A 144,179-nucleotide genomic window follows, 5' to 3' on the forward strand; every position below is an offset into this window, starting at 1 on the left:
TGTCACCACAGATAAGCTTGACATGAAGCTTAGGTAGTAAAGCTTAATTATTGCAGTACCACAAATATGAAAATGAAATATGGGTATTATGAGAAAAGACATTATTGTGGTAATCCCAAGGAACTTTTCATATGACTGCGTGGTCTTGTTTATTCACCAGAATACACAGACAATTTAAGTAGTTTCCAGATATGAGATGGCTTGTAAATCAGTGCTATCCAGTCTGCAAATTTTGACACAGATTGTTGGGAACATATTACATATTTCAGTCCTAAAAGAAATAAAAGAACTCTAACAGCATTTAATATTTACATATTGAAAGGATCTTCACTGTTTTCTTCATATCAATACTCCTTCCACCCATATTGTCCTCGTTCTCACTTTCTGTTTAGACAGAGGCTGGTATATGAACAAAAGAGCGGGTGTGAATGCATGTGTATGAGATCATGTGATGCCCCATGGCAGTATATAACATACTAGCTGGTTTTAATTCAGCTTCATTCTCTGCATAAATTTGTATCTGATGGTACATATATTCAATTCCATTTAAAAAAAAATATAGGATGGGATACTGGATCCATGTGCAAACCTTTTACTTGTTATTTTGAAACATCAAGAAAAGAGAAGGTTCTCAGTGTTCAACAACATTTATTCCCTCAAAATTTGTGGTTTTTGGAAAGAGATGATATTTTCACATGTGGGCAGACTGCACAGAACTGCAGTGATACAAGCTCCTAGTTGGGTGATGTGGTCACACATCTCAGAGTTCAGCCAAAGTAAGTTATTCCTGGTCATACTTTCCAACTTACCCATGTCTACTCTCTTTTACATAAAGGATATAGAATGGATATGCATGTTAGAGTTCACAGCATGGGCTTAGAATTAGAATTAGAAGATTACAGCACAGTGTATCGTATGTCTGTATTGTGAAAGAAGAAAGTTGTTCTAACTAGTAGACTATACTCATTCTTAGCCAGAGAGGAGGGAGGAGGATTGTGGTGGAAAGCTAGTTTACGTTCACTGCATCAAAATGCTGCACCTCTCTACACCTTGTTCTAAGAGCAAATACGTTATTAATCATATCATAAATGGCCCAGACGCTGTCTGAATAATGTCTATTGTGAAACACTGCAGCTGTGGATTTTACTCTTCTTTTTAGGAAAAGTAAAAGAAGAAACACAGAAGGGACAAGACACGAACATAAACAGAACTTTAGTCTGACCCGGTCTTACCATTTCTGTGTTTTATATTATGAAATATGAATTCTTTATTCACCATATCTGGACTTCATGCGTCTTGACAACATCATGCTGATTATTTCCTTGCAGTTTCCTTTTAACAGCTCTAACTCATTTGAGTTTCTAGAAAAGGTTGACAACACGACTTGGAGGCATCTCTCCAACCTTACCTGCATTTCTTCATTGCCAAACATAAAGTACCTGCAGTCTTGTTTGGACATTCTAGAATAAATAATACCACTTCAAAAAATGGCTATTAAAGATGTATGGCAAATAGATGAACTGTAAGTATTCTGCTCTCAGGGGGTCCAGGTGCTTCAGGTCCTTTGAGTTCCTCCTTACGTCTTATAACTCTTGTATCACATGGCTCTGGGATAAAGAAACACCACAGTTCTTACTGAGTTATGAATGATCTATGATACTTCAGCATGCAAATCATGCAAAATCTTCTCCCAAGTAACAGGCAATAGGACAAGGGGAAATGGCCTGAAGTTGTGCCAGGTGAGATTTAGATCAGATATTAAAAATAATTTCTTCACTGAAGGAGTTGTAAAGTATTGGAACAGGCTGTCCAGCGAAGTGGTTGAGGCATCATCCCTGGAGGTACTTAAAAGACATACAGTTGTGGAGCTTAGGGACATGGTATATTGGTGGAATTGACAGTGTTATGGTAGTAGTTGGACTCGATGATCTTGACAGCCTCCTCCAACCTAAATGATTCTATGATTCTATGTTCTGTAGCCTTACTGCAGCACTTTCAACGCATATGTTTCAGGACTTCCTTTGTGGTGGGAGACTTCAGGCAGGAACGTGAACTCATTCCACCACAAGTCAAATGTCACCATTGTCACACAACTGGATCCTCTCCTGATCTCAATGTGTTATTGCATATCTTAATTGGAGCTCCTTTGAATGACAGAGGTCACCTTCAGGTGAACTCCAAAGGGTCAAAAATCCTGCATGGGATGGGACCTGTGCTGTTCTTCTGGCCCTGATAGTTAGACAAATATTTTTAGACCATAACCAATTGTGTCACGTGGGCAGTGTTTCTCCTTTGCTTATTCTTGCTTAGCTATAAGTTTGCTTGGTGTTTCTCAAGCTTGCTCACAGGAAATGTGGACTGAGGTGGCTGGGATTTCCTTCCTCTCCTCATATCCATCAGAGGGGGCAGTCACGGGGCAGTTGTGGGGCTGGAGACTGCTGTGTGATTTAAGTCTGGTGAGCCTCACTTTTTAATAGCATCATGTAAAAGGAACAAGCTTTTATCGGCACTTTGATAACAGTTTTCTACCAGCGTTTTCTATGTGGGAAAGCGGTTTGTACTGTGTTGCCACATTGTCATGGTATTCCAAGATGCAGTCCAGTACCTTTCCCAGAAGATGACGGCTGAAAAAGGCTACAACATTCACTACCAGGATTTTGCTTCAGGGAACAATATAAACCTTCACTCTACTGCATTTTCTCTGCAGCCTTGTTCTAGTGCTCATCTTAGTCTTTCTCTTTTCCTTTTTCTCCTTCTTTTTCCTGGTCTGAGAACTTTTGTTCTGCTTATTAAAGTTAGAACACCTTTATCAATAAAGTTTTTTCTAAGAGCAATTTTTTGTTAAAGTCTGACCACATCACTGTCAGCTCCTGAAAACAAAATGTGATGCTACTACTCTATCTGACCCAGTCCCAACTGTGAAGTAGAAATCCTGGGTGCCTGTGTGTAAGTGCACTGTGTGCATAGACAGATAGATCAATAGATCAATAGATCAATAGGTATACAGATATGCATGTATGTTTTTCATGGCTGTGAACGTATTGATTCACAATGAAAGCTGTACATAGTGAGAGATGCTATTTTAAATATTTACATTTCACTGAGAAAGCAAATAGTCTGCACCTTTAAATTTCTTAAACTTGTTTTGGTCTAACCTTCTTGGGTATCACACAGTTTATATACAGAACAGATTTTTTTTTCTCCACTGTTTTAAATAATTTTATCAAAAAGCTAGCCTTAACTTTTAAGAATTTAGAAATCAGCAGTTTTGCTAAATTGCTTTACGTTCTCTAGAGATCCTCCAGCTCCACCTTTTCTCCTACTTTCTTCTTGCAGTCTTTGTTATCTCCCATTGAACTGAGTGATAGCTTTAATAAACACTGAACTCAGTCACAGGTAGAAATAACAAATCGAAAGGGAAAGGCATTAGTGAACTTCATTTTAAATGACAGCCTTCAAATCATGGGTCGCACACATTCCTTTAATATTTCAATGCCTTTCTATATCTAAATATCTATCAGTCTGCACTTTGCTGCCAATAACCTTCTGTCAAATAGTGGTTTGTCAAGTCAGCCTTCCACAGAATCCTGTAAAAGCTCTTCCTGATGTATATATAATGGTCTCTAAAACGCAGACTGGTCAATGACTTCATGACAGAAGGAGGGGCTTTTGAGAGAAAAAAAAAATCAAGAAATGATTTCAGAGGATGAGGATTAATTTTGTGGTACATAGTCAAAATGGCCACAGTACTTAGACAAAGAGAATTGTGTTACTAAACTTTATTATTTCCGGACTGGACATGAGTTTTGACTGAACAAGGTAACCAAGGGTATAATATACACCCACCACCTAATAAAATCAGAAATATGTTTTATTTCTAGTTTAATATTTTGAGAATCCATTGAATTTTTCTGAATATAATTACCAGCACAACAAAAGAGCACTTCAGAAGAGCTCTGACAGCAGATGGATCCTTTTGGCTTTTGAACATGTGGTATCCTCAGACCTCACAGACCTTTATGTTTCTTAAATACTCATAGTAGTAAAGCACTTTCTGAACTCTTTGACAACACCAAAAATTGAAAAGACTGCTAAAGAATGATTACCTTGATCTAACATTTTGGTGTGAAAGGAAAAAACAGCTTTCAAAAAGTATAAGACTTAGAGTTTTCTTGTGTTTTTGCTAATAGTCTGTTTCAAGGGCTTGTTGAAGATACACATATAGAAAAGGAAATATTTCACCAAGGAAAACTCCTTTCCTTGAAGTTTTTCTTTCTCTCAGTTATCACACAAATTATGTTTATGGAATAAGGCAAGCAAGCACTAGCAGTAAGAGCCCATGGAGCAGACTGCAATCAAACAGAGCATATTTTCTCTGTTAGTTCTATTAGCTAAGATATTAGCAAGATAAGAACAAAAGTAAAGGTTTTTATTTTAAAACTTTTGTAAATGCAATTTAGAAATTTCCTCTAAGAGAGACTATAGTTTCTTTGAACAAAATAAGTCAGATGTGCAAAAACATTGCTTTAATGAGAGATTAAAAGGTGCAGAGTTTGTGTCTTAATTGTATCGGTCATCACTTTTCAACTTTTGTCATTCTTTAACTTCCCATCAGAGTGAAACTGAAATCTGAACTACCACTCCTGCTACCATTATACATTTTAGCTATAGAAAGGACCTGTATCTGTTTCTGTTTCAGTAAAAAGGAAGCTTAGTCACATGAGAAGGAAGAGAAGAATAGTGTGCTAAGTCAGGTTCTCAATCTGGGTAATTGGTAAACCAGGACCGAGGTCTGTGTGGTGCAGAAAACTCACCCCTTCACTTTGATATAGCAAACGTATTTATCCTTTGCAAATCATGCTTCTAAAATTCAACATCAATTCTATTATTAATAAATAACACTTACATATATAATTAAAATGCTGAGAGCATACTCTGGTATCCAGAACACTAAGGCACCACAAACTTCTGCATGTATTTTTCATTAGTAATTCAGATCAATATAACTTTCTTTAGTTGTTTTTCTACATTCTTCCACATGGATCTATGACTGTTTCGTTGCATAATTTGTTACACATATATCAACAATTTTTTTCTAAACTTACAAACTAATTGATGGCTTCTATGAATTAGCATTACTCCTCTCACCCCTACAGAGAGTTTTGCTCCAATATCAGCCTTCTTTTATTTATAACTGATGGATTAAGAAGATAATATAACTATAAAATTTCTATTTCCTGTCACATGAATTTCGTCATCCTGATGGCACATATAATTGCACAGAAATAAAAATGACATAATTGTGAAAGATTATTGTATATTGCAGTAGAAAATATCAATCTCTTGTTCTCAATATAATCAGCATAGGAAATTGTACAAATTTACAGTTTTCCTCACTCTCTAGAGAAGTTAAAAAGTGAAAAGAAAGTGACATTTAAATGTAAAATTTTCCCAAACATCATTTTTTTCCTAAGACACTATATAACAGCTTCTTAAACACATGATCTCTTTCAAAAACAATTTGTCACTTACCAAGTGAGTTGTTGCGTTTCAGTGAGTTAAAAAACCAACACAGTCTCCCCATATGGGTGTTTAATCAATTTAACCAGTCAGCACTCTTGCTCAACCAGCAGGTGTTTGGCAGGCAAGAACACAAAACAATTCCCATTAATGCAGGGCATAGTTTATCTTATTTGAGTGCAGAGGGGTTTTCACTAGCAAGTGGAATTCTTAAAACTTTTATAACCAAACAATCCAATTATTACTGGTACCATTTTTTCTTTTAGGCAGAAATGATATCTGTGTTTTTGTTAAAATGGTGTACCATATTTGGATCAAGTTACAGATGATATAAAACCCTCAGAAGAGTTGTTTCTTTTTTTTTGTTTAAAAATAAATTTTGTCAGTGGTATTTTTCTGTTGTCACAATATTTGCAGTTTTCAAATACTCAGATTTATTTTTCTAATCAGAACCTAAATTTCGAGTACAAAAACAAACTTCCCCCCCCAATGTTAACTGTTTTTCAAAAACAATTTTAAGAATCATTTTTATAATTTTTTTTTTGTTAGGTGAGTATAGGATATAAAAATGAAGAAACCGCAGCATTTTATGTTTAAAACTGTGCATTAATGAAAGATTAACTTACAGTGCTTCCTGAAGCTAAGGTTGAACATATACACAGAATTTTCAGTCCTATTCTAAGAACAGTGATTCAGCCCCGCATCTTTGTGTTAGTCAGGTAACTCTCAACAGTGCATTCTGGTCTGTTAGAATTTCCTGTGGCATATGTAGTTGTAATTTGAACACTTAAATCTACTTTTTCTTTTTATTCAATCCTACTCTATGCAACGAGTAAGAGAAAAATTACATTGTCAAAATATATTTGCAGAGAATTTTGATTTGGTCTTATCTACACAGGAAAGTTTCTGAAATACCATCTAAGATTTGGATATAAATAGATGTATAAGTGGTGACATATGAAAACCTGTTGTGCAGGCTGTATTTGAATAGAGGTGATCCGGGGAGTAGTGGTTGTTTCAGGATGCTTTTGGAAGTTTTATACTATGCTAGATAACTGCAACTAAACTAAAACATCTAGAAAATCTTTTCTACGTAAACAAATTAACCTCCAAATATCCTGAAGAACACACATTCTGAAAGCCTTACGTACTGTAGAAATTGTTCCAGATGTCTTTTATTACCCCAGTTTGTTGTGACAGTCCACAGCATACCAGCTCAAGTCTTCTGCATTCTTTGTATCTGTCTCAGATGGGAAGAAACCGTCATTTTTTTGTCTGCTTTTTCCCTTATGATTACCTTGTGTTGTCTGGTGAAAATGGTCAGTTTTACAGAATTTTGTATCATTGTAGTTAATATTAAGCTGCACATACTCACAGATCAAGTGGGGTAACAGCTCCTCCATGTCCTTTAAAATCCCCAGTTGACTTTTCAGATTGTACTTTGCAAACAGCTTAAAATTCTCCTTCAGCTTCAAAAAACTCTAATGCTTTCTTAAAGCTTGGAAAGTCCATTTATTTAAAATTTTATGGTAGACTCAGAAAATCCTACTGCTATTTGCACAGCAGATTGTCAGCTATCTTTCCTAGATAATATTTTGTTTCATAATCTTTTGTTTACTTTTCCATTGTAACTCCTGGTAAATATCCTGAGCCTGAAAATCTTTGTGAAACACTACCTCCTGTTGAAGGTAACACAAAACAGTTTCTATTCTGGGTACCTTTATTGTTATTACATCTAGTCACACCTGCCTCTATATGTTCTAGTCTTCCTCTATACCAATAAAATAACTTCTGAAAACACCATTCCTCTTTTACCTGCAGCGATCTATGCCTGTCTGCTTCCCACATTTCCCATTTTGTGGACATAACCAAACACAGATATCTGATCTCCTGTGTCAGACACATTGACAGAACAGCAGAATAGGCTTGCTTTCATGGTTGTGGCAGATAAAGACATGGGATCCAAGTTTTTTTGCTGTCCAGTTCTTTCAATAAGCAGTACAAGTAGCACAGAGAACTCGAAACAACAAGACAGATGTGTCAGTTCTGCAGGGACCACATTGTCAGTCAGCGTATGTTTGAGTAAGATTTTGCAGTCTGACCCCTCTACTTCACTTAGGAAGAAAACAATGGTTTGACCACACTTTTGTTGCTACTGTGTTCCCTCCATTTGCCAGGACCTGGAAAAGTTTTGACCTAACAACATTCCAGCAACATGAGGTCCAGTTACAGACTGTGGTTCCTAAGAGTCCATTTTGGTTTTGTGTTGCCAAAGCAACATGACATACCCTGTTTTCTTTGTAGTCAAGCTAACATGTTTTGCAAGGAAGGAGGAATGAAACACATAATTTCTCCCTCTTCTTCATCTTAACCCTAAATTCATGGGAAATATCATACTTTCAACATAGAATGATTATTTCAAATGATCATTTTTTTTCTGGAGCTATTCAATCTTTTGAGTTGCTGCTGACAGCCTTAGGTTCTCCCTCCTTTCTCCATGGTTTTCCGATTGTTTAATTGTATACTTCTAGGCATTTTATTTGATGCCTAGGAAGTGTGAATATTTTACTACCTGAACATCTGCTAATTAGTTAACCTATATGGAAGCCAAGATAAATTAACCGTATAGTAGAAATAGCCTGAAGATAAAGTGCAACATTCTGAAGTTTATTCTGGCTAAAAGTTTCTAAGTTTGTCCATCAGTCTCACAGGCATCTCAGGATTGTGGATTACACTGGTCACTCTCAATACTGTATACACGTATCTGGAGCTTTGAGTTTGGTACTTTCCTGCAGGAAAGGAATATATTGTATATGGAAACTTGTAATTTTGGAGTAACTCAAGTGTGCAAGAAATCCATCTTGCTCCATTACTACTAGAAAAGGAATTTCACTCATGAATATTTTTTCTTAATGCTGAAGTAAATCTGAAATATCCCAATGCAGAGCAGATTTGCATCTAATTATTTCCTTTGAGAGCTGTAGGGAGAAGATCCTTTGGTCAGGCTCAGTCCTATTGTAGGCTGGTGAAAATTATTTATTATCAATATATAGTTTTATTTATGGTAAATAGATAATCAATCTCAGAGATTTTTCTCTTAGGTGTGATCTGGCTGGTATTAAAATAGTGTTACGATCATTGTGTCTGAAGAGCAAAAATATAAAAAATAGAGTATTAATCACTCTCAGTACTTATTTCCATATGCCTCCTTCTCTCTTCATGGTTTGGAGAAATTACTTGTTTTTCCTGTTTTATATTGGAAAAAAATGTTTGAAGAAAAGCGAAGTCGACAGTTATGCAATATAATTGATTTGAAAAGAAAGTTCATTTTTTTCTTGAGCTTAACTTGCTTTTTGAGTTTATCCTGTGCCTCAGTGGGATTAAGTTCTGTTTAAGAAATTCAGTGAGTAAGCCTAAAGGGCAGCTGACAAATGCTTAAACCACAGCAGCGCTTTTCTAAAACTAACTCAATATGGACCACATTAAAAATGAAATGTAAATCATTCTTTATATTCCCTCATAAAAGAAAGGAATACGTGGTATTTTCTTTTGTACATGTGACTCTTTACTGATAACCAAAATCAATATCAAAGTCCAGTAGTGATAAACTAGATTATCCTAATAATTGTAAGTTATTTAGGTTACTAGAGGATGGTTGAGTACATATTCACTATAAAGTAAAAGGTACCATAGGGTACAATTTAAATATTTCGAGTTATCCTAGGGTAACTGTTCTTTCTCCTCTTATTCTGGCATGAACTGCAGTAATAGCGAACTTCTTTTTCACCTTGTGACAGAATTAACAGTTTATGGTGTTAATTGTAACACTACTTTTTGTAATAAAAAATTACTCCTGAAAAGAACCTAACTTTTTATGCCTTCCAAATGTCAGCCTCCTACATTGTCCGCATTTTCCTTCTATCCTACTCCTACTCCAATTTCCTTGCTTGTCTTCCTTCTATATTCTGATCAAGACAACTGCCTGATTGATAAATTAAATAGAGATGTACTATGGTGCCCATTCCACTCTTTACATTCTAAACCATATATGCTATTTCTAACAACAACCTGGTTTTGGGCAGTAGTGTGCTTTTGAATCAAATCTCCTGATGGTCTCCACTTCTCACACACTGTGTTGTTTGGAAAGTGGATTCAGTGTACACAAACTAGACTTCTTTTGAGGAAGCTCTTCCTCAGACACAACACAACTTTTGGTGCGGTCGTTAGAATCTGAACGAAGAATGGCCACACCAACAAAACATCCTCTGGCAGATATTTAAACATTTATACAGTAACAGATACCTCTTGAAACAAAAAGAACTCCTGTAACACATTGAAAGCTTGTTATGCTGCAAAAAGGATCATGTATCTTATGCCTCACCAACAAGTAATCTGTCTGGTCTTCTGCAAGGTCTTTGATATGGTCCTCCACAACACCCTTCTCTCTAAATTTGAGAGATATGGATTTGATGGGTGGACTGTTCCGTGAATAAGGAATTGGTTGGACGGTTGCATCCAGAGGGTAGTGGTCAATGGCTCAATGTCCTGATGGAGATCAGTGGTGGGTGATGTCCCTCAGGGGTCCATAATGGGACCAGTACTGTTGAATATCTTCATCAATGACATGGACTGTGGGATCGAGTGCACCCTCACCAAATTTACAGACGACACCAAGCTGAGCGATGTCGTTGACTTGCTTGAGCGATGGGATGCGATCCAAAGGGACCTGGACAAGTTCGAGAAGTGGGTCTCATGAAGTACAACAAGGCCAACTGCAGGGTCCTGTATGTGGGTTGGGGCAACCCCTGATATCAATACAGGCTGCGGGATGAAGGGATTGAGAGCAGCCTTGCAGAGAATGACTTGGGGGTACTGATGAATGAAAACCTGGACACGAGTCAGCAAAGTGACCTCTCAGCCCAGAATGCCAACTGTATCCTGGGCTGCATCGCAAGCAGCATGGTCATCAAGTCGAGGGAGGTGTTTCTTCCCCTCTACACCATTCTGGTGAGACCTCATCCACCTGCTGGACCCCTCAGCACAGAATGACGTGGACCTGTTGGAGTGGGTCCAGAGGAGGGCCACAAAAATGATTAGAAGGATGGAACACAGCTTTCATGAGGAAAGTCTGAGAGAGCTGGAGTTGTTCAGCATGGAGAAGAGAAGGCTCCAGGGACACCTTATTGCAGTCTTTCAGTACTTAATGGGGAGTTAGAAGAAAGATGGGCACAAATATTTTAGCAGGCCCTGTTGTGATAGGAGAGGGGGCAATGGTTTTAAACTGAAAAAGGACAGATTTGGACTACATATAAGGAGGAAATTTTTTACAGTGAAGATGGTGAAACCCTGGAACAGGTTGTGCAGAGAAGTGGTAGATGCCCCATCCCAAGAAACATTCAAGGTCAGGTTTGATGGGACTCTGAGTCAGGTTGGATGGTGCTCTGAGTAACCTGATCTAGTGGTAGATGTCCATGCTTATTACAGGGGCATTGGAGTAGACCTTGAAAGGTCTCTTCCAACCCAAACTATTCTATGATTCTATGATTCTACGATTCTAAGTCTTCTACTGTTCTCATCTTTTTATGGGATTGGAGCATATGTCTAGGTTCTCATTTGGCTGTTGGGGAAACATTTCCTCTATGTCCAGCTTAAGCACTCTTTCACTGATGCACCGATGCTTTAAAGAACAGAGGGCAGAAATTACAGGCTAGAATATCCACTGATGTTCTCTTGTTGTCTTTTCTAAGTTCATGAACGGAACTGCCCTTTCCAGATGGCTTATTTTCCTGGAATTTTCCAGTAGCTTTTCTCAAGAATGGACGTTCTCACTCAGTCGAAGGGCAATTTCACTTTGCGCAAGATGAGTCTGCCATTTCTGTTGAAGTGAAAAAGAAGTGACAACTTTGGTGATGCTGGACAGCCCTTACTGCTTTCTAATCTCCTTCAATATCTTGATAGGTAGAACTGTGTGCTCTTACACTTTGGTAAATTCCTAGACATTTGATTCCAAGAAAAATGCAGAAATGTGGAATCTTGAGTTTTCTCCAGTCATTACATACCCAGGAAATTTTAAACTCATAACCTGTGTTATATTTTGTCACAATTTCTTCCATAAGGAAGCCCACCAGATAGAGACACCACGACCTGTTTCAGTGTCAATGTACTTAATTCTCAGGAGATTGTTCCCAGAAAACTGGGAATAATTAAAAGGATAACTTCACTGTCTTGGTTTTGTCTGTGATTATCTTCTTTTTTCCAGAAGACAGCACCTCTAATTTTCTTTTTTTTTTTCCAACAAAAGATAAGGTCTTTTTTTTTTAATAATATCTAACAGGAAATTCATTATCAAAAGAAAATGTTTCATTTTTATTAACATCAAATCTCTTTACCCAAATAGATCTATATTTTTCGTTTTCTTGGAGAATCTGGTATTTCACTTACATTTTTATTTCTACCTTTAATGCTACAACTTTTCTAAAATCTTTTTATGGGAAGGTATTTTTTTCAGCTAAGCATGTAGCCGACATTCTTGACAGTTACACTGAAAATAAAGTTAGCATTGTGGACACACAGAGTTCTACATATTGTCAAACTGTTTTTTGAATGCCATTTGGCCTAAACTTTGAGTCCTGTTTGCCTAGGAAGTGTTTTCAAACCAGTTGTTTTTGTTCACTTGTTCAAAGTAAAAAACATACTACACCAGGACAGATAATAGGCACAAACTCTTAAAACAGAGTTGGCATACCTATCACAGACTCCTGGGACTAATCCTTGTGTTTAGTTAGATCCTGCTTTCCAGAGAGGCAAGTAGTTTGAAATCATCGGTAGAATCCCACATGTCCGTCATAATGTTGGTTATCTCACTCACTGTCCATAATTAGCACCTTATTTCTGGCTTAAACGTATCAAGTTCATTGATCAAGCTTCTCTGCTAGATCTGCCATTCGAACCCACAGATTTATCCTTCTGGAAGTGTCTGTACACTCTAATCAAGCCAAGCTTCCATTTTTTGATCCACTGAACAGACTGAAAACTCTTCTAATAACTCACACCTATATATTTTCTTCTCTATAATCGTGTGATTACCAAAGGACTGGACTATAAAATGGCTCTAGCAATAGCTTTATATATTTGTAGAAAATGTTCTCTAGGCAAACCGAATGCTACATTTTCTGTTACCATTAGATCTGACAGAATAATTTCACTAATATATGTTATGACACCTTGTGATGTCAATGTTGTTGAATGCAGTGTTAGTTACAAATCAATATCAATTAACCTGAGTACAGATTTCAGTCCTTGAATTCTGTAAATCCTTCATTATATCTGCTTTAATATTAGACCTAAACAATTGTATCTGATGATACATACAAAATGAAAGTGTGAGGCTTTAACTGTAATACAGATTAATGTGGTTTGTTGAGTGATATACTCACTGCTTTATTCAATTTCAACACTGTTTAGAATCACATATATAGTTCTGTTTCTTAGATAAGTCAAATGGCTACCAAGATCCTTTGAGATACAAAGAAATATAATTGTCATTGCAGAAGTCTAAACTTGTCCAAAAGCTCTTCTGCATCACACAGAATCAATATTGTAGAGGTAGGATACTTAATTCAGTAAACTTGTAGCTAGTGTTAAACCAATACAAAAACTCAAATGTTCAAAAGTATCTTTTCCATCATGCAATGTGAAAAAATCAGACCTTTCCCTTCCAGCTATTCTGATTTTCTGTTTCCTAAATGTAAAGCTACATTTAAGAAGTTTGCAATACTTCCCAAATACCTTTAAGCAATTCTTTCTTTGCTAATGTGCTCAGGACATTGCAATACAGTAATTCTGAAGTGGTGTTATACACATTGCCTATAAGCACTGCTAACAGGAATGGGGAAGCTTTGCCTGGGCCATCCTCAGGTCCTGTTAATAATTGTGACCTTTATTTTTTTTTTAATTTGTTAAATATTTACCTGTATCATAAGTTTAAGAAAAAAAAATGACTGAATTCATAGGTTATAGGGAATGCAGGATGTAGGAGAAGTTCAGTGCCTCCTGCATGCTGACTGGTAAGGTTCAATATTTCTGCTTACTTTGCACCTGCGTGCAAGGTTCAGTAATGGGTGTCAATGTAGCAATTTCATTTATGTCAGTGGTAGATTAGTCAACAATGCTAGTTAGTTCAGTTTGTTTCCCTCTCTTTCCTTATTTTTATTTTTTTTTCCTTTCAGAAGCTTGGAAGCACAATGGCTAGGTCCCATAAGGTCTGCTATTGCAGATTGATAACTGATCAATATTAAAGAGATATGGAAACTATATTGGAGGAAAGGCTTCCTTCAAGAAAGCAGGAACTCCTCATTTCTGGTATGACTAGCAAACAAGGTTTTCCAGTTTGCAGCTACAAAAATTGGACAAGGCTGAGTGGAAATGAATAGCGCTAAGGGAACTTTTCTATGTGATGGTACAGGATACAGGTGGAAGAATAAACTGAACTAGATGAATTGCCTTACACTGAATCCAGATATTTTCATTTTGGCCAGTCAAGGCCTATCTTGACTATGTTTTAACCATTTTAGCTTTCCTTCTAGGGAGTAAGAACAAAAGTTTCTCAAAAAAATCTGTTTAAATCTTTTGTGTGTGTACACATTCACCAGTAAACAAACATTCAGAAATATCTCATGTCTATGCTCCTGTGAGGATCTATCTGTATAGGACATTTCCTAGATAACAGGACCTATCTTTGCTATTATTTTATTCAGCAGGTGTTAACTAGGAGTTTTTCTGACTGTTTCCCCCAATGAATTTAAAATAGTAGTGTGTCCATTCCTGTAGCCTTGAATCTTTCCTAGCTGCACGAGTAACTGAGTCTAGATCTCCCCTTTCCTTGTTAAATTTGAGAAGAATGACCTGCTGCTTCATTTTAAGAGGAAGATGTCTTTCATCCTTATGAAGAATTCCAGACTGGAGTATGACCTACCACTGATCTGAATGGAAATGTATGGCCTGAAGACTCAGGATGGGAAGGTGTTAAGATACAACCTCTGTTCATTAATTCCTCCTGACTTGGGGTATTACTACTGAGCTGCTTTGTGTACTAGCAGTCATTAATTTTATTATCAGACCCTTAATTCTTTCCAGGTAACTTATAGGGAGATTTGCTACCTGACTCAGGACTACTACAGGAACAGGGAGTTTAGAAACTGCTTTCAGTGATCATGAATGGGTTTACTTAAGCCTTTACTGAGTTGGTCCTAACTTGTTAAGTTCACTGTCTGCCTTGTCTTCACTAAGATTTTATTTCATGTTAACCGACTCAAGATACAACCCTTTCTTTCAAATGTGCACAGACCCCTTTGGAGCACAAGAAAATAGACCTATGCAATTAAACATTTTTAGAATGTCAGATAATGTATTGTCTAGGACTTGTCATTCTTTAGCACACAAATAAACTAGAACTGGAAAGAACAGACCTACTGAGTGTCAACTAGTTTTAAGGTTCAATGACAGGATGTAACATAAGTCACTTTGTGAATAAATGTTGCCATCGATATTCTGTTTAACAGTATTGTCTTTATCCTCCAGCAATTACTGTGCCTACAGCTCTTTCCCTTTAATGTTGTCTATAGATACAGCTTTTTTTCCAAAGTTCTGCCTTTCTGTGCTTATATTATATTGTATATGCCTTATTTTCATAAAGAAGTATTGTGATCTGTCACCTCACTTTAAATTAACTTTCTTAATTCCTCATATTTGAATAAATTAAAGAGCTAAAGTAATGAATCAAGCACATAACTGGACGACAACCTTGTATTTCGGGAAAGTAGCTAACTTGCAGTACAGTGAAAGAGAATCTTCAGTCTCTCAAAGAAAAATTACGCTTTATTCCAGTGTTCACATAGACAGTTACTAAAACAATCTGCAAGACATAATTTTTATTTAGACTTCTTAATGAACTTTACCAGGAAATGTCTTTGCTCTTCTTTTCCACACAAATGCAATCCGTTTGCTTTTGCACAAATACGTTGAAGCATATGAAAAATTTAACATACCTAAAAAGAATTTGAAATTAAAGTGGGTTTGATGTGTTCATTCATAAGTACTTCATTATTTAAAAGCTTTTTCTACATACAGCTGTACAAATTTCACCATGTAATGAGGAAATGTATATGCATTAGATACTGTGTGCTGAAGAACTCTAATGTATAAAACTCAGAGAAAGACAGATAACTGTAAGATTGATGGAGGTATACTAGAGACTGAAATAGCAATTCATGTGAACATTATAAGCTCAAGAAGCGTTACCATGAAAAAATATTCAAGCTTTGCACTCCTTGCACTCTACAAATCTACGAACTTCAACCATAAAGTGGTAATTTAATCAAATTTATCTTCCTGCTCTAAAATAGAATTCAAAGACACAACTACAGGTGTGGCTTCTCTTTTTTCTCTTTTGTCTTTTCTCTTTTAATATATGCCATTGTTAAACATCATACTGTTTTCTACAGATTTTATATTTTGAAGCTCTATAAGTTTCAAGGGATCCGCAGTGTGCTCAGTGGTCTTCTGATGCTTTCTGGAAATATTTTAATTATTTACAGTTGTCTTCATGTTGTGTAGGCAGGACAGTAACCAATAACACCCCATGTCCCTGTTGAGCTTTAAAATTGAAACCACACTTTCAGAACGCTGTTCTAAATTAGCTTTCACACCAGTCAAATTGCACCACACAGGCAACCTCAGGTCTGCTGCCTGAGCTACATCTAATAACGCATACGTCATAAAATGCCCATAATTGCCCGCAATCTGCTTTTCAGCTAACTCTTTTATATCTGGAAAATCAGCATCCTTTATAAAACTTACTTGTTATTTGTCTCTGAGGTTTTGTAGGATACTAAACTCAATGAAAATGTCATTATTCTGTTGAGATTAATGTATATAATTTAAAAATATTTTTTACCATCAGTGTCATGTTCTGAGATGAAATTAAAATTGTACGTATGTACAATGTGACAGTTGCAGTGGAATTAGACCTTAGTAACTGTGACAAAGGAGCTTCCTAACAGTTTCTATGGATGTATTCACATCTTCAGTGCACTTATTTTAAAACCACTGTGATTAAGGAGCCTTAAAACATTATTTCTTCTGTGAATATATTTCCATCCTTGAAGTATTTTCTGTTATTTTTTTTCTGTGTGTAGGATGATGGTGAGTCATGGAGTCACAAACCTTTACGTACCCACCCTCTTTCCTTCTCCTTCTCCATCTCTCTCTCTCCTTCTCTCTGTTGTCCTCCACCCCCCACCTCTCTCTCTCCATTCCATAGGGGGAATTTCTTTTCAGTCTTCGGAGAAATTTGAAACAATGGTAAGGAATGGCATTGGAATGTATTAATCTGCCATCAGAGGCTACTGTGTCTCAAAGAGAAGGAACCAACACTACCTTCCAGAATATTTCCAAGTCTTGTGACCCTTTGTGGGGTCAATACCACATCCTCACTGTCTCACCTTGGTTTCTTCACCAGCCCTTCTGAAATCTGCTCTTCCGTGGAATTTCCCATGTGATTCATGTCTTCGGCTTCTTTGAGACTTCCTGTTTAGCTGGTTTCCTCACCAAGGTCCCCTCTGCCTGCAATGTAGATATCCAAGCAATTGCCCTAGGAGTGCCCTGCTTTCTCATGTCCTTCTCTCAAGAGAAGCAGTCAGAAGAGCTCGTCTGGAGCCCACCCATGCCTTTCAAGGCAGATCCAACCTGAACCTATTCCCACTTTCTTCAGCATCCCTCAGTCTTGTGAAAGGCAGAAAAATACCCTAGTTTCAAGAAGAAAAATATCCTCCTTAAGAAATTATTTAAAAAAAAAATTGAAAACACTTTGAATTTTTCTTTTCTTTTGTGCTTCTCTATTAGAGAAGAAAGACAACATTTTTAAATCTGAGCCACTGGAGTGCTTTTGAAATTGAGACAGTCTTGTGTTCTTCAGAGATTATTGCTTTTGAGAACTTCATCTGTTGAGAGGATCTATACCCAGTGTTACTAATAAAAACTCATGAAGAGTATTTATCTCCAATGGAATAAAAATATAATTTTTTTCTCAGATATTAAGTATTTCTTAGTTTTCAATTTCAGCTTGAAAACAAAGTAGAGAGAAGGAAGATGCTACAATCTTGCTAATGTATTTTGCATTTGAAAAAACTGCTCAAAGTTAATGGATACTTTCCTGTAATTATTTTTTTAATATGTTTTTGGAATTATTTGTGGAAGAAAATTTTCCTTTTATAACTCATGGCTACAGTTTCAATGGATGGTATTTTATTTTCTTTGTTTATTTCATGCTGTATTACATCCTTCTCACTCCAGGAAATCACGTGAAAACTATTGACGATCTTGCATTCCCTGCATGTTGCATTTGTTACCCAGACAGGAAAGACGTAACTTGTGTTGTCAGCAGGTAACAAGAGTCTTCCTTTCTATTTGTAGATTCTATAGCAGTACTTCTGTCATGTTTTGTATTTTGTACCTTAATAATTCTTTACATGAGACATCTTTCCTTTCACTATTCCCTTCTCTCATATTCCTTGCTGCCTAAGATGGCTATTGATGTCTTAAATTAATAAGAAAACAGAGCTACAACTCATCCACTCAGAAGCACAGAATAATGGCTGCAAATGAAAACCTTGCTTTGACGTATTATTTAAAATATGTGGTGTAGATGCCATGAAGCTGTTCTCTTGAGTTATGACAATCTATGACAGCATAAGGTAATAAGGGGTGGAGGAGGGGCTCTTTAAACATGCTGTCGGCTGAGAAGCTTTTGTGCGTGTTTCTAAATGCTGAAACAAAAGATCACCAGCATGACATAATCATTAGCTCTGCTTCTGCTAATTATAGCTAGTCAGAGAGAGACAGCTAATTATTGCTTTGTGTATTTGTCAGAAGGCTTTCACTTTATGTATGCTAGCCTTCTTCCAGTCTTTGAACCAGTGTTTCATCATGGTTCAGTTATATTGGTCTACTGCCATTTCACTTAGATTACAAAATATGCCAACAGTCTATTCTGCTAGCAAGAAGAAATCAGCATCAAAAGCAGTAGATAGACTAAAAGACGCAGAAGCTATCACCTCACTAGAATTAATGTATGAAATGGGAGGCTACAGAAGGAACACATGCTATCTGCTGGCTGGTAGATTAGTAATTAAAGGGTAAATGTAACTGATGCTGTCATTGAAGTGGAACTTCTGTATCATGAAAAAGCGTTCAGCTGAATGTGCCGTTGAAAGTGAGTGTGGTTTGAATGAAAGCATCGCCAAACCAGTCTTCAGTCCAGACTTTGCTAAGCCAAGTTGAACTCCTGAGGAGATTCGGCTATATCCAGATAAGGAGCAGAAGGCTGGTTTCTGATAAGAACAGGAAAGGTGGAGTTGCAAGACGTGGGCTGTCCTCCAGAAATCTTTTTTATGGTCTTAGGCAGATCATTTAATCTTGGTTAAATCACAGAAATCAGTGAGGTGGAGACATACTTGTTAGAAGAGAAAGGGAAATACTATCCTCTGTCTGAAGACAAATGAATCACTCTTCTCAGTCTTTGTGGTGTATAATTGTGAAACAGATACTGAAGGTTTTTTTTCCGTCTAATAACCCTGTTCAACATGCATATTAATAAATTGGATTAGTAGGCAATTTAGATTATTGCATTTATCAGTATATTAAATTAAGACAAAAATGTCCCGGGCATGTATCCTCTAATTTATCTTACTGTAAGAAAATAATTCAGTTCTTGAGTCCACTGATCTGAAGTTTCAGGAAAGAATTCTGACATAGATTCTAATACTTTGGCTAGCTGCTTAAAAACTGATAACCTATTCAACTTCTGATTCTCTGCATAGGACTAGGTCCTATTTTCTTTCCTGTTTCACTTAGACAGGAATTGATGGTTTCACCACACAGAAACTTAGAACTCTGAGTTTTTGTGTGAATGTATTGGTTGATTTCATAGTTTTTATTTCAGATTGCTTGCACACATGGTCATACGCTAGGTTTCTTTTCAGTAAAAATTATTTTTAATTTTTGCAATTAAACTTTGTAAAAAATAAACATGGAATAGCAGATATCTAAAAAATGTTAAATTGGTACTGCTATATTACCAAAAAGTCTTCAGTAGAATTTAAGTCTTATTTTGCTAGTTGGATTTCACATACATCTGCTATCCGAGACAGTTAGCAATTTAATTATTATCCAGACAGATTTCTTTTTCAGGAATGACAATTTATTCTGAATTTTTTACAGAAAAAAGTGGACATTCTCACAGGTATTGCCTTTCATGACATATCTGCAATATACACACAGTTTTTGGAGAAAGCAGAAATATGCTTTCTGAACTCTCCAGATCACAAGGAATAGGAAGAATGGGACTATTGAGTATTCCTGCTAACATATGCAGGAAAAGAGGAATGTTCATATATGTGTCCTTATACTTGAGAACTCACAGACAAACTCTCAGAAAGATGGGATCATACAGAGAAACAAGAGTTAAAAATAAAATCCATGACAGTAGAGGCAGACATTCCCCAGGAAAGCTGGAAAAATGCCCAGGAAGTGAGAACCCGCTGAACCCACTGACAAGACGCGTTGTTTGACAGATGTTCTAACAGTAACATAGCTATCCTGAGGAAGTTTTTTTGTTAATTACAATGATATCAGCTTTTTATTTTTTTTGAACTGGCATCATTAACTGGTGTCCAAATTTTGCAGAAAAATTATACCTCAAAATGATTATTTGGCTGTTTCTCAGCTCTTCTCTGTTGTCTAAAATTTTTATAGTTATGACTGACTCACTGGCCTCAACATTCCTCTGGAAATGTACGGAAAGTAGGGTTTTTTTCTATGTTGGTAAGGATAGAAAAATAACTACAATGAAGCTTCTGGTGTTATCTTCCTAGAAATTCCAGTGTTTTACCAAGGGTGGGAAGCTTGACAGACACACAGTGATTGTACCGTGGAGTACATGGAGAAAGCAACTAGCTAATAACTAAAAATAAAAGTGTATCAACAATCCATTAAAATTATATTTAAAAATCTGTTACAACTAAATCATCAGAGATGCCCAGAGATCATGTTTGGAAGATAGACCAGAGACATTACGCCTGATTGCTATGTGCAGTTGAAGATTTTTGTTATCTTAGAAAAAAAATAGACTTTTTCTAAACATAAGGCTCCTGAAGGAGAGAAGAACCGTAGGAGTTATGACCATGATACAGAAATATATTCAAACATCTACATTGAATTAACACAGTTAAAAATATAAGACAAAACATAAAATTATATTAATAGTCACCTGGAATCATGTTTTCTTATGAAGTATACTGTTGCCTCTGTCTACTGTTCTTGGAACTGAACTTGTCTATGTATTTACATGACATCTTTAATAATGAAACTGAGTATAACTAGATTGAGGACAGATTCTGCAGTGATGAAGACTACATTATGTTACAGTCGTCTTGCTGCGAAGACAGAGAATGTCCTTGAAATTATGTTACTGTCTTACTACAAATTGGAGGATATAAAACCCACCATTTTTGTACCCTGTATTTTGCCCACTCACTTCTTAAAGACATCACATCACTTTCAAGAAAATTGTGGATAATATCTGTAATAAAAAAAGAACAATTCCTCTAGTCTTCCCAGAATTGTTTATCTTCAGAGGCCTCCTCTGTTAATGAAATGCCTTATCTGCCTGTTTTTATTACAGAATTTTTGTGAACTGATTTGGTGCCATTGCATTTAATTTGTTTTTGTTTATAGATTGATAGTATATAGTGTGATATATCAATTTTAGCAGCTTGTAATCTGGGAATATTTCGGTTTTAAAAATAAATGTCTTCAAAAATTGATCTAATTGACCTTAACTCTGACAATTTTACCTTTTTTTGGACCCCTAAAAATGTCTATAAAGTAGTTTTTAGTTTTCTCTGTCCGGGCACAAACCAACTCCAAACTAGAAGCCATATTTGTGTCTGAATCCCAGACTAACACACCTAGCAAAGTTTATTATGTATGGATCAAAGTTGCATTAGCAACAGTTATGTGATTTCTTATTTCTAGTTCACATGTGGCCTGCTTAGAGCTTTGTCACAGTCCACTGCCCCTGCCTCCAAATCTCATGTTGTCCTATCTTTGCCTACATGACCACTGATAAGCATTAAACAGTTGATGAGCATTAAAGAGTTATAACAAATTAACAAAAAGAAGATTGCACACAAAATCCTTTAAAATGAAATTGCCACACCTGCAGACATTGATTGTCTGGATGGCAAATAAACCAAATACTGAAGGAGCATAGCAACTGCCTGATGCTCCCTCTGCTATCCTCTATAGCGGTATCTTCTGCTGGAATTAGGAGTAGTTATACACAAACTGTTACACAGTACTGGACTCTGAATTATCGGGTCTCAGTTGAAGAAGGTAACCTGTGCCAGATTTGTTGACTATGAATAATATAAAGCTACATCCAATATGAACTACATAAATCTATATACTCTTAAAAACATATATACTATTGATACATGTGGCAATATAATCTTATATTCAATATGTTTATGAATACATCTTATATATTACAGGTTTCAACTAAGATGGAGTTAGCACTGCAAAACCACTTAATGGAACATACTTGTCTCAGAACATTTTCATCAGAATATATATATGGATACACTATATATATATGTCTATATATATTATATATACACATATATGTATGTGATATATATGATCTATATATACACATACACACACACATAAAATGGGAAAGCAGAGGTGTAGTGGAATGCAAGCAGAGATTTTTTCGGTCACAGTTACTCACCAGATATGTGTTACAGAATGGACAGGAAGAAAGACAATGTGCTACCACTTTCCATCAGTCCCTGGATGGGCTGCAAGACTGAGAACTCTCTCAGACAGTTTCTTCAACAGTTTCAATGCTCATATAGAAGTACTTATGGCACCCACAAGCACTAACGATTCTTATGCAATGAGAAAAGAGGACAGTGGTTTTCCTCTTCTCTATTTACTGGGTATAAAATTAAACCTAATCCAGCAGTTTAGAAATGAAGTCCATTTTAACACCCTCAAATACCACAGGGAGGTTTATTCACAGGTTTGGGGTTTTTGTCAGAATTGACTACTCTAATAGGATATGCTAATGTTGTCTGGGAAGTGGGATGCTGTGAACTTAGTGATACATTGTCTTCAAATGGAGAGATAAAGTGAAAGAGTTTCTTGTGAAAACACTGTGGGATATATCAATTCCTAGTGAGGAAGAGGGCAAATTTAATTAGAGCTGAAAATTTCCAATTTATGAGCGAAAAAGTGGGTATTTGATATCCAGTTGATACTATATGAGAGGTCACCGCTGAAATCATTATGTGGTCCTGGAGTTACATCTTTTTTTGGGTTTTGATTCCACAAATATTTTAGCAAACAATTTTTTTCTTCATTAGAAATGTATATGGAAGGAAGATATCTTAACTGAATGTTTAGTTATCCCAAAATGTTAAAAAACCCTCTAAATTTGTGAACTTAACCTTTCAGTACAGGCAATGTAGGTGCTTTCTAACCAATGCCGGTTTTAAACTGTATATTTGAGATTTATGTCAGTGCATCAGCTGAGTATTACACACCACTTCACATACAGTAGTGTTGTTCAATAACAGAGGGATTGTTGCTCTACTTTACCTGTGCTGAGAGATAATGCCTTTTTCATATAATTATAAAATGACAAAGGAGGTGGAAGCTCTCAGCCAGAGAGCTGTGCTAGTCGCAGAATCACAGAATGGTCGGGGTTGGAAGGGATCTCTGTGGGTCATCTAGTCCAACCCTCCTGCCGAAGCAGGGTCACCTACAGCAGGCTGCACAGGACCTTATCCAGGCGGGTCTTGAATATCTCCAGAGAAGGAGACTCCACAACCTCCCTGGGCAGCCTGTTCCAGTGCTCCGTCACCCTCAGAGGGAAGAAGTTCTTCCTCATGTTCAGATGGAACTTCCTGTGCTTCAATTTGTGCCCATTGCCCCTTGTCCTGTTGCTGGGCACCACTGAGAAGAGTCTGGCCCCATCCTCCTGACACCCACAAAGTGCTGAAAAACATCTATGAAATTGACTTGTAAAATGATTTTTTTAACTGTGTTTGCACTGATTTTTTTCCTTTCTGATGTGAACAAATACTCTGTAAACTTCTTTATGTAAATCAGCGATGCAAGACTCATTTTGATTCCTGCTTGCAATATGGGTTACCAACTTTGAAAAGGGTACTGCAAAAAGAGACAAGTTTAGGGACAGGCAATAAGAAAGATGCTGAGAATAAAAAAATATAATCAAAGCTTTTTATAAGAAAAGAGGTTTTCAAATTATTTGGATTAATTACTTTAAAAAGGACAAAGGCATAAAGATGACAAGCATATTTCTTACATAAAGAGGAGAAGAAGAGAGTATTATAACTGTAAAAAATGACAGACAGTTTATCAAGGATCTGCCACCCAAGGTCAACATAAAATTTATCCTATGAAATGGAAAGTTAAAGAATTCAACACTAAATACCTCATCATAGAATATATATAATTGGATCAATTTGATACAACATTTAGGAAAGATAAGCACTAAAATTTTTCAGAGAGATGATACTGTACTAGATGGGTCTGCAGTCTGATTTTTGTACAGAAATGGTTAGTCCTCATACTATAATAAAATAAGTAAATTGCAGTACACTACAATTTAAGTGAAAAGTAAAATTAATACTAAGAATAAAAAACCTTCATATGCCACAATGCTTAAAAATAAACACTTATAGAACTGAAATAAAACAATAATTTCCAGATTGCTGAAGACATGTTTTTTTGGAGCAGAAACTTAAATGTTCATTTATACTATATCTAAAATAAATATACATAATTTAGAAAGTTGGTTGCAATTGCATTCAGAACCAGATTCTTAATCTCTATGACTTTTATTCACTTGTTTTTAACAAAAGTTACAAAAAACCACTCAATCTAATCACAGGATTTTTTGATTAGTATTAAAATATATTCACCAAAATACAAATTTGATTTTGGTTCAACCAGATTTTCTTTTATTTAAAATTTTGTCACACATCCATTTCTTTCCTGCACTGTATGGCTATCTACATTTTGCTTGATTCTTAGACATTTCAACAGCCTCTTATCTTCAGCAAGAGACCTGCCATCCACGTCATAAAAAACCAAGTTTGCTGATGCTTCTGCAGGATGAGTTGCAGTGCAGAAATGGTGACTGCGAGTCAAGTGACTCTTTAGAGCATCAACACAAGCAAAAAAGACAGATAATGTAGGTTTCTCTCTGGCATCACTCTTTTCACTCATCCACCTACTCAATCTCCTGTAGCAGGAACAACTCAATCCCACTCTCCCTTCCTAGGGCTAAAACATTGCATTTTGTGTATGCTGATGGGAATGTCAGCTCTTGTAGATGGAAGAGCAATACTGAGCAGGTTATAGAAATTTTTAGTTTGCAAATTGCAGGCAGTGTCTTTTCTGATTATTAAAGTGTCTATTAGGTGAAAGAGCCAGTAAAACAGACCTTATATTTTGTTGATGATCACAATACTGTTGCAAAACATAAAGACATAAGAAAGATTCCATTTTGGTGCTATTTAATCATTTCAGGATTCAATAAGATTGAACTAAGTTTGATCTGAGTCTTCAAACAGGCTGAGGAAAATTAATTTTTTCCCTCCATGTGATTCCTAAACTTAAAACTGAGGTACCTTTCTCTAGATTAGCAACGTATCGAAATACGGCACTAGGAATGACTTTTTTTGTCACAATGACAGAATTGTTTATTCATGGGAATAAAAAGCTCCCATGGAAACTTCTTATTCATATGAGGATATGATTTTCATCTCTGAAGCCCTCAGCTTGAAGAATCTTGAATAGTTTTAATCCCATAAAATGTTTTAAAGGGGGAAAAAAATTCACGTGTTTACTCTCACATAAGTTTCTGCTGCTTTTTTTGTCCTTTAAGATACAAACAGTCTCCAACATTTAGGAAAACTTTTAATTTATATTTGGGGATTACTCATTTTAAATAAGATATTAACACTTGTCATGTAATTAATTTACTCACTTTGCTTTGTGAGCAGTCCTCACAGTTTGCTGTTTGTAATGAGCTGAAGGTACACCCATGAGAAAACTATATCCAGTTTTCTGAAGTGTTTGTGAAACGTGAGCAGTACAATGCTGAGGGCAATTTCTTATTTCTTTTGCAGCTCTCTGGCAGAATTCTGCAAGGAATTGCAAAGGTCAGATTTTGATGCTGCTGCACCAGAAAGGAACAATCTTTTTTTTTCACTCCTTCCCAGGTGAAATGGAATTAATATACTTGGAGTTTCTATTAGAAGGAAAGAGTTAGGGCATATCTTGCTGACAGAAGAATTAATTCTTTTCATTTAAAAGACTAGTAGTTACTCAGTGGATTAAAATTCTAAAGATTTGGTGGTCAAAAGCACAGGATTAGTCTGTATTTTGTGCTCTTTTTTTTAACTCTACTAAGACCTCATTTTTTGGAAATCAGTAAATACAACTCTGTTTCACTTTATAGATGGATGCTTAACAGTAGCAGAGAAGATTGTTTCACCAACTTGTCCCTTATCAGTGAATAATTATTTAAAAGATTCAAAACCATCTGTACTCCAAATCATACTCCTTTTAAAATTTCAAAATTCCCAATTACAGTGATAATGATCAGGGTAATTATATGCCAAACAGTAGCCTTAATTGGTTTTAACCACCATTCTGGTAATCACTGCCTAGCACCATGATTTTCACAGAATTCTTCACACCATACGCCAGAAGTTCCTTTTCCATTTGCTGTATATATATGCCCTTATCAAACACCCTGTCCTGGTGTGCTAATTTTCTAGTTACTTTAAGGTAGTGTCTCACTTTTTTTCTTCTGAGTGTAAGGAGACTATAAACCAGACTATTTCATGGATGGAATACGGAGAAAAGAGTCATGGCTTAATGATCCAACCCAGTTGCTGCAAGGATGTGGTTTTCTGTCTTCACAAAATATGTAACTAGGTACTCTAAAAGCAGTGGCATTACAACAGGGGTCTACAGTAACAGCACAAGGAAACTGTTTTAGACTGTGCTTGTTTGATACACTGTACAATGTAGCTCAATTTCAAATTTTCTTCTGCACTTCTTTATGTAAGATCAAATGACAATTCTTAGCTAGAAGCTTGCTACACACACACATGCAGAAGTGTGATACATGTTGCACAAGTATTTACCAAAATTTCTGCTAAGAACTTGCAGAACTGTTATAGCATTATCAGCTTGATTTAGTTTTGTGGTACGAGAGCTTATGCTGCTATGACCATTTCCAACATTTTCCAGCTGGTGAAAAACTACAGAAACTAATGGGGGCATCTGGATATTTATAAGACCATCTATGATACAGCAGAACTGCAATATATTTTTGCAATAAAATGTCAAGTTGAGTGATCAGTTTGCAGTCATGTATCTGTTCTGTGAAGAACTTATGATACTTCCATGAGCTGTAGTTTTATGGAATATTTGTTGACATTTATTTCCTGAGTAAGTGGAAATCTTTTTGTTCAGGAAACAAGAAGAAACTAACTGTAACTAATAGATTCTACTGCTGTTAAAAGTTATATATTTTAAGGCTTTTTGTCAGACTAGAATACAAAAATCTCAATTTATTTTCAAAATTATTCCAACATGAATATAAAATATTATCAATAGATGACTGGAAAATCATGATTTGGTTGTCTTTTATTCCAGTTTTGTGTTCTGTTTGCATGGATCAAAGAGATTATGCAGGAGGGATTTGTTTTTTCCCAACTAATTCAGACTGGAAATGATATAAACATAAGAGTTTTATTTGATTCTTCATTCAATACACACAATTTCTAACACAACACCTCTCCCACCCAGGTATAAAACAGCTACTGAAGAAACTCAAAATGAAATTTGATATGAGGTCTGGAGTATCTGAAAAAGCAACTTATTATTATATTTGTTTGACTAGGTTGTTTCCGTTGTGGTTTGCTGATGACCAACAACATAAACACCGAAGATACTTCCCATAACTTCAGAATAGCATGTTACCTTACAGCCTACATCCTTCCCTCTTTTCAACTTTTGGCCCTCACACATGTGATCAGTTTGCAGCAGTGTGTATGAAGGGTATTGATTATGGGCTTTTATAGTCCTGAGCGGCCATGCAGAGTAACTACTTACTGCGCAGAGTGATAGAAGGTTTACTCTGCACACACAGGCCCGGGCATCTAGGAAGATAAATAGACTTTTTGAGGAAATACAACAAAAGGTTTTAGCTGTTCTGCCTCTTTTCACCCTGCACAAATGTGACTAACGCTTATGTAGCCAGGAGGTAAACAGTATCAGGGAACTGATCCAGCTAAAAGCAATGTTCTGGGTAACTTTTTGACTGGGTTGATTCCTCTTATCTGATAGTCTGTTTGCACTGCTATATGACTCTTGGGCCAATTGGCAATGTGAGGGCAGAAACAAGTGGCCAGAGTATTTTGGGAGCAGGTGGTCATTCAAAGAACTAGATTAAAAGCTGCTGATACTGACTGAATCATATGGCCTTGGCTGTCAGCAAAGTCTTAACATTCACTATCTTTTGTCTACCCAGGGTGGTTCCCCCCCTGCTTATTTTCAGATACCTGCAAAACCCTAATTTAAAACCAAAGAAAGATTTTGGGGGTTTTATTTATTTATTTAGCTTACCCCTCAACAAGCAGGCAAGTGAGGGTGAGTTGAGATGTGGGCATTGGACAAAGGCAAGTTTTCCTAGGGTGAGATGCAGGGAGAGTCTTCATCAAAAGAAACCTCAAATAACCAGAGAAAGAGACTACATGAAACAAACTAGTCTTTAAGCTGTCCATGCAATCCAGTTAATGTGATTAACTAGCTCCCATTCTCTGCCCCTGAGCTTTTCCATACCTCCTCTTCCTCTCTTTTCTCCCTATCCTCTCCTACTTCTGGGTTGATGGCTTTTTCACCTTTCTCATGAAGTGAGAAGCCCATTATCTACTTTTTGCCTTCTGATCTGTTTCTGTAAAATTCATTCTCGTTTCCATTGGTGGCTGGAGGTACTACAGATAAGTTAGTGTTACGGATTTGTGTGGCAAGGTTTTGGTAGCAGGGAGGCTATAGGGGTGGCTGCTGTGAGAAGCTGCGAGAAGCTTTCCCCGTGTCTGATAAAGCCAGTGCCAGCCGATTCTAAGACGGACACACCTCTGGCCAAGACCAAGCCAATCAACAATGGTGGTAGCGCCTCTGTGATAACATATTTAAGAAGGGGAAGAAAAAAATACTGCGGTGAAATGGCACTGAGGACAGAGCAGTGAGACGATGTGAGAGAAACAACTCTTCAGACACCAAGGACAGTGAAGAAGGAGGGGGAGGAGGTGCTCAATATACTGGAGCAGAGACTCTTCCCTTGCAGCCCATGGAGAAGACCATGGTGAGGTAGGCTGTCCCCCTGCAGCCCATGGAGGTCCACAGTGGAGCAGACATCCACCTGCAGCCAATGGAAAGGACCCCACGTCGGAGCAGGTAGATGCCTGAAGAAAGCTGTGACCCTGTGGGGACCCCAGGCCGGAGCAGGTTTGCTGGCAGGGCTGGTGACCCCGTGGCAGACCCACACTGGAGCAGCCTGCTCCTGATGGACTGCACCCTGTGGAAGGGACCCATGCTGGGGCAGTTCATGAAGAGCTGCAGCCCATGGGAAGGACCCATGCTGGAGAATTTTGTGGAGAACTGTCTCCTGTGAGAGGGACCTCACGCTGGAGCAGGGGAAGAATGTGAGGAGTCCTTCCCCTGAGGAGGAAGGAGTAGCAGAGACAACGTGTGATCAACTGACCACGACCCCCATTCCCTGTCCCCCTGTGCCACTCAAGGCAGGGGAGGAGGTAGAGAAATGGGAGTGAAGCTGAGCCCGGGAAGAAGGGAAGGGTGGGGAAAGGTGCTTTAAGATCTGGTTTTATTTTTCACTATCCTGCTTTGATTTGATTGGTGATGAATTAAACTCACTTTTCTCCCCAAGTTCAATCTGTTTTGTCTGTGATGGTGATTGGTGAGTGACCTCTCCCTCTCCTTGTCTTGACCCTTGAGCCTTTCATCATATTTCCTCTCCCCTGTCCAGTTGAGGAAGGGAGTGATGGAGCAGTTTTGGTGGGCACCTGGCATTTATCCAGGCCAGACCAAAACAATTAGTTAGTCAAGAGACAAATTAGCCAGGACTAAAGGGAAACAGGAAAGGAATCCCAATTTTGGGGACCAGTAAAGTGTCAGGGCAGCTCATCAAATCTGTTGAAAACATATGAAAGGGTTAGCACATTCTTTGCACAAAATACACCAATAGAAACTAATACAAATGCACGAGAACATGTTTGCACACTTCTGACCCTATGTGGGAGAATAGATTGTGCACCATAACTTCCTGTAAGCATTTGAGGAGAACAAGTGATGCTGGGACTAAGGTGTAAACCACAAATTTTAAGCTGGGTCACAGTAGGAAGTGTATCCTCAATGGCCTTGCTTGGAGTCATTGTGCATGTAACTACATGAGCAGCAATGCTTTGTGTTGTGGGAGAGACAGCAGCATTTCTGGACACCCAGCAGTGAAGGATATGTAGTATTTATAACAGTACTCCATTGCTGTGGAAAAGCCACAAAATGTATGCTTTATGAATATTTAATTATATAGCTGAATCAACTATTAAATACTGTATTACTGCAGCCTACTGTGTCCCGAAAGGACTTTCACACTCACAACAGTACTGAAAATTAAGCCCCATACTCAGAGGCTACACAGGAAAACACATAGTAGTTTTGATTCCAAGTTAGCTGTGTACTATCCATTTAAAGAAACGAATTACTTTAATTCACTGAAGTAATGAGGAAGATGAGTACTATAGCTTGTGACAGTCTTTGTGCTTCATTCTACATCATAGCTCACAATTTAAAGCAAAAACTCACGCCTCAACTTCAATGAAAGGTAAAAATACATGTATTTTTTATACTATATTCAAAAGGTTCTAGGAATTTTTGGTGGAATTCTCTGTTGAGTGAATGAGACTAAAATGCTTCATTTTTCTTTGACATCAATATCCTCATTTGGTTGACCTACTATTGTGACAATTTTTTCTCCAGCTTCCATATCTTCACTATAAGTGTATTTTCTGGAAGCACTACTATGCTTGAAGCATATACATGATTCTGCTGGCATCAATAGATCAAGCAAGTGTAAAAAGTGTGGTTTGTCCACAAAAAAACATCCCTCCTTATCACCTCCAGCTCCTATTACATTATCCATTGTTTGAAACTTCTGTACTTTGTTTTCCAACTGTGAAAATTTCCAAACACTGAGATTTTCTACATCAAGTATTTCCTTAGCTCTATTAGTTATCAACTGTTTACAATAAATACTCTTTTTATTCCGATCTCTCCCTCACGTGAGACAGGAAGTGAAGGAACCTGGAAGTGTGTCTTTGGATGTCTAGATTCAGTAATGCCATCTGAGTTAGTATCAAATGCCATTTATCATAGGTGGAGAGGAACAGCATCTTCTGTGTTATTCACGTGACGTACTTAAATATCCATCTTCAGATGCAGTGAAGTGGTTCATGGTGTCTCTGAAATGCAATATTTCTGAGAACTGTAATCTGGAAAGGGAAAAAGTAAATATTTAGAAATGGATTCTTGTGTCACCCAGGTAGAATACAAGGGAGATAAAATATTTTTTCTTGAAATTTACATTTTAATTTATAAGTAGTCAGCTTTAGAGTTATAGGAAAGCCTTTACAGGGAAAGAAAGAATAGAGTAACAATCATTTTTGGGCAAGGCAAAATCAATATTTTCTTGTGATAGCTTCCAATAAATTTTTTTGATTAATGCTTAATAGACACAATGTTTATTTTCCCCTTTTTTACTCAGAGTTTTTGTCTCACTTGGAATAGGTAGTTTTTTCTTCAAGTCCACACATTAAGAAGTCTGTTGCCTGAAGAAGGAAAGGGTGGATGAAGGGTCCTCTGTGGTCCTCTGAGCTTAAATTTTTTCCTGAGCATCTGATCTATTTTATTTTCAGGACTTGCTGTCCTTACATTCCACTCTGCAATATTAATCATCTTCTTGTTTTTAATGTTTAATCCACATTGTGAAGAGACCCTTCTTGTTCCAAAATAAACAGGAGATAGCTGTATCAGATAAACTTGACTGGATTTGTATGAAGCATTCAATAGTGGGAAATATTTCAATAAAGAAACTGTCTTATGAAACATTTCTTCTCCAATAACAGCTGTTATGAACTACATTCTCTTTCATGACTACCCAGAGAACTTTATGAGCAGTTTATCCACAAAACTTGTACAAATAAAATATTTATGTATATAATTTTCTTTAAATAAGCATGTGGAAATGAGGAAAGGAGTGCAAAGTATAATAAAAACATTATTCATGGACTAAAATACATTGTGTTAAAATATGTAATTTTAATTGACCATATTCAAAATCTCTTAGCTTTCTATGGAAGCAAGCTTTTCCTCATGCAGACATAATGTATTGATTGTAATCCTGGCATAAGGCTTACTGTAAAAATATAATAGCTTATTAAAAAGTACTCTCTTAATAACAATATTGAATGTAAAATGTTATTTATCTCATGAATAGGACTTGTATTTACTGTCCAATTAGCTAATTAAGAATTTTCCAGGTCAGAAACTTACAGGAATTTATCCAGAGCTCATTTACTGATAGTCTTGATCTCTGGATGCAGTCTTAAAATAAATTAAAAAAAAAAGTTAGTTAGAATTTATTAACACTTTGTGAGGTTTTATTCAATGTTCACCTGATTTCCAAAATGGGACTGCTTATTGTACTCTGATTTCCAAAAAGGAAGTGTTTATTGTACTATATGAGTGAATAAACCTAAATATTTGAACTGAGTTGCATATCCAGGACCTTCCAAGGGAACAGAAAGTAATAACTAATGCAGTGCAATGTAGCTTCCTTACTTCAATTGTATCCAAGGGAATTAGTATTTGCTGCATGTCTAATCTGTAAAAAGGAGTCCTTAAATGGGCAAGCACAAAAACCACACTTCACTAAAGCCAAGAATGATTTTTTTTTTAAATCCAAACATTTAAAAATATTCTAAATTTATTATTCCTTGGGGCCCTGGATAACTTGTTCAGTGACATTTTATGTGAGAGAATGAGAGAAAAAATTATCATATTCTCTGTCCACTGCTAGGAAGTTTCTAAATGAGTGTGTAATACTAGAAATGCAGAGATGATACATAAAAACACTCAAATGCTGACTTTCCAAGCCTGTGTAACAATTCTGTAGTGATACAGTTCTGAAACTTGTGACTTGAAGCACCTGTAATGCACATTGGCATATTCTATGTCTCACTTCTGTTTGTGTTACAATAACAATTGCATGAAATATTGTGTATTTTCAAAATAATTGTTAAAAATTAAAAGTAAAAAAAGAAAAGAAATAAATAATGGTCGGACTTTATCTTTGAGGTCTTTTCCAGCCTGAATGATTCTATGATTCTATGATAATGCCAGGATTGGTGTTAAGACGCAAAAGGTATTTTGATGAAAGTTCATGAAACTGTGGACTTTTAGTCCCTGAAGAGTCATTTAAAGAGAAATAGTCTTTTAAATGACAGCCACATAGATTTGGTTATTTCTTATTAGTGATAGTTCTGAACTGATAATGAAAAACCCTAGCAAGTACTTTTCAGCAACTAATATTTATTTTGTAACTAGGAAAAAGAAAGATAAATACAAGTGAGCACTCACTTATATGACAACTCAGTGTACTGGGAAACTATGGATAAGGTTCAGTCTGGGAGGAAACTATTCTGTTCTGAAGGAAAAAAAAGATGCATACTTTAATGACTCGTATTATTCTCAGGAAAGGAAAAAATAAGTTGAACCAAGTCTTTTTATGTTCAGAAACTGAAAGTGGATTTTTCCCACTGATGGTAAAGCCAATTTACAATTAGAAAAATAAGTTGTCTTTTTCTGTGTTCTCTTGAAGCCTTGAAAAAACACCAAAACAAGAAAAAAAACCCCCATCCTTTGCCACATTAGTATTTCTGAGCAGGGGTGGATTCATATTTTCAAAGGGAATAGTGAATATTCAACATGCTTCAGTATTCAGCAGCCTCATTTCTGCATTTTATAGTATTCATCACTAGCCATCCCTGTTTCTGCTTTATCCATCATTGTTTGAAGAAAACAAAGAAACAAACATGAAACAGTGTCTGAAAGACTAACTTAGTCCACAGTTTGTTGGAAAGCATGATGATATGCAAAGCAGACATAGGTCTGTTAGGAGATACAGAGCACTTACAAACCTCATAGTATATTAAGTACAAAAAGTAAAATTACTTTTTGCTGTATAGAGGTAGGTAAGTAGATATAATTCACTAATTACAGGTGGTAATATGGAGAGAAGCTGCGTTCAATTTACTTCTTTGTTCCACATCATGGGCAAATTTTTCCCCCCCTATAGCCTGTTTTCAGATATATTTCCCATTCTTTGCCTATGAATGACCTCATCATTGAAACTTCTATCATTTCTTTTGGGATAACATTTACTATTATAATCAGTTTGCTTTTACAGAATACTTTAAATCATTTTCCTTACTTAATTTCTTTCCATTATCCTTATTCTGTTATACTTTACTCAAATTTCAAAAAGTTTTTATACAAGTTTAATATATATTCTTTAATGTAGCACTCACAGTATTTCTTAAATCTTACAAGCACTTTTTTTTTTGTTATAGGAAAGAAAAGCAGTAATGCAGTAAAAATAAATACCTTGTGTTGTGAGAGATAGGGAGCCACTGTCACAGGAGGGAATAGTTTGCGATGAATAATTTATTCAGCGATTTTTGTCATTTTTTGAGATATATCTGAAAATAGATAAATTGCAGTTTCTCAAATTAATTGAGTGTTTGAAGCTGTTTGCTGAATAGTCCCTGTAAAGAAATGTAATCTGCTCATAAGCACTGTGATGTAAATATTTAGTAACTAAAATCGAAATATAGATGAAAGGCAGGACATGAGCCAGCAATGTGCGCTGGCAGCCCAGAGGGCCAGCCGTGTCCTGGGCTGCATCAAGAGAAGCATGGCCAGCAGGTTGAGAGAGGTGATTCTGCCCCTCTACTCTGCTCTGGTGAGACCTCACCTGGAGTACTGAGTTCAGCTCTGGAGCCCTCAGCACAAGAAAGACATGGAACTGTTGGAGCGGGTCCAAAGGAGGGCTACAAATATAATCCGAGGGATGGAGCACCTGTCCTATGAGGACAGACTGAGAGAGTTGGGCTTGTTCAGCCTGGAGAAGAGAAGGCTGCGGGGAGACCTGATTGCAGCCTTTCAGTACTTAAAGGGAGCCTATAGGAAAGATGGGGACAATCTTTTTAGTAGAGTCAGCAGTGACAGGACGAGGGGTAATGGTTTTAAACTGAAACAGGGTAGATTTAGGCTAGATATAAGGAAGAAATTCTTTACAGTGAGGATGGAGAACCATGGAACAGGTTGCCCAGAGAGGTAGTGGATGACCCAACCCCGGAAACATTCAAGACCAGGTTGGACAGGGCTCTGAGCAACCTGATCTAGTTAGCAGTGTCCCTGCTCGCTGTGGGGGGGGTTGGACTAGACGACCTCTAGGGGTCCCTTCCGACCCAAAACTTTCTATGATTCTATGATTTCTATGATTTCTATGAATTTCAAGATTTTTTTGATAGGTTATTGCACCTGGTGCACTGCCAACAGAAATCAATAGGAACGATTTCACTGGGATCTGTGGGCACTGGAGTGTGGATAGGTTGTATGACTTATCCATCTCACTGAAAGTGAGACTTCAGTGTTAAGTTTCTGATACAAATGCCTCATTTGTCAGCTTACACACACTTACACACATTTCTGGTGCGTTTGCTTTACTGGGGGGAATATTGTTGTTAATACTTTAATTCTTCTTAATTCCTTGTTCTAGAGGGTTGCTGAAGTTTGAGCACATAATGAGGTAGGTTTGCTTTAAACGAATGTTCATAAATACATATTTGGGTTTCTGTCTATGTATTTTTACCTACCTAGTCATACTTGTACAGATTCGTGTTTCACTTGTGCTATGAGCATAGTACTGAAAAAAGTATTGGAATTGGTTTGCTATCATTGTGTGAAGCCTGTGCTGCTACTGCAGTTCATCACCACCTAGGGATGCTGCTGTATTTAATGGGATAAATTGACAAAAATGTTAATAAACCTCTGCAGAGAAATTCATCTATCCAGCTGAATTTACCTTTCTAAAATGTCCTTTGTGAAAATACCTGGGGACATACCACACAATTAATATAAAACGTAGACACCAATAAAATTTTAAAAGGCTTAGTCTTATAAAGCAGGTTTTTAAAAGCAGTCTTAAACACGTACTGTCCTCTGTTTCAAAGTGCATAAGTAAATTGGGCCCCAATGCCAAAGCCTCAAAAGACACAATCTCTAAGAGACTTTTATAAACATGTTTAGAAACCACATTTTGATGAATGAATGGAAAACAGAAAATTAAATCCCTAAACTAGGATTTGATTTAAGTGTTTAAAAGCTTTAATTAGGAGAATCATGCTTTAACTTCAATTTAAACAGAGTTGCAGAACTGTTTGAGGCATAATGTGTGTCTTCACAGTTGAATTGCACACCAACAAGAATTAGCTTAAGAAACCAAGAACAGAAAATTGCAGTGTACAAGGAAAGGCAGGGAAAAATAGACCCCCCTGAACAGTATGAGCTAATATCTCTGTAGCTGCCCTCAGGAGCCCAGATCTGAAGTGCTCCATTTCAGAGGTGGTAACAAGGCACCTTGATTACATGACTGCTCTGAACTTCTAAATACATCTCAGAACTGTTCTGGCTTCAAGGTTAGAGAGTTACCTGAAGAACAAAGAAAACTTCCACTGAGTTAAGGGATTGTAATATCTGACAGTATTTTCTTTGCTATGTCTTTTATGAGCTTCTGAGGTGGAGGCCAGGTCACTTAGCTACCCCAAAACAACTAATAAAAGGGCAGTTTATTAGTTAGCATGTTGTAGAAAAGGATTAGAATGATGGTGTTGTAAGTAAACCTTCTTTGGCTGGTGGAAACCCCTCCAGTGTCATCACTAGTGCTCTGAAGAACAGCATTCCCTTCTGAGGCCCCAGGGCAGTACTCAAAAACAAGTGGTGTCCCCAGGTCTTCTATGTAAAGGTAGAGGGAGATAGCTGTCCCCAAAATGCTGTATCTTGGTTTAATCCAAAAATCCAATCATAATGTATTGGAAAATTCTTGTGTAACTATGGCATTTGATTAAATAAAATATCCACAAGGATGACAGAAAAGGATTAAGGACTTTTATAAAGGAGAAAATATGAATTGCAATGAAAGCTGAAAAATGGTTGAAGAGTAGTTTATTTTCACATATGTAAACAACAAGAAAATAAAGATCTGACAACACAACAGTATGCTACACCTGAAACATGCATGTAGAATCAGATCTAAAAAACTAAATAAATCCAAGGAGTGAAATACACATAGCCCCTGAGATGGCAGGGACCCATGTGATCCACCTGTTTCCCTGTCAATGCGAACGAACACACCATGAACACAGAAGCACCTTAAATGTGTTCAAATGAAACATGAAAGATGGAAATATATCTAATTAGCCAAATATAATGCGAAAAACATTCAAAAGACACGACTAGTGAGAAGGAGTGTTTTTATATCATGTGGGAGAGAGAGTGGAGGAAAATCATCATGATGTTATTTTACTATGTCTGTTTTCCTTCTGAGCAAATGGCAAGATTTTGAGGGATTATTTCAGCAGATGGATTTAAAGACAGAGGTTTAGCTTCCTAATTACACTCCTATCAGCAGAAGCTCCCTCTTCTGAAAGGATTTCTGCCCTGGTTCTGGGACAGAGGAATAAAGGCCAGGAGCTGTCCTAAGGTCTGCCAGCTGGCTAAAGGCATTGCCACCACATGCAGAGGATTTTTGGGCAGGTACATGTGGCACAGTCACAGCTTATTGTGATCCCCTCCTCATCTCCTGAGTGCAATGAACAGTTAGCAGCACAAAACAAATCTCAAGTTCTGTATTTTAAAATGAACTTCTTAATTGGAATAGTAGTAAAATTAACAAAAATATGGGAATGGAAGAAATCTGACCCAACACACTATTTCTGTATTACTCACTTTCTCCCCTTGCCCTTAAATATTACAGGAGACAACTTTTAGACTGAAGTCTTATGTAAGTGTCCCTCAGGCTCAGAACAGTCAGTTATTTCTATTTCTAATCTGGCAGAACAACAAATACCTCCGCAGAGCTCTGTGATACCCACTTACCTTCTGTAGCATCTTTGTGTCATTGTCAGTCTCAGGAAGAACACAAGGTCCCTTTCTCTTTCTCTCTCACTTCTTTCTCTTGCCCTTTACACGTCCCACACACTACACATTTTTTCCTTACTAACCATTTTCTCCTCTTTTGCAGGAACACCCTGAATGTGTTTGCTCTCTGCCTTCCACCTTGCCCTAGATAGTGGGAAAAAAGACAAAATCTGCTTGCCAGATTCAAGATAATGCATTTTCTAATACTGCTAGGCATTTTCCTGACAGTACATTTCTTTTTGCTGAATCCAGACATATCAGTGTTTGACTTGATGTTTGAAGGAGGAATTTGCATGTGTCCGTGAGACTGAGAGTTTCAAAGGCAATCTTTTAGTCATTTTTATTGGGCTGTAATCTTTGCAGTATGACTGGTATATAGCACCAGTATGGAGGGAAAAAAAACCTGCCTCTACCCCCTTTTTCTTGACCAATCCCCACAGAGTATAATGCTTTTCAGCATTTGGGTCTCTGAACACTTTCTTATTTAAATGAATGCTGTCTTCTTCAGAAATACTGTATACATGCAGTTTATAATTCATTTGTCTGCAGGTGGATGTTTGACCTTCTTAACCCTGTTCCAGAGGAAGTGCTTCGACATATACTGTAAGTTTACTAAATTATAAGCATCCGGAACAAATCTAGAACAGAATGGTATATAAAATCAGCCATTTTCTGTGGAATTTATGTTTAGACTATTTATATAACATAACTCAAGAGCTTCAGGGATCTGTGAAATCCAGATTGTGTTTGATGATCACTTGATATCATAACTATAATGCATTGGTATTTATTTCCAATTCTACAAAAAAAAGACAACCTAATTAAAATCTCAAAACGTAACATGCTCAGCCAGTGTTAAAAATAGTATGAAGGTAAGAACCGGGATTTTTTTCTTTCTGATGTGTTGCACGTAAACTGTGTTTATTTTTTTTCAGGGAAAGTCTTTTTTTCTGGCTCTAGATATTTACTTGTTTTAATGTATTTTGCAGATAGCTGGAAAGTTGAGTCTCTAAATATTTGGACAACTGAATAGCTTTCCTAGTATAAGGAGTTTCACTGAAATCCCCATCTACTATTTTCAGTCGGTAAGGTTATCCACGCACAGAAAATTACTCAGATACATAAATGTTTACAGTTTTGAGCACCACATTTTACATCTGGGAAATAGTGAAAAATACAAATTAGAAACATCTTCATAAAACAATAATTTCAGGAGTCTGAAGAGGGGATACCACGAATTTAGACCTACATGGAAATGAAAGCAATTACACCTGTTTTAAAATCATGAAGGATCTAAAAGTATATGCTGCTTTCCTGCCTTTTTTTTTTTTCCTAGGTAGTCTACTTTCTGTGTCTGTTGATGTGCCTTCCCAGGAGAACAGCATAAAGGTAGAGTGAAAATATTGTTTACTTTGTACTGCTTTTGGTAATATTTTTGAACACCTAGTCCTCAGTTCTGAATAGTTTTCTGACTTCTTTTCCAGTGACCGTTTTTGACAGACTTCTCTTTACCTCAGGAGAAATGAATGAAAAAAACAAATAAAATCATCTGCCCTACTACTGTGGTAGGGGGGAATAAATAGATATAGGGGTTTCAGCTTTTTTCCCCTCTCCATCCAGATCGCCTGTAGTGTTTGTCAGATATACAGTGGCCATGTTAGCTTCTGCCTTGCAACTCTGTGCATTCTTTGAGTGTTCCTTTACAGTTACTATATCAAAGACAAGGAAAATTGTTCTATAATTCATTTTACAATTTCTGCAAAGTCTGCACAAAAAAAATGGCTTAATGTCTTGAGGAAAGAAAGCATTTATCACATAAAGTTATTAACATCTTTGTTTGCAAAGGAAGATTTTTTTTTACCCTTTATGAAACAAAGGTTTTGCTGAGACTGATAAAAATCTTTAGACTAAATTGTGCTCCCTCTGTGCTCAGCACCTGATTTCATCTCCCACCCTGCAAAAGATGGCATCTCCTAGGTTCTCTCGCATGAACTGCAAGGCTCAGCCAAAACAGAGCTCAGTTGCTTTGTGAACAAACATCTGGCAAGGTGCTTATTTGTTCTATTGTTCTTTTAAACAAAATTAAAATATCAAAAAGCTCAATAAAAGTTGTTTTCAAGCTATCAATGACTGGAGCATCTTTAATAATCTATTCAGTGTATCAAGCCATTGTAAGTTATTTTATAAATTGTTGTAAGAGAGGAAAGACATTGACTGGACCATTTGAAACATCATTTGGCATTATTGTACTTTGACATTTGCCAGGTTTATTTCACAGTCACAACACTTCACTGCTAATAAGGAGAGGAGTTCTGACATCAGGGTCAAAATACATGCTCCTTCCAATCAACTGCGTTTGCACAAATTTTTTTTTTTCTTTCTGTTATCTCTTTTCTTTTTCCTTTCTCCTTTTTTCTTTTTTTCTTTTTCTTTTTCCTGAGAAGAGCCTGTAGGAGATTAATACCTGATAGTCTTCATTTATTTAGTCTTTTAGTGTTTTGTATATCTTATTCCTGCTATGAAGAGTGGGTTTGAGCGTCCAAATGCCTTGCCAGCATCTCTAAAGGAAACGGAAAGGTTAACTGAGTCTTGTAGTGCTCGGAACTGGGGATGTGGTTCTGCAGGCTCTAACACAAGAAAACATTTAAACATCTGCTTGAAGAGTCTACTCAGGAGAGGACTCTGCAGATTTCCATTTCTCATGCGCTGCGGGTGCACGTACATTCTGCTCCACTCAACTATGTGCTCTTCTGACCAGTGTGAAAATAATTTCTTCTCTTGATTCAAGTGGAATATACGTTTTCCTGAAAGGAATGAAAGAAAATGTGATACTTAGACTCAGAAGTTGCACTGATAAATGTCATGTGTTATTTGACAAAATATAGTAATTTTTGTCACTGCCTGAAAAAAATTACTAGACAAATATTTGTACTATTCTTTTTGCCTTGACAATGCTAAATTGTTTTTAGTTTTGGGGTATAAGTTCTTCCCTGTCAAAAATTGCCCTTGAATTTGTTTTTCTTCAGGAAAAAATAACTGAAATTATTACAAGAGCAGTCTTTTATTCTTCAGGAAGCTCATTTAGTAAAGGTTTCAGAGACACAAGAGAAAGGAAAACGTGAAAAGAATTCTTTTGGAGGTGTGTTAATCCTGAGAAACTGAGTTAGAGGAAGAGAATGTGAACTATAAAGTAATCAGTGTGATACTAATATGGTTCATATCAAGTACCATGAAGAAAATTAGAGGTGTTACACAAAAAGAACACATATCACCTTCTCTTCTCTAAAGAACCAGGAGAAAAATTATTTGAAACTACTGTTTGTTCTTGTAGTGTCATGGGATTGTCTTTTTGCAGATGCTGAAATCCAAGTCCAGTTCCCTGACCATCAGAGCAGTATTTACTCAGAGAAGTACTGGTGTCATGCTGGGACATCAGTTTCTAGGATGAGCTCTATTAAAGTAATATACATCAACCATTAACAACCAGGATTTCATCACAAATTTTGTTTCTTATCAGATGTAGTCTAGAGGATATATTGACCCCAACGCTCCTGGGGGCCCTACTTTTATTTTTCTAGCTACATCCAACCACCCTCAACTGAGATCCCATTTTCTTGGCAGAATGATTCTGTTTTTGTTAAAAAAGAAAACAAAATCTTAATTTTAGGAGAAATGTTCATTAAACAAAGGATTCATAACTGTGGGTTATTGTTGTTGTTATGGTATTTTACACATTTATTGAATCTATCCTTCTGTCTACAATGTAGGATATTACTTTTTCTGTTATAAGCTTTCTGCGTTTTTTTTTTATAAATGCTATGAATGAACATTGTCTTAGATAATGTACCTATACTTGTTTAAAATCACTTCAAGACCTATTCTGCATCTTGTAGAAAGAGAGCCAGACTTTGCTGGGTGTCAGCCACAGCTATTCAATTGATTTAGTTGAAGTATTGCAATACCATTTTCACCATTGTGAAAGGTAGCCAACTTTACAGTTATTTCATAAGAATTAAGAAGACTTATGATGATTCTTGATTTTTTTTCTTTTTTGATTTTTTCCTTTCCTTTGCGATTAAACTAAAAGAAAATTCAGATTGCTGTGGTCAAGAAGAAAATATATTGATAAGTTTTGTTACACTTTTTTGGTTTTGAGTAATCTGCAGTTTCTTTCATGATGCTTTCATGAAGGCATCGTGTGTGCACAAAAGATGTACTGTTGCGAAGGATGAAGTGGTAAAGTTTAATTATTAAGTAACATTTAACTATATGCTTTAAAAGCATATAGTGAATTGAATTTATTGCGGCTTGATTAATCTTAGTTAGCCTGCTTACCTATCTGCTTGAGGAATATATTGTCACTACTGAAGCCAAGAAAACTCAAGATTTTTTTATTCTTCTCTTCTATTTGCACAGTTAAAAATTTCCCTTATTTTAAAATGTGTGAACATATCATGACTGTGTAACTAGTGTCAGTACATTAGGTAAAATCACATAGAGCAAAAGCAGGAAATCGGACCAGACTGTTAGAGAAATCTGTGCATATTTTAGATCAAATAAACAAAAGTGAAGAAAGAAAATGCATGGGACCTGCTAATACATTTAAGTATGTAGATACATGTATCTTTAATTATAGTAACCTCTTCTTGGCTATTTTCCTAGGATTTTCTTCCAGGAAGAAACAAGACAGTAAAAATTTACTCTTGATAATCCTATAAGGCGTAAAGGTTTATCCGTAGTTCTTTTTTAGGGTTACATTTGTTATTAAAGTATGTATCAGCATTCTTTCTGTTTGTACAAAAATTACCCCTGGTTTGTTCCAAAGATGATTTGCCATGTATTACTTGTGAAATGGGTAGATTTCATATAGTCTATTACTTTCTTAATTTATTCATTCTCTCTCAATCATACATTTTCAGATGACAGTTTCTGTTAAACACAATTGCCATAGAAAATATCTTTCAGCCTGTCAGTCTCCCAAGCAGCTGCCCAAGGTATTAAATACTGTTTATATTATAATAGCAGATCATCTTTCTCATCACATAGTGAAATGTAACAGCTAAGTGATAGTTATTTTTGTGAAATTTTGAAGAAATTCCGCAAACAATTAAGAAATTAAAATGAGAAATTTGTCAGAACAATGCAAGAACTGGACAATCACAGAATCACAGAATCACAGAATGTTAGGGGTTGGAAGGGACCTCTGTTGGTCATCTAGTCCAACCCCCCGGCCAAAGCAGGGTCACCTACAGCAGGCTGCACAGGAAGTTGTCCAGGCGAGTCTTGAATATCTCCAGAGAAGGAGACTGCACAACCTCCCTGGGCAACCTGTTCCAGTGCTCCGTCACCCTCAGAGGGAAGAAGTTCTTCCTCATGTTCAGATGGAACTTCCTGTGCTTCAGTTTGTGTCAATTGCCCCTTGTCCTGTCGCTGGGCACCACTGAAAAGAACTTGGCCCCATCCTCCTGACACCCACCCTTCAAATATTTGTAAACATTTATTAGGTCACCTCTCAGCCTTCTCTTCTTCAGGCTGAACAAACCCAGCTCCCTCAGCCTTTCCTCATAGCAGAGATGCTCCAGTCCCCTCATCATCCTTGTAGCCCTCCGCTGGACTCTCTCCAGTAGCTCCTCATCTTTCTTGAAGTGTGGAGCCCAGAACTGGACAGAGTACTCCAGATGGGGCCTCACCAGGGCAGTGTAGAGGGGAACGAGAACCTCCCTCGACCTACTGGCCACACTCCTCCTAATGCATCCCAGGATGCCATTAGCCTTCTTGGCAGCCTGGGCACACTGCTGGCTCATGGTCAACTTGTCATCCTCCAACACTCCCAGGTCCCTCTCTGCAGAGCTGCTCTCCAGCAGGTCTTCCCCAAGCCTGTACTGGTGCATGGGGGTTGTTCGTCCCCAGGTGCAGGACCTTGCAACTTGCCCTTGTTGAATTTCATCAGATTCCTCTGCGCCCAGCTCTTCAGCCTGTCCAGGTCACACTGAATGACAGCACAGCCTTCCGGTGTATCCACTACTCCTCCCAGTTTTGTGTCCTCAGCAAACTTGCTGAGGGTACATTCTAACTCTTCATCCAGGTCATTGATGAAGAAGTTAAACAAGATAGGGCCCAGTACTGACCCCTAGGGGACACCACTAGTTACAGGCCTCCAATTAGACTCTTTGCTGCTGATGACAACCCTTTGAGTTCTGCCATTCAGCCAGTTCTCAGTCCACCTCACTGACCATTCATCCAGCCCACACTTCCTGAGCTTCCCTAAGAGGATGTTATGGGAGACAGTGTCAAAAGCCTTGCTGAAGACAAGATGTCAAATGCTTAATCACAGATTTCGTCATCCTTTCCTCTCACATAATGATAAGGCCATTTTACATAGGTCTTCTTGTATCTCATATGAAGAAACTGAGGTACAGATCAGTGAATTAACTAACTTTGCATCTGTCACGCCAGACATAATTCTTACATAACAGAATCTGTTTACAAATGAGATGGCTATACTTGTTCTGAACAGATGGATCTGTGTTAAACTTGTCAGGCTGTTTCATTTATTTATGTGTATCTACATATATACATATTTATATTTTGTTCATATTGCTTCTTTATGAAATATTTAATCATATGTTATATGCAATGTATTTCCTTGTTTCTCACAGTGTATGAATTAGGGTCAGTGAAGATTTCAAGGAAAATCACAGAAATGTAACAGTTTAGGAATGTAAACTGCTGCTGGATCTGAAAGTAAATGCTAGTGGTAAAGAAGGTTTTATTTTGTGCAACATATGGTTCCTGACTATTAAATTCAACAAATTGCTTTGTTGGAAGGCTTAATTACCTACCTCAATTATTTCTTGTATGGCTAGACTGTTTGAGATTTTTTTTTAATTTTTATGCATGTCCTAAGATTCTTGCAGGCTAAATCAGGGGAGAAATTAGCCCCTTTGTGGAGAAGAAACAGGAGAACGCACTGGCCCAGGTCCTGAACCACTTGGCTGGGGCTGTTCAGGAACAAACTTAAGTTGTCTGGAATCATCTGAATCCATTGTCAGGAGTTTTCTGGAAGCTGACTCCTGCTGTCCTCATTTTTCTACTGCAGTTTAACTTCATTTATCTCAACAAAGCTTTGCCATTTTCCCCACCGATACTCTGCCTCATTTTTGCAAATGAACTGATGCAGACAAAAATCTTTAATTTTTTAAGAAAATAAATAAATAAACAAATGTTGTAATGATAAAACATTTCTTATCTGAAAAATGATTCTGCATTTTCAGAAACAACAAAAAATAGGGAAGTTTTGTAAGGTTTGTAAGGTTTACTACATGATTTTTGTCGATGCTTACTGTGAGATTGTGCTGCAAATACTCTCATTGAATCACATTACAAATTAAAAGTCAGCTGCATTAGATTCTAACTATAGGATGTAACACATATAATGAAAACAAAGAACAAAACTCTGAACTCCTGCAGACTAGTGATGGTTCTGCTACTGACTTCAATGGAATTAGTACTTCACTCAAAGATTTTCTTTTGTACCATTTAGGGACCTCGTAATTTTTTGGAAGTAATTCTGCTTCTTGATAGGTGCACTTAAGTAGAAATTAAATTAATTTTTTAGTCAGAGTTTGGGGCTACGAGTGCATTTGATGCAGGTAAGTGATTATGTACACATTCAAACAAGACCTTTCCTGCAAACTCTAGGGTTTTACTATAGATTTTAAATTTACATTTATTGTAATATGTAGAAGATCCTCTCAAAAACTACACACATATCTTTGCCTGAAGAACTAAGTAATGATTTTTAAAATTTTAGAGATGAAATATCAGGAAGCTGGTAGAGCAAGATCTTTCTCAGTAATTCTGAAGAAATATGTGTGACAGCACATCTCAGTCTGAAAGGGAAAACAAGGATGACCTTATTTTAATGATCTGTGCTCAAAACAACAACAAAAAGTTTTCAAATTTAGCTGCATTTTCAAAAGGAGGAGAACAAAATACTCTCTCTGCACAGCAGGAGCTTCCTCTGTCTTTCGTATTTCTAATTCCAGGCAGCATGTTGTCTGCTCCAAAGAGCAAGAAAACAAATGCCAAGCTTTAATCAGACTTATATTGGCTATGTAGGGACTTCCAGATCATTTGCCCATTCTTAACAATGTCATACAGATTCCCTTCAGAATATCAATGCAGAGGCCTTTGTCCTTGAGTTGAAGAAAAGGTTGCAAAATACTGAAGATGAGCAGCAGGTCCATTTGAGGTTAACATTACTTTTTGTGATGGGGGGAGAAGGAAAGGGTAAAAGTTTCAATCTAATTTAATTCCTTAAAGAAACTAAGAATTCAAATCCCTGCTGCATAGCACTAACTTTTTCTCTAGTGTCAAGAAATCTTTTTCTTCAAATACATCTTGGATAATGCTGTAGGCTTGTGGTTGTCTGAGGGTTGGTTTACAGGCCATTAATAAGACATAATGTGCTGAATTTGACAGAACTTAAGCAGCTACCTTAAAGAAAAATCTTTCTTCCTGAACATGCAGAACTGTTTTTCAAATAACAAATGTTAGATCATGAAAACATATGTTTATTTCTTTAGAGAGATTGAAAAGTTTTGTACACATCAGTTCATTTTTTACAAATGATTCAGCGTAGCAGTGGGTAAAATGCCAAAGCTTCCCTGTTATCAGTGAAGTTAAATTGATTTACCTCAGTTTAGCAACCTGTTCAAAATAGTGTTTACAATGCTAATTTTGCTCAGGTAAAGGACTGTAACCAATTACGTGTATTTTAAACCAGAAGAAGATATTTCAATAATTGCTGTGTCTTTTCCAGTGATTGATCAATTTATTCATTAATATGTTTAAACTTCTTTAACATTGGAGGATGTCTTGCTTTTAGCCACGCATGGGTTTTACTGCGAAATGAAAATTAGTATTTATATTTACAGTCATGTATTTGGCACAATAACCTCTTGTATTCCTTTTTATGAGGAATAAATCTGTATTCAGATTAACATGGCTTTAGAGCAGCATTAACCCTATTTAATAAACTGAATTCCAGCACTTTTAAAGTAGATTCTCTTGTCTACTTCCTTTTCCCTCAGTGTCCCTCAAATTACTCTGTGCAAGAAAACATGTCCAGAAAGAGGTATTCTTCAGTGTGGATGAGATGCACTTAGACCATGATAGTATTTGGACAGTAAGGCAGCTGGAGAAAACATGGCAAAGAAGCCAGCTCTGCTTATTACTTCTGTTTCTGAGGAAAAAGACAATCATTTTGGGTGCACTGAAAAGACATTGCAGTATCTCCCTCCATCTTCCCCTAGTGTCCTGGTCAAAACTTTTTCTAATTAGCTTGGTTTTTAAATAACCCTTCTATATCTGTTTAGTTTATGTAATATTACCATGATTTAAATAAATTATTAACATTGACAAGTGTTAGTCAACACGGTGTAATAACAGAAATCAATTATATCCTTTATCCGTGTTTATTTTATAAGCTTTTCTTCAAAGATATGTGCTCTACTCCAGAGTTTAGCTTGCATGCCCTTGCCAGAACCTCTTGCATTTTGAACTCCTCTTTCCTGGACACGACTGAACAGGTCTGCAAATTCCAGAAGAAATTTCATCAGGGCCTTTTACAGCAACATACATTCTAAAGTGTCTTTATTGCAAATTCCACACTAGAAACTAATTTCATAAAGCAAAAATTACGGTGGTTTATAATTGTTTCACTATCACTTAATCTTTCTAATTTCTAATCTGCACTAGATGTTCTGATACCAGTGCACCACTGTATTTGATTGTCCTTTGCATTCTTCTTTCTGACTCTTTTCCTGATCTTCCCATCCTGGTTCTTCTAAATCCTCAGTTCTTTGTATAATAGAGCTTCATGAGACATTCAACCCAGTTGTTCTCACCTGCTAGCTTTGTACTTTTGTTTATCTTTCTATTTAAGGTAAACTGAGTGAAGAAGATATCACTCCGTTCAAGGTAATTTTATTTTACAAACCCTTTCATAACGTCCTAATGTGTATACTCAGCCCAGAATACTTCTCTTTTAGGCACTTTTTGGTAAAGAAATCTGTTATTCTTCTTATTAAAGAATATTCAAGCTTCTTAATGGCCATTCTTTAACGTCTATTTTTGAAAACTGAAGTCTCCCACAGTGAAAACATTCCTACTGTTTAAAATACCATAGAACTGCTTTATGCATAATGACACATGGTCCCATCTTGTTGTAGTTAGGCAATTTACATGGGTGGTATAATTATAAGGTTATATATTAGAAGGTTGATTTGCATATTTACAAATAAACTTTGGCTAAAGTCTCCTTCCTATGGCAAATTTTACTCTTCCTGTTGTATTTCCTTGGATCAACAAAATTACTTGCTCTTTCAAATTTATAAGATGTTCACAAGCTGCCATTTCACAGGATATTGCTAGAATTGGTACTAACTGGGATTAAATTTTTGAGTGCATGATGATAGCCGTGTTAGGATTTCATAAAATCAGCTAAGAACGTTAGAGAAGGACTTCAGAGTAAATTTTTTACCTGTTCCTATTTCTTTTGTCCTCTTGGTCTATGCTAATAACCAATTGCTCTAGGTCTTTCTTAAGGTGAAAATTGTCTACACGTCTAGCTGAACTATTTATGCCTTCTAGAGGGGGATAGTCAGTTTCCTCATTATGTGAGGCATCTAAACATACATTCAAGATTTCATTGGCTATTTCTTCCCACTTATTCTAATGCCTTACATATTCACACCCCATTTCAACATCCTGGCAACATTTCCTAATCAAAGGTGAGGAACTGATATGCCGCAGCATAAAAAGGCATGGAAGCACTCAAGGAACTACCAAGGCTAGAAATCATGCAAGCTAGCTCAGTCTATCATCCTTCTCCACCACATGCAGTGAAGTAAATTCACAAGAGACAGAAAGAAGTACCACTGTGAGAGACAGTGACCTGGTTCTTCTGAAGCTGCCTAGAAACTCCACATAGGAGACTCTTCATCTCTTCCCAGCTCAGCATAACATAGGTCAGGGGTTGAAAGCTAAAACTGTATTATGGCTGTCTCCTTCCTGCTGAAAGGCTGTTTGTTAGAAGACACTTTTACAGTTGTGCTATCTTCTTCATTTCTTTTATTACTACTTTTATTTCTTTTCTGTATTGTTCTAGATTTATATACTCCTACTAGTATCCCTAACACCCCCACCTGTAGCTGTGTCAATTTAACTGACTTCTAGGTATTATTTGCTCAGTATTTCTATACACAGAACATGCAGAGAAGAAAATCAGAAAAAGTCCAGCTACACACAAGGACATTGCAGAAATCCATTTTTATAACCAACTCTACGAAGTAATTTGAATGAGAAAGTAATGTAGACAGATATGTGTGAGGAATGGCTCAAAGGGCATGAAAGTCATTAAAGTCCCTGAAGACTGTGCATAAAGTTAGTCTGTAGCTTCAAGATTCTAAATAATAAGTGAATTTACATATCTGGCATAATTTTATTTCAGAGGCATTATAGATATTGCTCTTAATTTTCAGAAAAATAGCCTGAAAAAGAAATTAAATTTCCTTTTCAATGTTTATAAAAATTAAAAACATGGATAAAATATATTCTTTACTTGTGGAAATAAGTATGTGGACTCTGTGCAAAATAGTGGGACATGAAATACTTATAATATTAGTAAGAGAGGAAAAAAAATACAACACTACTCTTTTGGAAGCAGTATCATTTCCTTCATTCATCTAACATCTAATTTTTCATTTTTCCTCTGAATCACAACTTATACACAGCTGTGTTGCTCAAATAACTATGCTTCTGTAATTCATTAAAAAGAAAGAAGTCTTTCAAAATGCAATGGTATTTTCTTACTTCTGTCAAACAACACATATTCACTCTCATTGAGCTATTCAGAATATTTGAAGTATCCAATTTATGCTTCTTCTGCTTTCTGTTCTTTTCTTGGCTTGCGGCATTAGGATTTTCTCATGCATGGTACGTGACACACAAATATCTTGCCTAGCAGGAACCAAGTTATCTTGGGAAGTGTAAAGCCATGTTGGAGAAAGGGTTTTGTGTGAACTAACTGGCTTTAGCTATGCTGTGCTGTGCTGTGCTGAGGTGTCTAGACTTCTCCTAGAAATACTTACACCAGATGTCATTGCGCTACACAGACCTTATCATATACCCATTATGAATAAAAGAGGCAAGGCTCATTGTCATGGCAATCAGGTTTGAGTGCTTCTCAAGGGGAATTAGGCATTTAAATAAGATCTCGTGTGCCTAAATATCTTTGTGGACTCGGGCCTTGGCATCCTAATTTAGTTTTCTAATTATGATTTGCCTGAGGATACTTGGAGTGAGACATAAATAGATTAAGTATTGTGTTTGTCAGACACCTCCCAAACACACCTCTGACTGATCAGGTGAGAAACTAAAGGAATGGTAAGGAAATGAGACAATGTTTCATGCTAGAATACATAATGTTCCTGATAATATATTCTTAGAGTTCATCTGTCGGTGCTCTTCACACACATTTTCCTTCCCTCCCCACCCCCGTTTTTTTCCTATCAATCGGAAGCAGTATAATGAAGGTTATCATGAAAAGATGAAAAAAAAACCTGCTTGTGGTTAGATTTTAGTTTTTTACAAGACAGAAGAGTTTTCCTGTGTCTCACATCACAAAAACCTTAAACCTGCAAATATTTCCTAATTATCATGAGTTACTCCATAATTTTGAAAGAAAAATAAAAATGAGTAAAGTTACTCATGTGAAAGAACTTACAGCGATAAAAGCTTATGTGTAGGATCATGCTAATTTCTTTTTCTTTCACTGAGAATTAAAATTATTGCCTTTTCAATTTGGTGTGCAACATAGTTTTTTTTTTTCAACATTCTCAACAATACATTTCTGTTGCCCTTAGACATTAGGAGCACAGCTCAAGAAATTCAATGTTATTTGTTATTTTATTGGAATAGAACAGTGACCATCATGTACTGCGTTCTGTTTTATGTTTTGCTTGTGTTTCCTGATAGAGCATTGTTAGATGCCTACCACAAATATCTGTTATATTTTCTTTCCCTGATCTGCACAATCTGAGTTTTATTCTGTAGCTGTACATCAGGCCAAAGAGCATAGTTTCTGTCAAAGGAATATGCTTCATCTGGCACACGCTTCCAAACTGTTGGAGTGCTCTCCTCTTTCTCACAACAGTGAGAAACTGCGCATTCTATTCTTTCTTCTTCTTTACTTAATCTCTTTGGATATTTGTTGTATTTCATAAGTTGTCTTGTCAATAAATTGCATGCAGCTGATGTGGTGATGACAGTCTGAAAGCCTAGCCTTCGGTGGTTTTTCCAGTTTTGTTCTCTGAAATCACAGCATTCTCATCTCTCACAAGTCTGCTGCAGATCAGTGAACAGTGCATATTCAGGGCCTATTAGGGCTATCCATCAGAAGTCCATCCAATGTTTCCCTGGCTTTAACAGGTCTCTGCTCTCCAGCAAAAACCTTCCCTGCGATTCAGCGAAAAACTTCTCTAAGTCTGAGAAGATTTACTGTGTGGGCCATCAGAAATCTCTCTTGGATCTAGAAATATACAGAATTTGTATTAAAGACTATGGTAACTGAATAAAGAATTTTCTTATATAGTAGGGGAAGATACAAGCACTTGGGAAGGATAAGCATTGAATTAAAAGTGAATTTTACAAATGGGGATATGGTCTGAAATTAACATGATTGCATTCAGTGAGGGTAAGTATTATATTTTTTAAGTCAACCTGGCCTCCTGTCCCCAGCAAATACCATATTTAAACTGGGGAGAGAAATCCTGTTAGGAAAGAGTAATAACTGATCTGGGAGTTTTATCTGTTCACATATGGTATTTGAACCATAGCTGCAGAGAAGGCAAACATCATCTGAGATCTAACCAGTGCCATATTTAAGGCAAGAGAAATAATTGTTCTTTTAGTAGTTGTCTGCCTTAAAAGTACCATGTCAAGGTCTTTAATAGAGATGTTTACAAGGTAATCTTCTTAAGACAGCAGAACAGGAGAGGTACAAATAGGAAGGGGGAGAGGAAGCACAATATTAATCTTCACACAGTAAACTGTCATTGAGTTACGAAACATTTTTCTTATCATCACGAAATAATTAACTTGATTTGCTGTAAGGTTATTAGTTTCAGGAACAGAGGAACAATTCTTCTTGCAAGGATGAATAAACAATAGAACAGATTACCTTGGAGGTTTCAAAAGACAGACTAGACGACCATCAGATAGAGCTAGTTTGTATAGAGTAGAACAGAAGAATGGCTGGATTGCTTTGTAAGGTCCTCTCAACCCGTATGAAGTATGGTTTTTATAAATAGTCCAGTCACTAATGCCAATGGTAGTTTCATCACCAGTTTCAGTTATAAATTAATCCAAATGCAATTAAAAGTCTCCTCTGTATGCGAGATACATAAAGCAGCTATGAATCATTATCTTCCTTTTACAGATGGAGAAATCAAAGTGAAGAATGCAAGACAGTCAATGTCTGCAAAACAGCAAAATATGACTTTCCAGAACTCAGACTTTAGTCACCTTATTTTCTTCTGTGTGTAAGAGTGTCACTGTTTAACAATGCAATTCAAAGTACTTCTTGCTATAATCATAGATATAACCGTAAACTTTCTTAACCATAGACTTGATTAAAAGATATGAAGATAATGAGCTAACAGTACTGGTTTTATTAAACCCTGTGGAGTTGTTGTTCTAACTTGTCTGGGTGCTTTTGAAAGTCCCACCTAATAATAACTGAAGATGACAGCAATGTGTTTTAAGAAAAAGGGATGAAAAATTACTTCCTGCATTTGTGGCACTAAAAGTGTTTATTTTTGAAAGCTGTTATGAATGGGAAAGAACAGCTGGGGTGGCATTTCATGTCCACATTTGGAAGCAAGAATGTAAAATACACTGCTTTGCCAAAGATAGTGTTTAACAGAAAATGGTTTATTTGCTGCTTGGAAAACTGATGATTTGACTAAATCAACAACACACTCAAATGATGCCTCCACAATTTGCATCTGTTTGTCTTGTTTTGATGAATATGAAACAATGCAGATATAGTATTACCAAGTGTAGTGCAAGAACACATATGCTCAAGCACTCTGTTCTTCTTCTTTCCTCCTTCCCTTCTTAAATCAGACTTCACAAGAGGGTTGTTCTTTTTTTTTGAGAATCTTGACAGAAGAGTTCACAGCCCATCTCTCTGCTCCAATAATTGTGCATCACTGTAAGTTCTGCAGCCATCTTTCCTTCATTTTAGTGCTCTAAATTACTTGTTAAAGATACCACTTTTTCTATGTGACTGCAAAGAACACGATACTTTCTTTTCTTTCTACTGAAGAGCTAATAATGAGAAAATATTGTGTCTGTCTTTGGCAAGTAGAAGTCCCTAGAGAAATCTGAAGAGCTGTTTCCAGAAGCATCTCATTACTTGTGGGAAACTTTATCATATTTAACTTACTCTAAGGTTATAATTTCTCTTGTGTGTGTCTGTATGTGTGTGCATGGCATTTCTTTTTGAAGTCCAAATTAAGTTTGAAAAACTTTTCATTAAGAACAGCACTAAAGAAAGTACCAGCACCAGTACCTCCAACAGAACCAGCAACTCTTGTCTTCCGAGTATGAAAAATATTTTTTCCTTCTGGAATCAACAACCTGTATCTGTGGGAAATGTTTTCTCTCCAAGCTTTCAGTCTTCACAAATTAGGGATGCGACGAGGAAGGCCAAGGCCCACCTGGAATTGAAGCTGGCAAGGGATGTCAAAAACAACAAGAAGGGCTTCTTCAACTACATCAGAAGCAAAAGAAAGGCTAGGGACAATGTGGGGCCGCTGCTGAGTGAGGCGGGTGTCCTGGTGGTGGAGGATGTGGAGAAGGCAGAGTTGCTGAATGCCTTCTTTGCTTCAGTCTTCAGTGCTAAGACTGGCCCTCAGGAATCCCAGACCCCGGAGGTAAGAGAAGAAGCCTACAAAGAGGACGACTTTCCCTTGGTCGAGGAGGACTGTGTGAGGGATCGCTTAAGCGATCTGGACGTCCACAAACCCATGGGCCCCGATGGAATGCACCCACGAGTGCTGAGAGAGCTGGCGGATGTCTTTGCTGAGCCACTCTCCATCATCTTTGAGAGGTCCTGGAGGACAGGAGAGGTGCCCGAGGACTGGAGAAAGGCCAATGTCACTCCAATCTTCAAAAAGGGCAGGAAGGAGGACCCAGGGAACTACAGGCCGGTCAGCCTCACCTCCATCCCAGGAAAGCTTATTCTGGAGGCCATCATCAAGCAAGTGGAAGAAAAGAAGGTTATCAGGAGTAGTCAGCATGGATTCACCAAGGGGAAATCATGCCTGACCAATCTCATAGCTTTCTACGATGACATGACTGGCTGGGTAGACAAAGGGAGAACCATGGATGTTGTCTACCTGGACTTCAGCAAGGCTTTCGACACAGTCTCCCATGATATCCTCCTAGGGAAGCTGAGAAAGTGTGGGCTGGGTGAGTGGTCGGTGAAGTGGATAGAGAACTGGCTGAATGGCAGAACTCAGAAGGTTGTCATCAGCGGCGCTGAGTCTAGTTGGAGGCTGGTAACAAGTGGTGTCCCCCAGGGGTCAGTACTGGGCCCAGTCTTGTTTAACTTCTTCATCAACGACCTGGATGAAGAGTTAGAATGTACCCTCAGCAAGTTTGCTGATGACACCAAACTGGGAGGTGTGGTAGACACACCGGAAGGCTGTGCTGCCATTCAGCAAGACCTGGACAGGCTGGAAAGCTGGGCAGAGAGGAACCTGATGAGGTTCAACAAGGGCAAATGCAGGGTCCTGCACCTGGGGAGGAACAACCCCAGGCACCAGTACAGGCTTGGGACGGGCCTGCTGGAGTGCAGCTCTGCGGAGAGGGACCTGTGTGTCCTGGTGGACGACAGGTTAACCATGAGCCAGCAGTGTGCCCAGGCTGCCAAGAAAGCCAATGGAATCCTGGGGTGCATCAAGAAGAGTGTGGCCAGCAGGACGAGGGAGGTTCTCGTTCCCCTCTACACTGCCCTGGTGAGGCCCCATCTGGAGTGCTGTGTCCAGTTCCGGGCTCCCCAGTTCAAGAAAGATGAAGAGCTACTGGAGAGAGTCCAGCGGAGGGCTACAAGGATGATGAGGGGACTGGAACATCTCTGCTACGAGGAGAGACTGAGGGAGCTGGGCTTGTTCAGCCTGAAGAAGAGAAGGCTGTGAGGGAACCTAATAAATGCTTATAAATATCTGAAGGGTGGGTGTCAGGAGGATGGGGCCAAGTTCTTTTCAGTGGTGCCCAGTGACAGGACAAGGGGCAATGGGCACAAACTGAAGCACAGGAAGTTCCATCTGAACATGAGGAAGAACTTCTTCCCTCTGAGGGTGACGGAGCACTGGAACAGGCTGCCCAGGGAGGTTGTGGAGTCTCCTTCTCTGAGGATATTCAAGACACGCCTGGACAAGTTCCTGTGTAGCCTGCTGTAGGTGACCCTGCTTCGGCAGGAGAGTTGGACTAGATGACCCACAGAGATCCCTTCCAACCCCTACTATTCTGTGATTCTGTGATTCTGTGAAATTAATGAAGAAAAATTGGTCTTCCCGGCTTCAGGAATAAAAATATTATTTCTAGCTCATTGATGAACTGGAGTTGATCTGAGAGTTAAGGAACAAGATAAATCTCTAGATCCGTATAAATTTCTGTAGAGATACGCATAGATGCCGGCATATGGAATGGAGTCTTGGGAAAAAAAGAATATCAAGGAAAGGAGTGTATCCATACATTTTACCTGGACCTGTGCTAAGTACTCCATGGGTGGACAAACAAGGCACCAAACATTCAAGAAAAAGGCTGTTGTTAAAGGAGGTAAGAGAGGTAAGTAATTTATCACTGAGATCTGAAATCTGCAGTAAAATTTAGAATTCCTTGGCTCTGTCAGTTCACTGGAAAGCAGGGGATGGGAATGTCTCTATCAGTATAATTCTGTTTTCGTGGAAATGAGATATATTAAACATGAAGCCACAGGGGAAATGTGGGAAAAAACCTCATCACAAAGTAATTCCTATCCTTTAATAAATGCATAAATGCATAGATACTTAAGACAGTTACAACGATCTCTGCACAAGCAAAGACTGCTGACCACAAAATTGGAGGGGCAGTCTATTGTGTTCTTATATCAAGCAAGAATAACATGCAAAAATGTAAACTTCCCATCAAACTGAGACAAGAAATCATGTGCTTGTAACTTGAGAAATCCTGACTATAACATGCAGGCTATGTGGACTCAAAGGGCTTAACCTGATTCTCTATCTCATCGTAACAACAGGAGTCTCTCCATTTGTGGCAAAAGTAATCAACATCACTCAGAGTTGATATTTGCAACAGAAAGAGCTTCTACTGCTGCACCAGAAGGAAAAGATTGAACCAGGAAAAAGAAGACCGGCTTATGAAGGGCAGTTATTTTAGTGACAGTGGCCACAAACGAGGCCAAGGTACTCACTGCCTGCTTTGTCTGAGCTTTTTCTGGCAAGGTCTCCCAGGCATCTGTGATTAGAGACAGGGCACAAGAAGGAGAATGACCAGCAATGGATAAGGATCAAGTCAGGGATTACTGGAAAGATTTTGACCTACATAAATTAAAAGCTGCATTGAGCGTGCTGAGGCTGTCTGATGTCATAATGATGGCTGAGACTGCGAGAGGTAGTCAGCAACTGGAGAAAAGCAAAAGTTGCACTCATCTTCAAGAAATACCTAAAGGATGATTCAAAGGACTACAGACTGGTCAGCCTTACTTTGATTCCTGTGCAAGTCAGTGATTAAGTCCTCTTGGAACAAGTTTATGGACACATGAAGGAGAAGAAAGTGTTTGGGAAGGGTTGAGAAGGATTTACTGAGAGTAAATCATGCCTGACTGAACTTATTGCCTTCTATGACAAAATAACTCGATTTGTGGGTGAAAAGAGAGTGATGTAAGCCATTTGCCTCAACTTTAGCAATACTTTTGACACTATCTCCTGCAATATTCTTCTGCTTAGGTGGGGACATTATGATCTAGATGACCAGACATATAGATGATAAAAAGTTGGTTGGATAGTCATATCCAGAAGGTCATGGTTAATGGGTCATGCTCTATCTGGAGGTCAGTAACAACTGGAGAGATGCAGGGGGCTGTACCAGGACCCATCTTGGGTAACATCTTTATTAATGAGTCAGAGGAGGTAATGAAGCACAATCATCAAGTGTGTAGGTGAAACTAACTAGGGGGAAACCAGCTGATATGCTTGGGGGTAGGGTCCCATCCAGAGAGACCTGGATAAACTAGAAGAATGGGCAGATAACAACCTTGTGAAACTGAGTAAGTTCGAGTGTCAAGTGCGGCTCCTGGGACAGAAGATCCCCTACAATGACAACAGGCTGGGGTCAGAAAAACTGGGAGCACCTCCAAGGGAGAATTCATGAGGGAAAGGCCATAGCATCTGGTGAGCAGCCAGCTGAGCCTGAGCTAACAAAAGTAGTGTCACTGTTTAGAGCAGGGTGGCAATAAACAGTTGCCTTTTCCCATGCTGAAATATACAGACATACATATATATCACTAGGTTATGATTCATCTTTTACACAAAAGGTTCACCAAGTTAATTTAATTAATTTAGATGATTTAATTAATTTAGTTGTTTTAGTTTAGAACTGTGGGTCTCCGTCTGTCATATTAATCATTCCTGGCAGGAGACATGGTACGTACTTTGGTGTGGTTCATGTCTGAGGATTGCAAGTTAGAGATGTCAATCTCAAGGAACCTATTGGATGCCACTCGATAAAGTTAGCTCAGGTTTCATCACCACTGCACTAATCTGGAAGACAACTTACTGAACGCTGTTAGTATCATGTAGCAATTAGCATCATACTGTTCAAACCCAAGTGTTCCCACCAAGAATCAGATCTTCTTCAGGTATGCATCAAATTTCACCACCCTTCAGCATCATCCATCAAGTACATCCAGGCCTTTGAGCGAAAATAGTTCCATGAATGGGTTTGTCTTTGCCCAAAGCAGGCGTAACCCAGACGTCTTCCCCGACATATTCCTTTCATGAACCACAGGGACTTTATGCCCTTCTACTGTATGTAAAAGGTCTGACTGAGCAGGGCCAGCACAACTGATTGATCCCCTGGTGTTAATGAATCAGGTAGCTTGTGCCAAATGTTTATCCCAGTTTTTGAAAGTTCCACCTCCCTTTGCTTTCATGGTAGTTTTTAACAAGCCATTGTAGCATTTGATTTTCCCGGAGGCTGGTGAAGGATAGGGGATGTGATATACCCACTCAATGCCGTGTTCTTTGGCCCAGTTGTTTATGAGATTATTTTTGAAATGAGTTCCATTGTCTGAATCAATTCTTTCTGGAGTACCATGTCGCCACAGGACTTGCTTTTCAAGGCCCAGGACAGTGTTCCGAGCGGTGGCATGGGGCGCAAGGTAGGTTTCCAGCTGTCTGGTGATTGCCTCCACCATTGTAAACACATAACGTTTACCCTGGCGGGTTTGAGGGAGTGTGATATAGTCAATCTGTCAAGACCCCCACACAACAAAGACTTTAACAATTTAGCTTTCTTGGTTGCGAAGCATATTTCACAATTGTGGATAACCTGTGTAATAATGTCCATGGTTAAATGCACCCCTCATTTGCATGCCCATCTGTAAGTTGCATCTCTTCCTTGATGACCTGAAGCATCATGAGCCCACCTAGCTAGAAACAGTTCACCTTTGTGTTGCCAGTCCAAATCTACTTGATATACTTCAGCCTCGACAGCCTGATCCGTCTGCTCATTGTTCTGATGTTCTTCAGTGGACCAACTCTTAGGGACATGAGTATACGTGTGACATACTTTAGCAGGCAGGTTCTCTAGCCAGGCAGTAATATCTTGCCACAATAAGGCAGCCCAAATGGGCGTGCCCCTGAGTTGCCAGTTACTCTGCTTCCACTGTTTTAACCACCCCCATAAGTCATTGGCCACCTTCCATGAGTCAGTATAAAGTACTGACCACTTTTCCCATTCAGCGATGTTTAAGGCCAGCTGTATGGCTTTTACCTTCACAAACTGACTTGACTCACCTTGTCCCTCATCAGCTTCTATGATTTGTCGTGTAGGACTCCATACTGCAGCTTTCTGCTTATGACGTCTTTCTACGGATGGTAGGATCCGTCAGTGAACAGCGCATACTGCTTTTCATTCTTCAGTAGTTCATTATATGGTGGGTCTTCTTCAGCCCGCGTCACCTCCTGTTCTTCTGGTGACACTGTGAAATCTTTGCCTTCTGGCCAGTCCTTGATTACTTCTAAGGTTCCTGGGTGATTTGAATTACCTATTCGAGCCAGCTGTGTGATTAATGCTATCCACTTACTCCAGGTAGCATCAGTTTCACGATGAGTAGAAGATATCTTTCCGTTGAATATCCAGCCAAGTACTGGTAGTCAGGGTGCTGGGAGGAGCTGTGCTTCAGTACCGATCACCTCTGAAGCAGCTCAAACTCCTTCATATGCTGCTAATATTTCTTTTTCAGTTGGAGTATAGTTAGCCTCAGAGCCTTTATATCCTCGGCTCCAAAAACCTAGGGGTCAACCCCGACTCTCACCTGGTGCTTTTTACCAGAGGCTCCAGGTAGGACTATTGTCTCTGACTGCGGTGTAGAGCACATTTTTAATACCTTGTCCTGACTGGACTGGTCTAAGGGCTACTGCATTCACAATCACTTGTTTAATTTATTCAAAGTCCTGTCATTGTTCAGGGCCCCATTGAAAATCATTGTTTTTGGGTGACTCCATAGAGAGGGCTCACTACGTGACTGTAACTTGGAATGTACATTCTCCAGAAACCCACAACGCCCAAGAAAACTTGTGTTTCCTTTTTGTTAGTTGATGGGGACATCGCTGCTATTTAGTTCATCACCTCTATCGGGATATGGCGACACCCATCTTGCCATTAATTCCTGAAAACTGAATCTCTCGTGCAGGTCCCTTGACCCTACTTCTTTTGATGGCAAAACCATCTTTCAGAAGAATTTTGATTATTTTCTCACTTTTTGCAAAGGCTTCTTCTGCTGTGTCACCCCATATGATGATGTCATCAATGTATTGCAAGTGTTCCGGAGCTTTACCCTGTTCCAGTGCAGTCTGAATCAGTCCATGGCAGATGACAGGGCTATGTTTCCACCCCTGGGGTAATCAGTTCCAGGTGTACTAGATACTCCTCCGGGTAAAAGCAATCTGTGGACTGCACTCTGCAATGTCAATTGAGTATACCACTTGACTGCCTTCAATTCAGTTCATATTGAAGTTCTAGCATGTCTGGCATGGCAGGACTTTATGGTGGTGTAATTTCATATAGACCATGATAGTCTACTGTCAGTCTCCATTCTTCATCTTTTACACTGGTCTGATTGGACTGTTAAAGGGTGACTGAGTTTTACTGGTCACTCCTTGATTCTGTAGTTGTTGAATCATTTTTTGAATGGGGATCAGGGAGTCTCAGTTGGTGCGATGTCGCTGGTGCATCACTGTGGTAGCAATTGACACCTCTTGTTCTTCAACCTTAAGCAACTCTACAACAGAACGGTCCTCTGAGAGGCCAGACAAGGTAGACATCAGTTTAATGTCCTCAGCCTCTACAGCTGTTATACCAAAGGCCCGCTGATACTTCTTCGGGTCCTTAAAACGCCCTCTCTTGAGGCAGTCTATGCCAAGGATGTATGGAGCATCTGGGCCAGTTACTATAGGGTGCTTTTCCCATTCATTTCCAGTTAGGCTCACTTTTGCCTCTATGTTTTGGTTTGGCCGGGATAAATGTCAGGTTCCCACCAAAACCACTCTATCTCTCCCCCTCCTTAGGTGGACAGGGGAGAGGAAAGATGATGAAAGGCTCGAGGGTCAAGACAAGGACAGGGAGAGATCACTCACCAATTACTGTCACTGACAAAACAGACTGAACTTGCAGAGAAAAGTGAGTTTAATTCACCACCAATCAAATCGGAGTAGGACTGTGAGAAATAAAACCAGATCTTAAAACACCTTCCCCACACCCATCCCTGCTTCCCAGGCTCAGCTTCACTCTTGTTTCTCTGCCTCCTCCCCCCAAACAGCACAGGGGGACAGGGAATGAGGGTCATGGTCAGCTGATCACACATTGTGTCTGCTGCTCCTTCCTCCTCACGGGGAAGACTACTCTCACTCTTCCTCTACTCTAGAATGAAGATTCCTCTCATGGGAGACAGTTCTCCACATAATTCTCCAGCATGGGTCCTCCCCACAGGCTACAGCTCTTCATGAACTGCCCCAGCATGGGTCCCTTCCACGGGGTGCAGTCCTTCAAGAGCAGTCTTCTCCAGCGTAGGTCCCCCACAGGGTCACCAGCCCTGCCAGCAAACCTGCTCAGGCGTGGGCTCCTCTCTCCACTCATCCGCAGGTCCTGGCACCTGCTCCAGCGTGGGCTCCCCACAGGGTCACAGCTTCCTTCAGGCATCTACCTGCTCCAGTGTGGGGTCCCTTCTATGGGCTGCAGGTGGATGTCTGCTCCATTGTGGACCTCCATGAGCTGCAGGGGGACAGCCTGCCTCACCATGGTCTTCATCATGAGTTGCAAGGGAAGGCTCTCTGCTCCGACATTTCGGAACCTCCTTCCCACCCCTCCTTCTTCACTGACCTTGGTGTCTGAAGAGTTGTTTCTCTCACATCGTCTCACTCCTCTTTCCATCTGCTCTCTCACCACAGAGGTTTTTTTTAATTCTCTTTCTTACATACGTTATCACAGAGCCGCTACCACCATTGCTGGTTGGCTTGGTCTTGGCCAGCAGTGGGCCCATCTTAGAGCCAGCTGGCACTGGCTTTATCAGACACGGGGGAAGCTTCTCGCAGCTTCTCACAGCAGCCATCCCTATAGCCCCCGCTGCTACCAAAAACTTGCCGCGCAAACCCATAACACTCTAATACAGATACCTTTTGAGATCCCCCTGTCACTCCATAAATACTGATTGATTCTGCTGCTTTGTGATTCAATGGCATTATAGTACACTGTGCACCGTTGTCTACCAAAGCCTTATACTATACGTGTTTCTGACGTACCAGGCCATCAAATCCACGCAGTGCCATCAACTCTGTTGTCCCTCTCCTCCACCTGGCTTTTTATTCAAGTCTGTTAGGGAGAGACAGGAATTCCACCCACCCTGTCTGGAGAACTGCCCACTGGAAACCAGCGTAACTTTTCTCTTGGGACCTTTCTTTTTTAACTCATGTACTCATACCTCTAGGTCAGCAGTAGGTTTTCCATCCCATTTCCTCATATCTTCCCCCTGGTCACGCAGGAAAAACCACAAGTTATCCCATGGCATGTTCTATTTCTCTCAAGCCAATCCTGCAAAAGGACATTTCCTAACACGGGCGGCCGTATATAGAAAGTCGAGTTTGTCAAGTGTATTTTGCAATCTGATCTCATTTTTCTCAGCTGGCTTAGCTTCTCCACTGTTGAGATGCACGCCTGTAGGGGGGAAGAGACACCGTCTTCTAACTGCCGCTATTTGTTGACCACTTCACCCACAGTTACTTCCTCGTCATCTTATATTAAGGTAATTATTGCCAATGAGTGGGCATATGTTAATGGTGCACTCTGCACAACCTTCTGCAATAAAGGTCATGTGCACGGCACTTCATCAGGATTTGTAATTGTTTGTGAGTCTCTGTGACTTCTCTCTAGCACAGCTAATTCTCTCAGATATTTCATACCTTTCTCCGTGGTGGTCCATTTACTTAAGCGGCATACAATACCAGTCTTATACAGATACCTGCTCTTCACTGCTGACAAGATTCACCTCCAGAGGCTTTGATTTTCTGCCCTTCCCCAATCACCTTATCAATGCCACCACCTCTGGCCAGGGATCCTAACTGCATGGCTTCTCTTCCGTCTAAGTCCAAACTATCAACCCCCTTATCCCTGCATCGAATCAAGCAGGTGGTAAATGACTCACCTTCATGACGGCTAAAATCTTTCTTTATACCTCACAACTCCTCCAGGGATAAGGAGTGGACAATTGTCTCTGGTTATGATGGTGATGATGTGTCCTCTCCCTGCTCTAGTTTTACTCTGTATTTCCTTTTGGCCGCAGGGGCAACTGATACCGCTGGCACCTGAGTAATCACAGTATCTGCCGCGGGGGTTTGAATGACTGCAGAGACAATCACCAAGGTTGGCATAGCTGCAGTGCCAGTTGTCAGGGTCAAAGTCCCTGCAGGGGCTGTTACCAGAGCTGGAGTGGCTGCTGGGGCTGTAGCAGGAGCAGCAATATTTGCAGCGCTTGTCATGGAGTCTGCTGTATCTGTGGTGGGGGAGGAGGTTGCATTGGCACATCTTGCATTGCGATACCTTGAAAAAGCTAAATTAATTCCATGGCACTTATGCCTGCACCAAAGTTTAATCTTACACTACCTCACGAAAACATGCCGGGCAGCCATATAAAGTAGAAACATAGTCTGGTAATCCCAAGAACATCCAAAATTCCCAAACTCTGGCAAAGTCAGGTTAGCTTAACAAGAAAACGAACGATTTCTGAAATTAAAAGTATGATTACTAACAAAGTCCACAAGGGAGCTCCTGTCGTGCTCAAATGAAGTTGTTGGCACTGGTTTGGGTTTTGCACTTTTCATTTTCATTAGTTGATAAAGATAAGAGAGTGGAATGATAATGGCCAATCTTGCCACGGCATAGCTCAGTAAAAAACCCCACAGCAAAGCCGTGCCTTTCAGTCTACTCTTAAACTTCACAGACCTCACAAAAACACTGGCAAACAGCCCATACAGCATCAAGGCAGTCAGCTCTAAACAAAGATGTAAAGTGACATCACAAAATATCGAGCTTAATGACAATGCACTTGGCATGGTGAATGAAAACTGCCTGCTTTAATTCCAAACTCCTTGAAACGCTCAAAGCAAAAACCTTGTACTCTCTCAGCTGAGCCTGGTGTCCTCCTACTGGAGCCTGGATTTAAAATCAGACCCACTCTTGGGCCCTTGAGCCCTATGTTGGGGACCAACAAATCTGTGACTGAGTAGGGCGGCAAGAAACAGAGTGACCGATGTTCTCTGCTAACCCCCATCCTCCCACCAGAGGAAGGGAAAAAGGAGGAAAAAGGAGAGAGACTTACAAATTTAATATTGAAGCAGCTTTATTAATAACACTAATAATGCTAATAATAATAAGAAGAAGAGAAATAAAGCAAAATATACAAAACCAACAATGAGTTTCCCAGAGCTGGGTGCTGTTGGGGCTGGCATCCTGTCAGCAGCTGCCGGGCAGCACCGGGAAGTCCCTGACTGGACTCAGCAGCAGACGGGACTGGACTCAAGAAAGTATGGATCAGAATCTGGATCAGGGTTGCAGGGAGGACAAGGAGCAGGGTCCTCTTCAGAAGTCTGCCATGGAAGAAGAGAGCGAGACCCTTATGATACCCCAGCTTTAAAATGAGTATGACGTGCATGGCATGGAATACTTCGCTGATCAATATCGGGTCACCTGTCCTGTCCTCCCCTCACCACAAGTGCGACCCTTTACAACTACTTACTTACAGGACCTAAGAGATCTGTCGGTGACCTTGGCTGCTATAGTAACAATTATAAACAGGGGTCTTTTTATGCATTCCTTTCCTACTATTAGCCCAGTAAAACTATAAACTTTAGGTGTTATCAGCTTTGGAGCAAACTGTGTCTGTAAAATATGCAGCCCGCTCCAGAAAAATTTGGTTGCTTAAAAGAACTTACCTGTAAGGAAGATTCACAAAAGAGAATTGGTTCTATTTTAACCAAAACCAGGACAGTTGGCCAACAGCTCCCTGGTCTATATGAACAGGAATATGGCCAGCAGCTACAGGTAGTGTTTATTCCCCTCTACTCAGCAATCATTCGGCCACATCCACAATACTTTGTCCAATTTTAGACCACTGATACAAGAAAGACATCAACAAATTGGAGTGTATTCAGCAGAGAGGCCTCAGAATGGAGGTAGTAGAAGCACTTGCCCTGTGGGCAGAGGCTGAGAGAGGGGGGCTGTTTCAACCTGGAGCAGAGATGGCTTTGGATGCACCTAACATCAGCCTTCCAAATGCCTGCAGGAAGGTTATCAAGGATACAGAGCCCAGCCCTTCACAACTGTGTGTGGTGGGAGAAAGGAGGAGAATGGGCATAAACTGAGGAAAAAGATGTTCATGGTGGATACTAGGAGAAAATTCTTCACCTGGAGGACAGTCCAGCAGTGGGACAGGCTGCCCAGAGAGGCTGTGCAGTTTTCATCCTTGGAGGTTTTCAACACCCAAAGGGACAAAGCCCTGAGCAACCAGGACTGACCTCAGAGCTGGCTTTGCTGTGAGCCGGATGTTGGACTGGTAACCTCCCGAGCTCCCTTCCAGCCTTAGTTTTCTGTGATTCTGCAACTCTGTGAAAATCCTGTTTATTGACCAAAACTGTACAGGTGCTATAAATACATGTGAAAACACGTTTGTGTGTGATTTTGCCAGTAAGACACACAAGTAGTGAGAATCAAACCTTGAAAGACTTCCTTTTTCAACTTTGCAGAAAAAAATGTGTCTCCTAGAAAGAGCATTACACAGTCTGCTAAAGACATTTATGAAGACATCTTTTTGTTTGCTTATTTTTCATTTTGAAACAGGAAAAACAGGAAATCAGCTTCAGGCTGCTCTGCTATGGACAGGCTTCTGCTGTTATTTTTCTTAAGCATCAGAAGTAGGAGGTAACAACGCTAAGAATCAAATACACAGTTAAGTATAACAAAGCAAAAATCCCAAGGAAAGAGTGCTAGTATGTCTAAACCTTAAGAGAACTGACTTCAGCCTTAATTGTTATAAAGCATAATATAAAATACTTTATGTCTTTCTTTATACTAAAATAACATCTTTATGTAGTATCTCCTCTCTTTTGTAGTTTCATATTCCTATACATTTTTTTTCCAGAGAGAGACTGCTTTTCACTGAGGTCTCATTACATTTATTTATGTGCTTTTTTCCAAAATTGTTGTGCCAGAAGTCTAAGAACTACGCCTACAGGCGAAAACACTGACGATGACCACAAAGGTCCTTTGCTGGTCAGACAGACATTGTAGGCTTTTGTGTTGGCAAGTACCTTCCTGTAACTTAATTCTCTTTTTTCTCTACTGTTGAACCAACCACATCAAAGTCTCTTAGGAGGTATCATTGAGTCTGATACTGGACAAATGTCTGCTTTATTTTCTTTTATGTTGGCAGACACTCTAGGCAGCCTGTGTTTGACAGAACTGAGCGTACAGAGTTCTGACAGCTCTTCTCCATCTTTTCTTCCTTTCCTGAGGGAAACAAGGCTCACTACAGATACTGTGTCTTAAACTGTCCAGTGAACATTGTCCAAAAATAGAAAGAAATAAATAATGTAACTCAGAGATTTCATTTAACATTTATTTAAAAATTGCTTTACAACACTATTCTTGTTTTGAGGTTTTTTTTTCTGAAGTGTGGGAAAGGTGTCTGTAAAACCAAGAATTCTGAATTCCTATCTATCACAGCTTCTGTTGACTACAGGAAAAAACTGATGTTCTCCTCTTTCACTCACATTCTAGTCAATCCCCAGTATGTTTGCTCTCATTCTCAGTCTTGGTTTGGTTGAAAGTGGGTTAGTCAGTTCATGGAATATTTTATATGCAGATCATAGATCAACATATTCACAGGTTTTGTGCAGGCTGCAGTCTTTGACTTGGGGTTCAGATTGTTTGGTAATGCGCTTGTGAAACTGCTAAACCAACAAAGAGATTTCTGAAAAATGAAGCTGAAATAATAATGATTTATTAGTATGATCACATTTTTGAGGATTTCTTTATCTTGCAGAAGTGTATAGCACAAAAAATTTGTCTCAAAAATTTATACTGACAAAACGGTATTGAATTTAAAGTATAATCATACCCTGAAAAGTTATTGTGTGTTGATCACGAAATAATAAGAGACATGCCATTTTCATTACCTTTGCTCATTTGAGTTCCTTTTTATAGGTGCAAGTAGCTGTGGGAGAAGTTAAGTTCCAGTAATAATACAAACATTGTAATAATCTGATGTGACTTCAGTGGAAATATTAGTGATTATGTAGCTAATAAGACTTACAAATAAGGTTTTAATATAATTCAACTAAAAACATGTCAGGAAATCCCTGAGAAATTGAGATGTAAAACAGATACAATAAGACATAAAAGATGGATGGATGAGGAGCCAACTGGGAGCTTATGGGTCAGGATTAAAGGCAGGGCAGGGACAGGTGACATTACAGTGGGGGTCTGCTACAGGCCACCTGACGAGGAAGACTGAGTGGGTGAGGCTCCCTGTAGACAGAGAGAAGCAGCCTTACATTCACAAGGTCTGGTCCTCATGGGGCGCTTCAGCCTCCCTGATATCTGTTCAAGGGACAACACAGCAGGACATAAGCATTCCAAGAGGTTCCTAGAATGCATTGATGATAACTTCCTTCTCCAAGTGATAGAGGAGCCCATGAGGAGAGGTGCTATGCTGGACCTTGTTCTCACCAACAAGGAGGGGCTGATGAAGAATGTGAAGCTCAAGGGCTTGACCGCAGTCACCATGATATGGTGGAGTTCAAGATCCTTCGGACAGTGAAGAGGGTGCACAGCAAGCTCACTACCCTGGACTTCAGGAGAGCAGACATTGGCCTCTTCAGGGACCTGCACAGTAGAGTACTGCAGAATAAAGCTTTGGAGGGAAGAGGGGCTCAAGAAAGCTGGTTAATGTGATGACATAAAACTGGGAGGAGTGGTGGATACACCGGAAGGCTGTGCTGTCATTCAGTGAGACCTGGATAGGCTGGAGAGTTGGGCACAGAGGAATCTGATGAAATTCAACAAGGGCAAGTGCAAGGTCCTGAACCTGGGGAAGAACAACCCCATGCATCAGTACAGTCTTGGGGAAGACCTGCTGCAGAGCAGCTCTGCAGAGAGGGACCTGGGAGTGCTGGAGGATGACAAGTTGACCATGAGCCAGCAGTGTGCCCAGGCTGCCAAGAAGGCTAATGGCATCCTGGGATGCATTAGGAGGAGTGTGGCCAGTAGGTCGAGGGAAGTTCTCGTTCCCCTCTACACTGCCCTAGAGAGGCCCCATCTGTAGTACTCTGTCCAGTTCTGGGCTCCCCAGTTCAAGAAAGATGAAGAGCTACTGGAGAGAGTTCAGCGGAGGGCTACGAGGATGGAGAGGGGACTGGAGCATCTCTGCTATGAGGAAAGGCTGAGGGAGCTGGGCTTGTTCAGCCTGAAGAAGAGAAGGGTGAGAGGGGACCTAATAAATGCCTATAAATACCTCAAGGGTGGGTGTCAGGAGGATGGGGCCAAACTCTTTTCAGTGGTGCCCAGCGACAGGACAAGGAGCAATTGACACAAACTGAAGCACAGGAAGTTCTGTCTGAACATGAGGAAGAACTTCTTCCCTCTGAGGGTGACGGGGCCCTGGAACAGCTTGCCCAGAGAGGTTGTGGAGTCTCCTTCTCTGGGGATATTCAAGACCCGCCTGAACGTGGTTCTGTGCAGCCTGCTGTAGGTGACCCTGCTTTGGCCGGAGGGTTGGACTAGATGACCCACAGAGGTCCCTTCCAATCCCTACAATTCTGTGTTTCTGTGATTCTGTAATATTCAAGGATCACTTCCTCTAAACTCAGGAGCGGTGCATCCTGAGAAAGAGGAAGTCAGGCAAAAATGCCAGGAGGCCTGCATGGGTGAATAAGGAGATCCTGAACAAAGTCAAGCACAAAAAGGAAGCCTGTAGAGGGTGGAAGCAAGAACAGGTAACCTGGGAGGAATACAGAGAAATTATCTGATTAACCAGGAATCAGGTTAGGAAAGCTAAACCCCTGTCAGAACTCAATCTGACCAGGCATGTTAAAAGCAACAAGAAAAGCTTCTATAGGGATGCCAGTGGTAAAGGGAAAATGTGGGCCCTCTCCAGCAGGAAACTGGAGACCTGGCTAGCCAGGATGAAGAGAAGGCTGAGATATTCAATGACTTTTTTGCCTCAGTCTTCACTGGCAAGTGTTCCAGCCACACCACCCAAGTCGCAGACAGCAAAGGCAGACACTGAGAGAATGAAGAACTTTCCACTGTAGGAGAAGATCAGATTCGAGACTGTCCAAAGAACCTGAAGGTGCACAAGTCCATGGGACCCGATGATGTGCATCTGTGGGTCCTGAAGGAACAGGCGGATGAGGTTGCTAAGACACTATCCATTATATTTGAGAGGCCTTGGCAATCTAGTGGAGTTCCCACTGATTGGAAAGGCGAAACATAACCCAAATTTCTAAACAGGGTAAAAAGTTAGACCCAGGGAACTCCAAGTCAGTCTGTCTCACCTCTGTGCCTGGCAAGATCATGGAGCAGATCCTCCTGGAAAACATGTTTAGGTACACAGAAAATAAGGAATTGATTGGTGACAGCCAACATGGCTTCACTAAAGGTAAATCGTGCCTGACATTTGGTGGCCTTCTACGACAGCGTTGGTGAATAAGAGAAGAGCGAGTAGCGTCCAGCTGCCTGGACTAGAGCAAAGTATTTGACACTGTTCTGCACAATATCTTTGTCTCTAAATTGGAGACACAAGGATGTGACAGATGGACCACTTGATGTATAAGGAATTGGCTGAATGGTTGCACTCAAAGAGTTTTAGTCAATGGCTCAGTGGAGACCAGTGAAGAGCTGTGTTCCTCAGGGGTCAGTACTGGGACTGGAGGTGTTTAACTTCTTTGTCAGTGACATGGACGGTGGGAATGAGTGCACCCTCAGCAAGTTTGCAGATGATGCCAAGCTGTGTGGTGTGGTCAACACGCTGGAGGGAAGGGATGCCATCCAAAGGGACCTTGACAGGCTTGAGAGGAGGGCATATGCTAATCTCATGAAGTTCAACAAGGCCAAGTGCAAGGCCCTGCACATGGGTCAGGGCAATCCCAAGCTCAAATACAGGCTGGGCAGAGAGTGGATTGAGAGCAGCCCTGAGGAGAATGATTTAGGGCTGCTCTTGAAAAGAAGCTCAACATGATCCAGCAATGTGCACTCACAGCCCATAAGGCCCACTATATCCTGGGCTGCATCAAAAGAAGTGTGACCAGCAGGTTGAGGGAGGTGATTCTGCCCCTCCAATCTGCCCTTGTGAGATCCCACCTGGAGTCCTGTGTCCAGCTCTGGAGCCCTCAGCACAGGAAAGACATGTGCCTGTTGGAGTGGGTCGAGAGGAGGGCCACAAAAATGATCAGAGGGATGGAGCACCTCTTGACATGCGAAATCAAACTTCACAACTCAGAGAGTCATAAAGCGTGCACCTATTTATTACAAAGCTTATCTAAGTAGGCTGGACTATTGTAATTATTTCTAGGAATTCATTATCATACTCCAGCTCCCTTTAGCACTTGCGTAGCGTTGTCTGGTGGTCGTCGGTAGGGGTCTTCTGGATGAAGGCTCGTAAGCTTCCTCACTGTGTGCTTTCAGCTTTGGCTCAAAAATTCCTGAGTTGTCTGTGTTGGCTGAGTCCCAAACCATAGAAACAGTTTCAGCTAGAGAGGTGCTTCTTACAGACAACAGAGTTGTGGTTATCAGTCCTTGTTTGTCTGTCTCGCAAGCAGTCCTTGTTAGCTACATTTGAGCCACAACAGTCCTTGTTAGCAAGATTACAAAGAGCAGAACTAAGTTAATTAACAGTGTTTAACTCTTACCTTAACATAAATGCAAAGTTATATAATGAAATTAAACTAAAGCTATAGCAAAATCGAACGAATTGTCGATTTCCCACATTATCTCCTATGAGGAAAGGCTGAGAGAGTAGGGGTTCCTTAGCCTGAAGAAGAGAAGGCTCTAGAAAGAGGTTCTAACAGCCTTCCAGTACCTAAAGGGGACATACAAGAAAGCCGGAGAGGGACTTTTTACAAGGGCATCTAGTGAAAGGACGAGGAGTAATGGCTTTAAAATGAACGAGCGCAGATTTAGATTGGATACAAGGAAGAAATTCTTCACTATGAGGGTGGTGAGGCACTAGAACAGGTTGTCCAAAGAAGTTGTGGATGTCCGCTCCCTGAAAGTGTTCAAAGCCAGGTTGGATGAAGGTTTGAGCATCCTGGTCTAGTGGGAGGTGTCCCTGCCCATGGCAGAGGAGTTGGAACTACATGTTCTTTAAGGTCGCTTCCAACACAAATCATTCTATTATATGTTTTGATTTGTTCTAGTGTTGGATCTTTTGTCAGCCCCCCTTTTCCTGTTGATCACATTGAAGGTAAACATGGGAACTAAGGCAAAAGGCTAGATTTTTGACTGAAAGCAACAGTGTTGATTCTAGCAATACCTATTTTTTATGTTTATTAAGTGTATTTTTGACTTCCTGTAATAGTTTCATAGTAGTTGCTTGGAGATTAACAAAAATACGTTTGAACTGGAGTTATTAAGTATCAGTATAATCTGATGGTCAATAGTGGGTTTTGGGTATTATCTTGTGAGTCTTAAAGCCAGAGCTCTTTTTTTTTTTTTTTAAAAAAGACTTATTGAGTCTGCAGGAAGTGAAAACCTCAATATACTGCTCTGTTCTATAACCACAGCCAAAATTATCTGCTCTTCTGTGATTTGCTTGTTGACAGTTCTTTCTCCCACAGGCACAAGAACAGGCTGCATCAGAATACAAAGTGCCTTCTGTGTGCCCAAAACACCTCACTGCTTTTCCATATATGTCTATGTGGAACATAATATGGGAACGGTAGTCAGTGATGCAAAGTCCCCAGAGCTGGTAGAGTTTCCTAGGCCTGCCTTTGTTAAGTGGTAGATTCATGGGGATTATGTCTACTTTGCTTTCACAGTAAGCTGTATAAACATGTCTGAGTTAGCTTAAATCAGCTAGTTAAAATCTGAGCCATTACCAGTCTTCTTGGGCAGGCTGTAAAGCCCACTCTGGACTACAAGCAGTTAGGCTTTAGGCACATCTGTTCAATCTGCAGAAGAGATGTGTCCATCGCAGTTTTTCTCAGACACTTTAATGACACTTGCGAAAGTCCCAACTTGGGAATTTGGGGATTTTGTATCATAAACAATGTACTAGTCTTGACACTGACAAATACATTAAACATAATTTCCACGGCCTATACACATATATAAGGGTGTAGGTAGAGATGACCTTCAGGCACCCAGTACGTTTTTAGATTTCTACGCCGGTTAATTTACTGTGTTAAGGCCTTTGGGAAAGAAATCAACACAAATCACAGTAGTGTAGAGATTTTAGTTTATAAATAAAGGTCAGAGTAGAATATCAGCTTTTATGCAACCTTCAGGTACAAACATTTTGATTTGATGAAGGAAAAAAAGACAACTTGCCCTTTTATCTCAGGACTCAGAAAATTATGTATATACTTGTTACTAGTAAATCTTCATTAATTTAAACCATATAGTCTGGAGATTCCAGACTGAAATTTCTTTCATCATAAGTACCTATAGTTTTTTCATGTGCAGTACAAAACACAATGCTTATAGAGTAACTAAAAAAGGCTAATGAAGCAGTAGCTATTTATCCACCCCACACACTGACGTTATTAAACTGCAAAATAGGCAATAAAAAGTTATTTTACTTCAAGTATCGTTTTTGGAGGAAAACCATGTAAATGTTGATGCATGGTGAATGAAAGTAAATTAATCTGATAATATGAGTGAATTGAACAAGCTGTGCAATATAAATATTTTAATCACTTCTTGATCCAGAAGTGCCTCATCTACAAATGAGCAATTACTTTCAACCTCAGGGGAGTTGTCTTTAATTATGAGGCAGTCTAGTTGGTGCTATACAAAAAATACACGCAAATATCAAGCACCAGACCCTTGGATTTGTCATTTGTAATATGTCATCTTACATTCCTTTTTGCAACCCTGTTTGTGTTTTACATTGGTGATTTTATTTGTTAGTGTTTTTAACCTGAGCAAACCAGTCATTATCAATCTTTCATTTAATCTGTGGACATGGAAACACTTCCCAGTAGAAGTTCAAATGCATGTCTACTAAATTTAAGCACAGGTTTGTTTTTCTCAGTTCCTTATAGACTGCTCAAAACCAGCCTGCCAAAGCTTTAGGCCTGAGGACTCTAAGTTAAAACCAAAGTTTTAGATACAAAACTCGATTATTATAAGTTGTTTGTCATACATGGAATACATACGCCACTTGTCCTACTAAAAGCTTAATCAGCCTATTGTGCACTGAGTTTCCATAACTATAGCAACGGATATTGGAATCTGTGAATGGGATGATGTATGCAAAAGGAGACCAAATAGCTTTGTGTAGCACAAACATTTTTGGTCTTGTACTATGCTGGACGTTCCATATTTGTGGGGAAGGAAGTAATGTCCTGCAGCAGCAACAGCCTAGGTAGTTTCAGTTTGTGTCATTTATGCATTATTTCTGCTGTCTTACTGAAGAAAATTCAAGACTTGAGTTCACTTGCTGCTGATTGTCTCACTGCTGTGCAGTCTGCTCCATAAACACAAAAAAATGGGTAGAGAAACTTGGAGGCAGAACTCTTTGTGTCCCAAGTACTAAAGTCTCCTTAAAGAAGGCAATCAGACTTTCTCGTGTTACTCATATAAATCACTGATTTTATATACCCTAAGAATGAAACTCACACGTGCTTTTGAGGCAAAACCTTAGTCCACATCCCATTTCAATTTTATGTAAGATATGTTTGATTAGACTAACTCATCCTCAAATAATATATATGCTTTAGGGAAAAAAAAAATAAAAAAAACCCCCAAACTTCCCTGCGTCATTTCTGTGTTATTCATCCTACAGCTCACTGTTGTAACAAAAAAACCCAAAAACTGATAGATCTGTTGAAAGATATGAGGTGCTGTGAAATATATGTTCTGGTTTTGTTATCTTTCCAGCAAACATCAATTAAATATTGTTTCCAAATATCACCAGAGATGATAATTGCCACAGACATATCTTCAAGCCAGCTCTAAATGTCCATAACGTACCCTTACTCACAGTGACATCATGAAGAGTGCCATTATTTGTATCAATGGACGAGGAACAGTGCTTAGAATTACTTCACATGTACTTTGCTGAATTTACTGCTTTTGCTACAAAAAACCAATTGTTTCCTGAGATATTTATTTCCAAGATCCTGACTTTGATTTTACTCTAGTGATATGAGGAATCTTCTTCATTTTCTTCTTTTATTTTCAATCTAGCCTGTTGAAGAAATGCTGCTTTTTTGAAGCACGTTGTTCTTTTTGAGATGCAGATGAGTGACAAATGGTAGTTTCTAAGTTGATCTGTGTATCTTTGGGAGATCTTTTTGGCTGGGTTCCTTCAAAGACTTCCATCATACTCTAATGTTGTTTTGTAGCAATGAGACATGAAATCTTCTGAAATATGAATCGAGGTGTCAAAATGCCCTATGGGAGTTATTCTGTGAGTGGAGTACATGTTCGTACAAGGGATTAACCTAAGCGCAAGAGAATAGGCAGTGCTAAAAATAGATAGGAATGGGCAGGGAGGAGTGGAAAATGCAGCATGGGCGCAGGCTCACTTTCACACATCCTGCTCACTTGTAAACATGACTTGTTTGCAAACACTAATGAAATTTCCAATAAAAACAATCTGAAAAGATTTCAGCTCGTTAATGGGAAAAAGCTGGCACCCAAAAGAGTAAACAAATGAATTTCCAACTGAATATTTTGTATTCTTAAATGCGTATCTTTGAAAAGTCTGCCTCTGTTTCCTTCAGTGAAAAAAATATGCTTGGAATATGGAGTGAACAGTCCAAAACACAATGTAATTCATAGATTATGATTACCAGTATTAATAGATTTGAAACCAGTACGGCTGTCTTTAATCTTTTCAAATGAAATGTTCTCTCATTAAGTATGAAATGGTTTTATTATTCCTATTGCTTGCAACATCATCAGTGGATATTATCAGTATTATTTATTAAGCTGCAACTTAAAACTTTGAAACCATCTCTAATTAGAAATTCTCTAATTGATGCTTTGGGAAATTAATTATAATAATGAAGATATTTACCTGTGTGTTACCTCTTTGCAATGTCATTTATTGATTTGTTCATAACAGAGATGTTAATAACATGACAAATACCTTGTTTTCTATGTTATGTGACAAAATACTTGATTTTAAGATATCCCACTGCTCCAAGTTTACTATACCATGTCAAGTTTTATCAAGCAAAATAAGCATATGACTAACTCAATTCAATGGAGAGATCCAAATATTTACAGTTAAATACTTAGTCTTTACCTTCTCAGCCTTGAGCTTTGATAGACAAATGCCAGTCAGTCTACTCTGTTTCTTCTTTAAATATAGTTTTTGCTTTAATTTTTATACAGTTGAATTATCTTACATCCTGTCCTTCCATGTGATGAGCCATGGAAGTTAAACATGAAAAGCGTCTATTTGTTCAGTCTGTCCTCTGTGCCAGCCAAAAATGGCCAGCCTGTCAGCAGTCTCTGTAATTCATTAGAAGGAGTAGAAGTGAGAGGTCTTCTGTCTCTTTCTTTGGAGAGGTTACTGGATGATAGGGCAAAAAAGATGTTTTTTTCTTCTTTCGTTATTAAACAATGCATGCCAATACCTGCCTAACTACAACTGTATCCATATTTATGTCTTTTTATGATGACTTTGTTTCTCTCATTTGTATCACGGGTATGTGTGGGAAAACTCAAGACAGTTAAAATTATATTTGTCTATAGGAGAAAATTGCAGCTAATGATTGATATTCTGTAAACAACAAAAGGCAAGACGGTGGCAATGCAGAGAAACATCACCTTTTCCGTGGGCTGTATGAGCCTGTGGCACCATCCTGTGAATAGTGTGGTGTGTTTCTTGTCACACTCGAAAATCCACCTCAGAAATGGTACACTAAGATGTTGTTCTGTAGTACCTTTCTCCATACTTTTTTTAGAAAATTTGTTTTCTACAGGTTTTAGGATGGAGATGAACTCAGAGTGATTATCCAATGTCTATTGAAAAATACATTGTGCAAATAGGAGTTTTATTATTTCTTTCTATATGTATGCTTACCTTCTGATTACATAAAATACAGAAAATCTCTGCAATAGGAATTAGTCATCTCTCCTTTATCTATTTCTTAAGTAGTTCTTTATTCCATTGTTTGATTAGAAACGTCTCACCTTCTGCTTAAATACCTTGATTTTCCTTTCTTTTGTTGTTATTACTCTTGACAAATGACAGACACTTCTGAGACTAAAGCATTGTGTATGGCACATGGGAAGGGAAAGTAGGCATTTGCAACGCAAGGTTATCTAAGATGCCCCCTGAGAACAGAGGTGTTACCATGAAAATGGTAGAACAGTGAGCTAGGGAGGCTTTCTTTTTGGTCATTTTCATTTACCAGACTCTTGGAAAAATAAGAATATAAAGTTGGCAGAAACCTTAGGTTACAGAGATAGAGATGCTAAGGTTGTTTATATTTCCTTGCATGATCCAGCTGCTACTTGCTACATGGAGTAGTTACACGTGTTCTATGTTAAGAGCTGATACAGAGATATCTGTAAATCTGTAAAATAAAAAAAAAAAAAATTGAGTGTTGATTCATTTGATAATTGCTTCTATATTTTAGACCATTGGCTAATAAATGTGATATCAGATTGTTTATGATAATCTAATTACTTCCTTGACAAACTGGGGAAGTTGAATATTAGATACCTGTTCATGCAGGCACTGTAAGCAACAAATAGACTGATCATATTTAAAGATAATATTACAGAAATTCAAGTTGCAAAAATAAAAAGAATTTTGGATGCACTTGCCAAGCCTTTTTGTCTCATATAAGAAAAGAGGACATTCTGTAATCTTTATTTATCACAGTGGAACTAACTTCCCTAGGAAGGACAGACAGTTAAGCCTTGATATCCCATCAGTGAGATAAAGCTACATATGGTGATAGCAGTTTTTCAGTAGAACTCTGAGAGGTCAGTGCAACCTGGTGGTAAACAGGAATCTCAAAAAAAGTATTTTATTTTCTGTACTGAGAGCAATATATTTTTAGTATTTTCCCCCCAATAAAATGAAAATTCAGAAGAAAGATTTCAAACCACTGCACTTTAGTATATTCAAATGAGTGAAGAATAATCACAAGGAGACAACATTTTCAGTTGCTTTAAATGGGGGATTTAAACTGCGTTGCACTTTGGCTTTATTTTAAGAATCATTATTTTCCAGCACCACTAGGTGTCATTATATCTATTATTAATTCCTGTACAATAGCTCTTCCCGGTATCTAGCAGACAAAGTTGACAACTTAATCAACTTCATCAAAATTTTGTTTTAAAAAGAAACAGAAGAGGTAAAAACATAAGACATTATGAAATTGGAACAGTTAATCCCTGAAAGCACAGTTACACAGGAGATGAAGAGTTCTATAAAATTGGAGACTTGGAAGTTTAAAACTAAAACTCTTGTTTCATTAACTTCAGTACAGATCTTGCTCTTGACTACAGAGGTGCCTTCTTTCAGTCTTCATCTAATATGTCCCATTAGTGCATGCTATGTCAGTCAGATTTGTGAAAGTGTACAGGCATATTGCAAGAACTAACTTTACATTCTTATGTATAAAGCTGTGACCTGAAAGACCAGTCCCCCAGGACTGTTAATCCTGGAAACAGCTTCTCACTGCAGGCACATCCCCTTCACTCTATACATCTGCAATATACATGCATATACATATATAGCTATCCTTGCTAAGCATTTGCCTCCTAGCTGTGCTCTTTAGCGCTCCAGTGATACAATAGAGCTGAACCCAAGTGTTTTGATGACGTCAAGCTGCTAAGTGTATTTAGCACCTATCTAACATAATAACAGGACTTGGTTCCCCAGCTGTGTGAGGAAACACTTTTGTGTAGTTTTTTCTTTCTCTTTAGAGAAAAGTGGTAGTGAAGTGGTATTTCTGCTTTTTATATGACAGAGGACACATCAGGCACATGTTCAAAAGCTGATTCAGGACATTGTAGGCCCTTCTCCAACTGCAGAAGGACAAAACACACTGGTTTCACTGTCAGAAGCATTCCTTAGCCATCTGACTCTATGTTAGGTGAGCTGAGAATAATTTCCATCTTTTGTATGAGTGACTACAGAATTCAAAGGCTGTAGGGGAGTGTGGAAATCAGTTAAGTGTCTCTATAAGGTTAGAATATCCATTTAATCCTGGTTGCCAGGCTCTGTATCTCAGAACTATCTTCGTATTTTTAACAACTGTTAGCTGAAAATCCAGAATCTATCTTGGTGATGTTCTCCCCTAGACAACCTTCTCACTCAAAAACTCCTCATTGCATTTTCACTGGAAGATCTTTCTCTCGGAGGCCTGTTCTCTTTCATAAGAGCCTGACACCAGAACCTGCTGGCTAATTACATAAATGCACCTTACAGGGAGAACAGAGACCTCGAACACTACAGAATCTGGGACTATTTACTTAAAATTTAACAGAAGTTTAAAGGTGGCCACTGGGAAAGTGAAATAATCAAATGTCGAACTTGTTCAGAGAAATCAAAGCAGTCTTTTCTTCCCCCGTAGTTACAGTAATTTAACACGCATATTTGTCTCTCTGCTGCAATGATTCTATGTTTAAGTGGATTTAACTAAGTGTACTAATTACATTATCTTAAGATTTTATTTTCAAAAGCTGAAGCTGTCTAAACTCCCAGAGAGAGGAATCTAGAAGGTGACATTTCACTAATGACTGCTCTGAGAAACTGACAGAGATTGATAGAGTGTTTTTTAAAGATCTCCCCATGAGAAACACCTCATCTAAAGTGAAAATGACACTGAAACTTTTAAAAACTAACTTTGCATTGTGTGAGTGTTTTTGTTTATAAGAAAGAACTGGGACACGGAAGCACTTTAAGGTAGTTTTCCAAATGCATGACACATGCTTTTTGTTTACAAATGTCTTAAAAGAGTGTTTTTTAAACAACGGTTTTACACTTACTAGAAACTCACTGAAAACTGTTTTTCATTGCCCTGCACACCAGAAACATGTACATTATGGTCCAGGCTGTGTGTTGTCGCCTCAAAGAACAAGTACTGAATGAGGAACTTTCTGTGCAGAAACCTCCTTATCTCAGTATGAGCTTGTTCATACAGCACACCCCTCTCGGTGTGTATTATGAAGGTAGACTTACCTCTTAACCTGTTTTTCTTAATTGCTTTATCTCACTACAGATACTAGTAAACTTAAGGATTCATTTGCACAGGGATTGCAGTTAGGCTTTGTTTTTCTGCAGGAAATATAAGGGCCAGGAAGCTTCTTTAGGTTGTCCCCATCACGCACTTTCCTCATTCTGGCAGGTACTGTTGCCAAAGGTTACTGCACTGCAGTCTGCATTTGGGAGCCGTGCACCTACACTTCAGGCATCCTATCATAGCGGAGTCACTCTGTAGCCAGTGATTGAAGAGATGAAGAGACTGGTCCACCCTTTCTTCATGTAGAGACCAGGCGCAGTTCTGAGGTCCAGGAGCAGACCAGCCCAGTCCTGTTCAGTAGTTTGAATGTGCACTCACACGGTACAGTGAAAAAAAGTGTCTGACCTTTGGGATTCAGTGTGATTTTTATATCCCATTGCAAATGCAAACAAATGCATATTCAACAAGAATACTCTGCACCTCTAGGAACAGGTAAGTCTGCTTCATGGGTGGCTAACAGAGGTCATCTAGGGTATGAAACCTGATGTTATGTACGTTTTGTCCTTTCGTACAATTCCTGTTTTGACACCACCCTTCTCTCTGCACAGAAATCAGTTTGTCAGTGAATGCTACATGACTTTCATCATAGAAAGACATCTTATATATTAGTCTTTTACACCATTTGAGAAGTAAATCTGCATCCCTCCAGATTTAACAGTTAAAGTAAAATTAAACAGGGTATACGTGCTGATGGGAAAGCTGCTATTCTGTAGCATGGAAGAATTAACAGCCCCATCATTACTTCAGAAGAATTTCTCTTCAGAAGAAATAATGAAAAAGGAGGCCTTTTATTCTCCTTGGATATGGCTTTCAGGTCTCTGTTGGTCTAGTCTCTCTTTTAGAAAGAGAAGTGTGTGAGTAGAAGCAGAAATGCCACCTTCACTGATTCCCTTGTATCCACTCTGTTCTTGAAAAATAATTAAAATCAGAAATAGAAGATGGTGCTTGAGATGGGAATTGCCATCTATTGAGCACATGGTCATTAGATTAGTTGTATAGCTCTGTACTGTTTTATATAATTCATAAAAATCTATCTCATTCACATGATTTCTTGTGGATGACACATAGTGAAAAGTGGCTTAGAGAGATGTTAATCATTGCTGCTATCTGCTTCTTAAATTCTTATCCCATCAGGTGCAATGCAGGCTTAAAAAATTCAACATTCTTTTCTTATGGGTATATCAATGCATTAAACTCTTCTTGATGAGAGTCATTGCCAGATCAATAACACATTTTATTCACACTTTCATGGTGGTCCCTTGAGCTTTCGGTTTCCATCCTAGCTATTAATTGAGTGAGATGACAGCAGATACTATAAAAAAGATTTTCAACTCCAATTTTTTTCCTAATTGTACATGGAAAACTTTCTAGCATTCCAGATATTGTTCAGATGCTCAGGTTGAGTTTTTTTGCTTTATTTCTTTTGAATGGTATCATACCTCCTTTTTTTTTTTTTTTTTTAGTTAGTTATTATTGTTCCCCTGTAAAGCAACCCTCACAATGACAGAGACTTTTTAGGGCTAATGCCTAAGTCTGAAACTGAAGGCATCAGAAGTCTTACTTCTTTGGTAATTTCAGACATTAGAAGTCTTTTTTTCTTCAGTAATTTCAGCGTGGGTTTCCAATCATGTGAGAACTCCAACTTTAGCTTTATCTTATTATGAGATATCAATGTAGTGATGTACATCAATGTGACTGTCTATCACTTGAAAGTTCATCTTCTGAATCTACTTGTCAGCTAGGCTTTGTGATGACATACCCAGAATCTCTGCTTCCCATGCATCAGTGATTTCACGCACCTGCCTTCCAGGCTTCCTAGCCCTGGGCATGTAAACTAGTTCTGTGGTCCTGCTGACGAGCTCAGCTTTCAGACTAATCTCCCTCTAAGGATACAAATATACTTGAACATTAGTTTATAAGAAACAAAGTAAAATTAAAAGCAGAAGCCATAAGACTTAGTGCATATTACCGATAAGGAAGGAAATTTGCCTTTTCAAGTTTACAGCTTGTTACTGTCAAGGGATTATATACGAGACACTATGATAGGGAGCACTGCTGCTCCTTGTGGCTACCAGGCAGAACCATACAGAAGAACACACGCTTATCACAAGAACCACTGAGATAATTTGTTTCTGAGTATTACAAACAGCTACATTTAGATCTAGCGTGACTCACCTGTAGTGCATATATTTGCCATCATTATGCCTGTTCTGTGTATTGACATGAAATGGATTAAGCAAGGTAAAAAAAAAAAAAAAGATAAAAAGATAAAAATCAGATGGATTAGCTTTCCTGGAAATTAGTTAAAGAATTCAACTAAGAGAACAGAAGCAGTTCTGAAATGAGAGAAAATGCAAGTACTGCAGCACAAGAGTATCATAGCTCTGTGTGACGTGGCATATGGGCAAGGCATGGGTGGACAGATGGCTTATAAGGGAGGCAGAAAAACTCCATCTCTGACAGTTGAGCAGAATAGTTGCCACTAATCAAAAAGGATTTGGAAGCTGGTCTATGTGACATCATACTGGAGCATGGAGCAGGTTGAGGAAAGGCCTCACTTTATCTGATGAGTAGGTTGTGCTGCACTGGTCTTCTCTGCTCAGACCAATACGTTTCAGTATGTGCTAAAAGCCAAAGAAATTAAATGCTCGAATCCAGGAGCAACACTCACTCCCACAGCTCCGAAAGCAGAGCAGGGAGGTCACTAGAGCTTGGCCTCCAGCCTTTGAAGTGCACTTGCTAGGTACAAAGGCTGCAGGCAACGCAGTCTGCTGCCAGCTCCAGGTTCCTGGGTGAGCTGAGAGCACTACAATATCTCTGAGCCCATGTGTCAGTTCTTCCTTTGTGGTCCTTGGACAGGCAAGTAGCTTTAGATTATAGCTACAAAAACCTGAATATTTCTAGCTACCCAACAGACGCACTGGTTCAACATGCTATATTGTCAATTTTCTCCTGAATTTTTAAGTTTTTCTATAACCCTCCCATCCAAGAGAACTCTGTGATGACAATTCCATCTCTCTTCAATAATAAAGAAAATAGACTGCACAGTCTTTCTGGGTGGTGTGTGACAACGCACGAGCAGACACATCATAAAATAAGAGAAATGCAGAAATAAATCTAGGTACCCCATCATTTTAAGTCAGTGTTAGGGTTTGACTTAAGTGGGTTTTTTTTTTCAGTGCTTAGATTTGATGGTGTTATTAAACCATATGTTTTGTTCTTCGTGATGCCAGACTGGAAAAGATAACCAGCCCTAACTTCTGACAAAAGGGAATATAGTGGTATGAATACTTTAAATGACTACTAGCTATCTCCATTTATTAAATTCAGGTATTTTACTAATATTTGAAGACTGAAAGATGTTACAAATCAGTTTTGGTTTTGAATCTCAATTGTAAAAATATTTATATATTATTATTCTTAGCATTACTACTACTACTACCTACTACTATTGCTTGTGCCATTACTACAAATGTTACTATATCAATGGTAATAGTCACAAATCCAGTGAAGTTAAATTTTAGAGGAAATTCATAGTTAAATTTAGAGCAAAGATGAATTTTCAAAGCAAAAGTTTAAATAATACCAAGGAAAGTTTAATTGTGTAAAAGCATATTCAAACAACCTTCTTATTTTACTTGTTAAATTACTATTGGAATGTTGATTTCTTTCTCATTCCTGTTTTTTACACCTCTTCTTTCACAAGAAGAAAATCAGTTCCTTTCAAAGTCTGCATGATGTTAGTTTGTAGATGGTATGGTAAATTCTTTGTCTTTAGCAAGGATACTGATTTGTTGAGTGAAGTGCTAAACGGGATTCAGCTTTACCTGTAAATGTGCAACTGGTGCTTCCATAGCTGAGAAACCCTAAAGGTGTCACTATAAGCTTCTAAGGAGTCTTCTCTAAGAATCATACTACCCTCTGTGCTTTGTCCTAGCAATGTGCCATACTACTTTTTTCTCTACACCTTAATTTTCTGGTTGTGGGTTTTTTTTATTTGGTTTCTTTTCTTTTTTACTCTAGTCTTGCTCCCCTCTCACCCCCCCCCCCCCCCCCCCCCGCCTTTTTCATTTGTCTCTAGGCTGAGCCTTTCTATGCTTCCTTAACTTCAGGTTTTTACTTTTGCCTCCCTTTGATTTATTCTTTGTGACTTTTCCCCTCAACTATCCATATTCTCTAGGGGTCCTCTGAGGGCATAATTCAGAACTTCATGATCAGAATGACTAGAATGACCTTCTATACCATTAGGTTCATTATAAACTTTATCAACAGCAGCTCTTAAGTTTTTGCTACAAATTTTTTAACTATGTAAATAATAATATGACTCCAGAATTTGTGAAAACCAAGCTAATTTCAGCAACAACAACAACAACAAATATCTACACATTAACTTTGAAACACAGAATTAGTCTGTTTGGCTAGGAACAATACTGCTAAATCTAGCTAGCTAAACATTTAAATGACTTAGTATGGCTTCTTGAAAATTATGAAATCACTTTAATATCATTAGAATTTTTTTTAATAAAAAATTGATTTTACTTTTCTTTATCTGCCTCTGTGTGACCTTCTTGAGCAAAGAGAAAATGCAATAATTGCTGTTTCAATAAATGAAAATTGACATTATCATGAAATTATCCAACTCCAGGACTGGGGAAGAAAAACACCAAACAACAGCGACAAGCTATGGAAAAATCACAAAATGGGGTTTACATTAAATTTTCATGTGAGTGATGGGCTAGTTTGTGTATGTGACATACCCAGTGTAGTAAAAATAGTTGGAAAGATCCCAACCCCAGTGCCGGAGCAGTGAACAAATGTTAACATGGCACTCTTCCCAGACTGATATTTGCAACCTCAGATGACTGTACATGCCTTGGTTATCAGTTTTGTTCAGTGCTGGCTGCATCAGAAAGACATAATCCCAAAAACACTAACTCATAAATGACTGCTTTCACATTTAAAGCTGCCAAGCTGGGCTGTAAAACACATGAAAACCTACTTCTCTGTGAAGTTTTCATTGCTGCTGTTCCTGCTAGTGCTGGATAGTCTAAAAATAACTTCAGGGCAGCCTGGCTTTTCAGTTCCACCCGGCACAAAGTACAACAGTATGAAAAGCAATTATTACAAGATAAATGTGAAATGTTTAGCTTAGTTTTTAGATAAATGAAACTTAGGGTAATTTGTCTACAACTGTTTTCTTGATTCCATTTATAACTTCCTTTTCTTCATTATAAGGAATTTGGTATAGACCTCTGTAACAAGTTTGTCTCTCATTTTCCACCCTAAAGGATTCACTTAAATTTCATGTGACAAGAAGTAGCTCTTTCTTTTTCTGTAGTATGGCTCTGGCTACCCATAGTAGAGCTGTTATTTTGTTCTAAGAAATGGTGCACTGATTTTACTGAGTTGAAAAATTTTAGAGATAATCATTTTCCTTGCTTATGATCTTCAATGAAAATACTGATATCCTGCTGAATTATTGCATCAGTGCTGGAAGTCAAGGCTAGGTGAAGGATATTTCCAAAATGTAAACAGTAGATACATGGCTGAGGACAAGTAAGCTCAGCTACTCATAAACTGTCTAAAGCAGGTGGGTTAGAAGAAAGACTGGCTATGCTGCTCCAAGACTCAGGGTACTATTTGTTTTCCTTCACTTCATGGACACCCAGGTTTGGAAGAAGGAATTTCATGGGATGCTTAACTCTACCCTTGAATCCCTTTCCTGTTCTTAAGTAAATCCTTGGGCAAGAATTTCAGATAAAGGTAAGAGAAACTACTGAGTGCCTATAATAAATGTTACTATTTAGGTTATACTTCAGATAGGAAATGTCAGGTTTGAGGTAACCAACATAACCCTAAACAAGTTCTCTTGTAGATACTTTCACAGATTTTTTCCTTGTATGATCACATAGTCTCTGATTCAAGGGATCAGAGGTTTTTTGGAGTAGCATTTGGAAACCCTGAGTCTGAATCTGTAGAGTCTCGAATAAACATTGTCTACTAATGGCTCTGTGAGTGTCTTCAGATTAAGCCATAGCTCACCTCCAGTTTTCTCAGGTTTCCTCCATCTTCCAGCCATATAACGCCCACAGTATTTGGGTATCCTACATGGGTTTTCTACATGCCACAGTAGGCCCACTTAGTTCATCAAGAATATTTTTTCTGAATCATGCTAGGTCACACTGTGTATCATTAAATTTCAAATTGGTCTTGCTGCTAGAATATGCTGTCCAGGCAACAAGACTCAGATTTGCTGTGAACAGGCTGGGTTTTGGTGATGTTTCCTCTATGCCAAATGGGTTGGCACCGTCACTTGCTTTGTACTATGCCCACTCTCTGAAGGCTCAGAGATGGTGTCACAGAATAGCCAGCCAATGACACCTGGGTTATAAGGCCAAATGCCTTGCTTCAGGCTTATATTTCACCATGTGTATCTGGCTCAGTCAGTGCTCCATTGGACAGATCTTTCCACTGTCAGCAAGTTCTATTCAACTTCCCTCGCCATTTTATTCTCTTTACAGACAAAACATTTAGGTGCATGTCATCCCATATGCTGAAAGCAGCCTGACAGGACTCTTTTTTTCTCCTCACTCCTGTCACACCAAGAAGACACTCTGCTGCATTCCATAGTCCTAAAACACAACTATCTTCCCATTTATGGCACCAGATCATAAGGACTTTATAGAGATGCTAGTAACCTCTGCCCAGCCTATAGTGTAATTTCCTGCTTGTTTGTGTGTTTTCTTTTCAATGTTGATGACAGGCCAACCACCCACGGGCCCAGCTCATCCTGATCTCAACATTTTCTCTGCTGTACGAACACTCTCCATGGTTGTCTTCTGCTGTTCCAGGGGCACTACATATTCAGGTTCTCCTGCACCCCTGAATGTAGTATCCTTTCCACTTTGTGAGATCTCCTGCGCTTCCAGGGCCGTCTCTGGACTAATGACCTTCGAGCGTGGTCGCTAGCTGCTTCAATGGGCTGGCCTGAGCTTAATCCAGCCTGGTGAAGTTGTAGAAGTCAAGGGATCATAAAAGAAACAAGGCACAGCAGAGAGATTAATCAGAGCAAGTGTTTTTATTACATTTATTATACAACAGACTGCCTGCTGTTGTTGCACTTGTCCTATCTAGTAGCTATTTCTGTATCTGAATCTCTTTTCCACTGAAAAATGCTATTAACTGTAAATCCAAGCCTGAGATGTGCACAGACATGTAATAAACTGAGTCTCGGACACATTTAAGTGAAGACACATTGTAAGGTTGATTTAGGGAAACCATGAACTCTTATCAGAAATATAATAACACTTCTTAAAAATAATTACTAGTATGTAATGAAATAAAAATTGAAGAGCAAATAGTAGGAATCCCTGATCACATTTATATCTCATTTCCATTTATATTAGTAGCAAGATTTTAGACTCAATACTGAATTGAACCTTTTCTGCTATTTAATAAACAGATTGCTTGTGATCAAGGGTCTTGTCAATGGGGTTATTTTTGTTTATTTTTTTTTTTCCTGTACTGTTCCCCTATCTTTGTATGCGAAATAACAAGTAGCACAGGAAAATATTCAAATAAGATACTTTTTTTTCAAAAAGAGCATTTTGCTCTCTGATGTAAATTATGTTTGATATGGCCCTTAAGTTAAAGTTTGTGCTGCTTCAGTTACTCTTCTTATAAGTATGAAACTATTTTTAAAAAGTGGCTCATACAGAGAGATTTAACATTTCTTTACCTCTTAGAATATGGACAAAAAGTGCTCTGTAGTGACAAGTCCACTCATTTCTGCTGTGACCATTTACATGTGCTTACGTTATGCATTACTGCACACTATGGGGCATTTATTTACTTTAAAAACAACAACACCACCACAAAATCTTAGAACTGTATGAAATATGTCAGAATAATGGTTTTATTTCAGCACTATACGTTGAACCAGGGAGTTCCTACTCAGTAAAGAAACTGTCCTTGGAAAGTCCTCCAGCAGTTTCTTTTGTTGCAAAAACACTTGCCCCCCCTTTTCAATATAAGAAATGTTCTACTTCCTTTTCATGACAGCTGGGAAAAAGGAGGGGAAACTTTGGTGTTATCAATGCCTTGCTTTCTTGATGCCTTTAGAATAGTATGCTGGTCCTTGGAATTGCATGGGTTGGACATGGGTACTAGCTGCTTGGCCAGGCTCATTGTACTTTGTAAGGTTACATGGAAGGTGAAAGCATCTGCGTAGTTAAGGTTGTCCAACCAGGGACCTTTTCAAGACCCTATTCAAGAGCAGCCTGTGGGACTATGAAGAACTTCTGAAGGAACATTTAGAGGGAGAAGATGGGGAGAAACAAATAGTAAATTAAATAAAAAGGCATATAAAAGGGGCTGGTCACTTGTAACCTGGAGCTGGTTGGTACACTTGTCTGACCAAGGCCTGCGTCTGATCACTGCAGTCTGTCCAGCCTTCTCGATATATCCTTTCTTAACTATCTCTGCTTAACATCACTCTCTGTCTTGTGTATGAGGGCTGTAAGAACTGAGTGTCAGCTACTGGTGAGACCTGTGTGAGTGGATTTGGTGCCAGCCACTGGTGTCAGACCAGGGATATAGGCACCCTGTGGCCTGTGGTGTCAAATGCTAAAATGAGTGGAGGTCTCAGCTCCTGTCACTGGGATGGGATTGCTGGGTTTTCCAGATGAGCTACTGGGGACATCAGGGTGAACAAAGCAAGTGAGAAGATCAGCAACAGCACCAGGAGCAGGACTGTGGATCACAGCCTGTGTGCCTGATGCTAGCTGCTAGGGGTAGCTGGAGTCTTTGCGTCTTCCCCAAATTTGATGTGCGTGGAAGTGTGCCTAAGTAATTCACTAGCAAATTTCACGCTGGACCAGCATGTGTATAGCAGAGCCGTGGGGGTGAGTAAAAGCGCCTGAGATCTATGTAGGGCTACCAGGCAGACAGAGGGGCTCTGCCAGTAGTTGGGGAAACTGTAAGTGTGCATGTGCTTGGGACCCTAGAGAGTATCATGTGTGTGCCTGCACTACCGACCTTCAGTCCTGATCAGCTGACGAAGAGGAAGGGGACTCGACTCTCTACATGTCTATATATGTCTATATGTCTATGTTTTATGTGAGTCCTGGTGTCGTTACTTGTGGGTGCTGTCGAAGGCAGCGCTTTGTCTGTGATTGTCTGAGTAGCTGGCTGTGTGCTGTTGGTTGAACCTTCAAACTGGTTCAACAGGGAAAGCAGCAGCTGCATCCACTGTCTGGAAACAGAGGACCCTAGACTGGATTCCAGCAGCCAGGCAGGAGGTATCCCTGGCCCCAGAGTCCCTTGGAGGAAACGTCCCCTAAACATCCCATGCCATATTTCTTTTCTTTTGAGAGAGGAAATTAGCTATATGCAGCAGTTGCAGGAGGCAAATGCTTCAGAGCATTCTGATGCTTCTCTGAAGATACTTTAATTCCTTTTGTGGCTTATATTCTTAGACAGGAGAGATTATCATTTTCACTAGGTATTATGATGGAAATCAACCACATGATGTGACTAACTGATGAAAAGAGCATTTCAGTCATTCTGCGAGGAATGATGGACAGGAATGCTTCACATTGTAGGTGAACATGAGGCAGTATAATATAATGAAAGTACATGTTGTATATTAGAAAAGAATTATGTGTATATGAAGAAAAGGCAGAAAGGTCTCCTGCTGATCTTTTCTGACCGTCTCTGAGACATGCAAAATTGAGTGCTAAGATACCAGGATACTAGGACACCCAAATCCACTCCCACATACATTTTAAGAAACTCAGTATGAACTCAAAAACCTAGTGAGGCTGCTTCGAAATTACCCAAGTGCTACTATACGCAGAATTAAGCCCACAGGATTTACCACATTAGGGTAGCATCCTGTCTCTGGCACTATCTGTGATCAAGTGCAGGTTTCATTTATTTAATGCATAATGATTCCCTTTTAATTACTTTGTACACAACATAAGCTTGTTTCTTTTTCTGGCTCCTTTCCAAGAAATAATCAAAGGGAGAAATTCATGAAGGACTGGTCAATGCTGAAGTCACTTTTAGTTAATTTACTCAATTCATATTAATTCAGTGGTGCTAAGCCCACTGGCAAAACTTTTGTGACTTTTTTCAACATTGGGGAAGTCTCATGAGAATGATAATAAAGAGAAAAGCTATTCTACTTGCATGATCAATCATGCAGCAGCCATGAACAATATTAAGTTGCCTTCATGGTGAGACTGCAGATAGACTGGTCCTTCTTATTACTGTCTTTGTACACACCTTCATGTTTAGACTCAGTTATCACTTACCCATATACAAGGAAATGTGAAAATAGCTCAGTCTGGGATGCAGCCTGTCATATCCTCGATCTTTCTTGTAAACACCAGTCTGGAACAATGGATTGATCACAAGGAAATCGCTATTTCAATAAAAGAATATTTTTTTAGAAAGGAAACAACCCTCTTTAATTCCCAAGATTTTTATTTTTTTTTTTTTTTCTGGAGAGAGAGAGGTGGAGTTTACAGATTTCATTTCATTCCAAGCAGATTAGGTAAAAGATTTTTGGTAACTTTTTCAATGGAAGCCAAGGTGAAATTGCTAGGAAGGAAATATACCACCTGGAAAGAAAATGAAAGGAGAGGCAATGCTGAAATGGCTTTTGGAAGGTGAAGAGTGATTGCTTGAAATTGAGGAGAAAAGACTGAAAGAATAGGACTAAAAGCTAGAAAGAATAAATCCTGTATGACTATCCATTTTCAAATTTTGCAGTCAGACTCTCTGTAATGAACTTGATCTAAAATGAGCAGATGCCATCACTTGCTTAGGCTGGTTTGGCCAGTCTGGAATATACTCCTTTGAGGCAGAGTGTAGAGAAGCTTTGTCACATGAAAAAAAAGAAAGTTTTATTCTGTTTCTCTGCTTAGAGAACTGGTTTTTTTTATAATATCAGTTCAAAAGCAGAAATATTTTCAATGTCATGAAGATGTCTCAGGTCCAACATCTGTTGTGGCATATACAATATTATGTACCACAGACCATTACTTTATGGGGGGGGGCGGAAATTTTTATTTTTTTAATATTGCCTCAAGGCTGTAATTAAAGAATATATTAACCTTATCTTATTTTCAAATTTTTCTTTATCTTCTCTGATTGGAGGCAAAGTATGTCTTTTTCAGATGCTTGACTCCAGATTTTGTGTTCTGCCTGATGGCTAAAATGTGTTTCGTAATGAATAATGTTTTGTTGCCTCCTAATTTTCCTCATACTTTTTATCAGAATCACTACCAGTAACTGTCATTATGGTGAAATCATGATCCTAGATTTTGCCCTTACCTGGATTTGTGAATTTCTTCCTGAAAAGAGCAGGAATGACATTGTGCATTCAGGAACAGCACTAATGTGAAGTACCCATTTTGAGGTCAGGGTTCCTATTTTCCACTTCCATTGAGTCATACCCTTCCAATCATTGTAGCTTCCTAACCAAAAATAAAAGAAAAAAAGAGACAAAACCCACAAATCCAACAAGCTTATCTGTAATAAAATAACAAGGAACAAGGATCAAGACAGCCTTAGCTCTGAATCTTCTTTGCAGAACTCTGTTGAAGGGAAAAAAACAGATACCTCGTAATTTTGTCTGCTTGATTGTCATAGCTCCACCTTCAAACTGAGTGTCTCTTGAAAATTTTTTGGAGAGCGGTTAGGTGCTCCTCAATGTTTGTGCACTGCAACTAATCCTCGGGGTTAATCCCATAATAAATGTAATGGGTGGTATAAATTATCTGTAGTAAGCACAGACAAGAGTTTTTGGAGCCGAATTTGAAGTTCAAAAGTGTTCGAAGGTCTGGATTTGATGTGGTGCTCCATTTGATTAAATACAGTTGTTACAATTCTTAAGAAGGCAGCAAACCAAATAAAGCAAATTTGTGCTTGTAAGTGAATCCTGAGCTCCTAGGACAACTTAAATTGTTTAGAAATGGAGCATTCTGCTTTATGTATGAAGTTTTTAATACCTCCAGACTCTAGTTTAATTCCTTTGGCTCGCTTACCTTTTCTTCTATTTACTTTTTTTTTTTTTTTGAGAAGTCCAACTCTGTTGTTAGCAGGGAAAACTACTATTGCCCATACTACCGTCAATAATTTTTTTTTGTATCTTCTGAATTATTTTCTTCATTTAATTCCACCCCAAATAAGAAAGGGTAATGAGTGAATTAGACATTTCTTTTGTGTTTAAGCAGTTTTAAATTCTCTTGGACTTCTCTTGTTGTTTGTAGATTTTTCCTTTTGATATAATTTTGAGGGACTAATCCTGTTTGTAGTTTTCTTTAACTTGATTTTTAATTTTTCTTTTAAGTTTTATTTTCAGGATGACAAACAATTCATATTTGCAAAACAATGTCCAGACACTACTTTAGTGGAGGAAATAATCCAATTTCTGACAGAATAACTTCTGCAATGGTAGCAAGTTTAATACTTTGTACTGTAGCACGGTTAGTAGAACAGAAGCAGTAAATAAATTTCTGTATTGTCTTCTTAGTCTTTGAGGATCATGTCCACTGTTCAGCTCAAAGTTATTGGGACTTCAGGATTCTTAGCAGGTCAATGTTCTATTTTTCAAACCATAAAACCACTAATCATGAAAAGTAATGGGAAAAAAATTTGCTTCTAAAAATAAGAACACTTTTCCTCTCATTTTTCTTCTTCCATATGAAGAAGATTGGTGCTTAATGAAAGTAGATTTCACCATGTAGAGGACACAATATGTTAACTGTAGGAAAAAAAAAGCAGAGATGAAAGGGAAATTCTGTGTCCAGTTCAGTATGATTATTTTATTTTTTCAAAGTTTTCATGATAGTTAATTTAAATTCTGCATATGCACTTGACTAAGCTAAGGTTAGGAAAAATTATTCCACATGAATGTCTCTGTTGTGTCTGCATGTTGTTGCTGACTGTAAGTAGCATAGACCAAGCTTTGACTGCAGTGTAAAAGCACTACTACTAAACAGCAGCTGGAAAAACACAGTCAGATGTGTAATAAAGCAAATGCCAAACGTGAAATTGACTCCTCTTAACTTTAGTTAGGTATCTTAATTACACCAGTTATTGCAGCTTGATTTATACACAATAGAAAATGATCTGTCCAAGAGACAGATCATCATATCCAATGATGACATCATCATTATGTTTTCCTTACACATACAGATATAGCTAGATATCTACCCTGGATGAGCTGACTAAACTTTAGATATGGAAGTTAAGGCCCATCCAAATCATAAACAGGTCAGCAGTAGACTTTTTTTTTTTCTTCAAACCATGCAAATGAAAAGTAGCTGTGATGTCATTTTGATAAAGAATCCAAATTGTGTCAAGTTTGTGGCACGGCAAAAGTCTTTACTTTTGAATTAATATAGTGTTAACAAAAATACTCCTGGAAACAAACAAGTATGTTTAAATCAATTTTTTTTTATATATAACTAGCAGTAGAAACAGTTTATGAAATCCAGAAAACAACAACCAGACCAAATCATCTGTGTCTTAGTTAAAAATATGTCAGATAGTAAAATCTATATAAAGACCGTAATGCCAGAATATACAGAAAAATGTATAAGATATGACATATTCTTTGTATTTATAGTTGAAAAAAAACAGTGGTAGTTTCTGAAAAAGAGTGTAGCATTATGTAATGAAAGAGTCTGTCATGGAAAGAATATGCAAAATTAAATAGATTTAAGAGTGTAAATTTTCTTCACTTTCACTTTTCCTGAAACTGGAGCACTAACTTCTGAAACTTGAAGATTTCTGTAACAAAATTTCTTTGCACATCAGAAAGCTTCCTACATTCCTATTCTTTTTCGTCCCACTTTTCCCACTGTACAGGCCACTCTCTGAGCTGTGACTCAGACTTGCTTCAAAGGCAAGCTAAAGAAAGCGTGTTTCTGTGCTTAGTGTTTCTATCCACATTCTCCTTTTCTACTTTACTGGCTTTTTCTACAGCAATGGGTGTAAGAAGGAAAAAAATGAAACACCAGTGGTATTTACAGCTCTGAACAGCAACTTGAACATAGTAAGGGCAATTTTTATCATTGTACTGAAATAAACAAAATACTCTGACTATGGAGGATAATACTGGAAACTGCAGATAGTTAAGCAAAGAAATTGTCATACCTACTGTAACAGTTCCTCAGGAAGATGGCGAACTTATTGACCTTCAAAGTTGTCATATAACAAGTTGTGTTGGGTTCTCGTTCAATATTCCTAAGAAAAACTCATTATACCGAGGTAACGCCTCTGCCCTTGGTATTATCAGACAACATTTATTAATAGAAATTTAACTGCTATGGCAGTTCCTTTGTTTACTATGATATGGCATAGATTTACTGTAATTTATAAGCACAGAGGTATTGATATTTATTTTCTACCATTTTTTACAAGTTTTGGGAGCACTGAAGGTATGCAGTGAGTGAAATGAATGACAGTGAATACAACTTACATGTTCTTTTCAGCAATTCTGCATAAAATAATGGCCATGATGTGCTACTGTGTAACACGGAAGTCTTATCATTTATGATGTTTTTTTTACATGTAGACTCCCTGATAGGGCACTTCTTGATGGAAAGTCCAGGTCTTAATAGCAACATAGCACTGTTTTCTGCCAAAGTAAATTTGCCAGTGTAGAAGGGTAGGTGAAATGCAAGTCACATTTTATTCTAAAGAATGTCATACTTATGGTATCCAAGGAACAGTTCAGTGGATAAGTACACCAAGATTTGCCAAAAATGAATGTCAGCACTTTAGGTTGTCATTTGCTTCCATGAACTCTTTTTCTTTCACAATACTTTGATATACATGCCTCAGACATCAGTGCTGAGAATATTCCAGTCTGTAGGTTCCCTCTAAATGTTTGTAATTTGAGAATCTGAAATCAGAGTCCTGGATTGTTCAGTGTTTTCAGCCCTCTTCATCCTACCACCTAGGTTTTTCTGTGACTAGGTCAGATCAAGTCAGCCATGACTGGTTGAAACAAGATTTTCTTCACTATAGTTTACCTGTGCACTTTGCAAGGTTTGATAATGTTTTCATCCAAAATCCAAACTCACAGAAGTCATCTTCAAATGGCTTTTGCTACCTGTATCTTTTTTATTACATGCATATGGTGCATGCTAATTTATTTTTTTTTTTTTGTTCATGCAATTTCCCTATAAAGAGCTGACCTGAGAGCCTTTACTGCTGTAATTGTGTTTCAGGGGGGGATTAAAACCAGTGAACTATATTGCCTACTGAATTCCTGAGATATTAAATGACACTCTGCTAATGTCTCCTTTCAGTTATTTCAGAAAGACTTCTATTTATTTCAGAAATTTTGCCTCATTGTATTCCAAGTGATAAATTTATCCTATCCTGCATAAAGTGGGGTTAATTTGGTTGAATATTTTGGCCTTGCCAAGCCACTGTAGGTGCAATTGTTGTGTAGCAATAACTATTCGCTGATTTCTTATTAGTAGGAAGACATAATTTGATCTTTTTTTAGGACTATCTCTTATTTTGTGAAGCCTTTGGAGACATGCCCTGAAACACATGACCTGACTTGTTCACCAAGTTAATCTGTCCTAGTGTATCTGTATGTTTACATATATATACAGAAGAAACAGTAAACATATGAACGTAAGTGGTTAAACTTGATTTGAAAAGTAATTAAAACAATGGTGAACTAGAGTTTACCTGCTACAGTAATTTAAATAATAGGGTATAAATAAATGTCAGATGACTTCTCAGGCTGTGATTCTGATACCCATCTGTAATGAAAGAAGGCCAAAATTTAAAATAGAAGTTCATGATTTTTTTGTCCTTCCTTTCCTGACTGGGAAACAACTAATGATGGGGATTTCAGAAAGTGCTTGGGATCGTCCTTTGACTTTTGTTCCCCTTAAAGCTGACTCTTCTAAAGCAGCTAGAAAACAGAGATATTAATTGCTGCTAACCCTTTTTTATACATCCCAGTGTGAATGTCTCTAGCTTCTATTCATTCCACAGGACATTAAAAGTCTTCTGCATCTGTTGCATATCTGATCTCAATTCCTTAGTCTACAGCTCTTTTTTTTTTCTGTACTTGTTTGCATTTCACTGCACTTGTTTTTCTTAATTAATTCAATTAATTAATTTTTCATGTTAGCATAATTCAACAAAGTTAGTAAATTATGATTTAGAAGTCATTAATTGTTCAGAATAGTCACATCAACAGAAAAGGAAAAACAATTTATTAAGAAAAATAATACATTATTTGTAAGGAGATTATTTATTTTTCTTTTCTGGAATGACTGGTTGCAATTCCTCTTCATATATAACAAAAGCTCACTAACTATTACTAATTCTTTCTTGTAAATGATATCCTGAAATTTAACATTGTAATATGTAATCCCTACAGCTGTGAATGTACATCAGCTAATATTTTAAGGTAATGCCCATTAAGATCAGTGTCAATTAACCACAATTCATTGTTTGAATATTGATCAAGCATATTTAATTTGCCATTAGTGTTACCAGAATGATGTATTAGTCAATTAAAATAGCATTGACTGAGAATCTTAATTAGATATTTAATTCTCCAGCCAGATTTAAGACAAACCTAACCATTGGTTTCAGTGCTTTCCCTTTGTCTAGAATATCTGATTTTATTTCAAGGAAAGATATTCACTTACACATCAGTCTGAAATGCCTTTTTTCAACTCATATTAATTTTCCTCTGTGTTTTCATTTATCTCCTGGAATTTAATATTTCCATCAAAGGTTTTCTAAACCTTGCATGCAAGTTTTTCTAAGCTGAATAAGCCCATTGCAATGAGGTATTACCTAACCACAGAAGAGTCTTTTCCAAAGCAGTCAGGAAATCATTTCCAAGATAGCCAGTCACTGACTGCTGCAAGAGAAAAAAGACTTTGAAAAACAAACTTACAATCCCCAAGTATTTGTGCAGAGGCTATTGGGCATTTTGCAAAATGAGCTGAAATCCTTCTCTGTGCCTGTTTCCTAACTGAGCTTCTTGCTCATTTAGTCTGCAACCTTTGTTCCTAACTCTCTTATCCCTTTGCACCTTTGCTCAAATAGCCATGCCTGTTTACCCTCCACTTCCCTGTTCTGACACTTTTGCCACTGACTGAAGTAATGTTTTCCTTCCATGTGGGGTGGTAAAGGACATCAGACTCCATTTTTGTAGTATTTAGGTAGGAAAGAGAGAGAAAAATCAAAGAGATCATCAGAAATTGAACGCTAAATACATTTTCCATTACACAACAAGAAACAGAAAAGGAGAAGAAAATATCCTGTTTCAACCAGATTGAAGCACATAAATGTGTTGTTTTTATTTTCTGTATAATAACAAAAACCTCAAAAATTAAACAAAATATTTCAATATTGTTTATGCTCAATGTTTAATCAGTGTGAAATATAATTTGTTTTCAGCATTTGCTTCTGAGAGTTTTAATATTTGGAGGTTTCATTGCAAAATGGAACAAAATTATTCTGTCATCTCATGAAATCAAAGTTTCATACTTCTGTGTCTAGGAGTACTCATAGCTGATAGGTAATTAAAGACTCATTTCAAATGGAGAACAGTACTGCATTTGAACTTAAGTCTGTTTTATAGAAGAGTTTATTTATGTGCCAGTTAATAAAAAGTCGACCAGATTAAGCAGTGAGAAATGGGTATCGTTTGCATTTGAAATGAGTCAACTCTTTTATTTGATGAAGCTAACCACTGCTGGAATAGCTAGAGATTTACAAAGCTGTGAATTCAAAATCAGGTTTAAAGTAGCTAGGTTAACTGTACCTCATTCAACAGTTTTTCTCTGGCTAAATTCCAGGGATGGCTGTTTCATCTTTACATGATTTGTTGTTAAATAAGCTGTTACTTGAATAGAGGTTTTCTGAACAGTGACACACAAAAGAAGAAAATTAAAGATTGTTTATGACAGACAACTGTTTTCTAAAGAATTTTTCTAGAATTTTAGATGAGCTGCTGTTTAACAGTTTCTGCTCTTCTGAGGTGAATAAGAAATCTCTTATTTAGCTTCTAGGGGAGATGGACTGAAAGTTTCAGTGTTATAATATTGTTACTGATCTGCTTGTACTTTAGATAATCAGATTCTAAAAGTTTGGCAGAGGAAAAACATGTTACACTTGCCTCGTTTCCTGTACTTTTCATTAAGCATACACTAATTGATGCTGTCAGACATGGAATACTGAGTTGGGTGAAACTGATTTAATGCAGTATGGCAGTTCTTTCATTCTCATGAAAGTAAATTGTTTCATGAAGTGTCAAAAGTAAGAAATGGAGAGGCACCGAAGAGCACACAAAAAGTATAAAAGAGGGCTGGGGTTTCTTAAAAGATCACAAATTTAGGTAATAAAAATTAAAGCTTATAACCTTTTTAACCACCTGCCATCCAGAAAATGCTGACTGGAGACATTTTGTTCCAAATATTACTTTAGAGGAAGTGTGCTAGAAGCTGATTTTGTGACCTTTTTGAGTTCTCAGTAGCACACAGCTTTGAAAACAATCCATGGACCTCTCTAAGCACCTGTTGAATACCTCATTAAAAGCTTTGAAATTCTTCATGACCTTTTGGCATGCTTTAAGAACCATACACACACAAATAGAAACACTATTTTAAGCTTCGCCTTCTTTCTAAATGTGTCTTCTATTCCTATTTGCAATAAATAATTTTATTAGAAAGAAATAATGAGAAAGAAAAAGACGCTTCATGAAGAAATAATTTTTCCTGAAAATTTCTACAAAGTAGTGAATCTTCATCTGACTGTTCCTAGTTCTTACACCTTCAGTTTACAAATTTCTGCCTTTGTTAATTGAGCAGGAATAGTGGCTGAAAAATGTATGTTTTTTCACCATTCTTTGTAGGAAAATAAGGAAGTGTTGATGGAGTGAATTTTAATAGAACATTTCTCTATGTGGTTAGAATAATATGCATATATATTTCTGTAGGATTGGTGAAATTTGTCTTTATTTGATTAAAAGATATTCATCAGAGAATTGTAATGTGAATGATGCTTCACTTTTTTCAGATTAGAGCAAAATAGTAAAGAGCTTTCTTTTGCATGTGGCACACTAAACAGAAAATTAAAATTAAAAAAATTAAAACAAAGCAAAATGAAAGAAGTCAAGCACTGTAAAACACAAGACTATGAAGTTAAATTGCTTTCATTTACTTCTTGAGCTTTTATCATTCTTTTTCCCTAGTGCACAGGAATTCTTACACTTCAAAAATCAATTTATTAAAAATCTAGCATGCCTACATAAAGTATGTCTTTCTTGTATTGCCTCTTTACAAGTTCATTGTTTTCTAAAGTTCAACTTAAACAGAAATAACATGAAGAGGTAAAAAAAGATTACAACTGAAATTATACATAAGCTTAAAATGAATGTTATGAGCTGTTTTTAAAATAGCTTTAATTTTGAGGTATGTGAATTAAAGATTCTTTTCTTTCAGCTTCCTTTTCTCTTTGTTCATTTAGAAATTTGCCCAAAACAGGTGATCAAAATGTCACCTGTTCAAAGCTAAGAATTCTGAAAACAATCACTGATATTTAGAGTCTGATATTGATTTGTGGATGCTGCTGAATATACTATAACTGAACCATTAGTAACCATGAACAAATTGTGAAGAAAAGATTCAAACAGCTCAAACTTCAGATTTATTTGGCATAATTAAAGTATTATCAGTGAAGTTATTCCTGTATCCAAAATTCAAGAAGACAAAACAACTTCAAAATTAGTAATACAACACCTAGAAGTAAAAATGAAGATTTTTTTTTAATCTGGCTGAAGTGAACCTAAAACTCACTTCATTTGAGTTAGACTTGCCCTATTGCAAGGTGGTGCATGTATTTTTCCTGTTAGCTGAAGGAGTCCCTCTTAGTCTGCGTAGGGCCCCAGATCAAAATGAACAATTGTCTCAAATATCTGTCTCAAGAGACAGAGACACTCAAATTAAGCAAACTCCTAAATCAGGCATTGTGCTTTGGGAACTTCCTCATTTTGGCGAGAACCTGGGCAGACAAACAGAATCCTATGGAGGCAGGGTGCCAGCTTGTGAAGGCCACCTCTCTCCCTCTGAGATGTCATGTGGGGGATGACAGGACCATGAGACCACCTAGACCCTCTCCTCTATGTCCACCATCTAAGCACAACAGTACCCCTCACCTGAGGATGAACAAAGTGTTGAAGACAATCTTTGAATCGCTGTTGAATAGCAAGCCAGTATTCCAAGATAAGGAACGTCTCACCATTACAGACTTGCTCAACCAAGGATGTACATCTGCTGTGAGACTGTGAAACAAGGAGTTAGCAAGAATAACAAGGACTCTGGTGTCCTCAGATGATGCATGACCATAAAAGGACAAAAAGAGTAGGGGTCTTACTCCCCAAATGACCACCAGAAACCCTCTGAGACCCCCACACAGGTCCAGATGACTTTGCTGGCTCAGCACAAGCCCTGCACAAGCGCAAATAACCCTACTTGTGCAACATAATGAATATGCATTAAATAGGTGGAATAATTGTAAAAGTTAGTTGGAGCTTTTGTAGCTTTTGTGTATAAATATGCCATGCAATTCCAGGCAGGTGTGCACCCACCACCAGAGGACTCTGACTGACAGCAGAGACCGTTGCTGGATCCAAAAGTGATGGTATCTTTTATCTTTCCTTTTGTTTCCCTTTCTTTCCCTGTCTATGTATTTCTAGGCACATCAGGGCAATGTTGTTGAAAATTTGTCAATCCACTATATTTTATGGTTTTATGTAATCAAATCATGTTGTTGTAAGTTTTGCCAAGTCAATATCCATTCTAACCCCATTGGGCTAAAAGTAATGTTATGAAGTTGCACAGTTACCATCTTTTGTAATCTTAAATGAATTCCAAGTAAAGCTTGTTTTTTTTTATAATCAAACCTCTTCAGTCATTGTCATGACTGTTAGATATCATGCAGATAATCAAAAAGATCACCTCTCCCTTCACCCAGCAAGTGGGACAGGACAGTCTGTTATCCATCTCTCTTATGAACAAAATATGTCCTTGAATTCTTTTTTTAAATTAAACAATAATTATTTATAAGGTTTTTTTACAAAATTTACTGTATTATTCTAAAATGGCTTACAGTTTCTGCGTTCTCTAGGTTCAGTGTTTCTCTCTCTCACAATTCTTACTTGCTCAGTTTCCAAATATCAGTAAATTATTTCAGGAGAATTTATGACTCATTGTATAATCTTATTAAATAGCATTTGTTTAATTTTGTATTGTCCCTCCTTACTGAAGGGATTTTAACTACTGCCTGTGATTCTTACATACAGACATATGTTCTGAATTAAATGCTGAAGTTCACAGAGCTGACCGACAACATTCTGAGAACATTTGCAGGCTAGAATGGTTCATCCAATGCAGGATGTAATGGAGTTCTTTATCCAATTATCCACATGTCCTTACCTACCCTAACATTTGTAGTCTGGCACTTCAAGCTCTCTGTAATTGCTGTGCTTTGCTAATTTATATTCCTAAAGCCTGAGTGGGGGCTGGAAGTAAATGTATCAAATGGTTAAAAAAAAGAAAAAGTCCAGAGAGATCTGTAGCTTCAATAAACCGTGGTTTCACTGTGGGTTCTTAATCTTTTATCTCCTTGGGAGTATCAAGACCAGCTAGTTTAAAATGCAGAACTCCTATTGCTTTCAGTAGGAATAGATTATGTGGACCTCAGTTGGACCTCAGAGATTTTTTTTATTTTTTAAGTAAAAATGGACCATGTTAAAGGAGAATTTATTTATTTACAAAACAAAGAAATGTAACTCTAAATCTCTAGATAAGGGGGAGAGAGAGTATTTTTCAAATGTTTTTGATCTATTTGCTCATGACATTTTCTTAAACAGCCCATTAGGCCATAAAAGAGTATTATGCTAACGTAGCTATCACTTGCAATTTATTTTTTTTATTTGTAATTCATCTTTAATCACTCAAATTATAGTAAATGCTGGAAATATGCATTCCTACTACTCAGCCAACAAAAAGGCAAGGGTTTTTTCTATCAAAATTCAAAGTTTTCAAATAATAAATTACATTTCAAGCACAGCTCAAGATCATCTTTCCTTTGATCTAAATATGAAATGACAAGTAAGAGGTGATGTCTACCCTTCAAGAATTTTCAAACAGATTCTTGTAGGAAAAGTTCAGCGTGCTCTAATCATGGGACGTAATTGTCAGATTTACAGGCAAACCTAATTTCTCATAAATTAATTCCAAACAATTATATATCTGTATGTAGCCCTCCTATTCAAGATGGTGTTTTTAAGAAATACTTACTTCTACAATAGAAAAATATAAATAGAAACTCCAGCTGTTGCTAGATGATCTTCTTGAAAAAGATCTTTCTGAGACAGAAAAATGAAACTATAGGATTATGAATGTTTGTTTTGTGAATACATGGATCTTATGAATCTGATCTGAATTGTCTGGGACAAGACGGCTTGTTTACTGTTTATTAACCTTTTGTTTCACTGTTTAGAAAGTGGGTAAATAGCACAGTACCACTGATTTTAGTACTATTTTACCCTTTCTACTGGCTGGGTAATTTTTTCTTCATTAAATCCCTGAATTTCTGATTTACAAGTTACTTCCTTTCTTGATATCAGTCTGTTGGATTCCTTAAGCACAACTTCTTCAACTGTTATGATTTCTATTGATTTTGTTCTTCTTTAGAAGTAAGACAAAAGAAGGAGGTCCTGTACTGCACAGGACTATCCAAACATACGAAATAACTCCCTTTTTCAGTGCTTGGTAACTTTAGTTTTTTTCATTTTCTTTCTCCCAAGGCTTCCTTTTTTCCTGAGCCTTTAATTACGTTGAATAAAATTTATTTAACAAAAATTATTCTTACCTGTAGGACATTAACACCAAGGAATTTTGATCAGTGGTCCCACATGAAAACAGAATTATTTAACAATACAGAAAGATCGTACCAACCTATGACTAAATTAATAAAAAACATCAAAGTCATTACTTACTTCTGAAAATATCACAACAGTGGAAACAGAAGCTGGTGCTCCCACACTTAAAAAAACAAGAATAAAACCAGATTAACACATATAGTTCATCACAGAACTCTTGGATCTATAAATCCAGTACTAAAGTCTCAAAGCTGTGTTAATCTAGGAGAAACATTTGAAAAGCTCCAATTTGAACACAGAACTCTGACCCAGAGATTCTCCATCTGACATCAGCTACTGCCTAAAGAGTGATGACAATCACAGTAAATTTGTTTCAGTTATTCCCTTGGAAATATTAGCAGGTTCTGTGCAGTAAGATACTTAAGTTATAGTTCTTACAGCAATGAAACCTAAAGCTATCATGAACAAAAACAACATTAGAAAACAAGGAAGAAATATTTAAGCAAGAGATAGAAGCCAGATAACTTCAAAAGCAAGATCTAAAAAAAAAAAATCTTTAATGGAAACCACCCCCTCCCTTGCTTTAATAATATTAAAACATACAGAGTAACAAATTATTCCATAATACTCAAGAGAAATGTGAGAAACCTCAGTTTAGAAAAGACTTCCACAGCTTGCAAATGCAGAAGAGTACATTTAGTACTGAAGAAAATCTGGATAACCTACATAAAAGTAATAAAATTTACTTACGGACAAAAGATGCAGAAAAATTTTTTCAGCAAGCGATTTTGCCTGTTTGTAGGGTATAATCTAAATATGTTAATAAATAAATTAGGAAAAAAGTATAAAGTACCAGGACAGGTGGTATGCAAAGTTATGGCCGAAAATTTGAAATCTCTGTGTCCTATGTGTTGTGGGTTTGCATGGCAAGGTTTTGGTAGCTACAAGCTGCAAAGGGGTGGATTCTATGAGAAGCTGTGAGAAGCTTTCCCTGTGCCCAGTAGAGCCAGTGCCAGCCAGCTCTGACGGACCCGCTGCTGGCCAAGGCCAAGACAAGCAGCGATGGTGGTAGCAACTCTGTGATAACAAATTAAAGAAGGGGGAAAAAACCTGCTGTGGAGTAGCAGTTGAGAGAGAGGAGTGAGACTATGTGAAAGAAACAACTCTACAGACACCAAGGTCAGTGAAGCAGGAGGAGGAGGAGGTGCTCCAGGCACCAGAGCAGAGATTTTCCCCTGTGATGAAGACCATGGTGAGTCAGGTTGCTCCCCTGCAGCCCATGGAGGTCCACTGTGGAGCAGATATCCACTTGCAGCCCGGGAAGGATCCCATGCCGGAGCAGGTGGATGCCCAAAGGAGGCTGTGACCCCATGGAAAGCCCGCACTGGAGCAGGCTCCTGACAGGACCTGCAGACCTGTGGAGAGAGGAGCCCATGCTGGAGCAGGTTTGCTGGCAGGGCTTGTGACCCCACGGAGGACCCACACTGGAACAGCCTGTTCCTGAAGGACTGCACCCGATGGGAAGGACCATGGGGCAGCTCATGAAGAGCTGCAGCCGGTGGGAAGGACTCACATTGGAGAAGTTTGTGGAGAACTGTCTCCCATGAGAGGGACCTCATGTTGGAGCAGGGGCAGAGTGTGAGGAGCCCTCCCCCTGAGAGACAAGGAGTGGCAGAGACAATGTGTGATGAACTGACAGTAACCTCCATTCCCCTTCCCACTGCGCCGCTTGGGGGGAGGAAGTAGAAAAATGGGAGTGAAATTAAGCCTGTGAAAAAGGGAGGGGACGGGGGAAGGTGTTCTAAGGTTTAGTTTTTATATCTCATTATCCTACTCTGATTTGATTGGTGATAAATTAAACTTCTTTTTTTTCTCCCCAGGTTCAATCTGTTTTGTCCTTGATGGTAATGAGTGATCTCTCCAATTATCTTTATCCTTATGGTCCTTATCTTGACCCACAAGCCTTCTGCTGTACTTTTTTCTCCCGTGCCCAATTGAGGAGGGGGAGTGATAGAGTGGCTTTGGTGGGCACCTGGCATTTATTCAGGCTAAACTGTAACACGATGCTAACATAACATCTGCAAATCATTCTTGCAAGTAAAGTTACTGCGCTGATAAGGAATGGTACAATTACTGATTGACAATGAGTTATCAAGCCACATCAGAAGGGGAAATTATTTATGTTACTAGGATCAGATCATATCTGTAGTCACTCTGTGCCAGTATTGTACTGGAAAGAAAAAAAAGAAGCCATCACCTTCTGACTGACGGATTATGAAGACAGCCTAATCCAGGCAAAGAAACTCCAGGGAGCTATCAGGAAAGTGTATGAAACTCTCAAACTATTTCTATTTTGTAACATATAGAAAAGTTGAAAGGCTATTGTAAAAGATATTTTCTAATTTATGGATTTAGTGATAAACATGAAAGATATATCTCACCATTTTGCATCAGTTCTGGGAATCACGAAATATCTCAGTATCTCAAAATAGAAGGTCACTGACTTTAAATTTAATAATAAAGACAATTATAGAAAATAATCACACAGGAAATCCCAAAAGAGTATGACAGTTATTTTAAGAGGTAGGCACCAAAGCATTTCCCTGGAGGGTTGAAAGAGAGTTGTCTTAGTGACTGGGAGAGCTTGTTAAAACTTTCCACTGATGCTCTCTGGAACGGCGCGTGGGATGAAATTCTCACACACTGTGTATTGAAAACAATCAGATCACAGGTCTGCATGGAAGAAACATATTTTCTGCCTTAAGACTGTGATAAATTTGTCACTGATGATTTTGTGTTGAAAGAAGCTGCATATCGAAAAAACTCTAATCTGGTACCTGTGGCTCTGCGGTTAGATCTACACGACCAGGACCATATACAAGGGAGTCAGAAGTCAAGTCACCATGCTCCAGAGGACAAACAGAGTTCTGAGGCTGGTGCTTGCACATGAGGATACTTTCACTGTAGCGCTCTTTAATCACATGTGAGTTGTGGGGCTGTGGAGCCAGGGAGCATCGGTAACACTGTACCACATACGTGCTGTCTGCCAGTACTGCTTGTAGAGAAGGGGTAGTGCGAGCAGTAAAGTATGCTTAGATCTGGTGCCTCCAGTACAGTAACAGCTGTGACAAATGGCTATTCCTCGAGAATTTGTCTTGTGACAGAACACTTCAGAGGAAAAAGAAATCTAAGCATCCAGCTAAATAAGAGGCCTGAGTATCATGCTCAGAAAACAATCTCTGTAATATACATTGGTCCTGAAGGACCGAAGGACTGTCTGGCAGAGTAGGAAGAAGAAAACATGTCCAGATGTCAGCCCCTAAGGCTGAATTTAGAATCCATTAGATAAAGTAGTACCCATTGCTACAGATCCCTTAGAAATTCTGTTCAATGTTTTGAAAAATACCTCAATGATTTAAGTGTTTTCCTCAGTATGCAATCTCTAAAGAGCTGTGATTTTTAACATCCATATTACAACATTTCTGGAGCCTGGGTGCTTTTTCCTGGAGCTTTGTTGATTCTGATCCAAAAGTAAAACTTCATTATCTATAGGAAGTAGTGGCTGGCTGTCTATGAGATTCTTCAGTGGATTATTCTCTCACAGCACAAAGAAAGAATACTGCTGTACCAGTACTTCTTCTTAGACGTGTAATATGTGTTTTACCTGTACTCATGAGTTTTAGAGTCTAGTGTGGTTCTTAAATGTTAAACAATAAGTTTTCCTTGCCTTTAACTGGAATTAGAGCACGTGTTTGACATATACAAGAAATGTTTCAAATGTATCCATATCAAAATTTAATCTGTATAATTTGATTTCTTGAGGTTAATTTGATAGGTATAGATTTATAATAAATGCCTGCCAAAACCTCTTCAGCACCAGGTATTCCAACATAAAAAGCTGAAGTAAAGCTGAAAGAACAGAAGAATGTATATGGTTTAATGTGTATAAAATGAAGTTATACTCTAATTATTTGATGAACAATAAAATAGGTGGCAAGAAACAGGACATTTAAGCAGTTTGAATGCATTTCTGGATAAAAATTTCCTTTCAGTTTAAATGAGATATATTTTCATAAATCTTTCTGTGTTTATTATTCTTAATTATTGTCTTATTTTCTCTTTTTTTTTAAATTTTTTTATTTTTTGATGATGAAGATGCAAAAGTCTTTACTTTTTGCCTGGAGAAGAGATCTGATAAGCCAGTCATCTTCTGCAAGTACTCTCAAGAACCACCTTTTATCCTGTCTGCAGGTGGAATCAAGAAGGAGAAGTGTTTATGAACTTAGGCAATTTTGAATAAAAAAAGCAATCGTTTTTTACATATTTCTTTTTCTTCAGAAATCTACTGTTTCTGAAATTCTGAATTTATTTTGTAACAAGAAAAAAACAATTGTTCTGCATGGTCAGCCCTTTTGATTCAGATAGATAAGTAGGTTGTGTTTTTAGGACTCTGATTACATCTGTGTCCACATGAATATGGTGTCATTACACATGACTTTTTATCTCAAAGGGTTCATTTAAATAACTCTTTAAGACTGCATGATTGGACATGTGGCACTTACATTTCAATCTGTTTCAAGGGACTGGAAAAGAAAAATAATGTTGCATAGCAGTGGCCTGTCATCATTATCAGGCTTCCAGGAATTACTTCAAACTAAGTTGTCGGGACCATTTCAGTGAAGTCACTGAGGTGAAGGGCTCCGGAGTGGAAAACTGCGCCGGGGAACCCTTTTCTAAAGCGGCAGAATCGTGAAGTCAAAAGTGCAGGGAGGGAGAAGGCACCCCAGCCCCGCTGCCCGCCCCCCCCCTCAGAGCAGGCAGGAGTCAGCTGCTAACGAGCGGGCAGCTCTGACTCAGCGGGGGTGGAGTCAGCAGTGACAGAGGGGTGGCCCTCCTGAGTACAAGAGCAAACCCTAGGGAGCGCGAGCGACCAGGAGCACGGTGAACAGGGTGGGCAAACAGGATGTGGCACGTCAGAAGGGTGTGGCGTGGCAGTTTGCGCGGCAGTTCACACAGGCAGGGTGTGCAGGGAAGGCAGAGGCTCCCCCACCAGCTCCCGAAGCAAGCTCAGGAAACTCATCTGCAGGAAGGAAGCCCAGCCATGGCACCCCACCATCAGAAGGCTGCTTCTTCCCTGCTGGTCAGAAAGGAAGCTGCAACCCAGACTGAGGTCCCTAGAAAGCACACAGCTGTCCAGGTCTCTGGCTGCAGCGAGTGTCACCAGCTAGTGCTGGAAACAGACAACAGCAAAAGGAATATGTGCATAAGGTGCAAACAGGTGGACTACCTACTCTGCCTGGTGGCAGAGCTAAGAGAAGAGGTAGATAGGCTACGGAGCATCAGGGAGGCCGAGCAGGAGATCGACTGTTGGAGCCGTGCCCTGACAACCCAGGAGTCTACTCAGAAACAACCTGTAAAAAAGGCCCGGGACCAAAGAACACTAGTAACCTCCCCCCATCGGGCTGAAGGAAGGGACGCAAAGGAAAACAATGAGTGGAAGCAGGTCCGCAATCGGGGCAGGAGGCGAACCCTTCCCTTGCCCACCACATCTCCACAGGTGCCTCTGCATAATAGATATGAGGATCTAGATGTGGAGGACAAGATGGTGGATGGTGCAGGGGTTGACCCATTCACATCGGAGAAGGCACAAAGATCAGAAGGACCTCCCTCTAGTATTACTACCAGCTCCACAAGGAGGAAGAGACGAGTCATAGTTGTAGGAGACTCCCAGCTGAGGGCAACAGAGGGTCCGATATGCCAGGCAGACCCTCCTCTCAGGGAAGTCTGTTGCCTCCCGGGAGCACGGGTCAAGGACATTGCTAGGAAACTTCCTAGACTGGTCTGACCCTCAGACTATTATCCTCTGCTGCTCTTCCACGTGGATGCGGACAAAGTTGCATTAAGTAGCCCGAGGGTAATTAAGAAAGAATTCAAAGCCCTAGGACGATTAGTAAAGGAATCTGGAGCACAGGTTATCTTTTCATCGCTCCTTCCAGTGGTGGGCAGAGACGTTGATTGACATAGGCAGACTCAGTCTATTAACACATGGCTCCGTGACTGGTGTCACCGCCACAACTTTGGATTCTTTGACCATGGGACGACATACACAGCACCAAGCTTGCTGGCATCAAATGGGGACCAGCTTTCTCAAAGGGGGAAGAGCATCTTTGCCCAAAAGCTTGCGGGGTTCATTGACAGGGCTTTAAACTAGAGGGGAAGGGGAACCTCTCAGGCTTGCCAGCGACAGGCTAGGGGAGGATACACAAAGGTTAGAGGGACGGGGGGCTAGTAGGAGCCCTCAACCCATTGCCCAGCAGCGTGCGAGGGACACTGCAGCAATGTGGAAGTCTTGCGGAAGGGAGCTGGAGGCGCCTGAGGTATCAGGTGCCAACAAGAAAATACCCATGAAGCACCTCAAGGGAAAAAAGGAGTGCTCTGCTATGAAGGTAACAAGGCCGACAGCTCAGATGAGATGCCTCTATACAAACACACGCAGTATGGGAAACAAACAGGAGGAGCTGGAAACAATCGTGCTGCTGGAAAGCTACGACCTGATTGCCATCATGGAAAACTGGTGGGATGAATCCCACGACTGGAATGTGACTCTTGATGGCTACAGGCTGTTCAGAAGGGACAGGTGAGGAAGGAGGGGCGGGGGCGTTGCCCTTTACATCAAGAAAACATTACAGAGTGAAGAGTTCTCCCTGAAGAATAGCCACGAGCAGGTCGAAAGCTTATGGGTAAGAATCAGAGAGAGAGGCAAAAAAGGAAACCTAGTGGTTGGTGTCTACTACAGGCCGCCAGATCAAGAGGAGCTGACAGACGAAGCGTTGTTCCTCCAACTCCAGGAGGTTTTGCGCTCGCAGGCTCTCGTCCTACTGGGGGACTTCATCTACCCCGACATCTGCTGGAAAAGCAACAAGGCAAGCTGTAGGCAATCCAGCAGGTTCCTAGAATGCATTGAGGACAACTTCTTAAGCCAGGTAATAAGCACCCCTACCCGAGGGGATGCGATACTAGACCTGGTGGTCACCAATGCGAGTGAGCTCGTTGGGGATGTCAAGATCGGAGGCAGCCTGGGCTGCAGTGACCACGGGCTGGTGGAACTAATGATACTGAGGGAAATGGGAATAACGAAGAGCATAGTCAGGACCCTAAATTTTAGGAGGGCAAATTTCCAGCTCTTTAAGGAGATAGTCAGAAGGACTTCCTGGGAAACGGTCCTCAGGGACAGGGGAACAGAACAGAGCTGGCAGGTCTTTAAGGATGTATTCCAGAGAGCGCAAGGGCTCTCGATCCCCAAGTGTAAGAAGTCGGACAGAGAAGGGAAGAGACCGGCATGGCTGAGGCAAGAGATGCTGGTCAAACTAAGGAAGAAGAGGGAACTGCACAGGCAGTGGAAGCAGGGACTGGCTTCCTGGGAAGAGTATAGGGAAGCTGCCCGGTTGTGTAGGGATGGGGTCAGGAAGGTCAAGGCACAGCTGGAGCTGAACTTGGCAAGGGATACGAAAAATAACAAGAAGGGCTTCTACAGGTACGTCAGCCGGAAACAGATGGTCAAAGAAAGCGTAACCCTGCTCATGAGCGAGATCAGCGAACTGGCAACAGCAGATGAGGAGAAAGCTGAGGTACTCAACAACTTTTTTGCCTCACTCTTCACTGGCAACCTCTCTCCTCACCCCTCCCGAGTCGACGGATGACATGAAGGAGACCAGGAGGGTAAAATCCCTCCAGCTGTAAGTGAAGACCAGGTTCGGGACCTCCTGAGGAACCTAAACGTACGGAAGTCCATGGGACCTGATGAGATGCATCCCAGAGTCCTGAGGGAACTGGCTGAAGTAGTTGCCAAGCCACTCTCTATGATAATTGAAAAGTCATGGCAGTCAGGGGAAGTCCCCAGTGACTGGAAAAAGAGAAACACTGTGCCCCTTTTCAAAAAGGGTAGAAAGGAAGACCCTGGGAACTACCGACCTGTCAGCCTCACCTCTGTGCCTGGGAAGATCATGGAACAGATCCTCCTAGAAGATATACTAAGGCACATGGAGGCCATGGAGGTGATTCGAGACACCCAGCATGGCTTCACCAAGGGCAAGTCCTGCCTCACCAACCTAGTGGCTTTTTATGATGGTGTAACAAGGGTGGACAAGGGAAAACCAATGGACGTCATCTATCTGGATTTTTGTAAAGCCTTTGACACGGTCCCCCACAACATCCTTCTCTCTAAATTGGAAAGCCATGGATTTGATGGGTGGACTCTTTGGTGGATAAGGAATTGGTTGGATGGTCGCAGCCAAAGGGTAGTGGTCAATGGCTCAATGTCCGGATGGAGACCAGTGACGAGTGGAGTCTCAGGGGTGCTTACTGGGTCCGGTGCTGTTCAATATGTTTATCAATGACATGGACAGCGACATCGAGTGTACCCTTAGCAAGTTTGCAGATGACACCAAGCTGAGTGGTACGGTGGAGACACCAGAAGGACGGGATGCCATCCAGAGGGACCTGGACAAGCTGGAGAGGTGGGCCTGTGTGAACCTCATGAGGTTCAACACGGCCAAGTGCAAGGTCCTACACCTGGGTCGGGTAATCCCCGTATCAATACAGGCTGGGGGATGAAAGGATCAAGAGCAGCCCTGCTGAGAGGGACTTGGGGGTACTCGTATACGAAAGGCAGGACATGAGCCGGCAATGTGCGCTGGCAGCCCAGAGGGCCAACCGTGTCCTGGGCTGCATCAAGAGAAGCGTGGCCAGCAAGTCGAGAGAGGTGATTCTGCCCCTCTACTCTACTCTGGTGAGACCTCACCTGGAATACTGCGTTCAGCGCTGGAGCCCTCAGCATAAGAAGGACATGGAACTGTTGGAGCGGGTCCAAAGGAGGGCCAGAAAAATGATCCGAGGGCTGGAGCACCTCTTCTGCAAGGACAGGCTGAGAGAGTTGGGCTTGTTCAGCCTGGAGAAGAGAAGGCTGCGGGGAGACCTGATTGCAGCCTTTCAGTACTTAAAGGGAGCCTATAGGAAAGATGGGGACAATCTTTTTAGTAGAGACAACAGTGACGGGACGAGGGGTAATGGTTTTAAACTAAAACAGGTTATGTTTAGGCTGGATATAAGGAAGAAATTCTTTATCATGAGGATGGTGAAACACTGGAATGGGTTGTCCAGAGAGGTAGTGGAGGCCCCATCCCTGGAAACATTCAAGACCAGGTTGGACAGGGCTCTGAGCAACCTGATCTAGGAGGCGGTGTCCCTGCTCGGTGGGGGGGGGGTTGGACTAAATGAGCTCTAGGGGTCCCTTAAGACCCCAAACTTTCTATGATTCTATGATTCTATGACTTGGACTTGTTCTGCCTGAAGAAGAGAAGGCTGCGAGGGGACCTAATAAATGCCTACAAGTATCTCAAGGGCGAGTGTCAGAAGAATGGGTCCAAACTCTTTTCAGTGGTGCCCAGCGACAGGACAAGGGGCAATTGACACAAACTGAGGCACAGGAAGTTCCGTCTGAACATGAGGAAGAACTTCTTCCCTCTGAGGGTGACGGGGCACTGGAACAGGCTGCCCAGGGAGGTTGTGGAGTCTTCTTCTCTGGAGATATTCAAGACCCGCCTGGACAAGCTCCTATGCAGCCTGCTGTAGGTGACCCTGCTTTGGCAGGAGGGTTGGACTAGATGACCCACAGAGGTCCCTTCCAACCCCTACCATTCTGTGATTCTGTGATTCTGGGACAAATCATAAGATGGAAATTGAGCTGTTCCTATACTATAGCTGCATGTGAAAATGGAGGCACAGAAGGCATCAACTACTTGCATGCGTTTTTTGAAAAAGCTGTATAAAGTTCTGAACCTAGAGAGGTAATAGTTTTTAGTTGGTTATGTGAAACCAAATAAATTGCAGAAAAGGTATTTGAGAAAATGATATCTATTGGAAATATTATTTAGGCTGATGGCTCCCTGTATAAAAATTGGAATCTCAGTTGCAGGGTCAGATTGTATCTTACTCAATTTCTATTGCCACCTAAGCATGCGGTATAGCTTCCCATGAATCCCTAATTAATTGCCATATCAGCTGTGCCATAGGTTTCAGAAAAATAATGAAGTAACTTCAGAAAAATCAAACCTATTCTTTCTGAAGAATTCCCATGGAATGATGGCGAATTTGTAAATTTTTAAAAAAATTTCTTCAGCATCTTGATGAGCCTTTCTGGTAACATGGGGAATCTTAACGAAATTCTGCAATATTTTTCTACATTTGTAAATCACAGAGAGTTTCATACAGAACTGAGGTATCATCCAACTTTTCAGAGGTGATTTTGGTACATTTAAAATGCTAAAAGTTTAGGCTATAGAAGACTTTTTCCCATTTTCTCAGTCTTGTGCATGGATTACTATCTTAGAGCAACAGTCGCGTTTTCTTCTGTGTGGGGACACCATCTTTCACAAATTGCTCTTCAGCTGTAGAGCACACCACAAAGTCTCTGTCCCTGCCTTTTCTGGTTCCAGTGATATTAGCATATATTTATGGGAGATGTGTTTTTAAAAGAAATCCCCAAAGAAATAGCTAAATACATTATGCTTTCTGTGGAAACATTATTAATCATTGATGTAATGACAGATGACATTTACAAGGTCATGGAGTCCTCCTCTTATTACTAAAGAACAGTTTGTCATCACATGATTTTCTACTGCCTTTGCTTTCATGGCAAATAATTTTAATGAAAAGTCTGCAGTAGTTTTTATCATGATAACCATTTATTGTTAACATTCATTCTATAATTCTCTGGGAACTGAAAAGAAGAGGAATAGCAGCAGTCAATAATCTGCAAGTGCCTGAACAAGTTTCTGTAATTTAAGAATTAAAAAAAGAAACATATAAGAAAATAAATATATGCATAAATACAAGCTTTAGTGCCTATTATGTTAAAAATATGGGCCTTCAAAGACATAATTAGCTGACAGGCATGAGACATTTTAGAATACACTTCCAGAATAGGTGTGGCACTAATTCTTACTAAACTAATATTAATGTAAATCAGAAATGACTCCTGTAGCATTTGGGAAATTATGCCAACATAATAGTGCTGTAATTGAAATCAGAATCTGACAAAATTCATAAAGTGTAGCTGCTCCAGAAGTATTAGGAAAGGCTATAAAACCTACAATTAAACTCGTAAAACCAAAATAATTCAGATGAGAGTCCAAATTCTTTTCCTAAATCATCTCACTGTTCCCTGCTATTTCTGTGTGTTTTGTTGTGTATACTGTTGAAAGACTCAGGTAACACAGCACAAGGACACAAATTAAAGAGAAATACAGACTATGATTTTTTTTCTCTGTAAATGTAAAGAGTCTTTCAATGTTCTGATTAAGTTACAACTGAGAGAAAAAAAACTTTAAAGTACAACTAGTTGAACATTCAACACAAGGGTGAGGTCTGATTCATAGGTGCAGAACTGAATTTTTCGTTTCAATACCACTTTGAATAATTCTAATCACTCAGTAATGTTGTACAATAGATAAAAAAATCCAGGCAATATTCCGCAGAAGGTAAATGTGCAGCTTTATCAATCTCTCTGCATGTGTCCTGTGTCTTGTCTAGTGAAACCAGTGGTCAAAATATATGTTTACTCTGGTACACTAGGTTATTATTACATTTTGTCTCATAGAAATAAGACCAAAATTTAAATTTTTAGGGTTATCCACTTACTCTCTTCCTGGCTTTATATTCAAGTAGTTCCTCTAATTAAATAAGTGTATAACTTCATTCGGAATCAAACTGTTTGAAAATAGACTTATTCAAATATGTAAATGAAATAAGTGTATACTTGCTTTTAGAACCAAGCTGTTTACAAAAGAAAATTGCAGCATGTGATCATGTATTTGAGCATGTTCTTAATGGCTCTTATACATGTGTGAAGAAGTTGTTTCAGCTTGTATTTAGGAACATTTTTAGAATAATTATTCTAACAGAATTGAGAAACAGCTTTTGCTATTATATTGCAACTGGCATGAGAGAAATATCTTACTATTTACTTTGAATATAAGAGTTGTAAGTAAAATAATTGTGGATTTGGTTTGAGAAAAAAAAAGAAAAGCTGTATTTCATCAAGCTGGTTTCCCCTATTATGGTTTCTTGAATTGGCTGTTGCAAAAGTGATTTCATTATTATGCTAAAAATATTGGAAGTACTTGCAACTGCAAAGTGCACATTCAAGATTTTTTTAAAAGAAAGTAGAGGAAAGAGAAACTTTGAAGTACAGCAGAGGAGTAGATGAGAGCTCATGGAGGCCAACCACCAATTTCAAGTGTAATTTCTTTTATCTTTTGTACTAGCTCTAGAAGCAAAGTTCTTCAAGTACTCAACAAAAACAGAACTATCTGAATAAAACAATTTATTGGATTTTTTTTGACAAATTCCATAAAGACTATTAATCAAAAAGGAAAATATTTATTGAGAAGGTTTATTTTTTTTTTAATTAAATAAATAAGCTGTCCTGGGTTCGGCCAGGACAGGGTTAATCTTCACCAGAAACCAGGAAGGGGCACAGCCGGGTGGTCTGGCCCAACCCCAACCTGGCCAAACAGAGCCGAGTATTCCATACCATGTGCCGTCATGCTGGGTTCTGGTGGGGGGGGCGGTGCGGCGGAACTCACTCGCGGCTCGGGAGCGCTTGGCGCCCGTCCTGTCCAGGAGAGAGGGTCTGTTGTGCGAGTTTGTGCCGTGTTTTCTCCTTATCTGTATCGCTGTTATTCCTGTTCCCTTTGTTTGCTGTTCTGTTAAACTGCCCTTATCCCGACCCACCGGTTTCTGCCTCTTTCTTTTCATTCTCCTCTGCATGCCGGCAGGGGGAGGGCCGGCCGCGTGGCGCTTTTGTTACTGACCGGCACCACCGGGGAGGGGCGGCCGCGTGGCGCTTTTGTTGCCGGCCGCACCAAACCAACACATTAATTTGGCGCCGAGCGTGGGGCAGGGATAATGGCAGGGCTTAGCAGCGGGTGTTAAAACAGCTTTCTTAGATTTTGTTAAACGCATTTTTCTGTGTTAGTTAAATAGTCGTCGGTAAAAATGTTTCTGTCTGTGATCAGATGGTTGTGGTATTTGAACCCTTACTTGCTGTAGTTGTTCCCTGTGGTGATGTTCATTACCTTGGGGAAAAGGATCAGGATTATGATTTTACTATACTGTATGATGTCGACTTATGATATGATAACGTCACTGTGCATGAAATTAGGCTTGTATTTGCATGCGGCACTGCGATCATTTCCGTACCTTGGATCCTATGTCTTAGAATTTGTTAATAATCGAACCCAGACTGTGGCGAAAACCGAAGCAGATACCTTCCCCCACTCTTTCGCCCCCCCTCTCTCCCTCAGGCTGGTCCTAACGGCTTTTGAAAATTTCGAGTACCTGTGGGATGCTCAGGCCAGCACTCTCCATTCGTTGTGCCTCCTGAATGGGTTGCAGGATTTGTTTAGGGCTAAACAAGTCATTAAGAACATCGTGCAGAGACCTGCCCCAGGGCTGGATAGCTGTGAGTGGCTGGGTGTGTGGGACAGCATGGGAAAGTACCTAGGGCAGTGGACACCCCCGATGTTTTTTAAACTCACCCCTGAGCAAGTACAGAATCCGGACAAACTAGTAAAATACCTGCAAAAAGTGTGCTGTCACCCTGGGAACTCCAGAGAGACACAAATCACAGCAACGTGCTGGGGTCTGGCCCATGCCTATCGAGCTGCCTTGTTCAATACTTTTCAGTGCCCTAAAGGGGAACGGGGGGGAAACGAGGCAGCAGGCGCTGCAACAGGCGTTGCCCCCCCAGCCGGCCCTGCAGCCCCTCCAGCCCAGCAGGCAGTCACAGCCCCCCCCGACCGGCAACACAGCTGCCGCTGCCACAGTTTCCCCGGCGGGCATAGCAGCTGCTCCAGCCCCAGCTCCAGCTGCAGGCATCGCGGCTGAGCCCAATGACCAACCTGTGCCGGTAGCAGTCGCCCCTGTAAAACTAAAGAAAGACGCAAAGAGAGCAGATCGCTCCGGGAGGGATGACGATGAGCCAGGGTCATCACGGGAGATAGAGACAGAGATCATCACCCGGTCCCTGTCCCTGGGCGAGCTGCGAGACGTGCGGAAAGATTTCAGCCGCCACCCAGGAGAGCACATTGTCACCTGGTTGCTGCGGTGCTGGGATAACAGGGCCAGAAGCTTGGAATTAGAGGGCAAGGAAGCCAAGCAGCTGGGATCCCTGGCCAGGGATGGGGGCATTGACAAGGCCATTGGGAAAAAGGAACAAGTCTCAGCCTCTGGAGGAGACTTCTGTCAGGTGTGAGGGAGAGGCACCCCTTCAGTGTCGATTTTGTATGTTATCCTGGCAAGTGGACCAATATGGAAAGGGGGATTCAGTACTTGAGAGAATTAGCTGTGTGGGAGCTGGTTTATAATGAGCCAGACGATGACTAGGTACCCACAGACCCAGATGAAGTCCAGTGCACAGCATCTATGTGGAGGAAGTTTGTGCGGAGCGCACCCTCCTCATATGCCAACTCACTGGCAGTTGTAAACTGGAAAGGTGAGGAGGCACCAACAGTGGATGAGGTGGCTGTCAGACTCTGGCAATATGAGGAAAGTCTCTCTTCCTCCCTTGTCTCAGCTGTGGAGAAACTGGTCAAGCGACTCGAACAGAGTATTTCCTACTCCCCACCTGTACGGGCCAGCATCTCAGCTATTAGGGGCAAGTGTTCCTCTGCTCAGGAGAGAGAATACAGAGGCTACACATCGTGGGGCGCCCTGTGGTTCTACCTGCGTGACCACGGAGAGGACATGAGGAAGTGGGATGGAAAACTCACCTCAAGTCTAGAGGCACGAGTGCGTGAGTTGCGAGGTAAAACAATCACGAAAGGGAATTCTGTTAGGAAAAATGCCGCACCAGTTTCCAGCACTCAGCTCTCCAGACCAGGTAGGCAGTTTGATCTTGATTCCAGTCCTCTGGAAGGGACCTCCAAGTCATTCTTACAGCAGGTGAGCAGCAAATTCTCTGACCAGGATTAGAGGGGCCCTGCCTCCAGCCAGGTGGAGGAAAGGGACAACCGGGTTTATTGGACGGTGTGGATTCGGTGGCCTGGCACGTCAGATCCACAAGAGTATAAAGCTCTAGTGGACACTGGTGCACAGTGTACTTTAATGCCATCAGAGTTCAAATGATCAGAGTCCATTTGCATTTCTGGAGTGACAGGGGGGTCCCAAGAGCTGAGTGTATTGGAGGCTGAAGCAAGCTTCACTGGGCAGGAGGGGCAGAAGCACCCCATTGTAACTGGCCCCGAGGCTCTGTGCATTCTTTGTATAGACTATCTTAGGAGAGGGTATTTCAAGGACCCAAAAGGGTATCAGTGGGCTTTTGGCATAGCTGCTTTGGAGACGGAGGAAATTAAACAGCTGTCCATTTTGCCTGGTCTCTTGGAGGATCCTTCCGTTGTGGGGTTGCTGAGGGTTGAAGAACAACAGGTGCCAATCGCAACCACAATATTGCACCGGCGACAATATCGTACCAACCGAGACTCCCTTATCCCCATTCATCAGCTGATCTGCCAGCTGGAGAGTCAAGGAGTGATCAGCAAAACTCACTCACCCTTTAATAGTCCCGTATGGCCAGTGAGAAAATCTACTGGAGAGTGGAGACTGACAATAGACTACCGTGGCCTGAACGAAGTCACACCACCGCTGAGTGCTGCCGTGCCAGACATGCTAGAACTTCAATATCAGCTGGAGTCAAAGGCAGCCAAGTGGTATGCTACAACTGACATCGCTAATGCATTCTTCTCCATCCCTTTGGCAGCAGAGTGCAGGCCACACTTTGCTTTCACCTGGAGGGGCATCCAGTACACCTGGAATCGACTGCCCCAGGGGTGGAAACACAGTCCCACCATTTGCCATGGACTAATCCAGACTGCACTGGAAAAGGGTGAAGCTCCAGAACATCTGCAGTACATCGATGACATCATTGTATGGGGTGACACAGCGGAGGAAGTTTTTGAGAAAGGGGAGAAAATAGTTCAGATCCTTCTGAAAGCCGGTTTCGCCATTAAGCGAAGTAAAGTCAAGGGACCTGCGCAAGAGATCCAGTTTTTGGGAATAAAATGGCAGGATGGGCGCCGTCAAATCCCAGTGGATGTCATCAACAAAATAGCAGCTATGTCCCCACCAACCAGCAAAAAGGAAGCACAGGCCTTCCTGGGTGTTGTGGGTTTTTGGAGGATGCACATCCCAAATTACAGCCAGATTGTGAGTCCTCTGTACCACGTGACCCGGAAGAAGAATGATTTTGAGTGAGGCCCTGAGCAATGACAGGCATTTGAACAAATGAAACGGGAGATAGTTCATGCCGTAGCCCTTGGTCCAGTCCGGTCAGGGCAAGATGTTAAAAACGTGCTCTACACCGCAGCTGGGACAATGGCCCAACCTGGAGTCTCTGGCAGAAAGCACCAGGGGAGACTCGAGGTCGACCCCTGGAGTTTTGGAGCCGGGGATACAAAGGATCCGAGGCCCGCTATACTCCCACTGAAAAAGAGATTCTGGCAGCATATGAAGGCGTTCGAGCTGCTTCAGAAGTGGTCGGCACTGAAGCACAGCTCCTCCTAGCACCACGATTGCCGGTCCTGGGCTGGATGTTTAAAGAGAGGGTCCCTTCTACGCATCATGCCACCGATGCTACGTGGAGTAAGTGGGTCGCTCTGATCACCCAGCGTGCCCGAATGGGAAACCCCAGTCGCCCAGGAATTCTGGAGGTAATCATGGACTGGCCAGAAGGCAGTTTTTGGAGTATTGCCAGAGGAGGAGTTGACACGTGCTGAAGAGGCCCCACTGTATAACCAGCTGCCAGAAGATAAGAAACAGTATGCCCTGTTCACGGATGGGTCCTGTCGGATTGTGGGGAAGCAGCGGAGGTGGAAGGCTGCTGTACGGAGCTCTACACGACAAGTCGCGGAAACTGCCGAGGGAGAAGGTGAGTCCAGCCAGTTTGCAGAGGTGAAAGCCATCCAGCTGGCTTTAGACATTGACAGTCGAGAGGAGTGGCCAGTGCTCTATCTTTACACCAACCCCTGGATGGTGGCCAATGCCTTGTGCGGGTGGCTGCAGCAACAGAAGAAGAACATCTGGCAGGGCAGAGGCAAACCTATCTGGGCTGCCCCATTGTGGCAAGATATTGCTGCCCGTCTGGAGCAGTTGGTTGTAAAAGTGCGTCACGTGGACGCCCGCATCCCTAAGAGTCGGGCCACTGAAGAACATCAAAACAACCACCAGGTGGATCAGGCTGCCGAGATTGAAATAGTTCAGTTGGATCTGGACTGGCAACATAAGGGTGAACTCTTTATAGCTCAGTGGGCCCATGACACCTCGGGCCACCAAGGAAGAGACGCGACATACAGATGGGCTCGTGACCGAGGGGTGGACTTGACCCTGGACACCATCGCACAGGTTATCCATGAATGTGAAACATGCACTGCAATCAAGCAAGCCAAGTGGGTAAAGCCTCAGTGGTACGGAGGACGATGGCTAAAATACAAATATGGGGAGGCTTGGCAGATTGTCTACATCACACTGCCAGAAACCCGCCAAGGCAAGCGCTATGTGCTCACAATGGTGGAGGCCACTGATGTGCAGAAAGCAGACTCCACAATCTGTAAGACTGTAAAATAGGTATGTTTGTTCGGCGCCGGGTGACACGGGGGGTAGTCCACCAAAGTTGTGCATGCCAAGCAGCAATGTGTCTCTTCAATTTATACAATTAAATATTACATATACTTTAGATTTCCCAATACACCTATACATATGCATCTATCCTCATTGCGTACCAAAATCAGTTCCAAGAAATAATTTCCATATTATAATTAGTTCCAGATAGTAATTTTCAGAGAGTCCTTCCAGCTGCAATTGCGCAGTGCCTCCTAGTGGTGGTTGTCGGGGGTCCCAAGATGAAGGCCCATCCTCTTCATCACGGTGTCCGCTGATTGACCTTTGTTTCTGTGCAAACTCAGTTCTTTCCTGGCTCCCATCCATACAGCAGGGTCGGTCTTGACTGGTTCTAGGTGACTCCCAGTCCCTATCAGGCAGTAATCCCTTTGTATGGAGATGCAAGACTCTCTGCTTCAGTTCATTTAGACAATAGATAAGCACTATCAGTTTTTTAAATGCACAGCAACCATTAGGTAATGCCACTTGTATTAAAATCCCTTTTAACCCCTTCCTTCACCACCAGCGGATGGCTGGAAACCTACCCTGTGCCCCATGCCACCGCCCGGAATACCATCCTGGGCCTGGAAAAACAAGTCCTGTGGTGAGATGGCACTCCCGAAAGAATTGAGTCGGACAACGGGACTCATTTTCGTAACAGCCTCATAGACACCTGGGCCAAAGAACACGGTATCGAGTGGGTGTATCACATCCCCTACCATGCACCAGCCTCGGGAAAGATCGAGCGGAATGATGGGCTGCTAAAAACCACTTTGAGAGCAATGGGGGTTGGGACTTTGAAAAACTGGGATACTCATGTAGCAAAGGCCACCTGGTTGGTGAACACCAGAGGATCCACCAACAGGGCTGGTCCTGCCCAGTCAAAACCTCAGTGCCCCGTAGAAGGGGATAAAGTCTCTGTGGTGCACATGCGGAACATGTTAGGGAAGACGGTTTGGGTTAGTCCTGCCTCGGGCAAAGGCAAGCCTGTCCACAGGATTGCTTTTGCTCAAGGATCTGGGTGTACCTGGTGGGTAATGTGGAAGGATGGGGAAGTCCAATGTGTACCTCATCGGAATTAATTTTGGGTGGGAATAGTTAATAAATAAATTGTATAAAGTTAATTGTTAAATACCCCTGTCACTGTCTGTTATCACTGTTATAATTGTTATATTTTGTACCAGTAGTATCGTAGTAAGGATCGTCCAAATTAAAGAAGGATGGACTTTTTGATGAAAACCTAGGAGAGCACAGTGATGATGGAACTGGACCTGGTTTTCAAAAACTGGCATCTAGCAACTTCATCAAGATCAACATGTACTGCACACTGTGGGCACAGGCCACACCAGATACATCAGCCGTGAGCTCCAGATGCAGCAAGTGACCGCTCATCACCACACATCACCTCTCCTGCCATGGAAGACCATTACGACAGATGAAGCCTGAAGTCATGGATTAAATGAACTCAATGAACACTTTAGAGTGATGATCCATAGAGTAACAGAATGATATCTGGAGACAGGAGAAGTGGTGGTGATCAACTGGACAATGGGGGACCTGAGCATGATGTAGATGGTATGGAATAAGGGGTGGTTAATGTCCTGGGTTTGGCCAGGACAGGGTTATTTTTCACCGGACTTCAGGAAGGGGCACAGCCAGGCGGGCTGACCCCACCTGGCCAAACAGAGCAGAGTATTCCATACCATGTGCCGTCATGCTGGGTTCCGGTGGGGGGGGAGCTGGGGGACGGGAACTCTCTCAAGGCTCAGGAGCGCGGGTGGCGGTGCCGTCCAGGAGAGTGGCTCTCTGGGTTGTGTGGTTTGTGTTGTGTTTTCTCCTTATCTGTATCGTTGTTGTTCCTGTTCCCTTTGTTTGCTGTTCTGTTAAACTGCCCTTATTCTGACCCACCAGTTTCTGCCTCTTTCTTTCCATTCTCCTCTGCACCCTGGTGGGGGGAGGGGTGGCCGCGTGGCGCTTTTGTTGCCGGCCGCAGCCAAACCATTTCATCAAGTTAAGTGATCCTTTCTTGCTGCTCAGCACTAGTGAGGCCATGTCCGGACTGCAGGGTCCAGTTCTGGGTTTTCCTGTGCAAGAAAGATGTGGAATTACTGTAATGCATCCAGAGCAGGTCCACAAAGATGATTAAGGGACTGGAGCATCTTTAATACAAGGAGAAGCTGAGAGAGCTGGGACTGTTTTGTTGTGAGTGGAGGAGGATCAGTGGGGTCTCTAACAGTGTATATAGATATCTTATGGGAGGGTACGAAATACAGTGAGCCAGGCTCTTTTCAGAAGTGCCTGGTGGCAGGACAAGAAGCAATGGGCAGAAATTCAAACACTGGAAATTCTGTCTGAACTCAAGAAAACATTTATTTACTGTGAGGGTGGTAAAACATTGGTATGTTGTCCAGAGAGTTTGTGGAGTCTCCATCCTTGGAGACATTCAAAGCCTGACTGGACACTGTCCTGGGCAACCTGCTCTAGGTGATAATGCTTGAGCAGGTGGTTGGACTAGATCTCCGAAGATGCCTTCCAACGTGACATCCATCTTTAGTACTACCATGGTTTTATGACTCTAACATACAGATGTAGCCCTGAGAAAGAAAGGCCTAGTATGATAGAAGATGTCTTGAGAAGTAAAGACACAGGCTGCAATGTAAAACAGTAGGAAGAAGACTGTATTCTCAAACCTTGTCGAAGCACAGTGGACAAATATTTAACCAACAATACTCCAATCCAGACTTTAAGAAGGATTCCTCCATTGTTTCTTCAACAAAGATAATCATTATGAAAACAACATCACAAAATGAATCATTGTCATGACATCTTGTTTTTAAATACATAAGTTAATTTATTAGCCTTTTTACAGCAAGAGAGTAGTGGATGTGTAAATTGAATTTCTTAAAGACAAGAGAATAATAAATATTTTAACTGGAAAAGCCACGTTGAATTAGACTTGAGGCTTCATTACTTTATTATCACTTTCTTGATAAAAGGTAGCAATCTTCTAATTTTTATTATTTAAAAGACATTTTAAACATTGGAGTAGAATATTGTATATATCTGCAATGACTGCTCTAATTTTGCATATTCTTATTATCTACATAGCAATCCGTTTTAACTCTGCTTAAGCTCTTGAATTCACTTATGTATTTACTTGTCTGATTTGACCTGAATTCTAACCACTGAATGGCAATAGTGATGAATTTAATACAGTCAAAAATTTCCTTAGTCTTGGGCCATGAAATGGGCAATAGAAAAAGGAAAACCGTTATTTTATGTTTTCTGCCAGACTGAAATATCAAATGACAACAGGTAACACAGTGTGGCGGCTAAGATCTACTCAATAAAAAATGGTATGAATTACCATGCCATCTGCCTGGAAAATCAGAACACAAATGAGGCTTCAGAGAGACAAATATTGAAGCATACAGAACAGTCTCAAATAGAAACTTATTTTTTGTTACTGCTGAAGGTCTTCAACTGATAGTAGGAGTATTTTCTACAAGGTCTACAAAAGATGATGTCAAATAAAACACATCCTTCAAAATGGCTTTTTATCTGAATTGCTTCTGATTTCTTATAAAAACACAGGTTTGCTAATATGATTAGTAGGATATGACTCTGTGAGACAATAGAAACTGCCTGTTAGACGTGCTGATTACAGTAAGTATATGAGCTTGTTAAAGCTAAAAATATTTCGTTTTAAACAGATAATTATCCTTTTTTCTCCTCAACTGGTTTATTTGTATGATGAAAGCTCTTAATTTCTCTTCATAACTTTACTGTTACCAGGTCTATTTCTGCAGGAGACTCTGTGCCACTAGGCCTAAGTGCTGTCATCGACACCAGTTTGACTTTTCTTCTTCATGAACTCATGATTTAGGTACTTTGCTGTGGCCAGTGCAGGATTTCAAACGAGTATTTACTTTTACTTCCTTAGACTGGGTCATTCTCACAACATTCCAATAACTGCTTCCTTACCTGAAAACAATTTCCATGTATTTTTTAAAATCATTAAAAAAGTATTTATATCTGGAAAGTTTACAGAGAACAAGAAGGTGGTTTCCTCTTCCCATGATATTTCTCCCAGATTTTTATTGACTTTTTTGTTTTCATTTTATTTTGAAACAGGATTTGTAACTTTATACTAGTTAAGTCTGCACTTGACAAGCACACAGTACTGTATTTTGAATTCTCAGAACACATGTAAAAGAATATTTAGATCTACTTTGACATTTTTTCTTCATTTTGTCAGACAGGGTTAAACTGTGGATATTCATAAAATTTCTTACCTTTTTCTCTTGTGATAATTTAATTTTGAGCTCCTATATGCACTAAAAAGAACGGTGCAATAAAATTAAGCAATATAATTATTGCAATGATCAATCTTAAAGACTGCAGGAGAGAAATAACACCTTATTTCAAATGTGTGTACATTGCATTTTTGCTTTTGTGCTTATTTTCATGGCTATTTTGATTGTGAGTGAAAAAATGTTTCTTTAACAAGAAGTATACATACCAAGCTTCAATGGCAGTTACACTGGGAGATAATTGCATAGTGGTTGAAGATGCAAAGCTGAAATTGCAACAATTTCATTGCATATATATGCACTACTCTGTCATTTATAGCTAAAAGCAAATAGATCATGACAGATATGTACAGCTAGAATGGTTTTACTGCTACTAGAAATACAGTCAATAAATATATTTTCTTTCACTTTCTCTCTTTTCTTTCTTTCTTCCTTTTATTTTTTAAAGGGTATAGTGCCCATAAAAGTTTTTGGATTGACAGTCCTGAAGATTGAAATTCTCAATTTATCTACAGAACAAGTACCATGCAGCTGAGGCAATAATCCTTCCATATACCTCAGCCCTGATCAGGAGTGACCAGACAGAGGTTGGGGCTTCATTTCCATTCAGTCCTTGGCCTTTGTGCCGGTTTTGCCAATGGGGAGAGTGATTAGTGCCAGCTAGGGGTGGCTTTTGGGGAGGAGATGCCTGCCTGCTATGATCAGTATTGACACCAGACAAAAAATAAATGAGATTTCCAGACCTTCAAGGAGACAGAGCAATAGCAAGAACTACAGTCAGCGTCAACACAATGATAATTTTCTTTTTTTGCACCTACTACCTGAAAGCTCAGAAGCTTGCCAGTTGTCTATGCAAACACAACAAACTGAGCTAAGTACTCATTGCAATAAATTCACGTTACCTGTGACATTTTTCTGTGCTTAATCCAAAATCCTCTGAGAAATTTTGTCTGTGCTAATTGATGCTCAGGAATCACCTCTCTAGCATAGAAACAAGGGGAAGCAAAAGAAGGCTTGTTTCCTTTGTGTCTTCTTTACTAAAAACTGAAGTTCTTGTAGTCTATTTCTGTGAAAATATAATGATTATCATTTTGAGTCACCCAAGGAGTTTGGTCTGGCGTGGGTACAGAATGACAATTTCTGTCTTTTTATTTAGAAGGAGAAATAGTAAATACAGGTAACTCATGGGCGGTTTTGTGTGAGTACTCTGCTGTGCTCACTTGGTACTTTTGGCCAGCTATGTACCACTTTCCTCTCTGCTGCCTCAGTGCTGGTGTGTCAACTGGACTAATTCAGTAAATGAAAAGTGTGAGTATTCTGCTTAGTTTCTGATGTAACATGCCAAATATGTGAAGAGGAGTGCTTACTAGGCATCCTTTGAGGGTTTGTGAGGGATTACACAAAATCGCTTGTGCAAACAGACAGTCTGAGACTGCAGCTGCTCTACATGGGGGTGCTCTTGAGTACAGGACAGTGCTATGTGGAATAAAGTACACACAAGGATCAGGAAACGCTAGTACTTCTCTGCTAGCGTTACAAGTATACCATTGCAGAGTAACAGCCTTTCCAGGCCCTCACAGTGACTGAAGGGCTGAACAATGCAAGCTATGTCTTGCTGTGGATTTTTCTCTCAAAGGTTCAACCAGGAGAACTATATGGGACAGAAGGAATGCAGACTCTAGTATTTATAAGAAATGTGTCTGTCTTTAGATTTATTTGACAGATGGTTATATATGTATTATATGTTATTCACATAACATATATTCATATATTGCATATTCACTGCAATTCTTTCAGTGAGATCTCCTTAAGCCCAAGAAAGAGAAAATAGAATTAAAAGCTCATAAATTGAATTAGGTATTCTACAGAAAAACATGTACATCCTTTTCATTTCCATTGAAGCAATCCTACAACAGGTCAGACCAAATGCACATGTAGCCCAGTAATCTGTTTCTGACAGTGGGCAGGAACACATGCCCAGAGAAAGGGACAAATCAGGAATGCAGTTCACCAGGCTATCTGACAGCAAATATACAGCTTCTGGACTTCCAGGATTAGATGGAGAGATTTTGTACTTTTTTAGGCTTGGGTGGATTTCTCTTCCATAGATTAGTCCTGTTGCTTTTTGAATTTCTATGAACTATGACACCTACTTTTTTAAAAAGATGCCTCTAACTCATGTAACAGGAAAGATGATGAACAATCATTACTTATCTTCTTTATGCCTACAGTTTTATAGAACTGTGTCATATCCCTCTCAGCATCAATTTTCTGTAAAGAAGAATCTTCACTTTGGTTGTTTCTTCTATGGAAACTCTTCATGTTGCTTCTTTCTGTATTTTTCACAAATGCTCTATATCCCTTTTGAGGGAGACATAACATCCCTCTATAGACACCCCTGTTGTGACCAGAGCTGCACAGAGTGTTGAAGGACTAGCTGCATTGCCAATTTGCAGGAAGAAGTAAAGATGTCTTCAGATTTGTTCTCTCTCCCTGTCCTAAAAATTCCTAACTCTTTTTGCTTCTTGGATTGCTACAGAGCACTAAGCTGTCATTTTCACTGAACTATCAGTTATAACCTCATCACTAGGTAGGAACAGCCAGCTTACAGCTATTCTTGTTTTATGTAAAATTAGGATTTTTCTCCTCCCTGAGTGCGTCATTCTACATTTGTCTCCATTGAACTGCAATTGCCTTTTTAGCACTCAGTCAATTAGTCACATTACATTAGTTGACCGGTAAAATGATTTATTGCTTTTTGTTGACGGAAAAATTGTAGCCCACCTTTTGTAGTTAAGTTAAAAGAAAAAAAACAACAACAAATTGCGCACTGTTTTCAAAGAACATGTCATTATCTGAGCAAGGAACGAGAAGATGGTGGAGTTCACTCTTCATTCTCTGGGGATTTGTGAATACTCTCTCTGTGCAGTTTTAGGCTGGCTGTGTTCCTACAGTCTCAAAGAAAGAGTGAAGTCTGCTGTCATGAAAAAGCCGCAGAGCTTAATTAAAATAACTTTAAGTTTAATTAAAATAACCATATACCACTGTGACTATCTTAGTGAAGTAAGTTGCCCTTTCACCTACATAAAGGATAACAAAGCTGGCACATCATGTTGCAAAAATACCCCAGACACTACCAGAATAGACATACGCTTGCTGAAAACTTGGTGGACCCTCACGCCCTCCCACATACTCAAACACAAAAATAAAACCCTGTGAAGTTGTTCAAGGGAGCCAGTGTGTAGATATTTCATAAGGAAGCATAGCCAGACCTTGAATGGAAATAAGAGCTGATGCAGACAGAGAGGAAAGGAGTCCCTCAATATAGGCAAACGGGTTCTTAACACCCCAAGATACATATATTCCTCCAACTTCTCTCCTTTCACCTGCATGACTTCAGGAGATTTAAGGATATAAATGAAATATGAAAGTAATTAGGCCACTCATTCTCACTTAGCAGCATACAGTTATGGATCTAAGTAATCAATCATTGCAGCATTCTATCCCTAACAAAAGCTCAAATGTCTAGCAAAATTAGAGCTCCTTTAAATGCATTTATTAATAGCAACACTGACTGAAGTGACTTGCTGCTGAGGCAAGCTAGCTGAACAAGTTTGCAGCTCAGAAAATGACAGGCACTCAGTGCCTACAATTGCCTGAGGAAGTGCACTGACAGAGTTCATGGAAATGTTCATTAACTCAGACATATGTTTACTAGGTCACTTCAGTCTCTCCAGACATTCTTGATTACTCCTTTACACACAGCAGACTTACAAAACCAGGGAGGGAAAGGGATACACCAGATGTAGGGCAAGATTCTCTGTCCCATTAAATGTGTGATAAAATATGACAAAAGCGGCACTTCAAACAGGGGAGCCTGTTGATGGTGAGAAGTGTTTCTTCTTCACCAGGTAACGTCGGGTTTGCCAAGGGGCTCATCCTATATGCTTTGGTGTTCACCCTGAGAAAGTGGCAGGGCTTTGGACCTCTACCTAATCCACACTGCCAAAATGCCCTGTATTTATTTTAGTAATCTGCAACTGCAGCCAAACTATGAAGTAGAAAAATTTATCAAATCATGAAAAATTATTTAGAAGAGCTGATTCTTGAGAAGGCTTTAAGGAACTTCAGAGGGACCTAAAACTAGCCATAATCTTCATGAAGTCGAGCTATATTTTATGAGCCATCAGGCCTCTTTAATTCGGTCAGTTGTAGACTATTTCAGCAATGTTTTTGATATGCCTGGTTGCAACAAAGATAGCTTTTTTTTGTTGTTCAGGAGAATAGAAAGAGAATGAATGGCTGGAGGAAATAGCATTAGGTCAAGATTTTTCACTGAAACATAGGCATCCTCTCTTGAAGTGCTGAAACATGTCTATTAACACGAAATTAAATTTCATTTTCCTTTCCATCAAATTTTTAATTAACAAAGTTCTCAACATATAAATGCATGAAATGTCATATTGACAGCAATAGAAACAAAAGAACAAATAAAATGTTACTTGAGATTAACTTTTTTGTTTTCATAATTCTGATATAGAAAATTTCAGTTTTCACCTTGAAAGATATGTACTGAAAATTCAGTGAAACAAATTTCTAGGAAAAGTGAGAGTCTCCAGGAAATGTCTTTGGTTTTGATGAATAAGCATTTCCTTCCAAAATTAAAAAATAGTCAGAAAAATTACTGTTATTACAAAAAAAATTTTCTTCTTAAGCCCTACATATATTTAATTAGTACTTTCAGTCCTTCTTTTAAATTCTGTATTCACATCACTGAAAATTCCTAACATCAGGTCAATTGTTTATTTTCTTTCCTCTCCCTAAAATAATTTCATCATAGTTCAGTTGTCAGTGTAGTACTACTAACAGTTCTTCTTCAGTGCTTACTTTGTCTCTAGACCTTTCTTTGGTGAAGGGGAAGAACACATTATACAACCACATTGCATTGTGAAGATGTTTGGTAGTTAAGAGGTACTTCAGTGTTTAGGATTTACTAGGACACTGGAAACAAGACAAGAAAAAAACTTTCTAGGAATTCCGTAGAGGAGTATATTGCACCTATTATGAAATTTCTGATTAAAAAAAATCACAGCTGTGTAGTCCAGTTAATGCTATATTATCAGATTATCTGAAGGACTGTATAGCAACCCAGATTTGTACTTCATGAAGGATTTTTTTTTCACAATCATAGTGAATGTGACAATTAAGGACTCTGACATGTGACATAAAGTAAGACAGTCTGACAGTTTTGTTCAAATGGTGACTCCTGGCAGCAAAAAGACAGTTATTGCTTCATTGTTTGATATTTAAATTAATGTTTTGCCATGCTAATCTATCATTAATTATATTATTAGATATGCTGCTCATTAATTCACAAAAAGTACTCTACAATCTAATACACGAATCTTAAAATTTATCAGCTACACAAAATGTGACTTCCAAAGATAAAAACACATCTTCCATAGCATCGTATATATTTGAGGATCCTGAAATGTCTAAGAAAGAAATCTGTCATAGGTGATATAAAAACACTGAGTAACCTGATACTTGACAGAACAGAGACAGAAATAATCTCTACAGATCAGCTCCATTACTCAGTGAAGTCTGCTTAGTCTCTAGAGAAAGTTTCTAACCTAAGCAATCAATATACTCATCTTGGTTTGGTCTTGATTTGATTGCTGTCCTAAAAATTACAAAAGGGGAATGGACATGAAGAAAAGTATATATGCACTCTTGTATGGATGCGTGTATTTGTAAATTTCAGTCTCCCTGTCCAGGCTCACAGCTAACTTTGTCATAAAGTGAATATTTATGGAATAATTTAGGTTGGAAGAGGATCTGGGAGGTTGTCTGTAAGTAGCTACTCAGTTAGAGTTAATTCTGTCTCCGAGAATGGAAAATGCACAGTTTTTCCAATGGTCTGGAAAGGTTCTGTTAGCTCATAAAAGACCACAAAAAAGAAAAACCATACCATTCCTCTAATTACTTCTTTCCACACAGTCTAGTATTCCAATCGTCTTTCCAACACGTGTAACGAATTATCTATAAAGCTTTCATTTACTTCATAAACATAACTTCTAGTTTTACTGCCTTTCACTAGAAGTTTTCGCAAATGTGTGGGTCTTGAATTATGCAGGCATATATGACTGCAGTTTTCACAGCTGTCAAACTGAGTTTGCTTTTTAAAAACTTCCTCAAGAATCAGTTTGTGGAAAAGTGTTTTAATTAGTTGTTCAGATGACTAGATGTTTCTACCTTAACTATTTATCTTTTGTAAGTAATAGTAATAAGCAGCTCAGATGTAAACAAACCAAAATACAGAATTTACCACCAATTATAGATCATTACACTTATAAACTTTAACCTTTCTTTGGGAAAAAAAAAAGAAGATAGTGAAAGTAGAATTTAGGTTTGGTATTTTTTATGTTTTTTTTTTTTAATTAACATTAAGTTAACAATTTTATATATGTGTGTGTATATACGTGTATATACTTATCCTCTTCCTCTGCAGTCACTATACAGGACTACCTGAAAAGTTACTATAGTAGTAACAATTCAACATTAGCCACACAGAGTTCACACAAGTAGCAGACCACAGCAGGAGAAGGCAAAGTTTCTTGGATTCAGTGTGGGCACACTTGCTTCCCGACTGGCCCAGGGTGACGTTACAGTCCTCTGTCCCTGCAGCTACTTCTCATTGTTCTCCCCTGGGATTTTGATCTCCTGCCAACGTCCTCACTCCCTGACCTCATTCTATCAAATGAGTTAGAAAAAGGTAATGTTAGAAATGTATTTAAAAGTTATTAGACTCACCAGGATCATTTTGCAAAAGTGGCCAGGAAGCAGGCAGCACAAATTAGGTGACCAGTCTCTGGGGGTGGTGGCGTGGGCTGCTGAACCATCAGGGGTGGGGAATATTTTGACACTGCTGTCCTTAACTGGCTTTCATCAGATGTCGTTTAACCTCTCAGTACCTTGAGTTCTCTGTCGATTAATTAAGAATAGTACCAATTTGTGGGTATAATGCAAAGCTTAATTAAGAGTTGTAAAGTATTTTTGTGGCTCCTCAGAGAAGAGCCTTAATGACGCAAAACAACATCAGGTGCTGAAATTGTAAATCCTTTAATGACAGAGCCTTGGACTCCTGGGATCTTTCACTAGGTGATTAAAAGAAGTGCCATTAACAAAAAAAAACCAAACCCCACAATGTACCAGGGTGTCAGTTTGGACCAGATATTCCTGCTGATGACTTTTATAGAAAAGAGAATTTCAGTGCCTTGGTACTGTTTAAAAAAGAAAGTATTTAAATTCCAAATCCTAAAAAGTATGTTCCTAACCTGTGCTTAACTTAGGTTACAAATGGAACTACACACATGTGTAACCCATCCTTACAGGTCACAAAATAAAAATATCCAAATAATAGCGACCTGTAGTTCTATATTTTCCTCATATCACTGACTTGAGGGACTTCATTATGGCACACCATGAGTCAGCTTTATATAAGTTGAAGTTGACTTCATCACTTCCTGCATACAAAATGCAATAGTTCCTGATGCTTATGGGGCACATATGGGTTGCTCAAAAGTTGTCTAAAAATGTGGCTTAGGCTCCCAGTCACAGTTCTGCTGAGGTCAATGAAAGTGATTCTATTCCCACTTGCACTTGCATGAACCATGAGTGTCATAACTGAAACTAATGCCTTCAAATACTGTATTTACTGAGTCCTGTGTTTAATAATAACAAGTTTTTCCTTGGCTTGCAAATTTGGAGTACTTTATTTTGTATCTTAATTGTGAAATACCTAGAAATGATAATATCTAAAGACTTGTCATTTGCTTCAAAAACAAACTGCCATGTTTTCTTGGGCCCATCAACTCTTTCTTCTATGCAAATTAATATATGTTAACATGTTTCTTTCTATTTCACAGTAAAAATTGACATACTGAGTTGTGTTTAAATATCCTAACATTTCTGATCACTTTGTTAAGAATATAATATCTCCACATTAAGTAGGCTAGTTCTAAATTACTTGAGAAAACTGATTGTAAGGGAGGATAATAAGGCAGGCTGCATTTCACATTTCCACAATCCCATTTGCTTGCGGGTAGTATGGTGTGTGGAACACCCATGAAATTCCCTCTTGGGCTGCCCATTCTTGAACTATTTTAGCTGTGAAGTGTGAACCATTATCCAATTGAATCGACTGCGGTTTAGGGAAGGTCCCAAACCATTCTTTCAGGGCCTTCACAGTATTGTCCCCTATCGCCTTGGCACATGCTTTGGCCTGTACTAGTCCGGACACTATTTCAACACCCACCAATATGTAACATTTTCCCTCTGATTTTCGAAACGGACCAATGTAATAAACCTGCCAGGCCTCCCACAAACCCTTTCCTTCTCTTAAGTGCAGGGAGTCATTTTCCAGGGGGTGTCTGCCCAAATGGACACGACACTGTTCACAAGAGGATATAAATGTTTTGCATTCCTCCCTGGTAACTGGCCACCCTCGAGCTTGCGCCTCACAAAATAAATCTTTAATCCCTGAATGTTTCCGTTTTATATGCAGCCATTCTAATAAATGTTCCCAATTTTCTGTTATTTGGGTGCTCTGCAGAGGAGCTAGTCGAGCTAGTTCGTCCACTTCAGCATTCCATCGGTTCACTGGGGTGTCACTTTGTTGGTGGGATGCAACCCATGCCACTGCAAACTTCCCACATTTAGCAATTGCAAGAATATCTTGCCATTTTTCCTTTTGCCATATCGGTATCCTATTAACCTCCCATTCATTCTGTTCCCAGAATGGCAGCCACTCTGTGTAGCCTTTAAAAACCGCGTAGGAGTCAGTATAAATATATACAGGGGAAGCAGCTTGGGCCTCATGCTGGAATACACTCCACACTGCAGTTAGCTCTCCCACCTGCGCACTGCCCTCCTCTTCAGTAATGATTTGTTCTTTAGTCCCGACCTGAAGTGCCACAGCTCCATACTTCCAAATCTTTCCTTCTCGCTTCGACAAAGCATCTGTAAACCATACGTTCTGTAACTGTTCAGAAAATGGGGGAGCTATTTGTATCACAGGAGCAAGCTGGGGCGCATCCTTATCTAGGTCTGCCTCATCCTGTATATTCAGCACTTTAGTAGCTCCTTCAGATACAGAAAAGATCTCACAATAATGCTCTATTTTGGCATACAATTTCCGTATGGAGGCTCTTTGAGACACCCTGTCAGGGGGTGGGGTTCCAGTTAAATCTGCTTTGGTCACTTTAAAAGGAGCCCCGAAGGATTATGGGCTGCTGTCGGATAGTTCATTCAGCCTCTCTCAAAGCTAGACTAACTACAAATAGGCCCTTTTCCCAAGTTGTGTACCTTTTTTCAGCATCCTTGAAACTATGTGAATAGAACCCGATGGGCCGAATGGGCCTCTCTGGTCCCTTCTGCCACAAATGGATTGAGAGCCCAGTTCGGGCAAACCCCCATTCGATTTGGACTGGGTCTGTCAGATGGATAGGTCGCAGCGCTTGGTAGGCATTTGCCTCAAACACCAACAGCCATAACACCTCATCGTGGACCTGGGTCCACTCCCATTGGGCCAGTAAATCATACAAAGGTCTAGCAATAATCGAAAAATCAGGGATATGTTTCCTCCAGAACACAAGTAGTCCTAATGCATGTTGCAGATCTTTCTTTGATTCTGGCATTTTAATTAGGTCGAGGGAGGACAGAGGATCGGGGGGATACAAGTCATTCCCCCCCTCCACCAGAATCCCAAAAATTTCACTTCACTAGAAGGGGCTTGCATCTTTTCGGGCAGAATCGTCAATCCTATACGTTCTAAATGGGTAATAATGTCCCGCTTCACCCCCTTAACTTCCTCTATCTGACTCCCTCCCACAAGAACATCATCTATATACTGATAAATCTTCACTCCCGCTTGTATGGGGATCACTTCTAATTCCTGCGTTAGGGCATGGTGAGCTAACGTGGGAGAGTGCTTATAGCCCTGGGGAAGCCAAGTGCACTGTTGTCCTTCCCAGGTGAAAGCAAAACGGCTCTGATCTTCAGGTTGAAGGGGAACCACAAAGAAAATATCCTCAACATCAATAGTTGACAGAATCGGGTGCCCGTGCTCCTGAATGGTGCTAATGAGCTCGGCAATGTTGGGCACAGCAGCAGTTAACGGTCCCACATTAGCATTCAAACGGCGGTAATCGACCATTAACCGCCACTTTCCATTAGGTTTTCGCACCAGCCAGACCAGGGAATGGTAAGGCGAGTGGGTGGGAACCACCACTCCTTGTTCCTGCAGCTCTGCCAGCGCAGGGGCTGTGCCTGCCCTGGCTACCGACAGCAGCAGGCAGGGTTTCACATTTGTTAAGTTAGAAGGGGGGAGGGCAGGCTCCGCTTGTAGCAGACGCACCTCCGCGCCGGGTGTTTTAGCCAATTGTCTAATTTGGGGGGCACCGAAGGACCACGAATTTCCCTGGGTATCATGACACTGTTTACCCTTTAAAACATCCATGCTTAAAAAGTTCATTTGGAAAAGTTCCACAGCTGCCATGGTGTCCACGGGGTCTTCCTCTCCCGGTAGCCATAATGTCACCAGAGTCATGGGCACTGTCTGAGTTTTCCCCAAGGCGTTTAAAACTATCAGGCTTTTGGACGGGACTGAAATTCCACACCGTTCCGCCTCAACCCGGCTTAGCGCAGTAATTTGTGCTCCGGTGTCAACCAAAAAGGTCACCGGTCTCCTCTTTGGCCCTACCGCCACCATAATCAATAAATCCCCTTTGTTATTGCAGGTTAGTTGTCTTACAAACATCCACCCTCCGCCTCCCCCCTCACCCTGGGGGAGCGGAGGATTTAGTTTCCCACCATCTTCTTCCCTATTTCATTCCCCCCTCAGAACCACCAAGGGTGGGGCACTAGGACCTGGCGCAAAAGCGATTTCTCGCCCTGACCATCTCTGCACAAGCTGTCCTACCTTCTTGGTCAGGAGTCCATCCACGAGGTCCCGGGGAATGCCTTTCTGAAGCCCTAACTGCCAGAGTCCCTGCCGATTCAGGGGCTTTCTTTTCCCGCCTAAATCCGGGCTTTTCCCCGAGGAAAACAGCCGTTTACTCCCTTGTTCTGCGACTCTCACAGCTCTGATTTCAACTCTTTGATACGGCCGGTTAACAGGTCTGTATATCCTCCCATAGTTAATCAGCTCTTGGGCTATCTCCCCCCACGTCCATACTTTCCTCCTCGGCCGCTGACAGTCGGGGGTCGCCCCCCCCTCCAGGGCAGCCGCAGCTCTCTCCTCGCTGGGGGTGTTTTGAATCCTCCCCTGCAGCTGGATCCCTATGGGTTTCAGGGAATAAGGAAGCCCCTGTATTAGGGGAGTCATTCTTTCGGGGTCTGCCAGCAGCAGCATTGGGGAGCTCAGATTAGGCTGAGCCTCAGAGAGGCCCCCCCTCTCCAGCGGGTTCAATCCCCCACCCAGTGCGTGGCCCTCTGAGTCAGCGACCACGGGGCTCGGTGATCGCCGGTGGTTAAGAGCACACCCGGGCCCCAGTAACCTTCCGCTTCCCTTTCCGACAACAAGATCCCGTCCCCCCCCGACAGGGACACCCTCCAGACATATTCGGTCTCCGATTCTCTCGCGGTTCTCGCAAAATCTTTTTGCAGCTTTGCCAATTCGGTGGCCGCAAAAGGGATTTCTTTAGTAATAACCTGGGGACGATTATCACCGTCATCTTCATATACGAATTCTGTTTTAACCAACGGGTACATGTGGGAGGGGCTGCCTGCGGTTTCTTTTTCTCCCTTCAAGTCCCCCTGGGGGATAGATCGATCGTATCCCTTTCTCTGCCAGCGCTACTTCTGTTTCTGCCAAGGAGTTTGCGTCCCTCAGGAGCCGATTCCTTAACTCCTCCTTCAATATTAAGTTTTGGCACCTCTCCTCCTCCAGCAGCCATTTACTTTCCCACAACTGTTCCCGCAGCGTTTCTATCGCCGCTTGCAGAGAATCTACCACCGCCTCAGCCTGATCAGACCTCTGGTTCCTTTCCTCCACCGCAGCAGCCAAACTCGCTCCCAACACCGCACAGATGATCGCTTTTCCCTTCCCCCTCCTAACTCTGGTTTCTTTTTGCAACCGTTTCATTCTGTCTGCCACACTCTGTAACCGAAACCAATGGTCTCTCGCCCAGCCTTGCCCCTGGAGCGAGGGGCGAGCTCGGTGAGCCTCTAGAAAGTCGTACAGCCTCTCTGTTTCCTCAGCCTGCACAGACACACAATCACACATGCTGGCTGCCTGCTGGGTGACCATTTTCCTACAAAGGGGATGTAGTCCCGGGAGGGCCACGCTTTGAAATCCGAGCTTCCCCTATACGCTCCCGGGAGGCCAAAACGTGAACTAAAGCACAAATTCCCACAAAGTTCCTACAAAAGTTCCTACAAAGGGGATATCGTCCCGAGAGGGTCACACCTTAAAGTCCAAGTTTCCCCTATTCACTCCCAGGAGGCCAAACCGCACACTAATACACAAGTCCGTGATAAGAGCAGTACAAAAGGAAACCGCCATTCACGCCTTCTTCACACTTCGTTCGCCCTCGTTCACAGGCAATCACAGAACGCACCACAACAAGGAAGCATGGCACTCTCGTCTCAAGGGATCCTGTCCATGACGCCAATAAAAATGTCCCAATGCGATATCGGGGAGGTTTCGATGTGATCCCAGGAGACGAGATTAAGATGCAAACGCAGTCATATGCCGTGCAACCTTGTAAACTTTATTTTCGGTGAACCAGGAATCAGAGGTCTGGCGGGGACGGCAGAGGGGGGGAGGGGGGAGAAGACGAGACAGGAAAAAAGAAAGAGTAAAGTCGGAAAAACCCCAGCGGGCGAGGAAAAGAAGTGCGGGGGGAGGGGATCAGTTACCACCACCACGGATTCGACAATGTCCAGCGATGTCCAGTCGGCTCAGTCTCTGTGCAGGCGGGGAGGCCCCGGCGAGGGTGGAGCCCAGCAGTGAGGCAGCGAGGAGGAGAGCAAGAGAGCGGTGAGGAGGAGAGCAAGAGGGCAGCGAGGAGCATGTGCTGCCCTTTTATAAGGGCATTTGCGCATGTGCAGAGCATGTCTGCATACCTGCAGTTCCTGCCATGCGTGCTGCCCGCTTAGACAAGTCCTTTCTTGCCTGTCCACGCGCTAGTCTGTGCGCAAGCGCTTTCCTGCAGGTCGTTCTGGCGGTTTCTTTCCAGAGGCCAGCAAGAGATGACAATGGCAATGTCGAGACAAAACCAGTTTGTAGCGGTCTTCTACACAGGAGTAGGCAAGTGATCGTGCCCCTGTACTTGGCACTGGTGAGGCCACACCTCAAGTACTGTGTTTGGTTTTGAGCCCCTCACTACAAGAGGGACATTGAGATTCTGGAGTGTGTCCAGGTAAGAGCAACTAAGATGGTGAAGGGTCTGGAGAACAAGTCTTACGAGGAGTGGCTGAGGGATCTAGGACTATTTAGCCTGGAGAAGAGAAGGTTGAGGGGAGACCTTGTTGATCTCTACAACTACCTGAAAGGAGGTTGTAGTGAGGCAGGTGTTGGTCTCTTCTCCCAAGTAACTAGCAATAGGATGAGAGGAAACGGCCTTAACTTGTGTCAGGGGAAATTTAGATTGGATGTTAGGAAAAAATGTTTACTGAAAGAGTGGTCAAGCGTTGGAACAGGCTGCCCAGGGAGGTGGTTGAGTCCCCATCCCTGAAGGTGTTCCATAAACTCGTAGATGTGGCACTTCAGGGTACGATTTATGGTGGTGTTGGGTTGACCGTTGGACTTCATGATCCCAGAGGTCTTTTCCAAACTTAATGATTCTATGCTTCTATGGTTCCATAACTTTAAGAATTATGGAGTGGGAATTCAAATACCTTCTCTTAAACAGACTCTTTATCCAATACCTACATGTTTTGGTTTCGACTGCCGCCGGCAACAAAAGCGCCATGCGGCCGCCCCTCCCCCCGTTGGGGTGCGGAGGAGAATGGAAAGAAACAGGCAGAAACTGGTGGGTCGGTATAAGGACAGTTTAACAGAACAGCAAACAAAAGGGAACAGGAACAATAACCATACAGATAAGGAGAAAACATGACATGAACCGCATGAGCCACAGAGCTGCTCTACTGAACAGGACCGGCGCCACACGCTCCCGAGCCGCGAGTGAGTTCCCGCTGCGCTGCCCCCCTCACTGGAACCCAGCATGACGGCACGTGGTACGGAATACCCGGCTCTGTTTGGCCAGGTTGGGGTTGGGCCAGACCACCTGGCTGTGCCCCTTCCTGGATTCTGGTGAAAATTAACCCTGTCCTGGCCGAACCCAGGACACTACATTAAACCTATAAAATGACTCTATCATTGCATTCCACTTTTGGCAACTTTAGCTTACTTTTCAGGGATATTTACTGATGGTACTTTGGGTAATTAAAGAAACAATCACTATAGTTAACTTAAAATAGTAGAATATTTAAGATTTTGGTTGTAATGTGGCTCCTTATTAATTTTTTGCTAAATTATAATTCTCAAAACTCAGAGGGTTGTCATCAGTGGCACTGATTCTAGTTGGAGGCCGGTAACTAGTGGTGTTCCCCAGGGGTCAGTACTCGGCCCAGTCTTGTTTAACTTCTTCATCAATGACCTGGATGAAGAGTTAGAGTGTACCCTCAGCAAGTCTGCTGATGACACAAAACTGGGAGGTGTGGTAGACACACCAGAAGGCTGTGCTACCATTCAGTGAGACCTGGATAGGCTGGAGAGTTGGGCAGAGAGGAACCTGGTGAGGTTCAACAAGGGCAAGTGCAGGGTCCTGCACCTGGGGAGGAATAACCCCATGCATCAGTACAGGCTTGGGGCGGACCTGCTGGAGAGCAGCTCTGTGGAGAGCGACCTGGGTGTCCTGGTGGACAACAAGTTGACCATGAGCCAGCAGTGTGCCCTGGCTGCCAAGAAGGCCATTGGGATCCTGGGGTGCATTAGGAGGAGTGTGGCCAGTAGGTCGAGGGAGGTTCTCATTCCCCCTCTACTCTGCCCTGGTGAGGCCCCATCTGGAGTACTCTGTCCAGTTCTGGGCTCCCCACTTCAAGAAAGATGAAGAGCTACTGGAGAGAGTCCAGCGGAGGGCTACAAGGATGGTGGGGGGACTGGAGCATCTGTCCTATGAGGAAAGGCTGAGGGAGCTGGGCTTGTTGAGCCTGAAGAAGAGAAGGCTGTGAGGGAACCTAATAAATGCCTACAAGTATCTGAAGGGTGGGTGTCAGGAGGATGGGGCCAAACTCTTTTCAGTGGTGCCCAGCGACAGGACAAGGGCCAAGGGGCACAAATTGAAACACAGGAAGTTCCGTCTGAAAATGAGGAAGAACTTCTTCCCTCTGAGGGTGACGGAGCACTGGAACAGGCTGCCCAGGGAGGTTGTGGAGTCTCCTTCTCTGGAGATATTCAAGACCCACCTGGACAAGGTCCTATGCAGCCTGCTGTAGGTGACCCTGCTTAGGCAGGAGATTGGACTGGATGACCCACAGAGGGCCCTTCCAACCCCAAACATTCTGTGATTCTGTGATTCTTTCTAGCATAGAGCTGTTGAGGCTAAGATTTCTTTCTTTCTGTACATTATAAATATGTACATTTTTTCTCTACAGTTAAAGATGAAAAAGGACTTAACCATGTGATTCATTTAATAAAGATTTTCAGCAAGTTTTCAGGGCTTCAATTGTCCTTGTTGGCATTCTTGATATAAACTTATTTTCATTGTCTTTTATACATATTATTTAGAGTCAGACAAACAACTTTACTCCCTTGACTCTGTTCCACTCAGAGAAGTAGATGGCTAGTACTGCGTGGAGAAAGATGCTTTGTTTACTGGAAATTTGCAGAACTACAGTACATGCTTTTGAAGTAGTATGACATTTTGTTAGCACATCAGATTAAAGATTCCAGGAATTTTTCTGTTTATTTCGCCTTCATTTGCTATGATTTTCTTAGAAATTTTGTTGCATTTTCTAAATAAATAAATGGTCATTCAATTATATGTTTTTTTTTAATTAATAAATCCCTATCTACCTTTTTAACTGTCTGGAATGAAAAAAGGTGAAACATGAACTATTTCCTCTTGGTCTCAGACTTTTCCATATAAGGACTAGACCTGAATTTGTGCTGATTCGTTTATTTCTCTAAAAACTTTTGACAAGGTCTGTTGATTTTGCAATATATTTGTTCAAAAGAAAGCAAAATCGCATAGAAACGTAGAATGTTTTGTGTTGGATGGGATCTTTAAAGGTCATCTAGTCAAACTTCCCAGCAGTGAGCAGGAACATCTTCACTAGATCAGGTCACTCAGAACACCATCCAACCTGACCTTGAACATTTCCAGGTATGGGGCATCTTCCACCTCTCTGGGCAACCTGTTCCAGTGTTTCACTACCCTCACTGTAAAAAATTTATTCTGTATATCTAGCCCTAATCTATTCTTTTTTAAGTTTAGAACAATTTCCCCTTGTCCTATTGCAACAGGCTGTATTAATAAGTCTGTCCTCATCATTCTTAAAGCCCGCTTTAAGTACTGAAAGGCCGCAAAAAAGCCTTCCAGAGCACTGTCTTCTCCAGGCTAAGCAACCCCAACTATTGCAGCCTTTCTTCATAGGTGAGGTGCACCATCACTCGGACCATTTTTGTGGCCCTTCTCTGGACCCACCCTCTAGTGTGGTTCTTTTAGTCGTGTCCTTTCTTACTTGTTTTCTTTTTTCTCACCTACTGGTGGCTCTCCATGGGTTTACTTTCCGTGTTTCTAATAATTCCTTCTATCTATTTCTACGCTTATATTAGTACATGAGGAAGAGATATATCCCATTTAATAAAGCTAGAATTATTCACTTTCAAACATCATCCACACCTGTAATTTCTCAGTCATTTGTTCCTTACACACCTCTGTTTTCCTGTCTCTCTTCTTCCTGTCTGCATCACGTCTTTGTGTACAACTGCGGTTTTCCTCCCCCCTCTCATTTTATCCTTTGGCATAGCTTCTATTCAGAAGCAAAACATACCAAAATTGGAACTATTATACTTTGATTTTTCAACAAGAAATTTGGAAGAAAATAGCTTTTCCTTGCTTTTTAAGGACTGAGCAGAAATTATACCGAAATGCTTCATGACAATAAAAAACAAACAGGTAAAAAAAAAGCAGAGAAAAACAGACAAACAGTATGACAGTGTTCCACAGAAATAAAGAAACTAAAAATACACCTAATCACCCAAAACATAAAAACCACTTCTGTCCCCATTCCGTGCTTTACATGAGGGGTCCTAAAACTATTCTGTGCCATGGAGAGTTGCATATCCTCACTAGCACAGACAGTAGGAAGTTGTCAGTGGAGCAATGAGCCCAGAAGAAAAAATACCTGTATTTTCTTAGCTTTGCCAATGGCCTAATGTTTAATGCTTGCTCATAACTGCATCCTCTGTTCTCCTATACCATTAGTTTGGAACACTGAGTTTGTTTCCTTTCTCTCATTTTTTCTTATATTACTTAGGACTCTGATGCTTGATTTCGCTAAAGACTTGTGCAGAGTGGGATACAAGAATACCAGAAATGAGAGAATGATGTACTGTCCACACAGTGGCAATAGCAGAGGATGTTTAGGAAGAGCAAACAAGCTTGGTCCCATTCTGTGCTCCACTGACCCTCAAGCTCCACAGCATCTTTGACTAGGGACTTGGCAAGGACTACTTCCTTCTACTTCTTTTACTATCTATTTATGGAGCTATTGTCTACGATATGTCTCATCTCTTCTCTATCCTGCTGATATTGATGCCTGTGCCAAGAATTTCCAGATGTTCCCTGCCCCCTATGTAAAAAAGTGCTGTATTTTTTTTGTTTGAAATTGAATCTTCACTAGGAGTATAGTTTTACTCTAATGGCAGTATTGCAAGTTTTGATGAAAGCTGGTTCTGGGTAAACCTGATTCACCACATTTCTGATTTTGCAAATCTTGGTTAGATGCCCCTTCAGTCTTCTTTCCAGATGGAAGATATGTGAACAATCCTTTTATTCTCTCTTGGTAAGGGAGCTTTTTCCACATTCTTGATCATTATATTTGCCCCTCTCTACATTTTCTTTAGCTCTGCTGTATCTTTCCTGAAATTCCAGGAACAAAAAGTACACAGAGCGCTGTGGCTTGTAAAGATTTCATTCAATGGCAAAAGGACATTTTCTGTCTTGTAAACAACAGTGCCACACAGATAGTTAACAAGAACATACGAAAAAGGTATGTGGCTTTCAAACTGGTGCTTTCAGGCTGAAGATCTCAGTCCAAATATGAGAGTTATATTGATGGAGTCCTTGGTCCCCTGAACTGAAAGGGGCCATTGCAACTCCCTTAGCAGAGCTGCAGTGCAGAATTTTGAACTCAAGAGCAGAGCAAGTTGAAACCACAGCCTGTTTAGGCTTATTCTCAGACCTAGATATCTGAGAAACACTACCAACAAACACACAGTATGAAGTAGAGATCTGTGAGTACCTAGGGCCATGTACATCCTGTGTGAATAGTGAAACCACAGTTAGCTATGTTTAGGTATGGTTACCCATTCTGTAATCACATTCCCCAAAGGCTGCTTAGCAGGTTTTTTTTTTTTTAGCAAGCCTTATCTGCTCTAGAGCTGCATTTTAAAAAGTTTTAAAATTTATTTAAATTTTATTCTTAAGCGAGCATGAACTTGCAGATACTTAAAGGTGGCAAAATTCCCAAATCATACGTGATACATGAATTTCAATTCCCTGCTTATTTTGTCGTTTACCCAAACACACATGGAACTATGTCTACAAAGATGGAAAATTTTGGCAGTTTCAAACAGTGTGGGCAATCAATTAAAATAAATTTTCTCCCCCCCCCAAGTAATTTTATTTATTTTTAAGATCAGGATAATTATACTATTTCTGGCTTGCAATATCGCTGCTCACTGTGACTCTTCATTGTCTTCAGATGGTGATTGGTTTTAGATAAATATTTCAGATCTACAGTTTCAAAAACGGCAGTCTTCTTCCTGTCTTTGAGAAAAAATAAATCAGAAGATCATAAGTCCTATGAAGCATAAACAGTCAAAGATGACCTTTGAGTCCTGTATTTCTATTACTTTTGAGTTAATAGCGGAAGAATTTAAGAAATTTATGTTTTTTTAAAAAACGTAGTTTCCAAAGTAATCAGTACCTTTTAAAAATATAAAATTTAAAAATGCTTAAGGATCTTAATTTCATTTTTTTAGTATATTACTTGCTTTGAGTTTTCCATTTTGGAAGATGGAATATCAAGATGAAGGATATTAATATTGGATCATAATATCAGCTTATTTTGAAGATACCTTTTGAAGAAAAAAAGATCTACATGGATGTTTCTCTGTTGCAAAGACAAAATTGTTTATTATCTCCTAGTATCCAGATAGAGTTGAATGGAATTCCCTCTACTCTTAGAGAAATAAAAAAAAGCCTCATATTTGCATGGCAACAAGATTTTTGGAAGAGCTAGATATTACACAGACATTAGGGCGATCTATAAATGGAAATTATTTAGTTGCTACACAGTTACATAGGGTGGTTCATCACAGATATGCACTGACTGAGGGTAAACTTTATACATGTAATATTTACTTTTACTTTCCTGTTACATTATCTTTATTCCCTGAGGAGAGAAGAGGTGGCTTTTCCTTGTAGATTGTTTCCCTTTGCAAATCTGAGGCAAGTTCTTCACTCAAATGCTGCCATGAAGCATTCCTTTGGTCAGATCCTTATATCAGTGTCTCAGCAGTAGCAGCAGAAGCCATCCTGCAAA

The 144,179-nt window shown here is 39.8% G+C and overlaps 1 long non-coding RNA gene across 3 annotated transcripts; it reads left to right on the forward strand.

Annotated features, from left to right (window-relative positions):
• The first annotated feature begins 38,547 nt into the window (after nucleotides 1-38,547).
• Nucleotides 38,548-86,185, forward strand: LOC142360752 (uncharacterized). 3 transcript variants are annotated; one of them, XR_012763331.1, is made up of 3 exons: nucleotides 38,548-38,628; nucleotides 39,362-39,414; nucleotides 86,131-86,185. It is a non-coding gene; the product is annotated as an uncharacterized LOC142360752 (long non-coding RNA). The 3 variants fall into 3 exon arrangements; XR_012763330.1 differs by lacking the exon at nucleotides 86,131-86,185 and adding an exon at nucleotides 39,510-40,035; XR_012763329.1 differs by lacking the exons at nucleotides 38,548-38,628; nucleotides 86,131-86,185 and adding exons at nucleotides 39,036-39,110; nucleotides 39,510-40,035.
• Nucleotides 86,186-144,179: the final 57,994 nt, after the last annotated feature.

Source organism: Opisthocomus hoazin, chromosome 3 (assembly GCF_030867145.1).
Source record: "Opisthocomus hoazin isolate bOpiHoa1 chromosome 3, bOpiHoa1.hap1, whole genome shotgun sequence".
Classification (NCBI taxonomy): Eukaryota; Metazoa; Chordata; class Aves; order Opisthocomiformes; family Opisthocomidae; genus Opisthocomus; species Opisthocomus hoazin.